Consider the following 130,635-nt stretch of genomic DNA (forward strand, 5'->3'; position numbering starts at 1 on the left):
TCCCTGACCACCGGTGTCCACCACGGTGTTCGAGGGTTACTGCCCCTTGAGGCACCCAAGACCCTAAGACCACAGCTCCCCGCCGCAGCTTCAGCAATGGAAACTTTGAACATTGTCCACTCGGGTTCAATGCCCCCAGCCTCCACAGGGATGCACGAAAAGCTCCGCCGGAGGTGTGAGTTGAAAGTCTGTCGGACAGGGGCCTCTTCCAGACGTTCCCAATTTACCCGCACTACCCGTTTGAGCTTACCAGGTCTGTCCAGAGTCTTCCCCCACCCCCTGACCCAACTCACCACCAGATGGTGATCGGTTGACAGCTCCGCCCCTCTCTTCACCCGAGTGTCCAAAACATACGGCCTCAGATCAGATGAAACGATTATAAAATCGATCATTGACCTTCGGCCTAGGGTGCTCTGGTACCAGGTACACTTATGAGCATCCCTATGTTCGAACATGGTGTTTGTTATAGACAATCCATGACTAGCACAGAAGTCCAACAACAAACAACCACTCTGGTTTAGATCAGGGAGGCCGTTCCTCCCAGTCACGCCTCTCCATGTATCTCCATCATTGCCCACGTGCGCGTTGAAGTCCCCCAGCAGAACTATGGAGTCCCCCACTGGAGCCCCATACAGGACTCCATTCAAGGTCTCCAAGAAGGCCGAATACTCCTAGTCCAACCCCTATCCAGGAGTATGGTTCCAGAACTGACACTGTGCGTAGAGGTAAGCACCACCAGATCCAACTGGTAGCGCTCCACCTCCCGCACAAGTTCCGGCTCCTTCCCCCACAGAGAGGTAACATTCCACGTCCCCAGAGCCAGCCTCTGCCGCCCGGGTCTGGTCCGTCAAGGCCCCTGACCTTCACTGCCACCCATGTGGCAGCGCACCCGACCCCAGCGGTTCCTCCCACAGGTGGTGGGCCCATGGGATGGAGAGAGAGGTGCCATGTAGCTTTTTCGGGCTGTGCCTGGCCGGGCTCCGTGGCAAACCCGGCCACCAGGCGCTCGCTGACAGGCCCTCCATCTGAGCCCTCCATCTGGGCCTGGCTCCAGACGGGGGCCCCGGGCTTCCTCCGGGCAGGGTCACTCTATTTCTTCCTCGATTTCTCATAGGGTTTTTGAACCATTCTTTGTCTGGCCCCTCACCTGAGACCACTTTGCCATGGGAGACCCTACCAGGAGCACAAAGCTCCAGACAACACAGCCCTCAGGTTCATAGGGACACACAAACCTCTCCACCACGATAAGGTGATGGTTCCCGGAGAGGGACTCTATGATAATAACATCCAAAAATAAGATTCAATCACAGTGAATCTGAATTGTCAGTGGTTTTTGTGACATGAGAAATAGTTTCAAAGTAGGCTACTGATGTTTAAAATACACAGAGCTGAAGGATCTTAGCCTCGTAGCGACTGGAAAAGTCACGCCACTAGTGCACCTGTGTGAAAACAAATCTCTCTGCCGTGGCTCTCTCCGCCGTGTCTCTCTCCGCGACGCCATGTTGTAAATTCAGATGGATTCTGATTGGCTGTCAGTGTTTCTATCGTTCATTAAATTTCTCCAAAAGTGATCCCAACGATATCGTTCTCCACTGTCGTCGTCATTATTGTTGTGGTGTGGACTCCGCCATCCACTGGAGTGAGAACGATTTTAAAAACTATATTTTTTATAGTTATAGTTATCGTTCTTGGTATGGACGGCCCTCACTCTCTCAAATTAACCACCACATGTAACTTGATACTTATTTAACTCCAAATTAGGAGACATGTAAGGTTGATTTGAAGTGATGATTACATAGAGCGTATGACTGTTATCAGAGAGCTAACAAATCAGTAGATTTGACCAGAGACTACTGTCGGGCAAAACACTGTCACACTCTCACAGTAAATCTGGAATTATCCCTTAAAGTGCCAATAAATCTGAACTGCAAGAGTTTTTTGCTTCTCTATAACTGATACTCAATGCACATTAAATGTTTGAGATGTATCCATCAAGGTGGTTCTTGGTCTATTTCGTGTCTGACTAATCTCACATAGCCACATCTCTGGCTGCACTGCTTATTAAACTTAGCACAAAAAGTAAGGAAATTTGTGTTTGGTAGATTATTTCTCTGTGGTAACAATGCTTTTTGGCAATACATCTTATACCTTTGGAAAGCCTGTTTAGTTACCTTTCAAATTGTGCCCCATTTGTAAGGAACATGCATTAGTGGGATGAGCAGCAGCGCTGAGTATGTGGGTTGCGCCCATGAAAAATTTGCCAAATCTTCTCTGCAAATGCCAAACAGCTTATTCTGCCATTGACTTATTTGGTGGATTGGATGATTGAAGTTTGAAGAAATGAGACATATTGGCAATTGAACAATTTATTCATGTCACAAACAGGAGCCTCAGTAGCGTGTGGAAGAACCATACACAGCCACAACAGCCTGGCACCTCCTCATGCTGATCACCAGCCTGGTCACACACTGCTGTGGGATGGCATCCCATTCTTCAACCAGCATTTGTCGCAAGTCAGCCAACAAGGTTGTGTTGGTCACTCTGGCATGAACAGCATGCCCAAGCTGATCCCACACGTGTTCAGTGGGGTTGAGGTCAGGACTGCTGGCAGGCCGTCCCATCCTCTCCACTCCCACATTCTGGAGGTAGTCTCTGATAAACCCCGCCCTGTGGGGGCGAGCGTTGTGATCTTGGAGGATAGAGTTCGGTCCCAGACTGTGGAGATATGGGATTGCCGCCCCACACCATCACACTGCCTCCACCAAAAGGTGTTACTCTATCGGTGCAGCAATCAGCATAGCGTTCTCCGCGTCTTCCCCACACTTTGACCCTACGATCCAACTGCCGTAGGCAGAATCATTCAATCCACCAAACCCCAAACGAGTCAATGGCAGAATAAGCTATTTGGCATTGGCAGAGAAGATTTGGCAAATTTTCATGGGCACAACCCACATACTCAGCGCTGCTGCTCATCCCACAAATGTATGTTCCTTTCAAGTGGGGCACCATTTGAAAGGGAACTAAACAGGCTTTCCAACGGTATAAGATGTATTGCCAAAAAGCATTGTAACCACAGAGAAATAATCTACCAAACACAAATGTCCTTACTTTTTGTGCTAAGTTTATTATAACCTTTATTTATTCAGGGAGGGCCATTGAGAGAAATCTCTTTTTTTCCAATGATGCCCTGATTAGAGCACAAATAAAAAGAAACAAAAACGATCTCCAAAATTACAGTACAATAAATAATATGATCATAAAATGAATCTGATCATAAAGCAATACCCAAATTACAATATGTAAAAAAATAAATAATGTAGGAACAATCACAAAATTACAGTATATAAAAACAATAAAACAAATGAGAATCGTTAATGTAGGTGAATAAGAGGACTATTAAAAACAAGAGCAGTCCCTATGTGTGTAACACTTTTTCAAGCATCATCTTGAACGTCCCAATGGAAACAAGTTGTTCTAATTTGAGAGTATCCTGAAGCCATATCTATTATCTATTCTGGGATAGTGGAAAAAAAAACTCTCAGGAGTGGTTGTATTTCTTTAAACTAATCACAACCGTGCTGGGCGGCGACGCTGTCTTTGCGAAATAGATAGCAGAAGGGTAGGGACACGTCAGGCTTTATCCCAGCACTGTACATCCGGTGAGCCAGACTAGTGTCTGACTGAGTGTAGTGATGAAGTCTCGCATTGCCAGACCGATCTCCACAGCACTGTGGAGTAATACACCACACAGATATGTGTGATAGGATAGGAGAAAAAAATGCTTGGGTGTTTGCATTCCTTTAAACCAATCATGCAGCAACGGTGACTCTGCAAAATAGTCTCGGGAAGGAAGTTGTTTTTGGTGGGACATTTGCACACGGCAAAAGATATGATATATCACGATACTTATGTCACGATACGATAGTATTGCAATTTTAAACATAACACAACAATATTCTGCGATGTATTGCAATTTATTACCTTTTTTCCAACTTCAAATATTTCCCAATTTCAAATTTTGTCACTAAAGGAAACTTTGTCAACATCTGTTTTATCTAAAAAGATAAATGTCTCTGTTTGTTCATCTCACTTTCAATTTTATTGCTGTAAAATGGGATTGTCAAGCAGACAAACTGACCAACACATATATAACTAGAAAATGCATTTCCTGCAGAAAATGCATGTGAATGCTGAAAAGCTAAATTGCTAAAGCTAAACTGGATGAATAGCTTAAAGTGCCCATATTATGAAAAAATCACTTTCTGGGATTTGGGGTGTTATTTTGTGTCTCTGGTGCTTCCAAACTTTGAAAACAACCATCCATGCTGTTTAGAGTGAGATACAGTTTCTGAATGTGCCCTGCCTTCAGTCTCTGGGTGAGCTGGTCAAAATCTACACGGCTTTCTACGTCACTAGCCGAAACGAGGTGGCTAACCGTAGCATGCTAGCGCGTTCTGAATGGCAAAACACTGCTACAACACACACTAATTCACCATAATCTACAAAATAACTACTTCCATGTCCCTGTTCTGCAGGTATTCTACGCAAAGTGCGCCCTCGTTTAGAAGAAGTCTCCCGGCTAATCCTGCCTTGTACTACTGAAGTTGGAGAAACAAACAGCTAACTAGCGCATGTAGTCCTTACCTAGCTACTGAGCATGTGCGACTGCCAACAAAGATGTTACAGCAGTGAGAGGTCTCACTCTGTAGCTAAAACAGAGACCTGAACACAGGGTGAAAAGAGGAGCTGCAGCAATGTGCAGTACAACAAAAATCTGGTGTTTTTTGAAAATTAAACCATGTAAACCAATTCTGATATAACCTCAAAATACAATTATGAACCTGAAAATTAGCATAACATGGCCACTTTAAATCCATAAGAAGAAGTTGAAGTAGTGAGAATAGTTGGAAAAGTAGGAATGGTTTTAATTAACTTGAATTTCATTGACAAGTCGAATAACACCACTAATGTAAAAAAAGATGTGGAATAATTAAAGTTTTTTTTGAAAAGCTAATGCTAAAGCCAAACTGGATTGCTGGTTAAATGTGTAAGAAGAAGGTGGAAAAGTGATAATTGTTCTAATAATATGATATCTTTAAGAGTTGAATAATAGCCATATTGTATGAAAGTTGTAGATGTTACAACAGTGGCACAGCAGCGCCAAGCGAGCGGCATCCATTCGGCACATCGCGGCACCACAGTGGTAAACGTCTGCAGACTGCAGTTCAGTGCGGCTGCTGCATAGCACAAATCTCACTTTTTTCTCTCTGTCTATTTTAAAAAGAGTTGTGAAGCCAACAGCAAAGCCCATCTTTACTTTAAATGAAATCAAACAAAGAGAAATGTTCTCCCTTCATCTTAAAAATCAATACTAGAGTAACCTACTTCCTTGTCCAGCTAATGCAATATGCAGAGGAGGAGAAATCAGAATCACTGCGGAACCATCATCAAATAGCTTTATTTCTCTCTCTCTACTGTACAATGCCAATTTCAAGAAGCAACAAAACAGTTCTGCTGGTATACAGCTGAATGTTAGTGTGTGTGATGTTAGCTGTTCACTGAATATGACATTTAAAGCCCTGTCCATTTCTAGAACTTAAGGTAATTGTTTTGCAGTGCTCCCAGGTTGACCCAGGTGATCTCTGAATTGTCATACCAGGGATATACCCATGTTGACTGGCTTGGTTGGAATTTCCAAAAGAAGGGTTGAACCCTGATCAGACAACCCTGGTTAAACCCTGGTCATTGGTGTGAAAGTGGTATAACGGGCAGGCTATCTGTGTATAGCATTGCCAGACCTATCTCCACAACAACACAGTGTACACAGCTCGCAGTGTGAGCTACGGTTTTTGACAAGTATTAAAACAAGCCGATGCTGTGTAAAACGTAAGTGTTTGCAGTGATGGTTTAACTGGGGCTTGTGGTTTCAGTTTTGTTGTGGCATTTTGGTGGAATAAATCAGCTATTCATTCAGCAACATTCGTGCTTTGCGTCAGACAGTGTTTGTGCCCCGCTGTGTGATGCGCTCTGATGCAGACATCGAGTGACTGAGTTTCTTTTAAGTCAATTACGACACACCTATGAACAATATGAAACGACACGTTTTCTGTGGAGTCGCAGGTTGGAATCAAACCTGCGGCCCCTTCATCAAGGACAGAGCCTCTACCACTAGGCCACCTAGGGGCACGTGACCAATGAAGAACCGTGTGTGTGTGTGTGTGTGTGTGTGTGTGTGTGTGTGTGTGTGTGTGTGTGTGTGTGAGAGAGAGAGAATTAACCAAAATGCTGCGTCATGCTTACTAATCAGTCGCCATGTTTGTAAACACAGAGGAGGTCCCTTTGATCTCTGTAATCAGCTAACGACCTGTCACCTGTGTCAGACTGCTGCCATTAACGGACACTGAGAGCGACCTGTGAAAGAAAGGCTCAGACAGCCTAAACTATAGGTGGCATAAGTGAAATGACCTCATCTTCAGCACCGCAAGTCCTTTGGGAACGTATTGATATAAAAAAAAAATGTGGGCATATCAGTGATTCAAAAAAGTGGTTCGCTGTGCCTTTGCGTGGAAATGTCAAGGATGTTTAACATGGGTAACGAATGGAGGAAGATTTGGAACTGTTGTCATTTGGAAGCTCACTGAGCCAAATGTATAAATCCTATTGCTTAAATGAGCACATTGTCTGAAAGTAGACAAGCATACCATTATATACGTTTTGATGCATATATGCTGTATGACAAGGAAGGCATTTATGGCACTATGTGACATAGTGACTGTCATGAAAGACAAAACAATTGTGTAGTATGATCCTGGCATGAAGTTAGTATTCTGAGTTTAAGATCAGAATTTTGAGATTAAAGTCAGATCTCAAATATATATATTTTTTACATGTGGCCCTTCCGTACTATTTAAACATGGTACAGACAAAGGAAGTTAAAAATAAAGATTTAGAGACAATGCTGTCATTTAAAATAAATGTAATAAATGATAAATGATACAAAGTAAGGCATTACTGGATTATGTCTCATAAGACTATTCAGTCTCATAGTGTTTACAGGGCCGAAGGGTTTCCCTCTTAATGCTGAGAATTAAACACTAGTTCCAACCTTCCATTCACACAGATCGCACAGTAGTACTGTACAGGTCCATGCTGAGCAGGGAGGGAGGAATGTGTGTGTGTGTGTGTGTGTGTGTGTGTGTGTGTGTGTGTGTGTGTGTGTGTGTGTGTGTGTGTGTGTGTGTGTGAGGGGGAGGGGGGGTCCTGCATATCTTTCCACCCCCCTCACACTGTCCTCCCCTCCAGTGTGTTCCTCAGATCTTTATATTCCATCAGCAGTCAGACCCGGGACGTCAACGCTCTCCGCGTTCTGACATTAAGGCATCGAGGGGTGTAATTCCAATTTGTTTCAAAGGAACTATTAATTTGCCCATTTCAAGGCCAGGCAGGAGGGAAGCCCTGTAAGAATACTGAACCGTGAAAGACATTATCGGGAGGTCTCAGATTTTGGTGAAAAGACATGTAGAATTGATGATAGGAGGCGTTGGCGCCTGCAGACGTTTGAGCCGGGCTCCCCGCAGTCAGGCTCCCAGCATGCCATCTGAGAGCGATGTCATTAGGCGTATGATAACAGCAATGGGCACATTAATGACAGAGTGGCCCGCTCTGCCACCCAGTGCCCTGCCAATCTCCCATTTACACCCACAGCATACTAAACAGCTCCCGGTGATGAGAATAATACGCAGAGCCGGAGCGGTGCTTACAGAGGAAACTCTGCTCGCTTTGTTCTGTCCTCACATCCATGTTACATCCTCTCCATAGGCCTAGATTGGGGGATGCCCCCCCCCCCAAATATTTAGAAGACAAAGATTTGTCCCACTCATCAAAAGAGGTAAAAAATAACTGTTCAGGGTCTCAAAAATTAAGATGTGATTTCATGTCTTTTGTGTAGATTTAAACTTTGGAGCTTCTGGCTTTAACAAGGTCTCATTCTCTAACAGATTTGTTGTTGAGATGACATGATTCCTAAAAAAACAAAAACATCCCGAAACACACTACACTACGACCTGTTTCAACATACTATATCATAACTTTTTTCGTTGAGTAAGAAGAAGAAGACCTGCATTATGGGTAAATCCAGACAGCTAGCTAGTCTATCTGTCCAATCGGAGTTTTCTGTTGCACGACTAAAACTACTTTTGAACGTACACATTCCACCAAAACAAGTTCCTTCTCGAGACTATTTAGCAGAGGCACCGTTGCCTCTATCCGGCGCTTAGTCCCGCCCAAGATGATTGTGATTGGTTTAAAGAAATGCCAATAAACCAGAGCACATTTTTCTCCCATCCAGGAATGCTGTGTGGACTAGCCAGACCCTCCTCCGCAGCGCTGTGGAGGAAGGTCTGGCAGTGCGAGACTATGAGACTCTTACGTGGATGTAGAATCTTAGTCTTGCTCTAGACCAAAGTGATGGACAAACAGACCAACAGACATCACTGTCCAAACTGTTTGGTCCAGCACAAACCATAGAAAGTGAAACAGTAATAAAACACCACAGCAACGAGTGCTTGGCAACAAAAATGGAGATTACATTTGTGTCAAATGTTTTTACCCAAAAGTGTTGCAGCTGCTAAGACACATCAGATGTGTGTGTTTTGACGTCCACAGTCAGCCCAGCCAACTCTGTGCCAGCCAAGCATGTAGCCTGTAAGTTACATCAGCAGCAAAGTAAGAGTTGCTTTCATGGTGATATTTACCAGAAGATTTCAGTGTGTTCTTATTCGCCACTTCTCCATTTTAATTGCTGGGGCTAATTCCAAAGATAACATCTCCTCCTTGGGGAGAAGATGTTTGGATGACCTTTTCCAGCTTTACTTTAATGACAAACTCCGCTGCTTTATTGCTCAGGCTGCTGTCTGTGTGTACTAGTGTGCATGTACATCATTGTGCTCCATGTAACCACACAGAACCCAGTCATGTATCTGTGCTGTCTACTCTAACACATACTGTCTTTCCAGACATTTATTTAAAGGAGCTTCTGACAGCAGCCTCTCTGCCTCCATTCACACACATTATTGATCAGATCAAGTGTGGACCTCAGTAACGCACTAAAAATTGCTATGGAGCAGTTGTAAGTGCAACCTCAAATTGATGAGAAAATATTAAAACAGACAAAAAAAGTGGCGACTAAATGCCACAATTGTCAGCAAGTGTCCTACTAATCAGCAAGGCATTGGTATTGATTAGTGATCAATACCAACCCACAGAGAAACAGTTTATGGTGCATTTGTGCACAAGGACAGAAACAAATCTTATATTCCGCTGGATGCTTTTCATTTCGGCTGGATGTCCGTCCCCTTCCTCTTTTTTTATGTTGGCATTTTAAACTCCAGTGGATTTGTGAGGACTATGGTTAACTGCTCCTCAGATCTCTGCAGGGTAAATCCAGACAGCTAGCTAGACTATCTGTCCAATCTGAGTTTTCTGTTGCATGACTAAAACTACTTTTGAACGTACACATGTTCCACCAAAACAAGTTCCTTCCTGAGACTATTTTGCAGAGGTACCGTTGCTACGTCTGGTGCTTAGCACCGCCCAAGACGATTGTGATTGGTTTAAAGAAATGCCAATAAACCAGAGCAGGTTTTTCTCCCATCCAGGAATGCTGTGTGGTTGTCGCCAGACCCTCCTCCGCGGCGCAGCGGAGAAGGCTCTGGCAATGTGAGACTATATATTATATACAACGTGATATCATGACTTCGCACAAACAAACACGCCTCTGTGGCGCTGTTATCTGTACGCATTATGAGCTATCCGCGTCTATGTCTACGCAGAAGAACGGGACGTTGCATTTGGAGCTCAGATTTAGGAAAACAATAACGGGACGCGGGACAACAACCACACGGTTGGGTTTAGGAAAAGAAGAACGGGGTTGGGTTTTGGAAAAGAAGAAAGCAACAGTTAGGTTTAGGAAACGTGACACGTGGGACACGATCCCCGGTCTCCTGGGTGAAAGTCCTGTGTTTGACCCATCCACCCCCCCAACCAACCTCCTTACGTGGCTTTTCGGCCTTTCATACTACTCGCTACAGCGTCAATTGACACGCAATCGCAAGGTAATGTAAGTCAATGGAGGCCAAATGGCGTTGATAAACACGCTATAAAGCGATTATGCGTCTTGATAACACACCAAAATGGCATACGAATTGGCGTATCATACATACGCCACTTCATGAGATCAGTCTGATTATATAATATATACTGTATAAATAATATATATTTCAAAAGAAAACTTACATGATAGACTTACAAAGTTAATGTCTTACACAACTTCAACAGGAGGGTCTGCTCTCTCTACAATGCACAACCGTTGAGAGGATTTTGATGTTACCAGTAAGCAAAAAAAGGTTTCATGCATCCAAACCCTTCATGATCTTGACCTTCTTTTGTGTAAATCCCTGGTCACGACACACAATTACAGTGGAGTTAATCTGCACATCCTTGCAAAATTGCAGTTGCTGGAAGCTTGGTGACATAGGGATGCCTTAGCTAACTGCTAACACTGGCCAGTGTAGCTGGCTAGCTAGCTTGGCCACTAACTGGACAATAAATGAACACAGTTTTTATTCCCTATTAGATATAGAATATATGCCATATAGATGTCTGTATTGCTTCTCTGAATTGCCGGCTATTTGGCAGTATTGAAGCCAGTTCACAAAGGTTTAACATGCTGTTACTAGCACACAGCATCTCGTACAGGTAGGTGTTACACATGTAGGAATTATGTATGCTTCATTAAAGGTGTGCCTGCTCATCGCTTCAGTCAATGATTGATTGTCAGATCCTCTCTGGGAGAAATGGCCCATAAAAACATGGAAATAAACTCATAGCACCAAAAGTGCATGCACACTTTTCCAAGTTTCAAAAACTAAAGCTATGATTCATAAATGTTCACCCACTTCTGTTCTTTCTTTCATCAGACCAAAAACCCATAATTCAGTCTGGTCCTACCGTGTATGTAACTGCAGCTGTTATGACAGATCCAACAAGCAGCAATCAGAGCTCTTAGGCACTCTGTCGGTTTTCATCTACATACTGTACAGCTGGTAGTTAAATTGAATGGCTCTAAGGAAAGTACATTCTTTAATTATGTAGCCATTGCATATGTAAAAAAATATTCTTTCCTTCGCATGTTTAATAACTACAGTATGATTCCCTCTTACTTTGGTGGATTTGGTGGTGCTATACACTTGTTATGTTCATGTTTGGGTTTGACCATTTATATATTTTGCTTAAGATATGATGTTCACAATCTTTCATTTTGATCATTTTATTTAGATTTTGCCTCTGAACCAGCATTTAGACCATCATGTACGACCCCGCCAGTCGTGTTAATGTTTTGTTCTATCTTGGCTATGAGTTTGTACTATTATGTGGCCCTATGAGTCAATACAAAAAAGGAAAGACATCTGGAAAGAGGCTTGTCCTTGGCACATGTCAAATTTACACCCACATAAAAAGGTAAATACCCTGCAAGGCTGCACAGATACAAGCTGCTGATTGTCCTTCCTATTACAGCTTTATGGCAGGTGTAATTCATACAGACATCACCCACCAGTGAGCCTTAACCGAGAATTGTCTCCCTTCTGAAAATTATCAGCTCATATACAGTACCTCCAAAATACCTCAACCAGTAAAAGACCCTATAGAGGAGTGGATAAGATGATGGAGAAATATATGCTGCTTACGTTATCTGTTGCTGCAAGTGGAGCTTTCTTCTTTTTCTAGTTCTATTTTATGGAGAAAAAAAATAACCTGTGGTTATTATGATGTGTTCAGCCCCATTCTTATTTTCAATGAAACATGTTTAATCGTGAAGAGCACGTATCAGCAGTAAACTGTATACACACCCACTCTCAGTGTATCAGACTGATGAATGTGTAGTTGAGCGTGTGTGTGTGTGTGTGTGTGTGTGTGTGTGTGTGTGTGTGTGTGTGTGTGTGTGTGTGTGTGGTAGGGCAGAGGCTCACGGTTGGGGGTCAGCCACACAGTTTCCCTCCGTCTCATAAAACATCCACCTCAGAGGACACTGCTGCTGAGTGCTGCAGCCCAGCTCCTGCCATTCTTCTCGATCCTCCAAGGACACACACATCACTGTCGCCTTTTCCTCCCATATGTTGTCCAAACACGTTGCTGTTCATGAAGAAACAACCATATCACGTAAAGTACGGTTAAACTGCTATATTGGTTTGGAGGGACTGGCCGTGCGGTTGGGCTAAGGGTTAATACAAACTAGATATCAAGCTGTCAGTGTGCTGAAATGATGGAGGTGGAGCTACAGCTTTTGCAGTGTTAAGCCTGTAATCAAAGAAGCTTTACCTTGCCATAAAGAACTGCTGACCTACTTGAAATAACTCCATTTAGATGTATGAATCACTGCCAAACACAGAAGGTAAACAACGGGACGGACCGCCACACGCGGGACGCGATCCCCGGGCGCAGGGACACGATCCACGTCTCTGTGGCACGCAACAACGGGGAAATGAAACGCCACATGCCGGCCACAACAACGGGATGGTTGTAGTTAGGAAAAGAAGAACGGGGAAAGGAACCGTCACACGCAGGACACGCCGACAACAACGGGACGGTTGTGGTTAGGAAGAGAATAACACGGAAAGGAACTGCATCACACGGGACGCGATCCCGCGATGTGTTGTTTGACCCATCCACCACCCCGACCAACCTCCCTGCGCGGATTTTCGCCTTATCAATACTACTCTCTACCGTAATCGTTCTGTGATCACGAAATATGCTTCCCATTGAAATACATTACTTTAAAATTCGTGCTCACCACACTAAAATAACGGCATTAACGTGTTCAGTACACGAATCAATAGATGCAATAACATGACCATTTCACGAACTGCCATTAGACTGGGCTGAATGAGCTCTTAGTAGATGTGCGATACTGCTAAATTTGGTATCGATCCGATACCAAGTAAATACAGGGCCAGTATCACCAATAACTTAAACCCCAGGACAGAATTTTCATATGCTTGTATACATTTGTTGTGTTAACACTTCTTACAGCCTTTTTACAAATGATTATGTTTCTTGAGACTTGACTTGAGACCTGTCTTGAATTTCTTGAGACTTGATTTGGGACTTCCCTTAAATTTCTTGGGGCTTGACTTGAGACTTCTTTTATATTTCTTGAGCTATGACTTGAGACTTGCCTTGAATTTCTTGAGGCTTGAATTGAGACTTCTTTTACGTATATTTCTTGAGATTTGACTTTAGACTTGCCTTGAATATTTTGAGACTTGACTTGGACTCGCAATACTTCTGATGGTATAATGATATGTATGAATACTGTTTTAAATATATATTTTTTTCATTTGTTATTGAAGTACGTTGACTCATACTTTACAGTCTCATGATGTTGCATTACAGCTACCATTTGAAAATAATTGTTTATACCTTGGCCATTAACTACAGTGCACTCGGTGCCAGCATAGTAGCATAGCATCATGGTACTTTGTTGCAGCCTTCAGACGGTACATTTTATCAGCTAAAAGCCCTTTGTGTCTTTTGATTTGTTTTCTTGTATCATAAATGTGAATTTTTGAATATGATCTAACTGAGCTCAACTTCACAAACATGAGGTCAAGGTATTCTAAAAGGTAGCCTGATTATTCTATGGCAACACTACAATACAAGTCCTTGTACAACCTTAATGAAGGTTGATACTGTGTACATAGGTACATTTAATGGCTCACCTTTCACCAGCTAAAGGCTTTTTCTAAACCCACATTAGCATGTAGACATTTTTTGTATTTTTATTCCAAACAAATAAATGTCTGGTCATTACATTTCCAGGCCATTACCTTTCCTACAACAGTGTCTGTTTGAAGATTGTATCCCTTGTATCTGCTCTTTAAAAAACGTAACAGGCTGTAGAGTTTTTCAATCCACCTTGTGCAACCAAAGATACACAATTTGCCAGAGCAAACAAGTCAGTGGCTTCAGGGCTTGTTTCAGAGTCATGCTGAGGTTACTCTATCTCACTTAAGTCTTGTCCTGCCAGTTTGTTTGAGTACTCTTATTAAATCGCCATACTGTTGTAGCTCTCTCCATGACCTGCCAAGGATAAAAAATCTGTTTACTATAAATTGCACCCCACTCGCTCTCAAATACCATCTGCTGCCTGAACTGTGCTTCGCTCACAACCTCTAAAAATAGACCTTCTGATTGGCTCCTGAAGAGACAAGGGTCCACATCAGCCTTAAAACCCCTCATTGCTTGTTTATGAGTTTGTTTTTGACTTATGGCTGTTTTCATCTCCATGTGGCAATCTGCTTAAACGTGGCGTAGGTAGTTTATTTTTGGCATCGTTGGGCAAAAATTTCAAAATAATCTTTCAGGATATTGTAATTCAAGTGGTCTAAGAGAAAACTTGGCTTCTGCATCTCCTCTTTGGCTCAGTTTTAAGGTTTTAGAAAATCTCAAACTCAAATGGCTTTGAGTTTCTTAAGGTTGAACATCCAGTGATCCCTGTTATTTACACACTTCCTAAAATACACAAGGGTTTAGATATCCCTCTGAAGGGAAGACCTATTGTTAGTGCGATTGGTAGTGTTGGGACCATCGAGGAGGTTAAACATTATCTTTTTCAAGCAAAGGGTTTTCAGCCAACATGTGACTCAAAGACAAAAGACCCAGAGACCATGTGGTCTTTCAGACAAAGGATCTTGGCCTACGGTAGAGTCCACATCCCTTGCTCCAAACTCCTAAATGAAGGAAAGGAGCTAAGAAGAGTAAAATGGCGTCAGGGAGGGGCCTGCAGGTAAGGTTCGACACCTTCAGCTTCACTTTGACTCTCCCATTGGTTCAGAGGTACCATAAAACCAGCATGGAGCCAGGTCTGGTGGCCTGAGCTATAAAACTCCATGTCACCTCCCACTTCTCGTCTTTTGCCCTGTGACTTTGGTCACTACAGCATGACACACAGAAACAAATGCTTTCCACCTCAACTCCAGGTTGTACCAGGTCAGCACGATTTTTTGAAATGAGCATTTTTGAAACAAAGTGGATTTAATTTCGGTGCTGGGAGCACCGTGGATCCTCTGAAACCACTCGCCACTGTTTTCATATCTGCAGGAGAAGGAAACAACGTTTTTCTTCTCAAGTCGACTCTAGCTCTCTTCCTTCTGCTCTTTTTTGGAAGGAGAGCTTCCTCTGATCTGCTGACAAGCAGACACGGACCCCCGTTTCTCTCGTGGAAACCTACGGACAAACGGACTGAACACACAGTAAGAAGGCTTACGTCTGGGCAGAGATAAATAGTGTGTTTTATTAATGAGTAATTTGCTATTGCTGCTACTTTGTGTTACCATTAATGTGATCTGATTAATACAGCGCTACTGCTGCGCGTGTAATGTATTAATCTAGGATTGTGACCGCTGAGTCAAATCTATTCTGTGAATGTACTCTGATCACGGTGCATTGTTGATATGTTGTGTTGAATATAATGTAGCTAGGGTAACTGTAAATGCTATATTGCTAGCTCCTTCCACAGAGTTTAGTTGCTGTACACCGGAGTGGTTATAATGAATGTCCCCTCAGTCAGACGAAATTCTCAGAGTCTGTGCCTAATTCCACTTTAGTCCAGACGTGAGTTGACTGAGAGGGTTGGTCATTATCGGTAACCAAGATCCAAGTATATAAAAATATATCTCTTTCTCTAACCTTTCTCTCACACACACATATATGAACACATAGCTAGTTACATACACGTGCTAAGGTGAACAGCTGGCCAACAGCTAGTCACGTAGCTAGCTACAGAACGCACACTGCTTAACAACTGCGCTCCTCAGGGTGTCCCTTTGTGTCAACCATACGGTAGCCTGAATGAGCTAACGGCTAATCTTGGGCCTAGCCTTGCAATATCGCCCTCTTGGGGTTATACAGTTTTGTGCAGCTCACAGGAGTAGCCATTTTTGTAGTCTTTGGCAAGACTACACCTCGTCAACCCCCCCTAATCTTTCACACCCACACACACACACATACACACACACACACACACACACACACACACACACAGAGGATCTCTCCACATGCTGTTTTGTTTTTGCTTTGTTTTGTTGTAGTTCATAAAAACGTATATTGGTTTTAATTGATTAAAGGATTATTGATTGGCCATTGATAATTTTGAAGTTAATAAATTCTACTATACTTTAATGAGCAGTTGTTTGTGATTATTTGTATACTTATTGTATTAATTGCTGGTTAAACACAGGTCAGTGCTCGGATTTCACCCTTCCACTGACAAATGAGACTATTCCACAGTTCAATATTGGCCCCTGAAGTTTCAGGGTGGTGCCCCGTTTTGATTGTTTGTTGATTTGATAAAGTTATTAATAACCATATTCATAACTGTATTAATATTGATAAACATCTTTGATAATATGCCAATAATTGAATCTGTACCCCTACGAGTACCCAACAGTAGCCTAACAGATAATATATCTGCTTACGTTGACTACTTCATTAAATCAGAAGTGGTAACCCTTCCTTCTTATATACGTGACTCTATTGATTTTATCAATACACTGAAAACCTTTGATGTTACCTCTGACAATTTGCTGTTGGCTACTTTTGATGTTCAGAGTTTGTACACAAATATTCCACATAACGGTGGCCTGGAAGCCCTCCAGTTTTTTCTCTCTTTAAATCAGGCTGAGCCAAAACCCAGTACTGACTGTATATTAGACTTGGCCAATATAGTTCTGACCAACAACTTTTTTCGCTTTCAAGATGACTTCTATATACAAAAAAAAGGCACGGCCATGGGAAGTAAGATGGCTCCTAATTATGCCTGCTTATATATGGGTCTCTTTGAAAATCAATTTGTGTTGCATCAGAGTAATCCATTTTACTCAAAGATCTTGTTTTACAAGCGATTTATTGATGATATTTTTCTGATTATTGACTGCACAGTGGATGAACTAATGGGCTTCCATGAGTATCTTAACTCTTGTAATGAACATTTGAAATTCACTTTGGAATATGATAAACATTGCATCAGTTTCCTGGATATTCAGGTATACAAAGATGGTACGACCATAAAAACTGATTTGTTTCGTAAGCCTACTGATCACAACACTATATTACATGGGGATAGTTTTCATCCCAGGCCTTTGGTCAAAAGCCTTCCGATCAGTCAGTTTCACCGTGTGCGTCGAATATGCAGCGACAATACATCTTATTCAACACAGGCTGTAGACTTGACAAAAAGATTCCTCAATAGAGGCTATAAACAAGATTGGGTTGATTTGGCCAAAAAAACGATTTGATCAGACAACACAAGAGGAGTGTCTTCGACTAAAAAAGCCCACTGGTGTCAAAATTCAGAAAATCTGTCTATAAATATTGGCACATTATTGATTCAGACCCTAAACTAGTGAAAGTTTTCCCAGAAAAACCTAAGCTTATCTTTAAGCGTGCTCCTAATTTAAGAGATCGCTTAGTTAAAAGTGATATATGTCCGCAACCCACGACTTCCTTTCTCAGTATGCCTGATGGTAACTATAAATGTGGCAGTTGCGCTCAGTGTTCGTACACACATAAATGTTGTTTATCTAATTGGCTTCCCATGTGGTTTAGCATATGTGGGTAAAACAGCGAGAGCGATACGGACCAGAATCAGTGAACACAGAAGCACCATTAGAACAGGGGATGAGCGCAGCCCTGTAGCGGCTCATTTTAAACAGGCAGGGCATAATGTCAGCGCCTTCAGATACATCGGGGGGGAGTGAGTCAACAAACCTCCTGGAGGGGGAGACCAGGATAAAAGGCTCCTCCAAAGGGAAACTTTTTGGATTCATTATCTAAACATAATGTCTCCTCATGGTCTTAATGAAGAATTTGATATAAAATCATTCTTATAAAAAAATGTTGTAAGATATTGTTTGACAAACAATATCTTACAACATTTTTTAAAAGAAACAAACAATGTTTGTTTGTTTTATAAAATGTTGTAAGTTATTGTCTGTTTCTGCAAGTACTAATGCAGCAGATTTTACGATTGTGTGGGCTTGTGGTAGCTTTATATGGAATTGTTTCCTCTATTTAATGCTTTTTCTTGTTTTCTATTTCCTTTTTTTTTCTTCATTTTTCTTCATTTTTGGACATATTAAAATTATGTACCTTTTTTGATATATTTTAAAAGGCCCCCCCATTTTTGAGATGTATATGGTGAAACCCTCTATGAAATTATCATGGGTGGGGCTTTTTTGGGCCGTTCAGACCTAATCAGACTGATTGAAGCCAGATGGTGTGTCAGCTGAATGTGAGCCCTACATATATCCCTTCATCAGATGTGTTTACCATTTGCCTGAAGACGACCCAGTAGGGTCGAAACGTTGCATTTATATTAAATACGGGAGTTTAAAGCAGTGTTGCGGACATTACACATTTGTTCTTTAGACAATCTCGCCCATGACAGGAGACGTTGGCCAATCACAGGTTATTTCAGGGACAGAGTGAGCGTTTTCATTGGCTGTTCTTCCAAGGCAGATGTCCGTGCACATGCCATCGGTGTAAGTTTATCATTTGGGCATTTAAGGCCTTTATTTGATAGTACAGCTGAAGACATAAAAGGGGTGAGAGAGAGGGGATGACACGCAGGCTGGATTAACCCACGGCAGCTGCGTCAAGGACTGAGCCTCTGTGGGTCGGGCGCACGCTCAACGAGGTGAGCTACCCAACATTTTTTAGTCTGGGGGGGTCACCCAACTTTTGTATTCATGAAAACAGCAAAATGTCAAAGTGGCTTGTTTGGTGCATATTTTTTCATGTAGCTCTTAGTCTCGGCCCTCCTTCGCTACCAGGTGGGTCTGACCCATTAGCTTCCTGGGGGGCAGGGGGAGCACCTCCCTCCTGGTGGCGGAAACGGGTTTAAAAAATGAGTGGAATAATTACATCTGGCAAGACCAGATATTTTATAAATATCTTAAATAACACAAAACAACTAAATGGTGGTAGGTAATACATCAGATTTCATATACTGCTTTAGCAAAACAATATTACCTGGCTGATGATGGGAGCAGCAGGACGCAAAAAACGAAAATTACTGTTGCACTAGTCTGGACATCTTGCCGTACCAACATTGTAATAAAGGTTTCCTAAATGCCATGTATATACATGTGATGTCAGCTTACTAATTGATTGCGGATTTTGTGTAGATTTGGACTTTTATACGTTTATTCCACTTTGTTTAAACGGCGAAGTGGAGAGGCCTCGTTCACCTGTTTGGAGCTGGCTGGTGAATGTGACGGAATACGGATCTTTTTTCTCAACGTGTCTTAACGTTTTATGGTGTGACTGCGCTTGGTTTCTGCGTTTGGAGAGGCATCTCAACAGACTGGAGGTCCAACACTGATTGGTCACTGTTACATTTTAGTTGAATTTAAGCGTCTGTCTATTGCGTTCCAAAACAGCCGTGCCGCGATTGGATTTCATAAGGGTGAATTGTTAAATTGTTACAATGTAATTTAAAATCTGCTTTAAAAATAAACATATGTGTTTTGGAATATAATGTTCAGCTTCGGCAGCTTTACTTATGTGCTAAAATATACAATGACGATAGTGACAAGTCCATAGCAACCAGTGTTGAATTGGTTATTTCCCAGTGTCCTTTGCTGAATAGTCTCAATGTTTTATTGTTTTATTTCATATGAATACTAGTTTACTAGAGGAGGAACTTAGTATTTGAAGGAATGCAGTATTGCAGGAAGTGTGCATTTAGTTTCCATGCTTATTGTGTTTCCACAACAATGTTAGTGAGTAAATCTACTGAAATGGCCCCCACACCATAACAGAGGAGTGGGATGTGTAAGATGAGAATGCAGAGGTTAACTTGTGTATGTCATGGCTGTAAAAAATCAAAACTGCAAACTAGCACATAAGGGGAGGGTCATTCCTCTTTTTCAAATCATTTTGGAGGGTCATAGAACAATTATTACTGGTGAGGGGAGGGTCACGTCTTTTTACCCTGAAGGTCCCAAAACTCTTCTAGTGGCCCCTTAAATAAATAATGAACAGTCCCTTACTGATGACAAGTTAACCTATTTAAAATGTAATAGTAGTGCAACTATTTCAATTACTTAATCAAAGTAATGTAACTTATTACATTTAATTACTTTTTTAAATTTCTAATGAATGTTTTCAACTGTTAACCATTTTCATATGTTTAACCCAGGCAGTGTTAACCTTCCAGGAGTACTCAACACTGTCAAACTTCTTTAAAATCCTTCACATGAATTAAGATTAAAATAATTTATATACTGAAAATTCACAAGTGCTAATATATCAGAACTCACATATCAATATCCTTATTCAGAAGGAATAATTCAGTTAGAGTTCAGAAGCGGAAGTGTGGCTTGGCTGTGCAAAATACATCTTTAGCTAGCTAGCTAGCATAGCTAACTTCTTATGAATGGCCATTAAATATAAACTACTGGATATGCACCAAGCAAAATATAGTGCTAAAAAAATACGTCTTCAATACACATAAGAAGCCCGGTGTATCACACGGAAGGCAGACATTTCTTCCCTATTTTATTTAATGACAGCTTGCAGTTACTGTAAGCTAATGTAAGATTTACAAGTTGAATTCATTTACTAAAAATGTATTTGTGTTTATACAGTTAACTATTTACATATTTGTGTTCAAACAGTCAGTACTTGCATATTGACATGTTTAATTATTTACAACAGCAGTTCAGAATCTACCTCTGTGGTTTTCCAGAGTTCATTTACCTGAAGTTCTGCTCGCATCTGATTGGTTAGTTCAGCTACATGTGATTAAGTCAAACAGGGAAGTAAGATAAGATATTTATTGTCTCCTATTGGAGAAATTCATCTTGGGCATTCGAGAGAAACGAAATGGCAACACATCGCACATAAACACACAATAAACATACAGTTAACCTACATAGAAACATAATCATACATTATTATCATATCATTAACATTAAGTGTTGTTGTTGTTGTGGAGCTAATAAAGTGTAAAGAACAGTAAAGTGCTTAAAGTTATCCGTCTCCATCCAGCTGTTTCTTCTTATTTAGATATGAGCACCACATATGGAACCCTCACGTTACACTAACTTTACTTGCATACCTGCAGATGTATCCTCAGGTTGGACATCAACATTTTTTTTTTTTTTTTTTTTTTTTTTTTAGAAATATGTTTATTGATTTTCAAGAAAAAGAGTAAAAGAAAGGAGAGAGAGGGAGAAAAAACACCTAACAAAGAACACATAACATACAGAACACAGCACATCCAGGATTACAACAATATTCCATGGTCATAGTTAGGATGGGTACTATAAACAAAAACATTTAAAAGTAGTGAAGATAAATGAATTTGACATATACAAAATCATCTACTCATTTGCACAGTGAGGTTTTATACAATAGCCAATGCCTAGGAGCTCACATTTTTAAGGTAATTCAGTATCGGGTCCCATGTTTTATCAAACTTGTCTCCTCTATCTTCATTATAGAATCTCAATCTTTCCAGATGTAAAGTATTTGACAATTCTCCCAGCCACAAATTATATGAAGGCACAGAATCCATTTTCCATACACGTAAAATCAACTTTTTTGCAATCACCATCCCAAATTGAATGGCTCTTCTTTCAAATTTATTGACGGAGGAGAGGACACTAGTGGCCCCCAGAATCGCTACCAAGGGGCTGGGTACCAAATTCTTACCAAAAGCCTCAGAAAAAAACAGAAAAATACACTTCCAATATGAATGAAGTTTACTACATGCCCAGAAAGAATGTGCTAGAGTACCTATATGGGATTTACATCGGTTACATACTGGTGAGATATCAGGATAAAATTTGTGTAACTTTTCCCGCGAATAATAGAGTCTGTGGAGTGTTTTAAACTGTATTAGGTTGTGTCTGGTATTAACTGAACACTTTTGCACATTACGTAGACATTCTTCCCAAACTTCATCATTTAATTCCATATTCAACTCATCTTCCCATGCCCGTTTATACACCTCTGTATTCATCAGAGCTCCATCATGAAGCATTTGAAAGAAAGCAGAGATTGCCCCTCGGGAGCCCGGGTCAAATTTGTTAACTGCCTCAAGAGTATCATGTTTATTCAGAACTTCAAAGTTTGGTATATTTTTTTTAGCAAAATCTCTAATCTGCAAAAATCTGAAAAAACTTGAGGCAGATAGACTATATTTGGCTTGCAGCTGCCTAAATGAAGCAAAATTCCCCCCAATATACAAATCATTTATGTTTTTAATGCCTTTCTGTTTCCAAGCAAAGAAAGCAATATCATTTAGGCCAGGTATGAAAGCGTGATTTTCACAAATTGGAGTATCAGTATATACACTTGGCGCCTTGATATGGAGTTTTATCTGCTCCCATGTGCGCATAGTGCCATTGATTACAAAGCTGTTACTATAATGTGACTTCATAACTTTGGTGGGGCTGTTGAGCAAAGCCAGCAAGGAGGTCTTGTTACAAAGCAATCGTTCTATGCGAAGCCAAGCAGGGCAGGAATAAGAAGAGGAGGGGGGGCCTTTCCTCCACCAAGCAAGTATAGACAGATGAGCCGCCCAATAATACATTTTAAAATTCGGTAAGGCAAAGCCTCCAGCATTTTTTGGTTTACATAGATGTTTTTTGGAAATCCTGATGGCTTTGTAGTTCCAGATAAAAGGAGCAATAATTGAATCTAATTGTTTAAAGTAATACTGGGCAATGTAACATGGAAGAGACTGAAAGAGATGCAGGAAACGTGGCAGTGCAATCATCTTAACTGCATTAATCTTACCTACAAGAGAAATAGGAAGAGTCTTCCAAAAATGTATACTTTGTTTAAGTTGCTCAATCTTTATTATACCAATTCTTCTGTAGAAGGTCCCCAGGGTCTTTAGTCACAGTTATACCAAGATACGAAAAATCTTTAAAAGCTTTTTTAAAAGGAGTAGACTGTATAAATGTCATATCAACTTCGTTAGAAATTGGCATCAACTCACTTTTATCCCAGTTAACAGAAAATCCGGAGAATCTGCCAAAGTTGCTAATTAAAGTTAAAAGATGAGGTATCGAAGCTTGAGGATGAGAAATGAATAAAAGGATGTCGTCCGCATACAGTGAAATATGATGCTCTTGTCCATAAATGTTGATAGGAGATATTAGACGACTTTGTCTAATACTGACTGCTAGCGGTTCAATAATAATTGAGAACAGGAAAGGGGAGAGGGGACACCCCTGACGAGTTCCACGACTGATTGTAAAAGGGCATGAGATATTATGGTTGGTTATGACAGAGGCGGTTGGATGTGAATAAATAAGCTCAATCCATTTCATAAAGGAGGGCCCAAAACCGAATTTTTTAAGTGTAAACAACATATAGGGCCATTCCACCTGATCAAAGGCACGCTGTGCATCTAAAGAAATTATTACCGTCTCTTCAGTGTGTTCTGTATACAAAATATGGAACAAGCGGCGCAAATTAAAGTACATATGCCTACCTGGCATGAACCCTGTTTGGTCAGGGTGAATAATAGAACAAATGTGCTCCTTTAATCTATTGGCTAAGACTTTCCCAAGAATTTTCGTTTCGATAGGTAGCAGGGAGATAGGACGATATGAAGAGACCAGGTTAGGATCACGTCCAGGTTTGGGTATAAGTGAAATATTGGCCTTATATAAAGTGGGAGGCAACCTAGAGCTCACCAGTGAGTGATTCAGCATTCGTAGGATAAATGGGGAAAGTTTATGGCTAAGTACCTTGAAAAATTCGATACAAAAGCCATCTGGTCCTGCTGCCTTATTGTTGGGGAGAGAGGAAATCACATCTTTTACCTCACTCAAATTGATGTCTGCATCTAGTGAGGAGGAAGATTCTTTTGATAATTTAGGCAGTCCCAGATTTTCAAAAAAATTTTCCATAGCCCCTGGATCAGATCCACCCTGTGACTGATAGACCTTTTCATAAAAATCAGCAAAACATTCATTAATTCTTTTAGGATCCGTCAGGGGAATCCCATCATTCCCCTTGATAGAATGTATGGACTTGGACGCCTGAGATTGTCTTAACTGGCGGGCAAGTAACCTTTGGGGTTTATCACCAAACTCAAAATACTTTTGCCTTACTTGGGCCAACAAACGTGAAACATTTTTGGACAATATAGAATTGTACTCATATCTTAATGCTGAGATTTTCTTCAGTACTTCAGATTGATTATCCACTCTATATAGTGCTTCCAAATCTGATAGCTGACTATCTATTTCAGTTAACCTAGCTTTAGATTTTCTTTTTTCCATCGCTTCATAAGATATGATGTGGCCCCTGAGAACAGACTTCATGGCCTCCCAGAGTGTGGAGTCGCTAACTTCACCATTATCATTAGTGTCAATGTAAAGATCAATTTTGCTCGAAAGATAAGAACAAAATTCCTTCTCTTTCAGTAAAGTATTATTTAACCGCCAGTTAAATTCTCCCCGTTTAAGATTCAGATTAAGCTTTAAGGAAACAGGGGCATGGTCTGAAATGAGAATATTATGATAAATGCAATCCACAACTTGTGATAATAATTTGGAATCCAATATAAAATAATCAATCCTTGAGTAAGATTTATGAACGACTGAAAAATAGGAAAAATCTCTTGCTGTGGGACTAAGGAGCCTCCAAATGTCCACCAGATTATAAGACTGTATCAGATTATTAAGAGCGATACTGCTCCTCGATGTATTAATTTGAGAGTGTTGCCGATCAAGGACTGGATCCAAAACGCAATTAAAGTCTCCACCTAAAATTATATTTGTGTTAGACATATTGGATATAGTGTTAAAAAGGTTCTGGAAGAAAATGGGATCATCAAAGTTTGGGCCATATATATTTATCAAGGTCACAGGTACTGAGTTTAGCTCCCCTTTAACTAATAAATATCTACCTCTATCATCAGAAATGGTTTGCATATGTACAAAGGGAGTGTTTTTCTTAATAAGGATTGCCACTCCTCTTGCTTTTGTGCTAAAGTTTGATTGGAAGACATGTGATGCCCATGGAGGACATAATACTTTAGCGGCAGTTTTTTTAATATGCGTTTCCTGGAGGAAACATATATCGGCCTTGAGTGTACGTATATGAGCATACACTTTTCCTCTTTTTAATGGGCTATTCATCCCCCTTACATTCCAGCTGACTAGATTAACTCCACCTTCACTGTGCTTACTAGGCCCTCTTAACATAAATAGTATCTACAATGTAAAATGGCTTGTCACCTGACCACGGCAAAGAGGATTGTGCAATAAACGAAAAAAGAGATGTGCTGAAACAAAGAGAACCCTAAACTGAACATATGAACGCACCCCAGAGGGAAAACAAAAACCACGAGCGGTGTTACCATACCCCAAACTGAAAGTCAAAGCTAAACATTGGCGCCAAGTTAAGGCCCACATTAGCATATAACTACTTATCTCCCTACCTACAGTGGAGCAATCCACCTAAAAATGTTCACAAAAAATAAGGCATTTAACCTCACCCAAATTATAATGCAATTGTCGGTCAAGAATTAGTCCATATAACGACCCGATCAAATGTCCATGTCCCAGTCATGAGCCTCTCGACTCAGGAATTTTTCGGCTTCGGCCGGGGTACTGAAGGTGCCCGTGTTGTCGTTAACGGTGACCACAAACCTCGCCGGATGCCTAAAGCCACACCGAATTTTCCTGGCTCTGCACTTCTCCTTGATGTGTTGAAAGGCCATCCGCTTCTTCATGATTGCTGATGTTAAGTCAGGAAAGATGAATACCGGACGCCCGTCATACTGTAGCGGTGCCTTCTCCCTCGCGAGCCTTAGTACCAGCTCCTTTACCTGGAAACGGTGCAGCCTGGCGATGATAGCTCTCGGTTTCCCGTCTTTCGCTGGCGCTGCGCTTCGGTGGGCACGGTCCACATCCACGGGATGATCAAAGTGTTCCTCTCCCAGTAGCTCCGGTAGCAATTTGGTGACAAACTCCGTTGGCTTGCCGTTCTCAGCTTTCACTTTTATTCCGATTATACGAATGTTTTGCCTGCGAGAGCGGGACTCCAGGTCATCTAATTTAGCTTGCTGTAGCATGCATTGGGAAGCTAGGCTCTCGTGTCGCCTCTCCAGTTCGTCCAGACGTTTTTCGTGCAATTCAACAGCGTCCTCTGTTGTGGACACACGTTCACTAACGGCTGTTAGAGCCGATTTAAGGCTGGAAAGGGACCCATTAAGCTCGTCGAATCTGTCGTCCACGGCACTTTTCATCTTGTGTATTGCTGCTAAAATGTCTTCGTTAGTAGCCGGGAGCTCAGCGCTACCAGCAGTAGCACCAGCTGCAATAGCACCTGCCTGTTCGGTGGTCTCCGCGTCGGCATCTTTTTCGACAAAATCCTCTTCACAAGAACCTTTTTCGGCTCTGAACCCCTTGCCTTTTTTTGTCATTTTCCTGCTGCACAGCATATGACCGTTAGTAGTTTATTTAAAGACTTATGGGTGAGATGTAAGCTAGATTGAGGTGGAGCTCCCTACAAACACGTCTACTCCACAGCGTGGTCCGCCATCTTCCTGACGGACATCAACATTTTTAACGTTGATAGTATTTTGACCGCTTGCAAAAATTCTTTGCATTGCACGGTTATGTTCGAACCCTTGTCAGATTTTTGTGTGAAATGTTTTTTTATATTTCCAGCACTGGATCAAGTTTATATCCGTAGCCATAGTAACAACTCTCAGACAGCTTGAGAGGCAATTGAACTGTGGCTAATCATGAACATTTGCATAGTTAACTGTTATTTAATTACATTTATTTTCCCAGTAACTAACAGATTACAGTTACCTTTATTTTGTAATTAAATAACGTAACAACGTTACATGTAACTAGTATGCTCCCCAACACTGGCTGTGACACCATCTAAACTGACATTTGCAGGTATGTTATCTATCTATCTATCTATCTATCTATCTATCTATCCTGCAGTCTGACATTAGCAGTGCACTTTTCCCTGGTGGGTGTTTGGTGGGTCTTTCAGCAAGCTAACGTGCAGGTGTCTTTCTTTGTAGGTAAGACAGAGACATTAATACAGAGACTCTCTATGTTGTGTCTCATGTTGCTGACTAGCTCCTCAGTCAATGTAAACCATTGATACATAGAAAGGTGATGTTACTGCTGTATGCAAAATAGGTTTAAAAGTGAAATAATTTAATTGGCTGCATGCAAATCATTTCTTTGTTTATTTGGAAAGAGAATTCCAACTGCTTTAATGCACAGTTGTGCCACCATGAAACCAAAAATATAAATATATTTCTTCCTTTTGGGTAGGAGAACACAGGACATCCACAAAGAAGATGTGTATATGTATATACATATGTACACTGTAGCAAAACAACTGCCATATTATATCATTTCAGTTGGACTTTAAATGATGGTGGCACTACAGGGAAGGTCAGTGGGTCATTACAATCATTTGCATTCATCCTCTGGAGACCATGAATATGAACCATCCTTAAGGTCGTGACACACCAACCCGATAATTGGCCGTCTGACAGTCTGGCGAGGTCGGTGACTCGAGTCTGTTCGGTGTGTTCCGTGTCGTCGCCTGTCCGAGGGGCCGTCGTCCTTCATTTTGGCCGATTTGACATATGTAGGCGGGCACTGCCGGCAGTCAGACTCAATGACAAATCTGATTGGTGGAGAGCTAACCCGGAAACGGGGAGTGGGATGAGCGTGACTAGAGTCTCTCAAAATCTGACGAAAATCTTTTAAACTGACCTTTGTTGATCTGAAATGAAGACAGATTCAGCAACTGCACGGCCTATTTCTCTCTTAAAATGTTTTCAGAAACACGTTTCGGTGAACTATTTTAGTACAATATGAGATCGTATTCTGAACGAGCCGCCATGACAGTCTGGCTTTGAATTTCTGGAAAAACCAGACCCACGTGACGCGTTCGTTCAATCAGCTGCCGGTTTTCATTTTTGGGGTGACAATACAGATTAGCACTGCCTGCTGTTATGGAGACGTATTATGTGTCTTTTTGGTGTGTTCCGAGGCACTTTTTGGACCAACTCGGGGAGACTGATCAGTCACACTGCCTTTTCTGCCGAGGGTCGGCCGTCTGGTTGGTGTGTCAGGGGCTTTAGCGCCTGTCGCCAAGTACCAAACAGCCTTAATTGATTTTGCTTACTTGGCCCACTATTAAATACAGTGTCAAGTCTAAATGATCAAAAGACATTTTAATCTTTGACTAAGGTTAAGAGGATTTCAGAAATATATGTGATGTTTATGTAACCACATGAATATCTTCAAATATTCATAGTTTCCCTCCACCCTCGCTCTGTTCAGAGGACGGGGTGCAGTGTTCAAAATGACAGATACTAGATAATACTCTCTGAAGTGCAGAACTTTTCCCAACACTGCAGATAAAGCTGCTCGTAGAAAAAAGAAAGCTGAGGAATCTATAATAATCTTGCAGAGGCAGATTTTCCAGCTCTGCACGTACATAAAGGTCATCAGTGGTTTTACAAGTGGCGGTAAGGGTGTTCCTATGTTTCGTTGAATCGGCGGATCTGTCACGGAAGGCATGTTTATGAGCAGTTTGTTCCCCTCTGCGCTGCTATCCAACCACAGCGCTCATTTTAGCCGCCCATAAAAAAAGCAATTGCTCCGATTCATCACTGAATTAGTGGAACGCTGACGGTTCCCACCATGCTGCTGTGTGATCGCTGATCCAGGGGCAGCCACGAGCTATTATTGTATTAACTGATTAGCAGAGACTGTCATGTTAGGCTGATTGGAATGATAGAGGTCTTACACAGTCCCGCTGCCTTAACATACACAGCTACAGTACAGCTAATGTGTCACAGAGGCTATGCTCTTACCACACTACAGGCTCCATGTGGTCTAATTTGAAACTTTACCCCAACTGAATTGTGATAGCATTATGATCTCACAGCAATAAAATGCTGTCTGTTTTGAATTTGAGCACATTTAAATTATTGTGAGTTTTCAATGAACTATGTGGTGTCGCCTCACAGCAGCGCTGTAACATTTGCTGCCCACCGCTCCTGATAGGATGGGTTAAAATGTGGAGTCTGATTCTCACTACATGACAATAAAATAATGAACTTTAAACTCGAGAAAACACTTAAAGTGTCACGGGAGTGGTGAGGCTTGGACCCAAATGCAGAGAAGAAGGAGCAGTGTAGAGTTCAAAGATTTAATTAAGCAATGGTACAAAAAAGCAAAAAGCGTCCTGAAGAAACAGGCAAAAACTTTTCAAAAGTACTGAGGATACAAAAGACCAGGAAAAAGGAACAAACTGGAAACACAGACAAACATACCATACCAGAACAGAGAAGCACAGAGCAGAACGCCACGCCACGCCACGCCACGCCACGCCACGCCACCACAATCCAATACAATGATCCCACAAGACACAAAGAAAACACAGAGACTAAATACACAAGTAAACAAGGGTAAACAAGGGGCAGGTGACACAAGGGCTGGTGAACAGGTGAAAGACATCAGACAATCACAAAGGCGGGACAACCAAAAGACAGGAAGTAAAATAAGACAACACATAAGAGAACAGAGAAACTACCAAAATAAAACAGGAAACATGAAACCAACTAAACACAGAAACTTGACACAGGGACTAGACGTGACATTAAGGGGTACTTTGGTAGTTTTCAACCTGGACCTTATTTTTCCACGTGTTAGTGTCTAAGTAGTCTTGCATTGCACCACACATACATTCTGGGATAGGAGAAAAAAACATTCTGGCTTGTTTGCATTTCTTTAAACCAATCATAATCGTCACTAAGCTCTGGACGCAGCGACAGTGGCTCTGCAAAATAGTCTCAGGAAGGAACTTGTTTTGATGGAACATTTTTCACCCCGTAAAAGAAAATAACACATCAAATATTAAAGTGCTCATATTATGCTCATTTTCAGGTTCATAATTGTATTTAGAGGTTGTACCAGAATAGGTTTACATGGTTTAATTTTCAAAAAACACCACATTTTTGTTGTACTGCTCATTGCTGCAGCTCCTCTTTTCACCCTGTGTGTTGAGCTCTCTGTTTTAGCTACAGAGTGAGACCTCTCACTTCTGTTCCATCTTTGTTGGGAGTCACACATGCTCAGTACCTAGGTAAGGACTACTAGCCAGTCAGAAGCAGAGTATGAGGGCGTGCCCTGACAGTACCTAGGTAAGGACTACTAGCCAGTCAGAAGCAGAGTATGAGGGCGCTAGCAGCTAGGCGAGCATTATAACGTGTTCCAAAGTGACCACGTTTGTCTCTGAAGTAAAGGCTGGACTACAATAGAGCTGTTTGGAGCAGTTTGTGAACAGTGTTTTCTGTTGGAGATGGTAAGTCCCTTTGGGGTGGACTTTGGGCTTTTTACCTTTGTAAACCTATAACGTGCACAAAAAAGATACAGTATATAACACAATAAAGGAAAGGGAAAAAGCCAAAAAGCATTATATGAGCACTTTAAATGAAGTTAACTGTTGACATAATACAGTAACATGAGCTATTTAAATTAGCTGATACATGGTTAAACCTCATTATCTCTTACAAGTGTATCGCCATGTGTACTCCTCCACAGCAATCCCACCAATCGGCCCCAAAACGTCCCAGTTAGAGAGGAAATTACCTAAACATATTCTTTTTAAATATTTACAATCATTCCCCGGAAAAAACAAGCAAGCCTGCCCTATTGTACAATCCTAATTTTCTTAAATAACTTGCCATGTTCAGCATGTGGCTTGCTACCTCAAAAGTTGAAGGTTGTTTCCCTAAGCCAACGGAGTTTGAGAATGGCGACACACAAAGAGGAAGGTGAGGGATAAAGCCTGACATAGTCATGCGTTAATGACGAGTTAACGTAAATTCCTTTTAATGCCAATAATCTTTTTAACGCACGATAAATGTCTGACTACATTATGGGAAGATAGAGAAGTTGCCGTTATCCTGCCATTCTTTGGTGTATAACTTACTGATGCCAGGTTAACACAGTAAGCTTACCTCCGCTCTGTCTGCAGCTCTCCACTCTTGGAACAACATTTTTCTTCATGAAAATGTACCTTGGTATTGGCTTAGTCATCACCGCTAAAGATGGTCACTGCAGACCGAGGCACAGTGTACAGACCGGAGTGTTAGGATCCATTAGTAGCTGTAGCACAACTAGCCTCAACTTCAGCCAACAATTTTGTGACTCTAATTAAACACATTGTCACATTCATGCCTTCATGCTTTATACATCATATTCATTAAATCAAATATGTTATTCAAGCCCCTTCAAAGCCATTGGGGAAAAAAAGAAAATCTCCATTTCCTAAACATGAATGTTTAATAACGTTTAGGTAGCTGAGCTGATACTGACTTTTGTTTCTGTGTTGTCTTTACAGCAAAATTCACTGGGCTGACATTGAGGAAAAACAGCCATTTAAACAGAGTGTGTGTGCCGAGGACAGATACTGGTGCTCAGCTTGCTGCCTGTGTATAATATTGTGAAAGATCGTTCTTCTTTGCCCAGCATTTTTAGTACAGTTCTATCTCTCACCTCCAGCTCTGCTGAGGGGTGATAGCACCACAGTGCGCTGTAATTTCCCTGCGTTTCCTCATCTTTATCTTCTTGGCTGGTTTGGCTCTGTATGAGCAGAGCATGTCCTACACACACCCCGGAGTGTAATCTCACATTGTGTAGCAGCTTCATTTAAATGAGGCTCTCCTCCGGGTCGTCACCCCACTCTCTGTCTCAAACACACCCCTACGAGGAGGGACTCAGGGCTGCAACCTACTCTGGCCCTTACACACAGCACACACACAGACAGTGGCGGGAATGTACCATCCGTATTCTAAATCATATTCTATATTTGAATGTTCTGAAACTGAGTTTAATGCGCCACAACACACTTCAAGATGCTACATTCAGGGACATAAGAAAAGCAAAGAAGCACAGATCATCCTGGTACATCCTGTAAACAATGTGACGTGCATAAAGTGGAACCATTTTCTGACAGATGGCTTGGATTGGGAAATGAAATGGAGGGAGTTGCATTGGTTGAATAAGGACAGTGATTCTCAAACTTTTTACACCACTTACCACTTCAGAAAATATTAGGCTTTCTAAAAACCACCCATGTTAAAATAGAGTAGCATAGGCCTACTCTATTCAGCTAGGGACAGTTCACGCAGGAGACAGGTTTATTTCTAAAAACATTATTTATTGTTGACAGCCACAGCCACACTGTACTTCCTCCATCCCGCTCCAACTAAATTCAAATTTGAGGTAACTCGGGTCATGTCTCCTTACTGTTTTGCATCGTTTGCTGCTAGCAGGTGCTATGGCGACTTCACCGCCGCTGCTTGAGTAGCGAGTAGCACTTGCGCTCGTCCACTTTAGTTTCAACAGGGCTGCTAGAAATATTCTCCTCCTCATCTGTGCATCTCTTCCTAATAGTTCCTGTTTTTTTGTTTTATATATCAGATATTCCATTCCTATACCACTAGAGGGGGCTCGCATACCTCTAGTACCATAGTTTAAGAACCAGTGAATTAGGGCTTGTGTTACGCCCAGCTCGTTTAAGAGCATCACAAAAGAGGAAGGTCCACACCACGATTTAAATAAACAAGTAACTTTATTGGTTTATTAGCTAGGTAAGGACTACTAGCCAGTCAGAAGCAGAGTATTAGGGCGTGCCCTGACAGTACCTAGGTAAGGACTACTAGCCAGTCAGAAGCAGAGTATGAGGGCGTGCCCTGACAGTACCTAGGTAAGGACTACTAGCCAGTCAGAAGCAGAGTATGAGGGCGTGCCCTGACAGTACCTAGGGGAAAAGGGAGGTAACCTTTCCCCTTATGACATCATAAAGGGAAGATTCCAGATCAGCCCATCTGAGCTTTCATTTTCTCAAAGGCAGAGCAGGACACCCAGGGCTCGGTTTACACCTATCACCATTTCTAGCCACTGGGGGACCATAGGCAGGCTGGGGGAACACATATTAATGTTAAAAAACCTCATAAAGTGACATTTTCATGCCATGGGACCTTTAATTCAAATGAAGATATATTTGTTAAAACAAAACTCACATTTTCTGTAATTATATTGGCATGTTATGGAATTTATTCTCATGAAAAATACACTGGACAATTAATGTTCACACTGATGATGTTTTCGATGCCTCCGTCTGGGGGAGCACGTCGTTGTCATATGGTCATCATATACAGCATCATAGTGTTTTATACAGTGTTTATTTTTATGGCTTTAGATCGTTTTATTTTTGTTTTAAATGTTTGTTTTTATTAACCATTGTGAAAGATGCAATGGAAATGAAGTTTTACTAATTACATGTTCCTTGCACAGAACTATTTGTCATTTACCATTAAATAAATTCTGACACACTTAGCTTTTTAGATACAATCTAATTGATGAGCCACAATGGCTGGCTTTGCACTGTTGGGAGATGTGGCAAATGGAGCAAGACGACTTGCTGGCAATCGAGGACGAGTGGCTTCAGAGCCGGTTCCGACTGCCTGGAGCTGTCCTGTTGGATCTCTGTGCTGTTTTGGGGCCAGCGTTACAGAGAGGAGCACTCGGAGAAACCACGCCGTGCCTGTCCCACTTCAAGAAGGGTCAGCTCCAGAGTGCCATGGCAGAAACACTTTCTCTGTACACTTTGGTACGCTTGGAATTTTCCCGGTGTGTAACCAAACCAAACCAAGGGGAAACCGCTCCAAATTTACAAACCCATCATCTGATTCGGACCAGAGCCAACTAACTATAAAGGGCCCTTAGTCTACAGGAAACGTCTTGGACCCAAAAATGTTGTTTCCTATGAACTTTTATGATTGAAATATCATCTACAGCCCTAGTGGATGAAATTAAGCTTGGTTGCTAAAAATTGCATTTTGGGCAATTTTAGTAATTAGTATAATTAGTTCATTTAGAGATAGACACCGCAGGTGAATAGGCTTTAAAAAATCATAAAACTTCCCCAGTTGATTAAGACAAAAAAGTTTTTGGAAATGTTATGTTTAAATATACAAATATGGCATTCTCTTATTAAATATGCGCTAATTTGCATAAATAACCAGAACTGAAATCTGAAAATTGGATAAAGCCAGGTTTATAACTGATGACTGTAATGTTGTTTCTCTCCACATCCATACAACATGTATTATTAGTCAGCAGGCTGTAGGTCCAGTGTGTAGGAGTTGTGTTTGGTAGAACAGTGGAAGCAGCAGCAGCATTAGAATGTGCTGGAGCTCCGTCAGCTGGCTGCAGGCCTCAGCTCGCAGCGGGGAGCCTCGGCTGGACGGCTCCACACCACTGGAAGGCAAATCACATCACACCCATCGTCTGAACCGCACATGATAAGGCCTCATTACCATACGTTTATTTTATCTTGTTGAAGCGGCTGCTAAAACAAAAGGGCAGTTGATTATTTTTCCTTGATCAGTGTAGCATTCAAGGCGTCTGATTTGAAAAGGGGCGGGAGGGGGGCAATGAAATCCCTCGCAGGGAATAGGGGATGGCTGACATGCATACAAGGCAGGGAGGACGGCTGGATCCTCGAGGTGGGATCAGCCTGTCCAGCCTCCACAATGGACCCATGAGACAAGACGGACACACAAAAGAGCTGAATCTGACAGTCGGTCCACTCTGCCGGCCACCGTCTCCAGAGATGATGAGCTGGCCGCGGCTCCTCCACCATCACAAAAGCCTCCTTCAGCATTGTACTGAATATTTGACAGATTTGACACATTAGACTCAGTTCACAGAGCGACGGCCACACAGGGAATAAACTCATTTGAATAGGAGGGGGCTGAAACTTTATACAACGTTCATGTCTGTCTGGCAGGGTTCCCATATGATGCCATGCTGAAACCATGCCTGAGCCTATAGCCTTTGTTTTAAATGGCAGGTGGACAATTTTAGCTGGACAAACATTTCCTGTGGGCTGAACTGCACTGCAGAAGAAGCTGCAGATGTTTTAAAATAGGCCACAGCTATAGCTTCCTAATGGCAGCCTTTTTCTATGATACAGTACATTGATTGTACAATCAAATGAGAAGAATCCAGCAGAAAGTGGATCAGCAGTTGCTACAGGTATCTGTAACAGTGAAATACAATCCAGGAAATCCAGATTGAGGAACAGACCCATGAGTTTGGAGGCTTAATACACTTAAAGCAACACTATGTAACTTTTCCTGCTTTGGTCCCCTACAGGTTGTCTCATTGGAACTACAGCTCATGCTAAAAGTTACATAATGTTGCTTTAATGCACAGTTTATGTTATTATGGGGAGGGTTTTCACAACTCTGGAGTTATTAGGGGAGCCATGCCTCTATCTTTTGTTGTGATGACGATGAGGTAAAGAATTGAAATATGCTGTTTTCTTGACAAAGTCATCCACTAGGAATGTGTGGTTGCACGTACTATTTGATTGGTCAGCGCAGCACCTTGCCTGATAACGTTGACACACACACTCAAAGAAACATTACTTTTTTTTTTATCCCTTTAATCATTTTTGACATTTCTCAGATTTACAGCAATCCTTTGGAGGGTTGGGAACCACTGTTCTGAAGGTATGCTTGTTCCAGGTGTCTGGACTAATCCGGCTGTATTATAATAATAATAATAATAATAATAATAATAATAATAATAAATTTAATTTATATAGCGCTTTTCATAGTACTCAAAGACACTAAACTGTAGAACCATGGTAAGTACAATAAAAGAAGGTGAAGCAATAAAACAACACAAAACATGAAAACAATGTGGCTGGGTTAGCTCAGTTGGTAGAGCAGGCACACACATATAGAGGTTTACTCCTCGACGCAGCAGCCGTGGGTTTGACTCCGACCTGCGGCCCTTTGCTGCATGTCATTCCCCCCTCTCTCTCCCCTTTCATGTCTTCAGCTGTCCTGTGGAAATAAAGGCCTAAAATGCCACAAAAATAATCTTTAAAAAAAAACCATAAAAACAATCATTTTACGAAGGTAAAAACGATAAAACCAGCAGCTAACAGTAGATTAAGTAATAACCCCCTTCTTCTTCAAGGTTGATCTGTGTCTAGTCGCTGAAACCGTTTTGTCCTCAGACAAAGTCAGACGAAATCGGCGAAAAATTTAAATGACGAAATATGGAGAAACAAGGTTTCTACCCGACAGCCACTTATTATTGTTGGAGCAACAATAGTAAATATACAGTTTGAGAAGACATGGGAAAGGTATTTGAATATTACACTGGACGATGAGGAGTGGGACAGAATCTGTAGGAATATTAAAACACGATGTGAGGGTGCGCATCATTCAGTTCAAGATTATGCATCGCTTCTATTGGACGCCCTCCAGGACGGAGCCACAGCGCCACTGCTAAATAGTCTCAGGAAGGAACATGTTTTCGTGGAACATGTGTACGTTCAAAAGTAGTTTTAGTCGTTCAACAGAAAACTCCGATTGAACAGATAGTCTAGCTAGCTGTCTGGATTTACCCTGCAGAGATCTGAGGAGCAGTTAACCATAGTCCTCAGAAACCCACCGGAGGTTAGAACGCCAATCCTGAGGAATTTCCAGCGGCACCTGAGCACCCTGAACTGAAACGTCGTCGATATAGACTAGTCTAAATATGAGTTGCAGATCTTTATTTGGGGAAATAAAGGAGACTGTCCAATGGGTTGTTTGTTCAAGCGGCAGTTACGACTCATATTAATGTTTATAATGATGGTGGCTCTAGTGGCTACAGTAGTTCTGACGTAAAGCAAAGCAGAAAGACTTTTGTCTTGAATGTTCCATTTGAAAATAAAATTAAACGCTGCTTTTTTTTAGCTCTGTGTATCTCACGTTGAGCGTAACATCGGATTTTAACCCAAACCACGGTGTTTTTCTAAACTTAACCAAATATATATATATAACATAACCAAACTGTGACCGTTTCTCAACGTAGCTCACCTGGTAGAGCCTGCGCCCCATGTACAGAGGCTAAGTCCTCGCCGCCACGTCTGCGGGTTCAGCTCCGACCTGCGGCCCTTTGCTGCATATCATTCCCCCTCTTTCTCCCCCTTCATGTCTAAGCTGTCCTATGAAATAAAGGCCTAAAGAAAATGCCGCAAAGCAAAAACATTGTGGTTTGGGTTAAAACATCGGTCCACTTGAAGGACCACATATACTTGCTTTTAACTACGCGTTTGCGTACGTAAGATGGCTGCCACGTGTATCCTGCGTTCCTTTGGAGCGCAGGATGTGCACGTCTCCAGAAATTAGCGCTACGTGTCGACAAGATGCAATTCAGCACATGAACGTGGGGGCAGTATATCATCTGACAGGCAGGACAGCAGCTGTCCCACACTCCAGCCATGAACATCTGACGGTGTCGGCCGGGTATATAATGACTCTAATCTGCCCCCTAGTGGATATACGTTTAACCCTCCAGGAACACGCAAAGTACGCAGGCAAGTATGTAAACAATGCCGTTCGCGCTGCCGCCTCTTGTCTACGCGTACGCATTGTTAAAAAGCTAGTATATCTGGGCCTTTAGTAGTACTCCCAGGACATGAACACCTGTTTCCTGGGTGAAAGTCTTGTGTTTTCCCCTTAAAGCAACACCAAAGATTCTTTTGTACCTTAAAATAATGTTTCCAAAATGGTTTCAGTGGTTCATCAACTCGTAACAGGGTGAACAGCACTTCTGCATTCGCTTTGCGGCCCTCTATCGGCTGTAACCGCACTATGCAAGTTTGCCAGATCGGGTAGCGGATCTGTAGTTCCAATGAGACATAAGAAACTACAATACAGCGGTAATGGACAATTCTGCTCCCAACCTGTAGGGGGACCGAAGAGGAAAAATGCTTTGGTGTTGCTTTAACTTCTTCCAGGACATGAACTCCTCTCCCCTGCTTAAAAGCCCTGTGTTTTAGGAGGCAAACATCCCCCCCCTCCCCCCCGACCTCCTCCCTACATGGATCTTCACGCTCTTATACAGCAGCAGTCAATGTGGTGCATACAGTAACAAATATGTGGAATACATAGGAATTACAGTGCATTACTTTTTGAAGCTATATGTACAATTGGTTCATGAGAACAACCTGACCACTGATCTCACGTCTCCCCAGCTCTGACATGTACATAATATCCAATGTGCTCTGTTCTGGAAAAAGTGTGACTCTGCCTGTTGACGTCTCTGTTCAACTATAAAACTCTATCTGCCTATCTGTGGGAAACAACAGCAGCAACAACAACACACATCTCCTATGCAGATCCAGTCATAGGAGCGCTGTGGAAGTGTGTGTTTAACCTCCGAGCTCTGCCTGCATGTCAGCAGCACTGATTGGCTGAATGATCAGAGGGCTCTGATGGGGACAACTCGCACTAACTGCCCTGTTAATTTAAAGGCTTGATTGGTCGGGGATGTGAATTGAGAGTGAAGGAAACAACCCACCTGTGTGATCCTTTGAACGTCTTCATACAGCCACTTGTCACACGTGTGTGTTTGAGCAGTCGGATGCTGATTGGACGTGCGCCGCTATCTTTTTGTCTGCATCCGAATGGAGGAACAGCAGCAGTGCTAAGAAGGCTAGAAAACAGAGGATTACAAGAGTCTTTTTGCTCCCTAATTTGATTTTAAAAGAGTCTTACCTTTGTTCTACGTGCCCAGTTAGGATGTGCTGGGAGGTTGAGATTAGCACAGAGAATCGAGTTTGTGACAAAGCCGATTAGCAGTTGAAACAGGGCCAACAATGGGTTTCTTCTTAGACAATCTGCATTTTAGAGTCATATTTCTCCTGTCAAGCAAGGAAAATGTTTCTAGTTCCTGTTCCACATAATTGTATTTACTATAGTAATATGTATAATTATGCAATTATTATTATTTAAATATGGCAGCTGTAACATGTATTTACGGTTCACAAAAAATTGTGAGGACATTTTTGTTTCATCATAAGGAATCTGCTTCAGCCACAGCTGTACTGTGGTTTTCTACTGCCATCTGCTGGATGCTACATGTCAGATACAGCATTAGTCCATACCTTCATTGTAGGATGTATTTAAAGTGCTCATATTATGCTCATTTTCAGATTCATAATTGTAATTTGAGATTGTATCAGAATAGGTTTACATGGTTTACTTTTCAGAAAACACCATATTTTTGTTGTACTGCCCATTGCTGCAGCTCCTCTTTTCACCCTGTGTTCAGGTCTCTGTTTTAGCTACAGAGTGAGACCTCTCACTGCTGTAACATCTTTGTTGGCATTTGTCGCACACAAGGTTATAATCGTTAACGAAAACGAACGAAATAACAAAAACTAGGTGGGAAAAAACATTGTCGTTAACTGAAATAAAAATGTTACAAAAAAACGATAACTAAACTAAAACTGTAATGTCTGTTTGCAAAACTAACTAACTAAAATAAAATAAAATTATCGAGTAAATGTCCTTAGTTTTCGTCTTTGTTGATGTCTTACATAGAGCAAATAACGTTATATCTCTCCGACCATGACATTTCCCATAGACATGGATAGTTTCCGACTGGGAACCCAGAAATCCCAACATTCCACGTCAAATTGAACACAACATAGTCCATGCCCCTCGCCTGGCATCATAGCGGTACCGAAAGTCGGAAGAAAGCGGCACCTATTTGATTATGACTGTGTCAGATAAAGCGCCTTGCAGTAGAAGGTGGTAAAATATGTGGACAATTTATTACAGGGAAAAATCACACGAATTTGAAAGTACATTTGAGAAGCGCACACAAGCTAGGAGGCTAACCTAGCTTACCTTAACAAGGTAAAGGAGAACGCAAAGGCCCCTTTCCCCGAAACAGAAGCTAACCCCGGTACAGGGCATGGATGTATGGGTACAGGGCATGGATGTATGGATCATAGGTGTGATTGGCAAAGGACAAAAAAGCAGGAAAATATACGGCGCACCCATGACGCTGCGACAGCCCCCTCCCCCCCTCATTTTTTTAAAAAAAATAAATCATTAAATGGCACTTTCTGGAGAGTTTTGTGCAAAGAAATGGAGAAATTGAGTCTTACATGATATGTAGGTATTAGGGCATTTAGCATTTACATTACTGTTATTCAGTCATCACTTGATCACACATTGCATTACCTTGTTATAATATAAATAATAGTGCCACATGAAGAGACAGTGCAGCATATGACAGTAGCAACAGCTGAGAAGATTTGGGTCTGTGGTGACCAGGTCCACCTCACACAAACTTCCTTCTCCTATTCTTTCTCCTTACTACCACACCCACACCCACACCCACACCCACACCAGCCCACATTACCACGCCCATGCAGCCCCACCCACGGACATTTACGGATTTTTAAACATTTAATGTAACTGGCAAACAATGCTTTCTACTTTTTAAAGAGCACACGTTTATAACAAATTCTTATTTATGCCGTTTGTATGCTGTTACTGTCATTCTCTACAGTATGTAGGTATGTAGTATGTATGTTGTCACTGTCTGTTCAATTGTCCGTGTTTCTCTGTTGACACTGTACATATTAAGTTATAACTCTAACTCTGCAATTTAAATGTTTTTCATGGCTGTGTGATTATACTTCAGGGTTTTTCCTTGCTCAGAATTTGTCTTTGCGGGAACACACAAAGCAGGGGGGGGAGGGGGTCTGGGTGTCCTCCCCCAGGAAATTCTGAGGGTAAATGACTTCAATTCCTGCATTCTGATACATTTTTAGGCACCAATTTATGGTAAAAATGTCAATATTTATTGCAAGGAAATCACAAAATTCTGGTGGCAGGTAACAATTCAAAATACAAAATATAATGGATAATTATTATATTCAGTAGTCCAGTAAGGAGGCTTTCACATCCAGGACATGGGCCGGATACAACAACACTTGACCCTAAAGTCCAGTTGTTTGTTGGATTGACTTAGGCTACTTAATCAGTGATGTTGAATATAGCCTTGAGTGTAACGGACCACCACAGTTCATACATACATGTGAACCGCGGATTAATTGCAGAGTTTAACCTACATAGTGTAAAACTACTACGTGAATGGGGCACAGCAGAAAGACAGAGCAGAGCGACGCTGCTTGTTCAGGGTTTTCATGTGTACTCCTATAGGCCTACACTTTGCATCAGGCGTTAAAACCAACTGTACCGAATTAGACTACTATTTAACGCGAGACGTTTTTAACCGCTAATGAAACTGTCTCAATTTAATACTGATGCCGTCAGACGGCCGCGCGGACAGACAGCAATCGGAGTTCCGGTAGAGCTCTGCGCCGGTCAGCAGTGGCTTCTCACTGTACAGCCGGTCCCCCAGAGCAGCATGATCACCGGGAGGGTCCGGTACAGCCTGAACCCTGCAAACAGAGATCCCGTTTGAAGGTGACATGATTGATTTTGACTGAACGTCTCAATTTAAGTAACCTCTGATCGGGTCGTAGCAAATTAAGTAGCTACACTAAGTTTAAGATTAGGTGTTGGTCATTCTCAACACCTTTCTACCCCCCCCTCACACACACACTTATCAACTCTGGACTCTGTGCTGCTGCCAGCCTGTGTAACGTACGTTACTCACCATCGATCGACTGTTAGCTTCAGCTGGCTAACGTTAGCTGTCAACCTCCCGACTAGCTAGTGATCTAGCGAGGATTAGCCCTTCAGTGGACTCTCCATCCAATATCCCGACTTCGTCTACCACAACTGCCGGACTCTTTCAAATACATGTACTCCCTGTCTCCACCGATCACTTGGTAGCGTTGGTCAGCTGTCAGCTTACGCCAGCTAGCTTCTGTTAGCTTCGACCGACTGACGGCTCGCCCAGCACATCTTTTCGCTGTAGAGCTCTTTTAGCAATGTTTCCCGGCTCAACACTAAGTTAGTGTGGGCCACTACCTTTCTGCACTGCCGAAAATGGTGCTCCTAAAATATTCCTCACTGCAACTTCTCAACGTCATCTGCTACATCGCTTCAGCTTGCATTGCCAACATGCAACAATATTGTCCCGTTGTCAGCTTCAGCGAAGAAGATAGTTCGCCCCCACACGTCCAAAATTCTTATTCAAATAACCTTCCGCAACGATTGCAGGCTCTTTGGTGAAGCTCTGCTTTGAATGAAGTTACATCGTGACAAATTAATGGACCACTTGCGGAGTGATATGAAGACATGAGTCAGAGTATGTTTACCAATACCCCCGACCTGTGCCTTGCTAGATTTAAGTTGCTAGATTTGCTTCTAGTGAATGTTAAAAATGTTAAAAACGTAACGTTTTAACCAAGGACCAGTGTTCGGGATGGTAAGTTGATATACCCCGAAACAAATTATCCGCTGAAATATAGACGTTTCTTTCGCCATGCAAAGTCTATGTGAAAAGTCTTTCTGGGCCATGGGGTGCAGTACCACCGTTATCCACTAAGCCCATGGTGGCTTTTAGACTCGGCGCTCTTCCTGGAGGCTTGGCCAGACCACATCAAGATGTTGGGTCTGGGACCTCTCCATTGACAGGGCTCAATCCGAGGGGCGAGATTAACGGTTGTCTTTCAAACTCCCTCTGCATGGAATAGGATAGCACTACAACCAGGCTGATCCTGCAAGAGATCATAAAGTAGTATTCACTCAGTTAAATTGCAGAAATCTACCACAAACATTCATAAAAAACAAAACAACTGTTCAAATATATATATATATACACACACACACACACACACACACACAAAAACGTCTCCGGTAAGTAAAAACCTTAACCATCATTTAATGGCCTATCAAAAGACTACAACATTTTTTGTGAAATCAGAGATCTTTCTTACTGTGCATGCATTTTTTTTTTCCATATTTAGCTTTGCGTTCCCCCATGTCCACACCAAGGCCCAGTATTGACAGCTAGAAACTTTGTATTATGAACTAAGACATCCAAGGGATGCATATAATTCTCCCAGTCTCTGCGTGAAGTAATGTAAACAAAAAATAAGTATACGCAAATTACACACCTCTCCAAGTATGATGAGAATGTCATTTTTCTCCCTGAACAGGATTGGCAACAGCAGGATTGCAGCTCTGAAATCAATCCCTGAAAAATAAGTAAAAAAATAAAAGAAAGTGTATTAGGTGAATGTACAGTGTATTTTGGTTGGTTAGGACTTATCTTGTCTGAAGACAAATAGAAAAGAAATTAAGCTTAAATGGCTCCACAACACTAGGTGACCACAGCTGATCAGTGAGTCACTTACCAGGGACATCTTCGGTGAGGGCAGCCTCTCTTTCCTCCAAAGCCAGATCTGCAAGGGGAGATTTCCTTTGAGTCAGTCTAAGCACTGTGGGTACTAGGATCTTAAAGCCATCTTAAAATCTTCGGCAGATATTCATTCTGCAACACAGCACAAACAACAAACAGGAAACATGTCATCCAGAACATCGCCTTGGAATTGGGTGGCACCTACACCGGGGTCCTGGGTGCAGCTGACACTATGGACTTACTACACCCTGCTACGCTCTGCGATTCCCCGCAGTGTCCGACTGCGTCCACCCAGGCTGCTGTGCCACACTACACCCCGTAACGCCCTGCTGTGCCCTACTATGACATGAACTACTACGACTACCATTGTGATCACTGTTTCACTATCTTTATTATGACTATTATTGCCACCATTCACCACTCCCCCAACTGGTGCCGTCAGACACCGCCTACCAAGAGTCTGGGTCTGTCCGAGGTTTCTTCCTAACAAAAAAGGGAGTTTTTCCTTGCCACTGTCGCAATAGCTACTGCTAATGCTTGCTCTTGAGGCAACCACTGTAATAGTTGGGGCTTCGTAAACTACAGAGTGTGGTCTAGACCTACTCTATCTGTAAAGTGTCTCAAGAGAATTCTTGTTATGATTTGACACTGTAAATAAATTGAATTGAATGTCACAACATTATCATAGGATTTTAAAATTAAATTTCAAAGAGAGCCTTTAGTAATTTAATATGAACTCCAACACAAATATAAGGAAATAAAACATGTAGACAAACCCTGCATGGACTCTTACAATAAAACAATAGTCTTAAAATGTATGGCAAATTAACCATACTATAACAATACTGTTACAGTAAAAGTCCTGCAGTGTAAATGTTACTTAAGCAAAAGTCTGTAAGTATTATCAGGATAATGTAGTTAAATATTAAAACATGTTAGAAAGTGTAAAGGATCCAACCAGTTGTGTGTTTAATGGACTAATCATCTCAGTTTACTTTAGAATCAAACATCAGATTTTATAAACTACGTGTTCTGTGAGCAGTAATCTTAATGTGTAAAGTAACTAGTAACTGTAACAGATGAATCTGTAACAGATGAATGTAGTGGAGTAACTAAAGTAACTAGTAACTAAAGCTGTAACAGATAAATGTAGTGGAGTAAAAAGTATAAAGTGGAATGAAAAGAAAAGACTCAAGTAAAGTACAAGTACCTCAACATTTAGACTGAAGTACAGTACTGGAGTAAATGTACTTAGTTACATTCTACCCCTGCGTTCCGACTACAAAGACTGTGCAAGATTATGCATTACAGTGTGTACACCCTAATGCATAATGTTACACTACATAAACTACCGGAGCCAGGTGAATTCAGATCCAGATAAAAACTTCTTCAGTAGTAACCTTTACATTTTTTATTATTTATATGTGTATGAGATTATAGAGTTATTTTCCATGGTTTCCATGGTTCTACTTGGGCACTGTAGCCTTCTCTGAATGTACCGGGACAGGCTCAACGGTTAGTGTCACGGTTTCTTTCCACTGCTGTACAAATCGGTTGAATTTGGCTTGCTTCTTAAACGATCCTTCAAAGAGGTATGAAACCATCCTCTCAGTCAATCCATAGTCCACTGCTTCTCCGTCAACTTCATTATCTAACGTACAATACAGAAAAGAAAAACAGCAATGTTAACCACCACTGTGGTAACAGCATAATGTAACGTTACACATTTAAAAAGCACATTATGCAATCACGCTTCTCTATCATCCTCCGTTTGGTCCGGACCTAATATCCATAAAAAAACACAAAGTAGGGTACCCAGATAGTTCAGTTGGTAGAGCGGGCGCCCATATATATAGAGGTTTACTCCTCGACGCAGCGGCCGTGGGTTTGACTCCGACGTGCGGCCCTTTGCTGCATGTCATTCCCTTTCACGTCTTCAGCTGTCCTGTCTATTAAAGGCCTAAAATGCCCAAAAAAATAATCTTTAAAAAAAAAAAAAAAAAAAAAAAAAGTATTTAGGCGTACCTCATTAGAGACGCTGGAAAAGTCAGTCTCTCTCTCTCTCTCTCTCTCTCTCTCTCTCTCTCTCTCTCTCTCTCACACACACACACACACACACACACACAATATTAATATAACGTAACGTTAGGCCTATCTTACTTTTTTATTAATGATAATAATCGGGTTATTTTGAAAACAGCAGCTAGCTGGACCGTTGGTCGGTTCTGTCAGTTAACGTTAACGTGACTGGTGTTGTAACTTGACGTTAGTCTTTGTAGGTTAATTAACGTTAACATTACATGGTTTTACGAAAATGTTCTAAGATAGTTTGACGACAAAATAAAGAATAAATCATCATTTCAAACCCTCACTGGCTACCGATAGTCACATTCCGCCCAAATGGCTTTGCTTTACCATTAACATATATTTAAGAACAAAAGACTTTTAGGCGGCAAAGACGCTTTTTATCGTTCTCCTCTGACGCAGTCCAGCTAACGTTTTATAGCTAGCGTTAACGTAAGTCAGAAGAAAAGACTTTTCGGCGGCAAAAACGCTTTTTTCTCCTCTGACGCAGTAGTTTTATAGCTAACGTTAATGTTAGCTAGCTATCTCGATGGTCAACTGTAGCTAAGTACCGTTAGCTAGCTAAGTACCATGTCATAACATGTAGAATGGCAATATGGGACATAATACTGCTAATGTTTTAACTAACTAACCTGTTAACGTTAATAATGGCAATCATCAATGTCGAGTGTAGCTAGCTAATGTTGACAGAGTATGAACTTGGCTAGTGCTAACGGTAAAGTTAACTTCCAACTTTGAATATTAACACCACAAACACAGATTAAAAATGCACATAATTTACCTTTGAATTTACTTCGCTCCTCTTCAGTGACCTTTATTCCAAAACGAAGTAAGCCCGTGATTAAATCCTTCGTTGCTAAATGTCCAAGCGCCATCCTCCCGACTTTGATCGACACTGACGGAGACTGACAGTTGGATCACTGTCGATTCACTCATGTATCCTTCCGCGCTGAAGTATTTATGCTTCCGCTGAGTCGAGCTTTCGTTAGCATGTAGCTAGATCCTTTCAATAGAACACAACTTAAAGCGTTAACAATTATTTGTCTGTTTCATTCTAATATAAATAGGGTAAAGGGTTTGAAAATTAAATTCTTCAATAGGCTACTGTTTGTGAATATAAATATAAATTATTACATAGGCCTACTCCTCATTAACATGATTAAAAATGATTCAAAGGGACACTTCACCAAAAAAACATTCTGATTTATTTTGCCATTGTCTACTACGTGAAGACATATGGCTACTCAAAGATAATTTACACAAGTTCAGATTATTATAGAAAATAGCACATTAACACATTAAAAGTTGCTGGGCAGAATTCAGATTCACTGTCCATCACATCAACAGTGTGTGTAGTAAAGATGTCCGGACGCTCATTAAACGATGCTTCCAAATGACCCGCGAACAACTGAGGAACTTTTAATACATCTCACCGACATAGTTAATACGTCACTGCGATGTATAGATTGCGATCATAATAAGACCTCCAGACGCTCAATAAACGATGCTTCATTATTCTTCTTTATGACCCGCGATCAATTGCAGACGAAGCGATCAATTGCATACGTCGTGCCGACGTACGTGTGCTTATTGGGTTACACATTTAGCACATACTGGCGTCTTGTGTAGACTGTTTACATATTTATGACCATATGTAGGCTACATTTTATTTACTGGTGTTATTGTTCAATACATTGTGAATACATATTTCTAAAATGATATGATGTTTTTTGTTGAGTTATTATTACACAATATTTTTTGAATCCCCCGACAAATAACCCATATTACAAAAAAAGACTAAAACTAATAAAAACTAAACTAAAACTAAGCATTTTCAAAAAATAAAAACTAAACTAGCAAACCCGCTTTAAAAACTAATTAAAACTAAACTGAATTTGAAAACATAAAGTAAAAACGAAATAAAAATAAAAACTAATGAAAAATGCAAAACTATAATAACCTTGATGAGCACATGTTCAGTAGCTAGGTAAGGACTACATGAGCTAGCTAGATGTTTCTCCAACTTCGGCCTGTACAAGGCAGGATTAGCCGGGAGACTTCTTCTAAACGAGGGCGCACTTCCAACTTTGTGTGGAATACCTGCAGAACAGGGACATGGAAGTAGTTCTATACAATTTATTTTGTAGATTAGGGTGAATTTGTGTGTTGTAGCAGTGTTTTGCCATTGAGAACGAGCTAGCACACTAGCATGCTAACCGTTAGCCCCCCTAGCCCCCTCATCTCGGCTAGTGACGTAGAAAGCCGTGCAGATTTTGACCAGCTCACCCAGAGACTGAAGGCAGGACACATTCAGAAACTGTATCTCACTCTAAACAGCATGGAGGGTTGTTTTCAAAGTTTGTATGTGTGTGGAAGCACCAGAGACACAAAATGACACCATAAATCCCAGAAAAAGTGATTTTTTCATAATATGGGCACTTAACAGAAACGTTTACATTTTATTTGTATTAATTTCATTTAGCTGCCTAGAATAAAAGGCTTGTCTCAATCCCAAACCATATAAACGAGCTGGTAAATAATTGAAGTTGTGAAACGAGCAGAATACATGTTGTTCATTGCACTAGGGTTGTTCTGTAGTAGGACGATGAATATCTCCAATCAGCGATGGAGTAGGCTACTCGAGTCCTGCACTCGGACTCGAGTCCAACTCCATTCGCAATTCTCTGGACTCGTGACTCGACCCGGATTCTTCTTTGGGGACCCGGACTTGGACTCGGACTCGACAGTTGGTGACTTGACTGCAACACTGTCTCCAATAACTGACATTTTTATTCTACCAGTAGTTTGTACTTTCAACTCGTTATTTTAATTTGCAGTATTTTACAAGGTCCAATTAGTAGCTTTTCTGGAGCTTTCGATCATGTCACACAATCTTCCTCAACATAGATGTTCACATTTTTGTGAGCACTTTAAGGCTTAGAAATCACTATTTTTGACCCTTATTGCTTATCTACGTAAACGCTGATGAGATCTACTTCTTAGGTATTGAATGACAAGACATTTATCATTATTATGGAGACAATTCAGTCAGGTCAATGCCTGAAATTATCGAAGTTTGGTATCCAGGCCTAGAGGTGAGTGAATTTTGCAAAACGACGCAAAGGTTGGGTAGAGCTGTTTATTTACCGGTATGGAGTGACATCACTAATGTCAATCGCAAATACATTTAAAAGACTTCAGATTAGAGCCTTTGCATATCACACACTATATGATTTTACAGTCAACACCAAGTGACCCAGACTGGAACCTGGTCCCATCAGCAGGGGCGATTCCAGAAGTGATTCCCCCCGACATTTTATCAGAATAAAGCATAGAAAATCTGCCGACTGTATTGTTCTTAGGGTTATATATTGTCTAGTTTGGATGGGTTATTATTTGGTCTGACAGATGAAACATGGACAGTAGGTGATAGCTGGAAAAGACAAAAAGATTGTACATGTGTACATGTATGCATGTATGTGTATGTATACATATAGCATAAGTGAAGAATGAAATTGTTTGTATACAAGTACAAAAGAGGGTAGGACCAGAAGTTTTTTTTTTTAAACTTCTTCCTACTCCTTTTTGAACATGGGAATCCTTATTTGAATCATTTACAATATTTTTTTTACATCAGTTTGCTGAGTATTTTGTTCAAAATAAACTAAACTATAATAAGTTTCCAGACATACCTACCTGCAGAAGCTGCCAACAGTAGCCTGTAACGCTGTGCATTGCGGGCCGTGTTCTAAAGCATTTCCAAGGCTTGATTGATAACCATCTGCTACACCTAGAACTCGACGATTGATCATTTTCAAATCGAATCAAATTTGAAAGAAGGCGATGAGCTAATCGTGAAGACTGCGATTAATCAAATGTGCAATATTTAGTTGAATGTTTGGTTCAACATTCGTTATTCCTCTTTTTATTATTATATCTACTGTTATTTCATATGATAAATGCTAGAATGTTACATATCACAGATTCAATGGTCCATGCTTACTAAAAGAAAAACAGGTATTGCTGGCAATTCATATCCATATTCTCATCCCTGCATAAGAATATAGAGCAGTTTTGATAGTGTCTCATGTTATAACGCTCCATGACGTTTTATCTGTTACACAGTGACTATTGAACTTTAGCTAAACATTTACAAAAATAATCGCAAATCAAATCGTAATTGCAATATCTGGCAGAAAAATCGCAAATCCCATTTTTTCCCCCAAATGGTTGAGCCCTAGCTACACCCCAGAGGAAAGTGGCTTTTTAATGGACAAAGATGGAAGGATGTGGTTTAGCTCTGTGAGTATGTCTGTACAAAGCCGAGTGTGTGTCTGCTACAGTAGCTGTCAACATGTTCAAAGAGCTCGTAGTGATGCTCACAGACTCTCCCTTCACTGACGCACACACACTAAAACGTGGACAAAACAACCAATAGTTTTTTTTTTATTGCCATTGTGCATGAACTTTGACACTGCAGGTTACACAAGAAGTATCATGGAGTGAGTTGGTGAACACTCTGACCTGCCAGTGATGTGCTCTGGTCACTCTCAGTGCTGGTTTTGTATCAGTTGATGGCTTTAACAACAAACTACTTGCTGATCCAGCCCCCATGCTCAAAACCAAAGGAATGCAAGATGAGACGCTTTTTGTGTCAAAGAACGGACAACACAGTTTTTTTTGTTTTTTTTCCTGTTATTGCACACATCTAGTTTACCAATGCCGAGTATAGGTGGGACATTGGGAAAGCCATAGCTCTTGGTAAGGTGCTGACATGTCTTAAGAAAACCACAACATTGCATTGAGCCTCTTTAAAAGCCACATATATACAAAATATGAAAGGAGCGCCAATGCAGGGATTCCTCAAGCGCACCAGATATCAAAATAAATGTGGGTTATGTTTTTCACTCTTGCAAATGAAAGTTGTGGATCATTTACACTTGGGCATAGTGATGCTTGTTCAACAGCCTAGAGAGGATACATGAGATGTTCAGGTTGTGTTGGTTGGTGGGAGCATCAGGGTGCCTACAACAACACAGTAATAACAGACAGACAGACAGTGAGAGGGAGGCAGGCCAGTGTGATCCTTTTATCTGTGCATCAAACACATGAAGGCGCGACCGTATCTGCAAACCAAACATCTCTCGGTGCATTAGCTAGTCTCTCACAGCGATTCAAAGGCTGAGAGATATTTTAGGAATGAATCATCGTGAGTCTATTTATGTCTTGGCTGCTAAAATCACATGGAATGCATTTAATGGAATAGAAATTATCTGGATTATCAGAACAGTCTAAGTTTGGATATGCAGATTGGAGTTAAAAGAGTTGTGCAAACATTCATCATGTATGGCTATAGTTCATTTTAAGCTTGTGCAAATCCAGTGGCTGCATGTACGGTTGCCTAGGACTGGGTATCCAACCTCAATACTTCCCTGGTACTGACAGAAAAGTGCTGCCAGGTCTGTAGCACTAATTATGCAAAACTGTACTAATGTTGAATTCCTACTCAGATTTGTAATGTTCTTTTCTTATTCTTTTATCAGGCAGTGTCTGCTTTTTAAAGCTGCATTAATTGATCTTTTGGCCACTTGGGGGCAGCAGAACAAGCTGAAAACACAACATTAACATATTATTTACCTTATTAACTAGTACATACATAAAACCAAAACAATGAGCTAAAAGAGGCTAAAAAAGCTCAATGGAACGGAGAACTGCAAATTCACTGTGGCCCCTTTCACATTGCACATTTAAGATATAAAAATATTGAATATTGCAGCTTTAAATCATTATTTTTGAAATTGTATTTCAATTTAGATAAGGGTTAAGCTGTATTTTATTTAGGCAAAGTTATTGTGCTAAGTGCAGTAACTGTGTTTAGACAATTTTAAACATTTGAGAACTGCAGCTTGTTTTGTCAAATGAAATCAAATGGGGAGTAGAAGCACAGCAGGCTGTATGTGTGTTACCTGCCCGGTCTTTAGTAAACCGGCTATTGTTGTTCTCTTTGCTAACCCAACATGTTAGGCTAAGGTGTAATTTATTGGGGGATGGGGGGGGATAAAAACCCCCCCAATAATCAAAACTGGGCTGTTCTCGCTTGTTTCAACATTTTTGGTTGCTTTAGTCTGTTTTTGTCACCTTTTTCAATACATGCTGACATGTCGCAGGACCTCCCTAGATAGGTGGAGATCTCAACCCCCCCAAGGTTGAACCCAAAGTTACGCCCTTACCATTAGGGCTGAATGGGCGATGGTAGAGATCTTTCAAACTGGAAATGTCCTGCTCTGTACTTATCTTGGTCCAAATTCTTCAAGGGATTCTCAGCAAAAAAACAAATATTGGCCAATATATTGCTTTTTAAACTCACACAAATTGATATCAGCCTCAGAAATTCCAGTATCGCTCTGGCTCTAGAGACTTGATTTAGTCAGGTTAAGTTGCACAAGAAAACGGCATCTTTGGCTAAGAGAACTGAGGTTTAACTCATCAAATAAGATAAGATTTCAATCTCAGAAAAATGTTTCTACAACTATACCTCCAATCTGCACCTCTAAGGAACCAAATGCTTCAGTTTGATTGTATTTCAATGTTGACGGTGCTGCGGACGTGTCCACCTTTGGTCCCCCGTCAACAGGCTCAGGAGAGCCAATCACCACTGTCTGCAGGCTTAAATATCAGACTGTACATCATCCAAGTCTCTGTCCAGCACGATTCTATCAACACACACACACACACACACACGCACACACGCGCACACGCGCACACGCATACGCATACACAGCCATTAATGCCCTCAGTCACAGTGTGTGTGGTCGGTAGAATACCCCACCACCAGTCAGAGAGGCCAACCATGAGGGGGTGTCCTCTACTTCAACCCTTTACCCTCCGCAGTCAGCTATGGGAATGAGAAAACCAGGAGGAAATGACAGTGAATCTGTTCTGCAGATATTTGTATGGACATACATTCCAAATTACCTGAGTATAGACTCTGATTGTGAAATACCTGAAGCGAGGCCAGATGCAGACACTGTGCAACCAATTTGAGGCCATTTTGTCTTCTTTTTTTTCTTTTCTCTTTGCCCAAATGATTTTTCTCTTTGCATTTGTTTTTTAGACAGGGTTTAACAATGTGACCTGGATAGTGTAAACAGAATCCTGAATAGTACAGCTGTTTTCCCTGTCACATACATAACACAGCAATACACAGTTTAAAACAAGCATTTTTCTTTCTTTTCATAGAGATATATGTGTATATATATATGTTTAGAGAGCTTATTCATACTGTGAATGTTGAAACTGAACACAACACATAATTTAATCAGAAATATACTACCAGTTTAAAATGCATGCCCCTCCCCCCATCCATCGCGCTCCGTATCTTCCCTTCGATGCCTGCATATGATAACCTGTAACCATCGTGTCTTTCCCTGCCAGCACCAGCTCAGACATTACGCAGGACAGAACATTAAGGTGGTGAGTCTTTGTGGTGGGCGGCAGCGGTTATTCGGGACATTGTTGCTACGTCATGCAGAGATAGAAGGGGGGGGTGGAAGGGGTCAGCACAGAGAGACGGAGGCTCCCCCTGGCAGAGCAGAGGGAGGTGTTGGTGGGACAGTCAGTGGTGATGGTTGGCGGTCGCAAGTGTGGATCCCCGGAGTCAGAGGCCAGCTCTGCTCAGGTCTAGCTGATGGCCGGGCTGTCTGTCTGGGGCTCTGCAGTCTCTGAGGGCCAGCCGGGCGGCTCCGGGGGGTCGTCTGTGCTGGTGCTCGCCGAGACCTGAGTGGAGGCCCCGTAGAGCGACGTGGCCCCCTGGGCATCCGAGCCAGAGGCCGCCTCCGCGTTGTCCTCGTCCTCCTCGGGCTCTGAGGCCGGGATGAGGTGCAGGGAGCCGGGGAGTTTGACGGGGCAGAACGCCGAGCCCGTCGGGATGAAGTTGACTTTGTTTTTGTCGGGGCAGGAGAAGAGGGGGACCGACGCCGATGTGGACTGCCTTGAGCTGCAGAGAAACGTCATGCAGTGTCAGTGAGGGGCACACATTCCTAAAGGCAGCAGAGAGGTAGTATCAAACACTCATACCTCATCTCCTCGAAAGCTTTAATCTTCTCACAGCCCTCTGGCGGCTCTCGCTTGAACATGTAGCTGTTGTTGGGTTTGGGCGAGGAGGCAAACTTGGGCAGCGGCGAGCTGCTTCCACTGTCTGTGAACACAGAGATACAGGGCAATCAACACCGGCAGTTATTCTATCACTTCTGGAGCATTCTTTATGTCCACCACTCGGCAATATCATGAAGTAGATGTGCCTGGGGTTACACGATTTTGATTGAAAATCGATCAAAATGAGCTTCCGATTTACTTGCGCTTGTCCGAAGAAAAACAACAACACACAGCACAGCTTACCAGCTAATAGCATGCAGCCAAAGTCACAGGGTATCGTTAGCTTACCGGAAGCCTGCAGCTTAACTATTCCAGATACCATGGATGCTGCCAGAGTCTAAACTAAAGTGGCTAACAGAGCTAACACTGGTGAACAACCCTAGGATTAGCGAGAAAGTCACTAAAAGGAGATGGCTGCGAGTGCTTAATTGAACTAGTGTAAGCTTAGGTTTAAATGTAAAGTGGATAATTAGCCGACAAAAATAACCGAAGCAAGCCGCTTTCAACACAGAAGCGTGTCAGCACGTCAGCCAATCAGGAGGCAGGACAACTGAGCCGGTGTAGCTGGTTTCATTGATTAAAGTGAAAAGCCGCTCCGCATATCCATGATATGTTATGTCCAATTACGTGTTCAATGTAACCAGACTGACGATCAGATCCCCTATCGGCGATCTCTAGTAACCACGATTGGATGATTTGAAAATATTAGAGATCACCCAAGCCTACTGCGACGGGACTCCATGGTGCATTCGCGTGCACCGTGTTAACTTAATGGTGCAATCAATTGCAGTTTGTTAATTTTGAGAAAGTCAAACGGTTGCAAAGTACCCTTCTGCCATCTAATGGTTCTTATTGTTGTTATGGGTTGGTGTGTTGTATCTTATTTTGGTAGTCTGCTTCTGTTCTGTATTTTGCTCAGTTTCCTGTTTTATTTTGATAGTTTGGTTTTCTGTCTTGTCTAGTCTGTTTTACTTTATGTCTTGTGTTTTCCCGCCTTTTTTGATTGTTCTGCCCAGCCCTAATGTGTTCCACCTGTTTCCCAGCCTTGTGTCACCTGTCTTGTGTTTCCTCGTTACCCTGTGTATTTAGTCTTTGTCTCCCCCCTGTCTGCTGTCAGATCATTGTGTGTGTTTGTGTTGGTTGCTGTCGTGTTTCTCTGTGTCAATTTTCTGTGCTTCTTATATTTTCCGATTTTTGTATTTTCCTTTGTTTTTTGATTCCTTTTTTTCTACGTTCTGGATTTTGTTTTTTGCCTGCTGCAGTCTCAGGACTCCCTTGGTTCATTTTTGTATTGTGGTCTAATAAATCCTCAACTCCAACTTCCTTGTGCCTGCCTGCCTGCTCTCTGCAATTGGGTCCAATTATTCCCTGCAACATAACAATTGTGGCACTGGCATCCCTGTTGTGATGTTTAAATCAAAAATTGAACGGAATCGTGGATTTGGATAATTGTAACACCCCTAGCAACAACCCACACTTGATTTGTTGTTGAGTAATTGTTGTGGACAAACAAATTCCATGAAGAGACCAAAACCAACAATGTGTTAGTCCATCTGTCAATGCTTTGACTTTCCTAACCTGTCTGTGGTACTCAGCACTAAGGCCATTGGTTTCTACTCAGGACATACATAGGCCTACATCTTAAACAGGACGAGGTCAAAGCCCAGTATATGGCTGGACCATGTATGGTCAACGTGTGTCACAGAGGAAGAAGATGCACCAGGCTTTGATACACACACAATACTTGTCAGTAGGATACATTCATTGTTGGTTTGGTCTGCATATGGGATTTGTTGGCAAGGAGAAACATATACAATATGACCAAGCTTATCTTTCAAATATTGATATTCTGTGCACATTAGCTACAATAATATGTCACAGCTAATAAAACCGCTGTGACAAGAGGAGCCAAATTGACAACAGATTACTCAACACACTGTACTGTGTCACTCAAAGTGCTCATCACAGTGTGAGCACTCATTATAAGAAGTCCATCTTTTAAGCAGCAAAAGTAACATACTAGCTCAACTTAGCCTGCCTTCAGCCCTGTAGCAGAAAAAAAATGTATTTGAAATGTAGCTAATAATGCCTCAGCTGCTTATAGAATATAGGCTATATGAGTAAAAATATCAAACTAAGGCAGTGAATATAATACCGCTACATAACACTGCTGTGGGATATAACATGGAAAGACTATATATTCAGTCTACACTTGATTTAAGTTAATGCATCCCTTTCTAAAAATGCTTTTTTTCAGGGATCCACCAGAAACATGGTTATAACTGGACTGGTCTCACAACATGAACCCAGTGACCCATTTACTTGCCCATCATGTCAATGAGTATTTTTACATGCACACTAATATTCCCCCATTATTCCTAATATGACAGTATTCCGAATTTGATTCAGGTCATGCAAACAGCCCATTCAGTTTGGGTATTCTGAATAAGGCCTTTTTCCAAATTTAGCATTTTTTAAAATTATTATTATTTTCTGAATAGGACATGTGGGATATTACGGTATTATTTGGGTTTTAAAAGCATTTTTTGGACATTTATACAGCGCATTCAAAATATGCGTCTCAATCAGGGTTTCTTACTGCAGTTTGCGACAGCTTACAGCCTCTTGCCTGTTTACGGCTTACGGTCAGCTCTATGCGTTGCTATGGTTGTTGTACACAAACCAACCAACCAACAGTTCCTCTCATTAGCCATGTAAACAGCTTAGTCTGAATATTGACTTTTTCGGAATAAGGGCTAAAATGATGTTCTGTACCTTTATCCCGGTCGTACAGTAGATCCTCTGTGGAGTAAGGACTGCCGTCGTGTGATCCTGGTGGGCAGGCCGGCGAGGGGCAGGGCGACAGGCTGGAGCAGCTGCTGGACCGGCCGGGGGCTGAGGGAGTCTGGGTGTCCACGCTGCGGGTGCTGCTGCTGCGCTGCTGGGGAGGGAAGGGGGCCCGCCGCCCATCGGGAACCTCCAGGGACTGCAGAGTCCGACAGGAGAGACAGCACGGAACAAGAACAGGATTCATGATTGCAATGTCAAAGCCAAACCCCCCCCATTTGTGAGACTACTGCACGCTAGGGCTGGGACAATATGCTTTTGTCCTGATTCAATTCTTTCACGATCCGATTCGATTTATATTGCGATAGTATTGAGTATTGCGATTTTCTTTTCCTTCTTTAACAAAAACAAAAGTTGAATAATACACTTCTAGAGACAATATATCATGAAACGTTCTTAATAACTATTTATTTCATTTGTAAAGAAGTACATAACATGGATTTTCAGCTTTCGCTCTGTTTTGCTGGAAACGGATATGATGTAGTCGCTGTCGGCGGTACCGTAGAAACAGAAAATATTTAGTGAATTATTAGTAAAAGAAAATCGATTCCAGGGAAAATAATCAATTTAAAAAATTGTCGCAAAAAAAAAATATCTGAATTCTGTGTCAGAGTAACACACAGGTTTACTGATACTCTGGGTTAACAAACGTATGAACTGAAATGAAGCGGAGCCCCACCTTGAGCTCCTCCTTCTCTCCGTTGTCTTTGATGAAGACCTTCTCCAGCTCGTGGTTGATGCCCTCCATGCTGCTGGGCACCCTGGAGATGGAAGGCTTTGGCACTGTGATGTTGGACAGCGGCATCTGGGCGGACTTCGACATGGAAAACTGCTGCAGAACACACACAGATACAGGGTGTTTGATTAGGAAAAAGTGTGTCCTCCTTTCCACCTGGCCAAGGCTTTTGGTATATGAACTGTTGCCAATTCTGATACAATGTGAGGTGTTGTATTTATAGCAGTGAATACACTGTAGAATGTATGTATGAGTAAGGGGCTGGAATAAAGCAAATGAGGACGGATTCAAACATCTCCACCTGAATCTCGTCCTAATTTTTAAAGAATGGCTTCATACGTCACATAATTCTCATGTTGTGTTAAGACCATGGAATGCACCCATTCCATGCAATACACTGGATACTAATACTAGAGTCTCACATTGCCAGACCTTCCTCCACAGCGCTGCGGAGGAGGGTCTGGCTAGTCCTCACAGCATTCCTGGATGGGAGAAAAATCTGCTCTGGTTTATTGCCATTTCTTTAAACCAATCACAATCGTCTTGGGTGGTGCTAAGCGCCGGACGGAGCCACGGTGCCTCTGCTAAATAGTCTCAGGAAGGAACTTGTTTTGGTGGAACGTGTATGTTCAAAAGTAGTTTTAGTCGTGCAACAGAAAACTCAGTTTGGACAGATAGTCTAGCTAGCTGTCTGGATTTACCCTGCAGAGATCTGAGGAGCAGTTAACCATAGTCCTCACAAATCCACCAGAGGTTAGAACGCCAACACAAAGACATCCGGCTGAAAAGAGTTCTTTCTACCACAGCTTCCCTGTCACTCTGTCAGAGTGACACATTTTTGTGTGGCAAAACATAAACACCAGAATAGATAAGATGCAGCAAGAGCAATGAAGACTGATCACAAAAGAGCCTTCAGATGACAGTGTTGTCTCAGTGTGTTTCCAACTTTGAGAAATTGTTTTGAGAAACTGTTTTCCGTCAGAACGTTTAGAGATTTTAACATTTCTGGCCGCACTTGAAAGCAGCTTCATTTCACCGAGAAAAAGAGAAAGAAAAGAGATGGAGGGACTGAGGAAACATTTAGCTGTTACACAAACTCCTGGGCAGTTCAGTGCTAGCTTTTTTGTCCCTCAGAGTTTTAAACTTTCTTGTGGCAGCGATAGAGACAGTGATGTTTCCTGTTTCCTGTACGGGACTCTCTCACCGCCTCAGGACGGTGTGCCGCTGCGTTGTTTTCCAGCTCCCCTCTGCGGCGTCACGCGCTGGAGGATTTGGCGTCACCTTTGACCTTTTTAACTTTGGTTGACTTTTGTAGACGCCTAAACGCACTACCACCATTCAAAATGAATGGAAAGACCTGCATTTTTGCCAGACCATGTGATGAGCGCCTGAGTGTGTGAACGCAGCCTTAAATGGGATTTATGGTCCTGCTGAGGCTCCACTGCGAGCTTTCTCCGTAGCGTACATAAACGGCCTGAAGTTTATACTTGTGCATTGGTGTGTGTTGATCTCTTTAACAGAATAGCAGGTCTGGCATGTGTGTGTGTGTGTGTGGTAGAGAGAGTGACGGTGATTAGCTTAGGAGTGAGTCCCGACTCTAGAGTCATAGTGAGAAACAAAGTGTCTCCCCTGTTCTTTCTGACCACGGTGGTAAATCTGGAGCAGGAGAAGTTAACCCTCTCCTTGATTTCATCTTGTTTATGGAGAAGGAGAACCAGGAAATGAGTCGGGGGAAATACAACGCCACCAAGCAACGGCCAAACGGACCAATCACAGTTGTTGTGGTCTGCGTCGCCTCGAGGTGTAGTTATATTTTTTGAGAGGTGCACGTCATGCTACGGCGTAGGATCCGTATTTCCACATACCTACGTACGTACCCACGTGTCAATTTAACGCAGAAGCATAAATTGGCCTTTAGTCTCTCAAAATGTAACTTTACAGGAGTTTGCAGAATAGAGAGCAGACAGAGATGTGTGGCCATCAACGGTAACGACAGACAGGAAATACACTAGAGGGAACAGCGCTTTGGCTGGTTTTTATCATATTCTTGTTATAAAACACATTTCGGAAGTTACTAGTGGATTATCACTGTTGACTGATTAAGATTTTTATACAATTCATAATACATTCTGCAACAACTGCCCAATAAATAAATATATCGTCTAGAAAGCAACAGGGCCTCCTCGCTTCCAGTCTCTAGAGTCGATAAGCCTGCCTATTAGGTTTTTTTCCCCTTGAAATATGTCTGAAAAACCTCTTATTTCCGAGGTCGAGACTTTAAAATGCCGATATACATTCACAACAGCAGATGTCGCCAAACAGCAAGCCACGTGGCAGCGAGGATGATGGAGCCGGTGGAACCAGAGCATGGGAGTAGGCCTGGGACTACTACTACATAGTGGTCTTATTGTGCTGGTTTTTTTATATTATCGTGGTTTCTTTTAATAACCGCAATGACTAACATTAGCTAAGGTGCTAAGGGGTATGACTGTTGATGGTAATTGTTGATTTTGTTTAGATTTGCCAAATTATAATTACATAAGTTGATTAAATAACTATCACCACCCTTCACCTTTTTTTCTTTCAGAGGACTATATATTTGTATTATTATTTCACCTGACCCTAAACATGTTCATAGCAACAAAAATGACAAGGGGAAGATACATTTAGAAAAAATGTTTTATGATTATAAAGAGCCATTTTTTACGTCATAGGCTGCGTACTTGTGTTTTTATATTATTTGGGTCACATGATAGTGATATAATTCAAAGATTTGTTAAAAAAGAAATAAATAATTAAATATTTTAAAATTTGACTGAAAGAGATTATATTGTTGATTGCAATTATTTCTGAGACAATTAATTGAACAGCAACATTTGGAACTGTTCCAGCTCTACACAGTGAGAGTGAACTGCGGCTCAGGCTGTATGTTTCTGTCTGAACCAGAGAGTAGGAACCGAGTCTGACAAGAACCCGACAGGCATGCTGTTTTTTCTCTCTTTTTAAGACAGGAAAGGGGGGAGAGAGAGGGGGGACGACATTCAGCAAAGGACCACAGGGTGGAATCCAAAGTACCCCCAGGTTTCCACAAGTTAAATTTAAGACTTTTTAAGACCTCTTTAATACCATTTAGAATGGAATTTAACACCAACTTCATGAACACACTGGCAAAAGTATGAAGGATATAATGGAATATCAGAAAGGGTTTTAGGCTATAAAAACTTGCATTCTCACCTAAAGTGAACTGAACTCTAGTTAACAGAGACCTCCGTTTTTGGTCCGCACCAGAGTTGGAATGAGTTTTCTTCTTTAAATGTCCCATGGCATGAAAATTTCACTTTATGAGGTTTTTTAACATTAATATGTGTTCCCCCAGCGGCTAGAAATGGTGATAGGTGTAAACCGAGCCCTGGGTATCCTGCTCTGCCTTTGAGAAAATGAAAGCTCAGATGGGCCAATCTGGAATCTCCTCCTTATGATGTCATAAGGAGAAAGGTTATCTCCCCTTTCTCTGCTTTGCCCGCCCAGAGAATTTGGCCCGCCCATGAGAAAGAGAGACATCATGGCAGTTGGTCAAGGCCACACCCCCAACCTCCACCTTGCTCCCCTATATAAAAGAGACTTCAGATACAGTATTAGGGGACCACTAAGGCCTATATAAAAGAGACTTCAGATAAAAGCATCCAAAAAGCAAGTCATAGGACCTTTAACATGTCAGTCAGTCAGTCTGACATTAGTCTCGCTTTGCCAGACCCTCCTCCAAAGCGCACTGAAGGTCTGGCTAGTCCACACAGCATTCGGGGATGGGAGGAAAACATGCTCTGGTTTAATGGCATTTCTTTAAACCAATCACAATCGTCATGGGCGGTGCTAAACTCCGCACAGAGCCGCTGCAAAATAGTTGTGCGAGAGAAAACTCAGATTGGACAGATAGTCTAGCTAGCTGTCTGGATTTACCCTGCAGAGATCTGAGGAGCAGTTAACCATAGTCCTCACAAATCCACCAGAGGTTAGAACACCAACACAAAGAAAGAGGAATGAGACGGAAAATACATGCTTTCGATGTAATTTCCTGCAGCACCAGAGCAATCCCGGAAGTGGAACGCGAAGGATATAGACTAGTCTGACATTTATTTCATTTGTAAAGAAGAACATAACATGGATTTTCTGCTTTCAGAAAACGGATATGATGTAGTCGCCGTCAGCGGTACCGTATAAAACAAAAATATCTTTGATACATTTTTTTTTTTTTTTTTAAATCACAATTTTTTCCCCCCCACCCCTAGTGCACACATACCAGACTCCCTTAAATTGATGCTACTTTCTACAGATACATGTCTTCTACTATGGGTGTATTTTGCAATATTTACAAATCAGTTTATTTGAAGAACATTACCTGAACGTGGCTGGCTGTGGAGGTGTGGTTGGTAGTGCTGGTGAGGGCGGTGTAGGTGATGGTGTTGCACTGCAGGGGGGACAGTCGCTCCTTGTCTTTACTGTGGCGTCCCCCTTGTTTACTGCGATGGAGCTGATGCCGGAGCTTCGCAATCTGCCGGAATCACACAGGAGAGCAGGAGGAGACAGAAGACGGAAGAGAGACATAAACATTAAGCAGGCAGGTCCATACATAGCTCTAAAATAAAAATGTTTCCTGCAGCATCAGACGTTGTGTTCACAGTCATGCTGCTGTGTGATCTCTGCAACTGTGCTAGCAGCTGCTGCTCCTATCAAAAACACTGGCTCTTTTATACTGAGAATGTAATGACAGTGGTCCGGGAAGTAGGGCTGCACCATATGAGGAAAATATCTAATTGCGATTGTTTTGACTGATATTGTGATTACGATATGATTCACGAAATTGGGAATGATCATTTTTTGTATCAATATTCTCATTTTCATTGAAAAATATTAAAATAATAAATAAAAAAAAATTAATATGGCATGATTATTGCTGAAGCTTAGATTGGGCCCAAAAAAATCAAGCCCGACCCGACCCTACCTGAGCCCGTGCACGTTGTGTCCGAGCCCAGCCCGGCCCAGCCCGACACATTAACTGTAATTATGAGCCCAAGCCCGATTTAAACCCAACATTTTTTTTAATACGTGGGCCGTTATAACTGACGTTCTCAAATACAATTCTGAGTTGTTTGAACTACAGAAATCTGTTTAGAATTATCTTAATGAATATTGCAACAAGGACGAAGCATGTAAACTGCATTGTTTGTTTATTCAGAACGGAATGGATCCGAATGAAGAAACTAAAAAAATAAAAACCTCAACGCATTTCTTCTGTGAGGGCTTGCCTCGCCCTCAGGGGTATGCTTGGAGAAGTAACAAAAGAAGACATTGAAGGATGACTATCATCTTTTCTGCCATGGCAAGCCTGCTTCATGTGTCTGTTCATCGTCCCTGTTTGCCGCACTTAATGCACTCGACAAAGCCAACACATATGTTGTCACTGCCCATGACTTGTTTAAAAAGGTTCCATACCTCTGACTTTCCTCCAAACTTGCTCAAAGTTAATTCTCCTGTTTTTCTTTTTTTCTTTACATCTTCAAGCTCCATGTTGCACTTAAGCTACACCATATTTTATTTGGACCTGTTTTTGTTCATATGTGTGTGTGTGTGTATATATATATATATATATATATATATATATATATATATATATATATATATATATGCGCATCTGCTTTTGCAGAGGTTGCATCACTTCCCATAACAAACTCCGTCAGACTAAAGTTACGTCACATACACACGTTGCCCACATGGCCACCTGTCTTAAAGGGGAAGGGTCGGCCAGTAACAATCATTTTTGGTAAATGCCCATCTGTATGCGGATGACATAGTGCTGTATCATGTTGCTGATTCTGTTCATCTAGCAACTGAAAACTTACAACGGTCCTTTGATATTCTGCAAGAGGCTCTTAAAGACCTAAGACTTGTCTAAACACTGATAAAACAAAGTTTATGCTTTTGTTTTCCAGAGCCAGAGCTATAGATTATTCTAACCTTAATATTCCACTATGAACAGACCTCCAGTTGAGAGTCACTGAATATAAATATCTTGGCATCTGGATTGATGAAAAGCTCTTCTTCAAATTTCACATTGATAATCTTTTATGCAGACTCACAGAAACAAAAACGTTCCCATGTTTTGCAGGAAAAGGGTTGTTGAGGCAGTTTTCATGTCTGTCTTACACTATGGTGATGTAATTTATAGACATGCATCATTTTCAACTCTTAAATCTCTGGACTCAGTCTATCACTCTGCCTTAAGATTCCTGGTCATGGCCATGGTACAAATCATTGTATTTTATATGTAAGTGTTGGGTGGTCTTTTCTCCAAGAAAGACACTGGTATCTCTTTATGTATAAGGATCTTATTGGAAAACTGCCATCTTACCTTACACAACTTCTCTGTTACTCAGGGACATTATCAGACTTGCTCTGCTGACTGGCTTTTACTTCATGAGCTCGGTCTGAACTTGGAAAAACTGCCTTTAGTTTTAGTGCCCCTGACTCCTGGAAAAAATTACAGCACTTTCTTAAAATTAACTCAATTGTGCATTTTGGACAATTTTGAAATTTGGTTGTAAACCTGCAACCTTCTACTTGTAACTGCTTTAGATAATTGTATTTTTTTTTGCATCCCTATTATCCTAATGTATTTATCAAAATCTTATTCAAATTCTTATGATTGTACTTTCTGTGTTGTTGTTCTGTATTTGTGTCTGTAATAATGAGTTGATGACATTGTAAATGAGGGTCACGCCTCAATGATCTCTCGATGATAAATAAAGGTTGAACAAATATACTCTGTTACAAGATTTTCTTTTTATTTAGCTACTTATTTGTTAGTCTATGGTTGTTGTTTTTCCCTTGTCTGTGGGGGGTTACTTTGTTGTGTTCTGCTGTGCTTGTATCTTGTTTGTCAAACAGAAAAGCTATCCCCTATCCCATTATGTATGTGGGGTGTAGCCAGACCTTACTCCACAGCGCTGTGGAGATGGAGCTGGCAATGCCAGACTAAAGCAGGGCTGAAACGATTCCTCAAGTAACTTGAATAATTTGATTACTAAAAAACCTTGATGCAAAATGATTTGCCTCGAAGCTTCGTTTAATCAATGTTACCAACGTTGTATCGCTCACTGTGTTTCCGCACGGATGATTATTACGGTCGCACACCGGGCATGTGATGTGAAGATTTACGGTGCAGATTACAAAATGAAGAAAGAGAGCGTAAATAGTGAGGGGCTAGAAGAGACAGGCTGGGGAAAACGACAGAAAGTGTCCAAAGTTTGGAATCAGTTCAAACGTAATTAAAACGAAAACTCTGTAGAGTGTGTCTACTGCAAAACCGAACTAGCTTACCACAATAATATCACAACGTCAATGCTTCAGCATCTCAACAGAAAACATTGAGTCTAACTTAATCATCCATTCCAGGAAGCGGACCCGACAAAAGTAAATCACAGAGTCGTATGGACGATGAAACTACACCAATCACACCAACTACCAAAAACGGAAAAACAGCTGATTGTTGAGCACCACTCTCTCTCTCCCTCTCTCTCTTCACGGAGAAACAGCTGATCAACGATCTACTAGCATGAGTGTAACAGAGCTGTGTGACATTGTAATCAAATATATAAATGAAAGTAGGTTGAGTATAACTAATATTTACATATAGGCCTATATACAGATCAGTCTCAGGTTGAAACTTGTAGTTTTGCACAACTTAAGGTCATGTTTATGTATGTTTAATGTAGGCCTTAGTTGGAGGTTGTTATTGCATTTCAGAAAATGTTTTCTTTAAAAACAATGTAATATGGCACTTAAATGCACTTAATGTTTAGTTTTTTTGAGAGATGATATTGTAAGCAATGTAGGCAATAAACATGTAGCTTTTTTCCTGAAAATTAAACCAAACTATTGTATATTATTGCTCTTCAATAAAACAAAAGTATTTCTTATCCGATTACTCGATTAATCGATGGAATAATCAATAGAATACTCGATTACTAAAATAATCGATAGCTGCAGCCCTAGACTACAGCAATTATGACATGCATTGCAACAATTGATAATGTTATTAGTAGACAAATCAAAATGTCTGCTTTGCAGGGGCATCCTGATTGTCTTCCTCCTTTTTCTCAATAGGAAGTAAAGCTACAAAATGGAGATGCATTCCTTTGACCCAATACAAGTCCACCAGATGTCACTGTTCCCAGTGCATCACCTGCACAGTCAGAGACAGGTTTTTTCAACAAAAACCTTCACAGTTTTTATATATATATATATATATATATATATATATATATATATATATATATATATATATATATATATATATATATATATATATATATATATACAGATAGTGGGGGGTGTGTGTGTGTGTGTGTGTGTGGGTGATTCCCAGCCCTTTAGGACATGTCCATACATGTTCCCTCCCTCACACAGTTGTGACACTGGCCTTCTTGACTGTGGCAACACAACACATGTGCACACAATGCAGGCTCTGTCTGAAACTGGCTGTTATGTGATCCCTAAATTTGGGCCACTGAACAAGTTACACAGTGCAGTCCTGCAAGTTTTGGTCTCCTTTTTCACTCAGGCACTACACTTCTCAGGTTTTCTGCAACATACAGTGGAGTGCCTGTCTGTATAACACACACTGCTGGAGCTCTGACATTACACTGCAGCTCAATATTTTACATAGCAACACTATGGATTAGTTAAACACACAAATAGGTTCTGCTAAAAATCAGAAAGATGCAACTGAAAATCAGTTCAGTATCAGCGCTTCGGACAAAACAAGGGTTTTGAAGATGTCCCCTTGGTCTTTGATACATCTCACTTTGCCAGACCTTCCTCCACAACGCTGTGGAGGAAGGTCTGGCTAGTCCACACAGCATTCCTGAATGGGAGAAAAAACGTGCTCTGGTTTATTGGCATTTCTTTAAACCAATCACAATCGTCATGGGCGGTGCTAAGTGCTGGACAGAGCCACGGTGCCTCTGCAAAATAGTCTCGGGAAGGAACTTGTTTTGATGGAACATGTGTACGTTCAAAAGTAGTTTTAGTCGTGCAACAGAAAACTCAGATTGGACAGATAGTCTAGCTAGCTGTCTGGATTTACCCTGCAGAGATCTGAGGAGCAGTTAACCATAGTCCTCACAAATCCACCAGAGGTTAGAACGCCAACACAACCAAAAAGAGTGACATCCGGCAGATTTCTGGCAGATCGAGAGCAATCCCGGAAGTGGAACTTCGTGGATATAGACTAGGTCTTTGAGAACTTGTGATGGGCATTTTTCAGTTAGGTGACATTTTATACAATCAATCGATTCAATGGAAAAGATGTCTTTTTCATATAACCACAATATAACTATATATTGTTATCACATGACCAACGTTTCACAATGAGGGCAGGTGGTGAAATCTGAGCCAGTTCCATTCACTGAGAGAAGATTAACCTAATTGGTTAATTAATGACCCTTTCAGCTTAGATTATTTTTCTACATACACTATAAAAAACACTAACTACAGTAACAGAAGGCAGAAAGCCTCATACTTAAAAATAAGACTGACAAAATAAATACAATTCAATAATGAATAAAAACCCCACCCCTAAAACATAATCATAAACAGAGTGTGTGGGTGTGTGAGTGTGTGTGTGTGTGTGTGTGTGTGTGTCGTTTAATATTTCTGTTGTTAGCATCCTTTATCAAACACCATTTCCCATAAGTTAAAGAGCATTGTGGGTCACCAGATGGACGAGCTTGATGTCACCACCAAAGCCGAGAGGGCTGAACAGTGTAGCAGTGGTTCCCAAACTTTTTCATATCAAGGACCCCTAAACTGACCTGAATTACACCACGGACCCCCATTTGATAAGATTTCGTCCCAGGGTCCCCCATCTAATTTAGATGTTTTATTACAGAATTTGAATAAAACCCATGATCAAATGTCATTGTGTTACTTAGGATGCTGGGGAACCCCTGGAACTCCCTCCAGGACCCGTGGTTTTTGGAATCACTGGTGTACTCTGTGTTACTATTTCACCATCAGTTTTAACACAACTATGACATAACAGACGACTCAAGTAATGGTGCGTTCCATTTGTACTCGGAAACACGGCCCCTGAAGTCATTTTTCAGAGTTGGGAAGTCGGAGAACCTCACAGTACCCCGAGCAAGCCGACCTCAAAATCAAACATGGTTGCTCCGTGCATCAACAGTAGTGAAAGCTGTAGTAATATACCATTTATTAACATTATTGGGGGAATTACTGGAATTGTTGAGTCTTTGTAAATTATAGAGTGTGGTCTAGACCTACTCTATCTGTAAAGTGTTTTGAGATAACTCTTGTTATGATTTGATACTATAACTAAAATTGAATTGAATAGCACTTCTGCCTTATTTGTGTATCATTAAATCAGTCGTACACAAAGTACAGTCCAACTTCTATCTGTGCACATGTTGCTACAGTGTTTGTATGAGCAAAAAACAGCCTAATGCGTTTTTATCAATTGGTATTGCTAACAATGGCTAACCTGGCTAGAGCTAACCCCACAATGGAATCCGACGTAGTTTAATGGAATGTGGTCCACTCGGGTGTGACGGCATTCCCAGCTCCGGTTTTCGACCTTTGAGGTAAATCAAACACACTATTAGACAGGAGTGGTATTAGTGTTTCGACTAACATAAGCATACCCAGCAGAGCCATTCGGTGTTACTATTTCAACATCAGTTTAACCCAACTATGACAGGAGAACCCTAACCCTGACAACTAAAGTTAGTGTTTGCATTGACTAAGACAAGGTTTGCTTTGACTAAACAAAGACACACCTACTCTGGCATACTGTGACTCAGATCCAGACTGGATTAAACAGATAAGTCAGATTATGCACTCTAATATCCATGCTAATATTTCTGCAGTTCTTTTAAGCAGCTGAACTGCTCAGGTCTGTGCCCTCTCCTCTTCCTCCCTATAGCTTGTCTATTGACATCTGTGGAATCTGTGTCAGCGCTGCTTCTCTGCAGCCCTGTAACTCAGTAACGTGCCTGTGCACACATTAGTGAGGGCTGAGCTGTCATCCGGGCTGGTCCTTATTGTTTCCTTTGCTGCAGGAGGCGGAGAGGAGCCAGCTGGGACTTGGCTGACCATAAATTGCAGCGGGGTTATGGCCATTGCAAAGAGGGGAAGTGGGTAGTTAAGAGTGAGATAGCGTTATCTGCCACCTCCCTGCTGCTGCAGCGTATCAGCAGGGTGGAGCTGAGAGGGGCAGATAGTGCCCCGCCGGGTGCAGCTTCAGAGGCTGTCTGTCGCTGCTGTAAACCATCAGCACCATATAGACGTATACCAAACTAGTGAGATTGTACAGCCTTAAGTTCATTCACTACGGTTTCGTCTCTTCTGCCATATACAAAACTTCGGTAGGTCTGATAGAATTTACCATATTTAGTCAAGGGTGTCATGTGTTACGACCGGCTAAGCTAACAGGGCTCGTTTTCCCTACTTGTTGCGTTTAACATGAGGATGAGACCAACTAGCCTGGGTGAGTGCACGTCTTCCCTACTTCTAAAAGGTGCTGTGCAGCGTCAGATCAACTCACGCAGAAACTGCATGGTCGGAAGGCCTCAGAATGGTCGGAATAGTCTCGCTTTGCCAGACCTTCCTCCATAGCACTGCGGAGGAGGGTCTGGCTGGTCCACACAGCATTCTGGGATGGGAGGAAAACCTGCTCTTCTTTATTGGCATTTCTTTAAACAAATTACAATCGTCTTGGGCGGGGCTAAGCTCGGTAAAGGAACTTGTTTTTTTTAAATTTTTAAAAGTAGTTTTAGTCGTGCAAGAGAAAACTCAGATTGGACAGATAGTCTAACTAGCTGTCTGGATTTACCCTGCAGAGATCTGAGGAGCAGTTAACCATAGTCCTCACAAATCCACCGGAGGTTAGAACGCCAACACAAAGGAAGAGGAAGGGGACGGATATCCGGCCGAAAAGCGTGACATCCGGCGGAATTTCCAGCGGCACCGGAGCAATCCCAGAAGTAGAACGTCGTGGATATAGACCACGGTCGGAAAGACGGCTGCTGGCCTTGGTACCCTCCTTCAGTTGACAGCGACCAGCTCCCCCGTGAGCTGCTCCGGCGTCGTCTCTCTCTGGGCATGGCCAGCCCCAGCTCTTTCTCGTTGCATTCGTTTAGGTTTTAAAAAGGTGTATTCACTAGAGATGTTCCGATACCAGTATCAGAACAGCCTTTGATACTGCCTAAAATGCTGGTATCAGTCTCGGAAAGTACTGGAGTTTACGCACCGATCTGATACCATGTAATTCAGCCCAGAAGAAAATCTACTTTAAAGTAGATTATTTATGTTCTTTTTCCGTTATGACTGACCGTCAAACTGAATACTAAAAGAAAGTTCTACGATGTTCATGTTTCACAAAAAGTTTAACCTCAGCCAGGCCGGCAACAATGATAGAAATCGTATCATATTCATACAGGGATAGTAGTATACAGCTGATAAAACATAATAAATGATATGACACACTGGTTATCTGATCAGTAATCGGTATCGGCCAATACGCAAATTCATGTATCAGAATCGGTAAGCAAAAAATGGTATCGAACCAATTCTAGTATTTACAAAAGACTGGTTGTGGGACAACAACAAAGCAAAGTCTTTATCGTCGGAACAGTCTTTCTCAGTGTTTCTACATGTGGTAGCGTCTGGTTTGCAACCCGTCAGCGTGAGGCTGTTTCCCACTGCTTCTAGCTGCAAGCAATCTCCTCAATCAGCCTCCGTCATGAATTTCCCATGCAAACATGCGCATCTGGCTTGTCAAGCATTGCACACACGCCCCCTCATGTCACATGTAAGTATCAGGTCACCACTCAAAAGACACTAAACTGATATCATAACATCAGCAAACGGCTGCTCAAAAGACATGTCGTAACACGTCATCAGCAACAATGCAAAGAGATGAGAACATAGATAAAGAAGAATCGCTCCCAACTCTATGCCAAGACTAAGAAGAGCCATAGTGATAGTTACACAGCGTAACAGCATAGGGGTAAACACAATAAAGGTAAAAAGTTGTTTCCCCCATGGGGGGATGTAAACAGGTAGTATAATGTTGCCATGAATTCAGTGAGCTACGTACTGGACTACACCTTGAGCATTAGTGGCATAGTATGTTGAATTAGCTATTAGCAGCTCCTGTTTGCAGTGTACCAATGGATGTACAGACAACTATCAATGGATCACATTGACACTGAAGATGACTTAAAAACGTGATGATTCTCATGCAAGTTCTGCAGTTATAAGTGTCTTTTAACTATGATTTCTAAAAAAAGTTTATTCTCAATGGACATGTGTTCAGATTTGACTGAGTTATGACTTCAAGAAGGAGTGTCATTTTTGCTCCAACTGCTGACAGTGTTAGTAAGCGGGTGAAGCAGTTTGTCTTCTTGCTGTAGTGGTGATGTAAGATACACATGTATGTACAAATGTACATTAGCTATTAGGGCTGGGAGGATATGCTTTTGTCCCAATTCAATTCTTTCACGATACATGGGTGCTGATTCGATTTGTCCAGTCCAAGTCACAATGATATGTCCAAAAATGGTCAACTGTTATAATTCTGAGGCCTCTAGTTTTACGGCGGTGGGTGCTGGCAGAAAGAGCAGCAGCAGTTTGTGCAAAGCAACAGTAACCAGACTGAACACATGGGCCCAATTAAAAATAATGAGCTGCACAAACTGTACCTGCCACTAGCCAAATCGGCTACTGATATTATTAACCACACTTTAATCTAACAGAGGTGTATCTGTCAAATGTTGGTTCAACACAGACATCCAACAGCCTCCAGAAAAACTAATATTGACTTCAGGCTGCTGACAGACACACTGCATGCTCCATCAGCTGGAGTATAAGTAAATATGTCCACTATGCTGTGTTAACATCCTATTTCTTAGATGGATTATTTAAGCAATACCATGTCTGTGTGAATAAAAATAACAAGATTAAATGTGAAATGTGTTACTGATTATTCCAAATACATGTCATGAAAGAGATGTGTCATATTAAAGCAGGACTGTGCTATCAACATCATATTTCATGACTTAATCCAACATTAGTTTACATTAGTTTTAATTCATCATGTCATTTACGAGGGTTAGGGTTAGGGTTAGCCGCTGTATTACCAACAATGCAAATTAACCAGACAGTTTGGTCGGAGATTCGGGTATGTAATGCTAATAGGGTGTGGTCACTTCTTTCTAACTTCACACCCCCAAATTGTTTTCATTTTCAAACTGAGTTCTAAGCAAGCAGCCTTGGGCAATAGCGTTACTAGTTTGACTACTTCTCAATAGCGTCTGAATCAGAGACCTTTTCAGTAGCTTAGCTCTTTTATTGATCAAGTAGTGCGGTAGCGTCCACACGAGCTACATTTCCCCAAGCATTTCTGAAGCTCAAGCACAGCGGAGCTTTCTGCTGCGGTCGGAAACAAAACTGACAGCACCGCCAAACACGGATGTGTATGTTGTGTACTTGGATGTCAAGAAAATAGCTCCGATGTAGTAAACTACTATTGTCATGATAATGTGGCTTAGCTTGCATCATTTATTTGAGGTGCAATACGCTGGGTTTCCACAGGCAGCTAAAAATAACGGCAGAGCGGAGCGATTCAATTAATTCCCTATGAGAACAGCGATATGAGCGAATTTCGCAGGCAGCTTTTTTCAACTGCAACTCATTTTAAATATATATCATGTGTGTATACACAGGAAAATATATTGGAGGCACATTCCCTCATTGGCTACCACTCTGTAAAAGTTGACTCGGGAGTCGACTTTGGGACTGCGGGAAGAGCATCCGGGCACTTTCGGCGCTGTCAGCGAAATTCGCTCATATCGCTGTTCTCATAGGGAATTAATTGAATCGCTCCGCTCTGCCGTTATTTTTAACATGACATTCATTAACATGACTGTTGTTTATCTCCAAATCTTAATGACTGTCTGCCTGTAACACTGTTAAGAACACTCTTTCTATGAAGCCGTTTTTTTTAACTTTGACAAAGCGATCTCTCATGTTTTTCCACAATCTCCAGCTAAATATTTCTTCTTTTCCCAGTGTGGTGTCTCTCTCTCTGAACACATATTTAAGGCTGTTGACTCTCTGTGGTCTCTACACGAAGAATCACACAGATGTTTGTCAAGACAAACCTGCTTTTCCCAGCCAACCAGGTGGAACTGAAAGTGCAGCACGCACAGTTACAAACATTCAAGAGGTGTTGCCAGTTAGCTCAGTTGATAGAGCGGGTGCGCATGTGCAGAGGTTTATTCCTCGATGCAGAAGGTCCAGGGTTCGAATCCGACCTGTGACGGTTTTCCTGCGTGTCTTCCCCCTCTCTCTCTCCCCTTTCATATCTCAGCTTTCCTATCCAATAAAGGCAGAAGTGCCCGGAACACCACGGCTACCATAAACTAAGCTTTAGTCTCACTCAGGAGCGTCTGAGTCAAGTGCAACACCTAGTGGTAAATATCAGTATATTGGTCCGGTGTTTGGCTTGATATCAAACCGGTTTGAATTTTTTTACACCAGCCCAAGCCGACTTCAGACACACGCTGAATAAAGTGACGTACGCAGCTCCCTCTGGAGACACAAAAGGCTTTATCCAACTTTTATACATATGCAGTATAGAGTTTAATATTGGTGGAGGTCCCCTTTAAGACAGAAAGTAATTCTTGTCTGACTTTATGAGATAAACTACGTTGGTGTGAGTTCTCCAACATGGAACTGAAATCTTTTAAAGTTTAGCCTTGGTATTTAAAGGATGACACCAAACTATTTTTTGTTTAGTGTAAAGTGCAACCTGAAGCACCCCAAGCCAACATGTTGGTATCCATGTCAGTACTTAATGGCATATTCCTTTACTACTGCATGTGTACATATGGCTCCATGTTGGTCACATGTACAGCCATATGCATCAAAGCAAAGATTTGACCTAAATGTGTTTTTGTATCTGTCTTCATGTTAGTGTCATGCCTCTTTGAGCTGGTCGGTGCTGCCCCAGGACGCAGAGCGCTGGTGGGTGCTCCTCTTCTCTCTCGTTTCCTCACTCCAACATCCAGGAGTCTGAAAAGAACATTACAGCTACACATTACTATGAGCATACCTAGATCTAGATCTGTTTTATCACGATACAGTATTAAATCACTCCTTTGGACAACAATACAATCAGGGTTTTCCCTGCCATCAAAAGTCTTAGGTGCGGCACCCGAGCCGTTTTTGGCTGCACCTAAGCTGATTGAATGTGAAATGTGGCAAAAAGAAGTGCCCAAAACAGCAAAAAGCATCAACTAAAAAGACTTTTCTCAGATCTATTGACTGTAGTTGGACCTCTTTAGCTTAAAGTTTTGTCTTCAGCAATAATAATGGTCCAAAACATCACATTTTTTTGAGTTTTTTTGTGATTGTTGTGGGAAAAAAATCCTTGATTATGCGGCACGTTTTCTTAAAAAATTAACTGGGAACTTGCAAAAACTGCGGTTTCATCATGGCTTCATCGCGGGGTTTGCAGCTTTTCGATGATGTTCACGTTGCGTAATTACGTCACTTCATAATGTTCCCATGGCAACAGGGGAAAATGGCTGCTCTTGTGTGAAGTAAACGCAACATTTTTCAACTTTCTGCTAAGATATGTGTGACTTTTTTGCAACGAAATGCAGGGATTATGAAATCATGCAAGCCCCGCATATTTTGCGTGGAAATCAGCAATTTATGTGGCGAAAGTGCGGCGTATTTGAAAATACGCGGCCTCCGTATAAATATACAGACTTTGGCTGATTATGCATTGAATTATGCGATCGCATAATCGCGTTTTTCTGGAGGGACTGCCTAAACCCCCCCGCCAAATATGCGCACCAAAGTCTTCCACAAACCTATGGAAACACTGACAATATTTGCTTATTTCACAAAGAATATAAAGTGGAAATAAAAAAAGGCGCACCTTAAAGATAACAATATGTACCCATGACCCTTTGCTGCCTGCCATACCCTCTCTCTCCCCTCTTTCCTGTCTATCTGCACTAATAACAAATATGAATAATGAAAAATAGATATTTTCACTTTGAATCAATATATTGTTACACTCCTAGATCTGAGCTCATTAAACAATGTTCTCACTGACTCTTGAAGGATTATTCACATTTATCACAATTTGGATGGTATTTTTGTAGTTTTGGCCATCAATCCTATATGTTATGGTTACATTGTAATCACTAAAGTCTGTCAAAGAGATTATCAAAAGCTTTGACTATTCCAGCAATGGATTATCAATGTGACAAATTCATAGAGGTAGCATGGGCAGACTCACATGTATACACACATACCCACACACACCTCAGTGAAAGCTGAGCTGGGCTCTGCGACACAGTGACACACACACACACACACACACACACACACACACACACACACACACACACAGACAGACAGACAGACAGACAGAGGAAACTGAACTGCTGTCTTACTTAATGTGTCCAACTCAAAGGGCCATTTGTTTATTTTCAGCAGTAAGTCAGTTGCTACAGAATGTCTCCATTATTCTGTATTCCTCTCCTCTGTCTTGGGGAGGATGAAGAGGGATGAGGACAAATATATATATCACGATATTTTGGACCAAACACCTCAATGTTGATATTGCAACAATATTGTAGGGTTGACAATTGGTGCTTTCACAAAATATCTTCCACATTTAGATTTTAGATAAATAACCATCATAATGTGGATATAATGACTGAGTGGTTAAAGGCAAATACTAGAACAGCTACAACAGTCTGGTAAGTTGACACCACTTTACTGTAATGCAGCCTTTGAAACCAGGAAAAGACTAAACTTACCATGTAACGATATTACAATTCTTCAAAATCTAAGACGATACCTACTCTCATATCACGATATCGATATAATATTGAAATATTGCCCAGCCCTACCCTGAACTGACAAAAAAGACCTACAGAGACACTGTTCAAATGGTCAGTGATGAGTAGAGTTCTGGACTCTGCCGTGATTTTACTTTTTTTCCGCCATAAATTCCACATATTATTTTTGGACTTAAATGCACTGTACGCAAACATGAAGTATAATGTAACCATGTTTGGTGTTTTTTAGCATATACTGTATTTCTTTAGGTGAAAAAAGCCATGCTACAGTACATTAATGCAAAAAGGAACTGCACTGGCAGATGCAAAACTACCACAAAGGGACACAAACCGACTAAATGAGAAAATAAGAGATGCTAAATGAGCACAGAGACCCAAAACAACCCCAAAGAAAACACAAATTACCAAAAAGAGACACAACCCCCCCCCCCCCCACCCTTCCACAAAGCTAGGGAAAACACAGTTTCTTATGTAATGTGTTTAGGTTAGGGGACTGATTTAGAGCTGACACTACAGGCAGGTTGATGACTGATGGACTATAAAGGCCCTGACACATCAACCCGACGGCCGGCCGTTAGCAGAAGGCAGTCGGACTGATCAGTCGGCTCCCCGAGGTCGGAAAAGTGCCTCGGAAAACACCGTAGCGACGCCGACTTGAGCGTACGTTCTGTGCGTGCGCGAGACATAATACATCTCCATAACAGCAGGCGCCGCTAATCTGTATTGTTGCCCAAAAAAATGAAAACCGGAAATGACGAATGCATCACGTGGGTCTGGCTTCTCCCGAATTTCAAAGCCGACTATTAATGGCGGCTCGTTCAGACATTTTTATGAAAATAGTTCACCGAAACGTGTTTCTGAAAACATTTTAAGCGAGAAATAGACCATGCAGTTGCTGAATCTGTCTGTTTTTTTGACCGACAAAGGTCAGTTTGAAAGATTTTCGTCAGATTTTGAGAGACGTTTGTCATGCTAACATAAGTGCACTGATTCGCCATTCAAGGGCTAGCGCTCCACCAGTCAGATTTGTCATTCCAGTCCAACTGCCCGCCCTCCGACTCAACAAGTCAAATCGGCCAAAATGAAGGCCAACGGCCGACGGCACAGAACACACCGAACAGACTCGAGTCACTCGCCAGATTGTCCAACAGCCGATAATCGGGTTGGTGTGTCAGCGCCTTTAAAGTCAGTAGGCTGGAGTAAGAGATGAAGACATGCCTGCATTAACAAACATCTGTCAAACAGCAGCAACACACATGCAGACTCTCACAATCATGCCTTTGTATCACTTCAATAGTTAATAAACTGTAAGATCAGAGCAAAGAGGTCATCTGGCTTTTGAAGGTCCACAGATGCGTAGGTGGTAAATGTCACACAACCTGGAAGAAACAGGATGTGAAGTCCAGTGTTTGTGTGTGTGTGTGTGTGTGTGTGTGTGTGTATGTGTGTGGGGGAGGGGGTGTTGGGGGGTGGGGGGGGGGCATCTGAGGTTGAACAGCATGAGAGGATCACAGGGCGGGAAGGTGCGGGCATGCTTTAAGGTCAGACATGACAAAACATTACTATAAGAAATAAAATGATACCAATATTTTACAGTCAGAGCCAACACTGAGGTAACACCATGGGCATAGAGTGGCTACAGTATGCCCACACAGACAGACACAAGGCCCATGTGAGGTGATTCAGTCTGGCCTGTGAATAATATAATAAACCTTCTTTGCTGTCCTCATAATACATTCTAAATCCTTTACATGTGACCCATAAATTCTGATAGTGGTGACTCATACAGTCCTCACTCAGGCTCAAGCTGCAGATGGTGAAACTGAAGAAGATGACGAAGGGCCATGCCCTTATAAATGCATAATCTAAGCTTGGTCAGTATATTAGGAAAATTAAAATGACGGGTAAAAATATATTATAACGGAATTTTTAAAACCTCGGACAATGAGAAAGTCTAAAGCAACCTCTGTATGCCACTGTATCAATGAGGACTGGGGGGGGGGTTAAATCAGGGAACATACTTAAAATACTTAAACAGAAATGTTTAAATTTGGCATGTTTGTTCTTAGTCTTATTAGGTAATTAAAATTATGAATAGTTATCAATATCGATCAATATGATCAAGCAATATCGTGATATACCTCTCAGCCATATCGCCCAGGCCTATCCATAATCTATCCAAAACCGGCTTTATCAAAAGGTATACACTCAACCAGTAACACACATTTAATGCATTTAATGCAGTTAATGTATTTAATGCATTACTACAACAAGCAGGAAGCATCATAGATACAGAAAAAGCTTTTGGCAGGATGAACTGGAAATTTCTCTTTACCGCATTAGAAATATTTGTCTTTGGGGAATCATTTATTAACTAGGTCAAGATTCAGTACACTTCACCCTCAGCCACTGTCATCACCAATGGACAAACAGCACAAAGCTTCAGACTGCACAGGGGGACTAGGCAAAGATTCTCTCTATTCACCATTTTCTTTTTTAAAGACAATTTTTTGGGCTTTTCCACCTTCAATTGATAGGACAACTCAGATATGAAAGGGGGAAAGACGGGGAAGACATGCAGAAAGGGACAGTAGGTCGGATTCAAACCCTGGGCCTCTGCGTCGAGAAATAAACCCCTATATATGGACGCGCACTCTACCAGGTGAGCTAGCTCACCATTTTCAAACCGTTAGCAGCAGCCATTCATCAGAACATCTACATAAAAGGAATCCAAACACCCAACACAAATCATAAGATTAGTCTCTATGCAGATGATATACAAATCCTCACCTCATTACTACAAAATGCCACACGACTTCATCTCTGTAGGGGACAGGATACAGCACAGGTAAGGGACATGGGGGTTGTGCTTACCTGTGTGGATTTATCTTTCATACAAGATGGGTAGTGCACATGGGTGTCACGAGGCCACTGCCCAGTGAGGTAGGGTCCAGTAATAGTGCCCTGGGAGGGAGTCCGCCAAATGGCCCCCAAGCTCTGCACCTGGTGGGATTTTGTCCTTTCAACTGCACAGATAAAAAGACCACAAAGAGAGTGCAACATTAGCTCAATGTAAATTTCAAACAGGCATAAAAGCTCTGATGAACCCCCTGTACACTACCTACCCAGCACCAAACAGCAGACAAGGTTATTGTCACATCCAGTTCCCGCTCTTAGTTCATGTTTTATTTCTTTCCCTGACTTCCTGTTTTATTTTGCTAACTCACTGTCTCTGTTTCAGGTCACTTGTCTTCCCGTCTTTGTCTGCCTCCCTGCCTGTGTGATTAGCCTCCCTTCCCTAATATGTGTCACCTATGTGTAATCGTCTTCCCCTGTCCCAGTGCATACTGTATATACTCACCTTGTGTCCTTTGTCATTTGCCAGATTGTTGTAGTACCTTATGTGTCTCATTTCCAGCACTATCCCTCGTGTTACCTTCCCAGTGTTTTTGTAGATCTCTAGTCCGTATTTTGACCACGTCTTTTGCCTGCTGATTTTGTGACCTTCGTCTGTGATTGTACTCTGTACAATAAAGCTCCATTACCTTTTACCCTCTGCTCTGAGTTGTGCTTTTGGGTCCACTGTGCTCCGTGACAATCTGTATCAGCGTTTTATTTGCCTGATAAAATTAATGAAATGCGCTAAATTCCTTTACTACTGCATGTGCAATGAAATGTGCGCTACTTACAAAATCTTAATTTTGACTTAAAGATTTAAATTTTTACTGTAAATGCATATCTGTTCCAAATATCGGTTATCGGTTTCATTAACTACTAATAATTGGTATCGGCCTTGAAAACCCAGTATCGGTCGATCCCTAGTTCAGAGTTCTTTATTGTCCCTCAAGGGGAAATTTGATTTGCAGTTGGAGGTACAAAAAAAACCTACAAAACAACACAATAAACAAGGCATAAAACATCCTAGCAGCACACAACCCACAGATTGATTAAGAACTATTTCCTCACTTAAAAAGTGGACAAATAAAATCCCTTGAGATTGTATGGAAAAGTGATTTCTAACAGTGTCACTGAGAAGGCCCAAGTGACACTAATAAAAAATGTGCATTCAAGAGTTGTGCAAGTTAACAGCTTTAATTGCACAAGGAACCAAAGAAAATTTGTCCCGTTTCTTTTTGCTCTAGGGAGCCTATATCTCCGCCCAGAGAGGAGAGGAATGAACAAAAGCTAGTTAGGGACTAGCTGGTGAGTAAAGTCAAACACATTAGGCGAGCTAAGGCCCTTCTCCACTGGCTTTAACACTCCAGTGGCTGTCATTTGCTCTGGGCCAAAACCTGTTAAAAATTTCTCACTAACAAACCAACTTCACACTGACTTCAGAAACTGGTGCAAGGCTTGTGTTCTCACTTTCTGTACAGTATGTGTGTTTATCTGAGTTTTGTTTCCATATTTATGGGCCCATATCTGTGTCAACACCATGACGGGTGTAAAGAGTACACATGGAAATATATTAGACAGCCTGTTAGTTAATTAGATTACTGTATGAAGTATAAGTGTGCAAAGTAGTGGTGGGTACAGTTTAAATTGGAACCACTTAATTCAAATGTTATTCTTCTTTGAGCATAGCATTTCTTTATGTGTCCATGAAATAATATAAAAAATCATTACTGCAGAATGCATTCTACATTAGCCACTAAGAATGGAACTGCAATTGTTTTTGACTGGAGCATTCTTGGTCTTAAATGTAAATGTGAAACCACTCTTGTAATTATCAAACAAAAATCAATGCACAGATTTATTAAGCTCCAACAACTGCCAAACTAGGGCTGAACGATTAATTGTTTGCAATTGTCCTCCTTGGCGACAAGCAACTGTGTGGAGGAGGGTTGGGGGTGGTGCGTTGTCACCGAAGGCTTGTATCATGTGGATGCGCCGACAGTGTTGTTGTCATTTATTAGAATTCCTCATGGGGGAGACAGAAACTACGCACTATAGATTGAAGCTAAACTTTAAAAAAAAACGCAAATCGAATCGTAGTCGCAATATCTGGCAGAAAAATCGCAATTCAATTTTCCTCCCAAATCGTTCACCCCTATGCCAAACCCTTCCATCAAAATACATCTTCTGAAACATGCTCTATGGTAATATAGCTACATTGTCACATTCTGAGGGTAAACGAATAATGACCACATCTACCAATCCTATGCGTGCTCACACATGATGCCTCATCTGGCCAGTGTTCCTGTAGTAATCTGGTGTCTTGACTTCTGGTCCAACAGTAGATAATCCTATTAAACAAGGTCCCTTTATAAATCCACAGGATTACAAGTTCACTCAAGGGACTAAATTCCACTTGGGCGTGATCTTCCAAATATGTTAAGTAGCTCAACAAGGTTGCTCCTCTTTAGAAAGACTTTTCTAGGCCAGTAGTAACTACTATAACTAGGCCTACCTAGCACAGAGCACCCAGGCCTCCATTGTTTCAATTCAATTCAATTTTATTTATAGTGTCAAATCACAACAGGAGTTATCTCAGGACACCTTAAGGTTAGCGTAGGTCTACACAACACACTATAATTTACAAAGACCCAACAATTTCCCACGAGCAAGCATTTGGTGCGACAGTGGTGAGGAAAAACTTCCTTTTAACGGGCAGAAACCTCGGACAGACCCTGGCTCTTGGTGGACGGCCATCTGCCGCTCAAATCTGTACCTCAAGTAGCGCTGGAAGTGGTATTCATGTTTACTTCCTGGAGAAACAAGTGAAATTCACTGTGCTTTTCCGGGTGATTTGCCAACATATCTGTGACATCAACAACCAACATATCTGTGACACCAACAACCAACATATGTGCGACATCAACAACAAGTACAAAGCAGCAATAGTGGCTATTTTGCCCGAATTGATAATGGAAAGAGACGTTTGTTGGTGCCTACAGCTCTATCCTCCCCTACGTCCGGATGCCCGTCCCCTTCCTCTTTCTCTGTGTTGGCGTTCTAACCTCCGGTGGATTTGTGAGGACTATGGTTAACTGCTCCTCAGATCTCTGCAGGGCAAATCCAGACAGCTAGCTAGACTATCTGTCCAATCTGAGTTTTCTCTCGCACCACTAAAACTACTTTTGAACGTACACATGTGCCACCAAAACAAGTTCCTTCCTGAGGCTATTTGGCAGAGGTGCCGTTGCTACGTCTGGCGCATAGCACCTCCCAAGACGATTGTGATTGGTTTAAAGAAATGCCAATGAACCAGAGCACGTTTTTCTACCATCCTGGGAATGTTGTGCGGACTAGCCAGGCCATCCTCCGCAGAGCTGTGGAGGAAGGTCTGGCTATGCGAGACTAATTTGTTGCAATACTGTTACTATCAGGAGATGAGTAAGATTCATATCATTATCAATAACAATAATAACAATACAAATAAAGAAGAAGATAGAGGACGATATGGAACTTTTAAAAAACAGATACGGCTGTTGTTGACCAGAACAACACTGCAGTATTCCCGGTGAATCAGTAGAGCCATACGCCTTGTGTGAATTATACAACCACTGTGTCTAAGTGTTATTGTGTTAGTTACCGGTATTTAGAGACTGTCTGGACTCTGTGAGGTCATTCTTACATCTGGTTGATGCTGAAAACCTCTGTGGGATAACAAGGTCACCCAGTATGACTTTGAGACGTATGACCATCTCAAACCGCAGAGAAACCCTCCCACCAGGGGCTTATCAATTATTCAGAAGGCTCTATTTTAAAGACTGTCTCATAGGTTTTGCATCTCATTTCTATATAAGGGCTCCAGACTAACTTTTTACATGGACTTCACTAGTGCGCCAAATTTTTTCCATTTGGGTGCACCAGCACATCATTTAGGTGCACCCTAGGGATGTTAATGATTAACCGTTAACCGACAGTAAGAACTGGCGCAATAAACATATCGCGAAAGACACTCTGAGATTTGTTGTATTAGTTGAAAGAAAATAGACTGTATCTGTAGAAAACTGCACTTTCAAATGTAGCTATCATTGTTTTTTTATTAGTGATGCCTTTAATATTCAAATCAATGTTCAATGTGTTCAATAAGAGAATTTGTAAATGATTAGCTTTCATTTGTTTTAAATTCAACAAGCAATTTGTTGTATCTTAGCAGAAGACTCAAAGTAGCAGAAATGCAGAACTGAGGACATTTTAATATCTGTTTATTTATCACAAGTAATACCGTTACCGTGATATTCAACGTTATCGCATATCTTCCTCGTATCGTGCAGCCCTAATTTTGACCGTCAGTTAAAAACACTATTATTTAAGTTATTTAAAACCTGTTTTGCATAATAAAAGAAAAAATAGGCTATACTATCTATTTCTTAACTGCTAGTCGACTTGCTAGGCGAGGTGTGAGGTCTCGACCCACGAGATTAAAACGTGACGAGATTTCTTGTTGAGGTAAAAAGTGTCTCGCGATATCAGTACACAAGTGCAGAGCAGCAGCGAGCATAACGGATGAGTCTGACTTTGACCTTGAAATTAGCAGGGAAGATTCCATTCTCCAAAGGGGACTTTTGCAGAGCGGTAGCGGAAGAAAAAAGCTGCCTGTAAAACCCAGCGTTAGAAAATGAGTCGGGAAGCGGACAGCAAAAGCTAACTTTACTTTTAATGATATTAAACAAAGAGAAATGTTCTCTGTTCGTCCTATAATGGTCATAAATGGATACTATGAGTAGCCTACTTGTTTACTGCTGCAATGAATAAAATGCAGAGGAGGAGAAAAGAGCATCTGTCTTCACAAAACTCATCTGCTGAGTGTTTCTAGTGTTTGATGGTCATTTATTTGTGCTTTAGAACAAAATCAATGTGAAACAATACTGAAATAAGCTTTACTTATCTTTGTCTACTGTATAATGACACATTCAAGTACAAAACATTTGGTCTCAACTACTGCCAGAAAACGCTTGGTTACGTTGTAACCTTGGTTCTCTGAATGAAGAGACTATCTCTCCACCGTACATATGGAATAAGTAACAGTGTAACTGTTAGTTATACAGGAGAGAAGCCTGTCATTTGCCAGTTTGTTGCAAAACCTTTCAGTGCTCGTTTCTAATTTTGTGACTTTCGATTGAATAAAGGACTATTTTTCCAGTCAAATGCCTTCATTGAAGTTTTCTTTAAAATACTGTTAAAATCTCGTCTTGTCTTTATCTCATGAACCCAATCTCGTGTCTCGTCTCGTGGGCTGGGTGTCTCGTCACACCCCTACTTGCTGGTGCTAACTTTGAATTAGCAAGTTGCATTCCAAGATGCTCTTTTTTCTGCTCGTGGCTCTCATCTGGCAATGCCAATAGTGCGTTCCATTTGTACTCGGAAGTTAGATTTTCCGAGGTCAAAGTCGGAAACATGCCCCCTGACCTCGGATTTCTGAACTCGGAATTCGGACAACCTCGCAGTACCCCGAGTTCAAAATCTGCGATGGCTGCTCGGTGCATCAACAGTTGTGAAAGTTGTAGTAACCTACAGTTATTAGCACTTCTGTCTTATTTGTGTCTCATTAAATCAGTCGTACACACAGTGCTGCTCATCTTCTGTCTGTGGACAATGTTGCTGTGCTGTTTGTATGCACAAAAAACAGCGTAATGTGTTGTTATAAACTGGCATTGCTAACAATGGCTAACCTGGCTAGAGCTAATGAAAATACTGAAAATCAGACTTGTAAATGGAACGCATTCATCTCGGGTGTGACGTTATTCTCAGCTTTGGCTTCCAAGTTCCGAGGTAAATGGAACGCACTATTACAACACAGAGCTACGTGACACACGCCACTATATTGATGAGGACTGGCGGGTTAAATCGGCCATCCTAAATACAAAGTACACCAGACAGACACACAGCTGACAGCCTCGCAGGTGGATGCGTGGAGGCTCAGATGCTGCGGACTTGTGTCGGTCACGCAAACGGTTCCAGGAAAGTGGCTGCATATGTCTATGACCATGCACGGGACATTGTGGCTGCATGACCGGAACACGTCCGCGCAACACGTGTGTCCATTGTCAACGTCAGTTCCACGCTTCCCATTCATTTCTATTAAAGTAGCCGTGCAATGCATTCTGGTAGCGCTGCGTGGACTTTTAGTACATGTCCATATACGCGTTGTTTTAATGGAAGGGATCGTCCCGACTACCAGCACTGTACGCTAGTGGGCTTGCCACCAGTTTCTTTTCAATGACCACTGACAAGCAAAGAAAACAGTCTACACCATCCTACAACCGCGATGGCTGCTCACGGATTTCAAAACCGACCATAATGGTGGCTCGTTTGGAGCCGAGCCGGCCGCTCCTCATCTGCATAAAGTTGGCTGGATTCAACTTTATGCAAATGAGGAGCAGGAGACTCAACGCCCCGCTTCTGAAAAGTCCCCACGACGCTCTCAGAATGCACTGTACGGCTGCTCCCATAGAAATGAATGGGAAGCGTGGAAATGACGCTGACAATGGACACACACCATTTAAAGCCTCTGTTGTTGAGCCTACGTCTAAAACTTTCAACCATTTCGACCAGCTTACCGTTTATAATAGAAATAAAATGGATTATGGATAATTTTATTTACATAGTTAGTAACCGACTTGACCAGCAGACTTCTCTATTGGCTGTTGAAACAGGTGACGCCCCTTACGTTCTAAAACCAGCCTCTGGAGACTCGACCAGCTGAGTCGCAGCGATCAGCTGGCTTGAGTCGAGCTGAGATGGGCCGGTTCAGACCGATACAAGTTTTCTCTGCGACGTTCTAAAACGGTTTTGTCTCGTCAAGAATCTTTGGTCTGAACTGGGAGTGATGTCCGTGCGTGTAACATAATATAAATCTCTATCTATCTTATATGTCAGACAGTGATGGCACTAGCAGCCCTTCATAAGCTATCTCTGTGTGTTTATTGGTTGTTGGCATGTGTCCAGAACACCATGCTCAGTGCCGCCGTGGCTTGATTCATGCCCCACCTTGGAAACCCCGAACAAATTGCCCTGGACACGCCACTGCTACCAGCAATTATATCTAAGAGTGGAAAAATACAAAGTCAAGTGCATATCATAGTCTGCAAAATGTTAATCCAAAACAGATCTAAACCATTAGAGCTAACAGGTCTTCACAAGAAAATGTAGTAAGATGTAGTAGCCATGACACATAGCTACTGTATATGTTGGCTGGATTGCAAAAACACTATAAATACATAGCAAAAAGAAAAATGTATTCCTCTTTGTAAATTAGATAGATTAAATGCTCGTTTATTCATGTTTGACAAATAGTATTTCTTATATGTGTGTATGCATATTGCAGAGGCTGGCCTGCCTACCCAGAGGGCTCTGTTTATGTCTCACTCACTGCTAGGCCCCAATGTTGCCATAGAGCTATCAGCTGACGACATTTTTTTTTTTCCACTTCAATGATGGTAAACAACCTACACGTAACGAATTGATACTAAGCTTTCAGTGTTCATAGCAGATTCTGAAAATATGGCTAATCATCGTATAATGTAGATCAGTGAGCCCTGTTTATCTACGACAGAGGCGCTGCATCATCACCACACAGGCATCCATATCCTGACATATTTACCTCATCGTATCGTAGCAGGGATAATGCCAATGTAATGTAATAGCAACTGCATTAACTTATTCCGTTTAAATTGCAATTGTAACACACTGGAATACTACACCAAACCAGCTTAAACTGTGGTGTGCTAAAAATATTACTGATACTATAACGTTAATACAAATTGGAACATGGTTGCGGGAGCCACTGTGGAAATATAGATTATATTGCGTATGTATTATGTACGTTCTCGATGTTTATAGTCAATTATCAGATCCCTAATGTATTACGACCCAATTAGAAAGCTAGCCAATTAGCCTAGCATATGGCTCCGAAATGGATAGTTAAATCGTAGCAACAGAGAGAACGGCTCGTATATTGAATCTTGCTACGGAAAGAATGACATTTTGAGATGGTCTGGCTATTGGGAAAGTAATACAAGCTTTAAAAAAATCCCACAGCCTTTGTCTGACTAATGACAGTCCACTTTAAAATTCGGTACACATTAAATTAACAAAACTACGCTAATTTGAAGTAAAATGTAATATTTCGAGCTGCTTCGCCTTCTATTTCCACTGGCATCTCTTACCAAAACACAACGTGGCGTCCGATGGCGAATGTTGGGGAAAACTGTTAAAGTTGAGGTTTTATATAAATGTAATGTTGGATGGTGAATTATAAATACGCCGAACTTTAGAATACCATGCATCTTTTCGGAAACAGTCTAGTCTCTCATTTGAAAGTGCACGTATCGTGTTCATTAATCGCCGAAACCATCCAATTGTCAGATTTTTAAAGCTAGTTTGGCGTGACGTTCGCTACATACGAGACAAAACGACACCTAGCACAAGTTAGCACCAAGCTATCTGAACGATAATGGGTGCGTTGAAGCTACATTTAATTTACTTTAAAGTACAACATTACCTGTGGAAACAGGCGAGTAGGGAGAGCGTTCTGGTGAGCTCCTGCTGTCCGAAGGTGAAAGTCTCTGCCTGGGGACCAGCCTGCTGTCAGAGCCGCTTCCACCCGGGTTGGGGGGACTGTAGCAACGGGACGTCGTCGGTCCTGCGTTGCTCCCGGCTACTGAGAAGCAGCAGGAAGCAGAGCGGGTTGGGCTGTGCTGATTTCCACGCAAAAGGTACGGCACCGTGGCGCGGATAGGCTGCAACCGGACCGCGGTGGTGTTGCTGCTACAGGAAGAGGAGGCTGTGGGGGAGCCACTGTGTTTAACCCGCTGCTGGGATGAGCTGGCTGGTGATGCTGACATGATATCAGCCACGTTCAGTTGATAAAGTTGTTTATGTAACAGTATGAGTGGTACAAGTACATAGTCCTGTCATTTATACAGCTCACAACCTAACTTTATGTGTTTTTTTTTTGGCACACAACCTAACGTTAAACTTTGCCAGCTACCGAAGTTTCTGGAGTTATACACAGGCTTCACTTTCACACTTGTTTTTCCGTGTCTGAGTACACAAATAGCCCGCCTGTACTGTTAAGCGGCCTTCTGCATAAAAATGTTATGTAGGCCTACGCGTTACTTCAAATTGGTCATGTTGTCGAACTCGCAACTCCTGACTCACCAAACACAATTTCCAAGACCGCAGATGTCAGACTCAGTTGACACAACAACTGACAGAAGAGGTTGGGCAATGGGTGGGACCAAATCCCTACAACTACTTTCTGATTGGTGCTGAACTACTTCCTGGATATGTCGATTGGGTGTTCATTGGATGTATGGAAACTTGGTTGGTGACCACCTGATAGAGGCAATAAGGTGCATATGTGTACCGAGGGTGCTGCATACCATAGGTGCATACCCTTAATGGGCATTTAAAAAGAATATAACATTATAACCTGTGTCAAAATTTACTCACAAGTGTATCAAGCAAGTGAACTTTCTTCTCATTTTATTGCAGAGCATAAACAAAACTTTCTACTTCTATACGACCCCTGGTCTTTTTTTACTCAAACATATTCAAGATTTATATTTCAACAGAGGTTAACTTAACATCACAGACATTACCAGAAATAATTTATGTTCTGTTCTTTCTTCATTCTAAATACAAAAGAAAAAACAATTCATCATTGCGATTTTCTTTTCCGAAGTGTACATTCCAGAGATGGGATACAGCGATTGTTTAGTAAGTCGCGAGTAAATCTCAAGGCTTAGTGAAGTCAAGAACAAGTCAAGACCAACAAGTCCCAAGTGGGGGGAGAGCGGGGTATGTTGTCACACTTGTCACACTGTCTAACATTTACTGAGCACCATACATCACAATGGTATAACTGTCATACCAAATGGAAGAAGGAAGTCTTGGAACATATGTTGTATTCATAACATTTTCATATCTCATTACGGAGTTGTATTTCTGTTAAATAGAGAATGTGCACTTGTGACAATTTACCCCATCGGCGGGTAAGTTGTCACACTAGATTATCTAAAAATAAGAACACAACTACTTATTTGTGAATATTGATTTTAATTTTTAAATTCAAACCAGAACTGGAAATATAAACAATCATGCCTAGAGAATCTGAAAAAACAATACCCATTTCAATCAAAACACATTAAGTGGCAAGACCACTTTACTTTGAACTAGGGCTGTCCAACGATAACATTTTAATCACTGAAGTTCTATAGTTAATCGCGATTAATCACATGTTATATCACATGATTAAAATTCTATTATTTTGCATTTCAGAACTGTTTTTAAGTACATATTAACAATGGAAAGCAATTGTATCACCAGTGTATCTTGATTGGGAATCAAATGAATGCAAAGAAAGTGACTTTATGAACTTGACTTTAATATATTTTGTTAAATTACATTAAAATAAATGTATTTAATGTTATATAATCAATGCTAAAACATTTCCCTTGTACACAGAGACAGTCATAAGTTAGACAATGCTCTTCACATTTATTTGTAAAGTCCATCCACAGTTACACCAATTGAATACATAGCCAGCATCAACAGATACATACTTTAACTCAGAAATAAGATGGTTTAACAGAGAAACCTTTAGTGGGAGTTAACAGGTAGCTAAGTGCTTACTTCTAAAAGACTATCTGACTGGCTACATTGACTGTTTATTAAAAGGCACAACAGGTTTGAAGAGACCACATTTGATTATGTACAAACAAAACGTACAAATACAGTATTTGGTAAATTCCTGGCTGAAATCTTGACTCTATGCAAATGTATTTCCACTTCTCAGGAAAAGTTCTCTGCTCATTTTAAAAGCTCATATTTACAAAATGACTCAAAAGAAAATTGCTCTGGTAGAGAGACGTCAGTTGACCCAACTGCATGTAATCTGTTGAGAACATAATTCAAACCAGGATGCAAACGTCAATCTAAATCAAGAACAACAGATGAATAAACGCTGAAGTGAAATCCCCTACATTTTTTACAGTGTTTACCAGCAATAAAGCACAAGAGATTGTAACTTGGTACCATACATTCAAATAAAAAACAAGGTTCCTAAAATGGCAGAGACTCCAATAATAACCAGCAAGAGCAAATGGAGGCCGTGTGCTGACAAAGTTAACCAGGACTACCGGAGTCTGAACATCAATTCAACAGACATATGAGTTTCATTTGATTATTAGAAATGGTTCTAAAACCATTCAAAAAGTAATCATACAGCTGTATATCTTAGGTATACACTCAGTACAGTACATGCTGTCATTTCGGTAGAAAGTGCAGAAAGTTATACTGAGCAAAATAACTAATTGTATGTATTTGACTGCATTCTATTGAAAAATGTGTATCATAAACACAAAAAAGCAAAAACTAATGGAACCATAATAAATACTACAATAAACTAATCCTGGTAGAAGATTATGTTTGATCAAAAAGAAGGCCACATTCAGGGAGCAAATTTCAACCATGGTGACGATTGGTAGGGAAGAACCATAGATATATAAACATATACATACTGTATGTATATATATATATATAGTAGGGGGAAATGCAACGCTACCACGGCCGAGCGACAGCCAAGTGACGTGCGTAGGGTCGGTATCTCCATGTACCTACTTTTATATATATAGTAGTATAGTATGAAAAAAACAATTGTGGTATGAAGTGCAACATATAATGTCAAACATAAATCACATCATATTTAATTATTACGCAAGAGTATTACCGGACATTTTCACTTTATCACTCAAACAATCTCCACATGTTGCAGTTTGTGCATAAATAGATGATTCAACAGACCCGCCATGATTCTAGTGCAGAACTGGGTTGAACTCTATGGGAGGTAGGCTATTTGTTGTCCTAGTGCTAAGCTTCCATACAAGTTATTGCTTCATCGTCTAGGTGCCATTTCCTCAAATTACCTGAAGCCTATGCAATAAAATACAAACCTTCACTTAAAGTATAATTTCAATTTAGTACGACCTGGGTTTTATTTTTGTAGTTTTGGCCTCCATTCATATCTGTAAGAAATGGATTGTACTCTCCAAGATAATTGCTGAGATCTGGCAAAAATGGGGGCATCACTAAAATGTCTGACGGGGGGGAAAAAAACCTGAGCAGCCAGAAGACGTAAAACTGGGATGTGAAGCTGGCTCATGCCTGGGTGTTTAAGACCCAACCCAACTAGAACTGAAGTGCAACAGCTGCATTCACTACTCCGTATGAAACACAGACCCACAAGACTGGCACAGTTAGAGAAACTCATTTCTAACAAAATACATTTAGAAACGCAACCCAAGCCTGAGGTATAAAGTCTGATTTATGCTTCTGCAGAGGCTCCACGCAGAGCTTTCTCCGTAGCCTACGTAAGTGGTCTGAAGTTTATACTTGTGCGTTGGTGTGTGTTGATCTCTTTAACAGAATAGCAGGGCCGGCGTGTGTGCGTGTGTGTGTGTGTGTGTGTGTGTGTGTGTGTGCGTGCGTGCGTGCGTGTGTGTGTGTGTGTGTGGTAGAGTGACTGAGAGAGTGATGGTGATTATCTTCAGAGTGAGTACCGACTCTAGAGTCATAGTGAGAGAAACAAAGTGTCTCCCCTGTTCTTTCTGACCTGGTGGGAGCAGGAGAAGTTAACCCTCTCCTTGATTTCATCTTGTTGACGGAGAAGGAGAACCGGCCGAGAGACGTGCGTAGGGGCCGGCGTGTGGTCGGTATCTCCACGTACCTACGTATGAACTTACAGCGTCGGTTTAACGCAGAAGCATAAATTGGCCTTTACACAACAAGATGGCCTAAAACCTGACATCTTGGATGGACCTGTCAGGTTCGGTGCGGGTAGCAGAATTCTAGTAAACAAGGTTTAGACTAGTAACAAACAATTATTTGGAAGAGAAAACAAAGGTGAAGGGTAACTTTATTACCCAAACTTTGTAAAACATCACCATTGTAAACCATCCAATGTCTTGGTTCAACTTTGACCTAATGTGCAGTACTTCCTGTAGTTGTGTGCACACTGGGCACCAACATTTCACGTGTTTTACCCCTCTGCCTATTTGTAGCAATGTCCCCAGATCTCAGCACATTCAAAGTCATCACAACTGCCAGAAACCCAAGTAGTAATACATTGAACGATCCTGTTCAGTTAGACAACATCATTAAAACACATGGCACATCACTGTATCTGAAGTGTGCCTATGGGCTGGACAGTCACAATGTCTTAACCTATCATAAGCAGGCCTGTATCTGTAATCAAAGTAAACAGCAGTTGCCCTAACTGCGTTATCTGTGTTCACGTTGAGAGCAACCCAACCAGGAACAGTAAACCACAGGTCCATTTAGTTCCCATTAAGCTATAAAGTTGAAACTTTTTCACCGTCATGACTTGTACAGCCAGTGAGGTGTCCATGCTTCCTTGTGTCCTTTCCAATGTCATGTCATGTCATTGCAATGACTACATTGAAATTAGAAAATGGATAGGGAGTTAATAACAGAAATATTATGCTTCGCAGTTCTACAACTTATTTTATGTTTAATGTATTTTTGTGAGCTTTTACTTCATACTGCTACAGTATCATATGAGCATGTTCAATATGTTGTAGGCCTGGAACCTCTCAAATAACCAACAATCAGCCAAGACCCCCGCAGCGTGAACTCCTGATGCCAGTCCTGATAGTAAAACTTTAACAGACTAGGCGTTGTGAAGCACAGAGTTCTCTAAAGTGAAGTCGTACTGGAAACTAGTCAGGTTGTAGTTTATGTCCCGGGACAGCAGCACATCAGGAATTAGGGGGAGCCCTGCCTGCATGGCCAGGACATGGGGAGCCAGAGTGAAGGGGACGTCCCCGAGGAGATCTGGCAGAGCTGAAGCAGCTTCCACTGCCGAGGGCCCTGCTATGGGCGCGCCGGCAGGGAAAGCTGCAGGGTGCTTTGTGTCGGTGGGCTGAGCTGGAACTGTACAGGATGACTGGGGGGGAAAGGAGACAGAGTTAGGGTCAGTGCGCAGTGTTTTATATTACTTTTAGATACACATTTGCTCATAAGCCGCTTTCCGACCAAGTAGTTACAGGAACGTAGTTATAGCAACAGTGCACTTCTAAACAGTTCTACTAACTACTCTCCCCCAAAACCGGTTTTTCCATTTGCATTCACACTGGCCAAGTGGCCATAGGGACTGACCTTTTGTTGTTATAACAGCCATCTAACCATCACTATGCTGAAAAGGGAAAAGACCCTGCCCTGAAGTAGGAGCTGAAAGAGTTACAGGAACTGTGGTCAGAGGAAATTAATAATCCCCAAATTGAAAAAATCAGATGTGCCTTTCGTTTAGACGGCGACGGCGTTTTTGGGGCCTAAAAACGCAAAAAAGTGAAACCACCCTCCAGAGTGGAAATCTTAAAAACGCTCCACCATCACGTTCCCGTCTAAATGGTAAAAACGCACTGTGCAAGTGTGTGTGCCGCGTGTGTGTGTGTGTGTGTGTGTGTGTGTGTGTGTGTGTGTGTGCATTGTTTGGAACAATAACTCCACCTCCTCGTCTGTCCAGACTAAATTGTCATCTTTTGTTCTCTTCGCCAAGTATTGGCTCGGTGCTACTAGGGAGAGAAGTAGAAGGAAGGTTCTAGCAGGCGCGTGGACTTGGTGGTGTTGTGTGTCAGTGCTTCACACCACCACCTAGCCGCCTGGTGTGCATACTACATCACATTTCACACACTTTTGCGTCACCATATGCACGCCGATTTCTCCCCCAAAACTCTCGTCTAAACGCGGAATAAAAAGTGAAAACGCAACGCCACTTTTATGTTTTCTCTTCAAAATGTTTATATAGACCGCCTATTATGAAAGATAGGTCATGGGCATGCATGATTGGCAATAAAAGGACCTCTGTGTCTGCCTAAACTATACAGCTAGGCTCCATTAAAATATACAGTAACATTTTATTTGAAGGGTTGTGCATAAGAATGACATGACACCGTCATAATTATAGTTTATATCCACGACGTTCCACTTCTGGGATTGCACCTCTTTTTGGAGTGCTATGGCATATAGTGAATATAGTCATGGTCCCGAGAGAAAGACCCATTTGATTTGGTGACTCTACGACCTGCTTGTAGTGTCATCCTGAGTCCATGTTCACTCCGATACTGCTAAGGCTTTGAGAATAGCAAAATCATCAGTATTTGTAGTTTGGCCAGTCCCACATGTTTTTTATTGGGGTATAATGACATAGGCAGTCCCTGGGGATAGTTAGCAGAGCTCAAGACATTTAGTTTTGTTCAACGTAGTTATGACTACACAAGGTTTCCTGGAATGTGATTTTTGGCCTCAGTCATGTTTTGGATTTATTTTGTGTGCAGTGCTGCACTAACATGCACATTGCCAACATGCTGTTTCTAATTAGCGCAGTTTGCCAAAAACAAAGCTTTAAGAACTGAGAGACTGCTGGTAAATTACAGTGGGCATTCTGGAATTCATTGTCGCTTTGATGAGGCACACCGAAGTGGTTTCCCATTGGTACAGACTGTATGTATGTAAAATGTTGTTTAAAGTGCCCATATTATTATCATCTATTATCCATTATCATATATTATGTCCTGCCTTCAGTCTCTGGGTGAGCTGGTCAAAATCTGCACGGCTTTCTACGTCACTAGCCGAGACGAGGAACCTAGGGGGCTAACAGTTAGCATGCTAGTGTGCTAGCTCGTTCTCAATGGCAAAACACTGCTACAACACACGAATTCACCCTAATCTACAAAATATATTGTATAGAACTACTTCCATGTCCCTGTTCTGCAGGTATTCCACACAAAGTTGGAAGTGCGCCCTCGTTTAGAAGAAGTCTCCCTACTAATCCTGCCTTGTACTACTGAAGTTGGAGAAACAGCTAGCTAGCTCATGTAGTCCTTACCTAGCTACTGAGCATGTGCGACTGCCAACAAAGATGTTACACCAGTGAGAGGTCTCACTCTGTAGCTAAAACAGAGACCTGAACACAGGGTGAAAAGAGGAGCTGCAGCAATGTGCAGTACAACTAAAATATGATGTTTTTTGAAAATTAAACCACGTAAACCTATTCTGGTACAACCTCTAAATACAATTATGAACCTGAAAATGAGCATAATATGGCCACTTTAATCAGCTATTGAGTCTTTTAAGTAGATTGTACAGTACATTGTATTGTATTTGGAGGAGTCAAAGTTGAAATGTATATTTTCTTCACTACAGTAAATAAGGAATTATCAGATGGAATAAAAGTGCAGACATGTAGTAGTAAGTTAGCCACTTCTTGCTTTATTATATAATAGCTAGCACAATGAGATGAGTGCTTTTAGCAAGACTAAATATTAAGCTGCAAACTAACAGTGAAATGCCAAATCGGTACAACTAAATTAACTACATATCTCTAGGCTCGGTCACAACAAACCAAAATCAACTGAATTCAGTGGAACTGCCAACTTGTCAGTCCATTTGCTCATGAAGGAAGTTTGTACTTTCTTCCCCAAAAGTTCAACTCTGGAAAACTCTGACGTGCAAATTTGTACTAACAGTCTTGGCATTGCTGAGGCTTTGAGGGATTTACATAACCCTGCTCTGCCAAATGAGAAGCAACGCCAACAGAGCTTTCTTCTTCGTATCCACTGTGTGTCATAAACAAAACTGACCTAAGCCAAAGCACGACCTAGTCATTTCATCACCAAGTTTCCAGCAATTTCATTGTATCATAATAGAAAAGTTGGATGGGTAGTGTTGCTGCGACTTACTTTTCACTTCCAGAGCCGACAAAATTAGACAACCAAACAACATCAAAAATCCTGTCCTGACAATACTAAACTGTCCAACTTAATGTGATCACACAACAAACATTCTTGTCGATTCTGATATCAAACATGAAAACACAACACTTCTGTTGTTCTCACAGTGGGATTGGACATTCTTGAAGCTCCAATAATTAACTATCAACTTTTACAGTGTTTGGGTAAGTAGGTGATTATTTTGGGCTTCACTGCTTGGCTTCTAATTTATTGTGGCACTGTGGTAGAGTGGTATCAACGCTTTAAATATTTAAGTTACTACTGATATTAAAAATCACATTTTTGGGTATCTTCTGTAACAGCTGAATGAAGAAGGTGGAAAGGAGTAGTCCCCAGCATTATACTATGCTTCTACTCTGTTAACTGTGTACTGAACATACAACATGCCTTCAAACTCACAGCAGCAGTGACTGTAGGGTGATACAATGCTGTAAACTGTGAGGGTGTACAGTGCTCAGCATAAGTGAATACACCCATGCTAAAGTTGACTAAAAAGAGGAATAAAAAATGCCTTAATTAAAAAAATGAGGAAAAATCCAATCTTTAAGGACACCAGTTTTCTTTGTGAATGAATAATGTATCGTAAATAAATAAATGTTCTTCCTTAAAATACAGGGGGCATAAGTCAGTACACCCCTATGTTAAATTCCCATAGAGGCAGGCAGATTTTTATTTTTAAAGGCCAGTTATTTCATGGATCCAGGATACTATGCATCCTGATAAAGTTCCCTTGGCCTTTGGAATTAAAATAGCTCCACATCATCACATACCCTTCACCATACCTAGAGATTGGCATGGTTTTATTTCAGTTAGCCTAATAGCTGGTTTGATTTGCATTGAGAGATGTTTTTATGGAAAGTACCCCATGCCAATCTCTAGGTATGGTGAAGGGTATGTGATGATGTGGGGCTATTTTAATTCCAAAGGCCAAGGGAACTTTATCCTATATAAAAGATACTCAGATACAGTATTAGGGGACCACTAAGGTCTATATAAAAGAGACTTCAGATACAGTATTAGGGGACCACTAAGGTCTATATAAAAGAGACTTCAGATACAGTATTAGGGGACCACTAAGGTCTATATAAAAGAGACTTCAGATACAGTATTAGGGGACCACTAAGGTCTATATAAAAGAGACTTCAGATACAGTATTAGGTAGAGGTCGACCGATTCATCGGTTTTGCCGATTAATCGGCACCGATAGTTGATTGGTGGAACTATCGTTATCGGCAAAAATCCGTACCGATGGTTGCGTCCGTTGCTGGAGCGGCTGAGAAGCGCGCGCTGTCATTCATTACACAGTACACGAGAGCTGAGAAGGGTCTGCTGGCATCATGCATTACAATAGCGGCCTCTAGAGGCGAAATAAAAACTATCACTGATGCCTCGTGTTGTTTATTTTCGACACGTGTTACTGCGCGCTGCACGGAGAGCACATGCTGTGCGGAAAAGGCTGACATCAGATGCTCGTTTAAAGCATTTTCGGTCATTTCTGCCGCTAACTCCGTGCTACCCATAGACAGTAGGTGCTACCGACAAGGGGATCTCCCATGATGCCTTTGTTTATGTTTTCAACCAATGGGAAGGCAGGTCCGTCACACATTACGCCTTATATGGGCATCCAAGCGAGAACAAATATATATATATAGTATAAAGTGGGAAAGATAGATCCCTCCAGGTCAGAGATCGTCTGTTACCGTTCTACAGAGAAGAATGGCGTCACTGTTTTGAGATTGTTTGTCCTTTATATGAATTATAATGCTCATTATGTTTATTTTTGCACTGGATGACTCCAAATATGTAGGAGAACTGTTTAAGACAACACACATGCTTGTGTAGCATTGCTGTGGGTGTAATATCAATAAATATGACATTATTATTTTGATTATTGGCAAAAGCGTCTGGACTTTTTTTGAAACAATGTATGTATTTTGTCAACTGTATGTTATAAATACTATCGGTCGATTAATCGGTTATCGGCAAATACGGCCCAACCTAGCTATCGGTATTGGTAAAATCCACTATCGGTCGCCCTCTAGTATTAGGGGACCACTAAGGTCTATATAAAAGAGACTTCAGATACAGTATTAGGGGACCACTAAGGTCTATATAAAAGAGACTTCAGATACAGTATTAGGGGACCACTAAGGTCTATATAAAAGAGACTTCAGATACAGTATTAGGGGACCACTAAGGTCTATATAAAAGAGACTTCAGATACAGTATTAGGGGACCACTAAGGCCTATATAAAAGAGACTTCAGATACAGTATTAGGGGACCACTAAGGTCTATATAAAAGAGACTTCAGATACAGTATTAGGGGACCACTAAGGCCTATATAAAAGAGACTTCAGATACAGTATTAGGGGACCACTAAGGTCTATATAAAAGAGACTTCAGATACAGTATTAGGGGACCACTAAGGTCTATATAAAAGAGACTTCAGATACAGTATTAGGGGACCACTAAGGTCTATATAAAAGAGACTTCAGATACAGTATTAGGGGACCACTAAGGTCTATATAAAAGAGACTTCAGATACAGTATTAGGGGACCACTAAGGTCTATATAAAAGAGACTTCAGATACAGTATTAGGGGACCACTAAGGTCTATATAAAAGAGACTTCAGATACAGTATTAGGGAACCACTAAGGTCTATATAAAAGAGACTTCAGATACAGTATTAGGGGACCACTAAGGTCTATATAAAAGAGACTTCAGATACAGTATTAGGGGACCACTAAGGCCTATATAAAAGAGACTTCAGATACAGTATTAGGGGACCACTAAGGTCTATATAAAAGAGACTTCAGATACAGTATTAGGGGACCACTAAGGTCTATATAAAAGAGACTTCAGATACAGTATTAGGGGACCACTAAGGTCTATATAAAAGAGACTTCAGATACAGTATTAGGGGACCACTAAGGTCTATATAAAAGAGACTTCAGATACAGTATTAGGGGACCACTAAGGTCTATATAAAAGAGACTTCAGATACAGTATTAGGGGACCACTAAGGTCTATATAAAAGCATCCAAAAAGCAGCACGTCATAGGACCTTTAACCTTTGAAGAGAAATATGTTCTTTTTTACATGCTGCTTTTTATTAAGACAGGTGCTTGATGAGCTATTTAAAAGTTTCCTTTTAAATAGCGATATTTCTTGTAGCGTGTACTGCCTTCAGAGTAGAGCGGGCCTGAATACAAAAACTCATCCAGAGTGGCAGATGTGCTCTAGCATGTAATAACAGGCACATGTGAGAATAAATGCAGAGAAGATGTGACAGGAAATGGTTATTTGTCTGCAATTAAGAGGCAGAGGTTTCCTTTGGGACTGGAGCACAGGGAGGGTGGAGCAACAGAGTCTTGTTTTCGGTAATGAACCCCGACACAGTGTACAAGTACAAAAAGTACAAAATAAAGATCCTACACTTGGGAACTGAACTGTAGGGCTGCAACTAGCGATTATTTTACAGATTGCCATTTCAGCTTGAAAAGTGACTGAAACGATTAATCGATTATCAAAATAGTTGTACAGAGTTTCTGCAGGTTTCCCCAAGTCAAATTTAAGACCATTATGAATGAAATGTAAGACCTTTATCACAACACCTTTATCACCCTTAATTTCTTTATTCTTTATTTTCATAGTCGATTAATCTGTTGATTATTTTCTCGATTATTCAATTAGTTGTTTGGTCTCTAAAATGTCAGAAAATGGTGAAAATGTGGATCAGTGTTTCCCCAAAAAGCCCAAGATGACGTCCTCAAATGTCTTGTTTTGTCCACAACTCAAAGAGATTCAGTTTACTGTCACAGAGGAGAGAAGAAACTTAGAAATTATTCACATTTAACCAGCTGGAATCAGAAGAATTTTTACTTTTGTCTTAAAAAAAAACTCAAACCGACTAGCTCAATCGTGTTTTTTTGCCTCCGGTGAAACGGTGCCTTCCAGGCAGCTAACCCTAAACATAACCATTGCTGTGCTGCCTGGAAGGAGACGTTGGGGGCAAAAAACACCGAAGACCAATCGACTAATCGACTATCAAAATAGTTGGCGATTAATTTAAGAGTTGACAACTAATCAATTAATCGATTAATCTTTGCAGCTCTACTATCTACATCAACTACGCCCTAAATTCAGTTTTTTCAAGCCAAGTATCGTTAAACTTGCACTTCCCCATAGCTGAAGAATAAAATCTGTTTTGTCTGTGGTACAATCTGAAAGAGACTCGCACCAATAATACCAAAGCTGATTGGCTGCATTATAAGTTGCATGTTGGTCTCATTTGTAGTCATAATACAGTTAGGGCTGCAAGATATATCAACTCAATATCGTCATCGCAATATATCGAAAGTGTCGCAGTACGTATGCAATATTTTTCATTGGCCAGTTACCGTGCCAACTGCACATGTTAGTACACGTCAGCGCACGGGTCCACTACGTGACAAACCCTATGGAGCGTACCACGTGTGCATATTTCGACAGAGTGACAGTGTGAGTGAAGAAATAGATAGACAACAAAACGGAACGAAATCAGAGAAGCGAAAGAAAAGTTGTGTCCTGTTCTCTTCATTTATATATTTTATACTGTACAACCAGTAAAACATATCCTGTTCTCTTTATTTATATATGTTATACTGTCTAACCAGTAGAACATGTCCTGTTCTCTTTATTTATATATGTTATACTGTCTAACCAGTAGAACATGTCCTGTTCTCTTTATTTATATATGTTATACTCTCCAACCAGTAGAACATGTCCTGTTCTCTTTATTTATATATGTTATACTGTCTAACCAGTAGAACATGTCCTGTTCTGTAGACATGGTCATTATTTATTTATTTATTCATGTTGGACCAGTACAATATGACCATCAGTTGAAATAAACCTTGTGTTGTAAGAAAACTTGTTTAATTTGTTATGAATCTATTTTGATGCATTTTCCCGTAACTTTTGTAATTTTACATATGTTTAAAAATATCACAATATTCATGTATATAATATACACAATATTTGTGTTTTGGAGGCCAATTACACAAACATTTTTCTTCATTTAGTTCGGAGGACTTATTGGTTGTAGAATTGTACAGCACTATTAAAGGCAACAGTGTTAGAATGCTGTTCCTCTAGCTGCAAGACAACTTTGGTTACAAGCACAGGCTGTAGTTTAGCTTAAGTTAAAAGCTTTTAGAATTTGGCTTAAATCTACATCTGGACTGTGTGTGTGTGTGTGTGTGTGTGTGTGTGTGTGTGTGTGTGTGTGTGTGTGTGTGTTGACTATGTAGGCTCTGGAGTGAGGTTACAATGCTGCTGCGTCTCAGTGCTTCCTGTTGCACCATGTGATTAAAACTAGAGGGATGAGCCAATCACTAACTGTGTGACATGTGGTCGCTCCAGAATGCCATATGGACCAAATGTGTGCACACCACTGTCCCCAAAAATGTCCTTAATTATAAACTGAGCAATTAAAAAGTAATAAGGCCCATACGTGTATGTAACAACAATCAGAAGGCCAGCAGAGCTTATTGGAGTCCTCTGTCTCGGCTCAGTTTTAAATGCCAGTGTGGTGAATGGTAGTGGGCCATATTGGCATGCTGGCTCAGCCTGGGCCCCCAGCACCTGTCAACATCACAGCAGTGGGGATTGTTCTGTATGAGCCATGCAGGACAAGGCCAGCTGGGATGCTCACAGCTACTGGTCCCAAAGCTGAATCCCTCCGCTTATGAAAAAGAAACAAGGCTTCTATGTTGAAGACAACATGCTGTCTTCCTTTCATTGCTCTGGTTATTGAGTTCCACGCTGCTGATTCCAATGCCACAGGGTAATCCTTATATCATGAACTGAAAACCTCAACAAGCTCACCCTTGATGGCTGCACTATGACGTTTGTTGACGGCTGTACGATGTTTATGCTCTGAATCTTCCTCCTCTGTTCTTCAACGGTCTCTCCTGCACAAGAAATGTGACAGACAGAAGGTTATTAACAAGTTACAACAATCTTTGAAATTGGTCTAGTATTAAGCAAGACCGCTGCAGTCGCGGCAGCGAAACAAGCTACAATGTAACGCTAAAGGAAATTGCGCACCTTCAATTTATGTCTACAAAAAGTGCTTGTTTTGCCACTGACAGACTCATATTATTATTCTAAGTGTCTGACAATATTATGGGATGGATCCCTACAGAGATAGACCTTTTAGTTAAAGAGTAAGATCCTTTTAGTTTAACATGAAACAGCCCAGAGATCGCCAAACTCACCAAATCCATTTAAATAAACAATACTTTTTAGCAGAGAAACATGCTAGCATGACTGTAACATAATACAGTCATGTATAATTATGAATATAACAAAAAAGATTTTGTGCTGAGAATTTTTTACAGTATGCTTTTCCTTCAGCCCAATGCAGGTCAAGGAGGGGTGCTTTTCTGATCACATTAGGGATTTAAAAAACTGATTGATCTTGAACTGCTGATCCTGCAATTTTCAGCAGGGCGGCGCGGCCGGGGGAAGTGTTAATGAAACGGCCCATTTGTGTGACATCCTGTTGTGTTCGTTAACCCCCCCAACAAAGCACAAGTAGACTTTATATTTCATAATTCCTGTTTTCTGTCAGATCGTTAATAGATCTCAACGTTTCTGACCGCACTTCACGGAGAAAGAGAAAGAAAAGAGAAGAACGAGACATAGCGAGTGCTTTGTTGTTGCAGGAAACATTCAGCTATTACACAAACTCCTGGGCAGTTCAGTGCTTTTTGTTTTCGAACTTCCTTGTGGCAGCGATAGAGGCAGTGATGTTTCCTGTTTCCTGTACGGGACTCTCTCCGCCTCAAAACACACTGACAAGTCTGATCTCTGGTTATATAATTGGCCACCGCAGCGTAACGTTGGGTTACGTTTCGCCACAGGCCCGCTGCATTTTGTTACTGTTGTAAGGGTGGGGGGGGGGGGAATGGATACAGCATAGTATCGCAATATTTTCCGTGGCAATACGGTATCGTATCAATCTTTTATTATAAATGTGTTGGTCAGTTTGTCAGCTTGACAATCCCATTCTGCAGTAGTAACATTGAAGTGAGATGAACAAACAGAGCCATTTATCATTTTAGATTAAACATGTTGACAAAGTTTCATTCATTATCATTTGAAATTGGGAAAAATTTGAAGTTGGAAAAAAAGGTAATAAATTGCAATACATCGCAGAATATTGCAATATGTTTAAAATCGCAACAATATGGTATTGTGACAGAAGTATCCTGATGATATGGTATGGTTCGTGAGGCCTCTGGTGATTCCCAGCCCTAATATGCTGTCCTTTCCAAATCCCCAGAGGGGCAATACAGATTTCATGTATTCATTCATTCATTCATTCAATGAGCGTTTTAAATCGATTCATTGAGACAAAACAAAACAAAAAAGAAACAAAGTTTTTAATTAATGTATTAATATATAATTTAAAAATAAAAAAGGTTATTTGCAGCCGTCTTTTCCATTGGAACTGCTTACCATGTCATATTAGAAAAGCTGTTAATAGTTTTAATTTTCATGTATTTATTAATGTCTCCTAATTTGTTGTGTATCCAATATTCTTGTCTATAATGTGTTTTAATGGTTTTTATTTTACATTATTCTTTCATTGCTGTTTTTAATGCTCTGTCTTTACAATGTGTCTACTCATCAGGATCCCATTCACTCTGCTTGTTAAGCACTTCACAACCCTAAACATAAGAGAGCTGCAGTATGTGTTAGAAGTCTTCAAGCTCCTGTCCCTCATTCAGCCGGATGTCCATCACCTTCCTCTTTCTTTGTGTTGGCGTTCTAACCTCTGGTGGATTTGTGAGGACTATGGTTAACTGCTCCTCAGATCTCTGCAGGGTAAATCCAGACAGCTAGCTAGACTATCTGTCCAAACTGAGTTTTCTGTTGCACGACTAAAACTACTTTTGAACGTACACATGTTCTACCAAAACAAGTTCCTTCTCGAGACTATTTTGAAGAGGCACTGTCACTGCATCCGGTACCTTTCGCCACCCATGACGATTGTGATTGGTTTAATGAAATGCCAATAAACCAGAGCACGTTTTTCTCCCATCCAGGAATGCTGTGTGGACTAGCCAGACCCTCCTTTGCAGCGCTGTGGAGGAAGGTCTGGCAATGCAAGACTACTGTCTGGATGGCCAAACACAGGTGGGAAAGAAGGGCCAGAAGTGACAGCAGCCTTGCCCTGCTGGGACTTTCCAAAGCTTCCACTTGGTCTGGCCTTCCTCACACCTGTTAGTTAGTCCTGTGTGTGACCATCAGCTCAGCCTTTGTACATCAACTCTACCTAGGGTTTCTGCAGGTTTCAACAAGTCAAATTTAAGACTTTTCAAGACTTTTTAGGACCTTTATGAATGAAATTTAAGACCTTTATGAATGAAATGTAAGACCTATATCACGACATTAAAGTACAACGAAATGCAGAGTCATAAAAGTACTTGCAAAGTAAATAAATGTATTCAAATTGAATAAAAGTGACAGGGGGAAATCTGTACATATACACCGAATTATATTTGGACAATCGCAAGGTAGAGGTAGTGTGACATGGACGCATGAAAATTAAGACCTTTTTAAAATGATTAAAGACCTAGAACTAGGGCTAAACGATTAATTGCATTTGCGATAATATCGCGATATGTTAAAACGCGATTTCCTAATCGCAAAGGCTGCGATTTGGTCACATGACTCGCGAAAGCAAATCAGTCTGCACTCCGCAGAGAAAGCATCAACTAGCACGCTAACGCTACGCCGTACCTTGAGCTGATTTCTGTCATTCAAACAACTCTGAGTTGTAGTTTAAAACTTTTACAGCCATTTTAATAAAATGAAGGGTTTTATTCTGGTTCGAGTCCATACGTGCAGTTAATGGATACAGGAACGCAGAACTGAAGGCTCGGTTGGCAACTAGCTCTGATTAGCTGTTAGCTCCGATTAGCGGTTAGCTCCGTTATAAAGATATGAGTGGAGGAGCTGCCACTGAGAGGGGTAACAACCAGACTGATAAATGACGTTCGGGGAGCTTTCACAGCAGCGTGGCCGCGGTGTTTCAACGGTTTTATTAGTACAGTTAATCCCACGGCAAGAACACCAGCAACATGCTAACGCAACGATAGCCTCTCTGAACAAGTGCACACGGCAGCACGCAACTTCATGAGGGGGAGGGGCTGGAGGCAGCTCCTCTCTGTGCACTGTAAAAAAAAATACACTGTTGTGTGTGTGTGTATATACTATATTTTTACTTTTTTAACTGTCTAGTGTGTAATTGTGTGTTGTTCATACTATAAAATGATTTATTGTTTGTCTTTGTTGAATAATACAGAAGACAGAGAGCTTAAAAAAATAAAATTTGGAAAAAAAATCGCAATTAGATTATTTTCAAAAATCGTTCAGCCCTACCTAGAACACAATACTTCAGCTAATTTAAGACTTTTTAAGGCCTACAATTTTGATTTTGAAATGTTAGATTTTTTAAGACCGTGCTGAAACACTGTCTACCAGAACATGAGTAAAGACAAACTTAATATTCAAGGACAAAGAACACTTTCAAGTCTCCTTCAACTCTGATAATGAAACCTCAGGTGACCACATCGAGCTGGATTTGGGATGCCTCGTCATTATTGACATGTCTGAGTTCATACTAGCCATTCACTAGCACATTGCTAATTATGAGGCCATCTTTGATAAGAAGAGATGACTAAATGGTAAGCAGAGAGTGAGCTCAGTTGGTTGCATCAATCTGAAAAAGAAAGCCTGGCTCGGACACTTGTTCTCCTCTGCCAGAAATAACATGCCGCTCCTGACCATCTGCGTCAGCTCCACCAGCTCTTCCAATTAAAGCCGCGGCGAGGATTAACAGCAAATAACGCTGCACTTCTCTGGGAGATGAAGTATAACAAGTTTTATTAAGGATGGACCTTGATCCATGTAGATTATTGTGGTGTAAGGTAGAAACAGATGGCTTAGAAATACCACAATGGGAGGATATACACCGCTCTTTACTATGGTAAAAAATTACACAAACTACTAGCCAAATATTCAAATTAAAATAATTCCATACACATACATTTTCATTGTTACGCAATGGCAAGGCTATTATGAACAACAGAATATAACATACTTGCCATAGGTATACTAGCTATACTTCTTCTTAAAGAAGTATTTGACCACTGGAAAGATGGTCTTTTCATAAAAACTGGGCTGTCTATGCAGTAGATCTTTTAATTGGTGCTAAATGGCCAGAGAAAACAGAGGAAAGGGGGCTGTCGTATTCTCTTTCACTCAGACGGTATAAAACCTACAACTACCAGAATGCACTGCGCCACACCAGTCACTGGTGGGTGACGTAATGGCCCTGACACACCAACCCGATAATCTGCCGTTGGACAGTCTGGCGAGGTCGGTGACTCGAGTCTGTTCGGTGTGTTTTCCGTGCCGTCGTCAGTCGGAGGAGCCGTCGGCCTTCATTTGAGCCAACCTGACTTGCTGGGTCGGAGGGCGGGCAGTCAGACTCACTCCACCAATCTGATTGGTAGAGAGCTAACCTGGAAATAACGAGCGGGATGAGCGTGACTAGAGTCTCTCAAAATCTGACGAAACTCTTTTAAACTGACCTTTGTTGATCTGAAAAGAAGACAGATTCAGCAACTGCACGGCCTATTTCTCTCTTCAAATGTTTTCAGAAACACGTTTCAGTGAACTATTTTCATAAGATATGAGATCGTATTTCGAACAAGCCGCCATTACTATCGGCTGGAGAAGCCAGACCCACGTGACGCGGTCATTTCCGGTTTTCATTTTTTGTATTACGTCTCGCGCACGTGCAGAACGTACGCTCAAGTCGGCGTCTCTTCGGTGTGTTCTGAGGAACTTTTTGGACCTCGGGGAGCTGACTGATCAGTACGACTGACTTTTCTGCTGAGGGTCGGCCGTCTGGTTGGTGTGTCAGAGGATTAACGCGAGCACGTCACAGAAAGCAACATGGTGGCCGGCTGGTAACAAACGATCTCGTCTTACAGTTCAACGGTAAACTAAAATATGTTTCAGAAAACATTTTAGGCAAAAACAAGCGAGGCAGTTACAGAATCTTGGCTCATATCTGATCAGTGTTGCCTAGTTTTACCATTTCACCTGAGGGGTTTTTAGCAAGGCAAGGCAGCTTTATTTGTAGAGCACATTTCAGCAACAGGGCAATTCAAAGTGCTTTACATGAAAACAGGTTAAAAAATTAAAAACAGATAAAATACAAGAATAAAAGTTACAGTGCAGTATAAGAAATTAAACATTAAAGAGCAGTTAAAACAGTTAAATATATAAAAGCAGATAAAATAGGAATTTCTCTTTATATGCTTATATAGATTGTCATAGTGTCAACAATGCAACTTCAGCCTCCGTTTTCATAATAAGAAACAGTATGTTGTCCACTTCCTGTTCACAAACTTTTGTATTTCAGCCAAACAGTGCACTAAAATATGTTTCTGAAAACATATTAGGTGAAGTAACCAATAAAATAACTACAATAAATCTTGGTTTATATTTGTTTAGCGCTGACTAGTTTTACAGTGTAATTTAAGTTCTGCCTGAGTTTGAGAGAGAACGAGAGAGAGAGACTTCTATACTCTTTGTGTCCATATAAGGAAGTACAATCTGTAGTTCCAGGAACAGCTCTCGAGCCAGTGAAACGCCGCCAGATTACTCTACCCGCCGCGTTGGAGCTGGGAGAGGAGCGTGGAGATCTGACGCTGGGAAGATGGACGGAAGTTTACTACAGTTCATTGACAAGAACTCCCCACAGTGTAATGATACAAAAATGATCGAAAATCGTATGTATCATAATGTTTTTTCTGACCATTTTTAAAATGTAGTCTTTCCCCTGGAATCAAGTTTTTTTTTATGTATTTTTTTTACCAATGATTTACCTAAATATGTTCTGTTTCTACGGTACCGCTGACGGCGACTACATCATATCTGTTTCCAGCAAAACAGATCAAAAGCTGAAAATGCAGAAAATCCATGTTATGTTCTTTACAAATGAAATAAATGTCAGACTGACTGACTGACATGTGTGGTGCATTTTCTTTTTTAGATAACAACCAGTTTTTAGAAATATCTCATGATATATTGTCTCTAGAAGTGCATTATTCAACTTTTGTTTTTGTTAAAGAAGGAAAAGAAAATTGCAATACTCCCATGTATCGAGAAAGAATCCAATCAGGACAAAAGCATACCGTCCCCCAGCCCTAACCCAAAGCTGGTTGAAAACCGGCAAACTATCCTTTCTATTGAATGGAGTTTGTACAGTAACTATGGAAATAGCTCAGTTGTCAACTTGTGAACGAAGTATGCAATTCAAGCCATGTGATGCCAAGTGGCCGTCTATATGGGGTCGTCTCAAGATCTCCGTACCTTGATGAGATGCAAGTAAGAGGCCCCTGAGTTTAGATTTCTTCAGTTAAGCTACTGTTCCAAGGGTCAGGATATACGTTTCCGATTGAGAGAGGTTTTTTATTATTGCAAAACGAAAGTCACAAGGAAATTGCTTAATGTGTGATATTTCAGATTTTGTCACACAGTGAAGGATGCTCATCATGAGACAAGGAGCACGTTTCTTTTTGTATTCCCTTCACAGTCACAACCATCTGTACAGATCACCATCAGAGCTGGAACCCTTCCACATGGTACTGTACAATTAGTTGCCTCAGAAATAATCAAATGAATCCCAGAGTACATATTTTGGTTATATCACTCTAATGTGACCCAGATAATATAATAACACAAGTACACACCCTATGCAGTAAACAACGCCTCTTTATTATCAAAAACACTTGTCATTTATGTTGTTATGAACGTGTATAGGGTCAACAACTAACAATTGAAATAATAATAAAAATATATAGTCCGACCAATAATCACTTATGATATATAATTACAATTTGGCATATCTAAAAAAAATCAACAATTACCAGCCATACGCCTTAAGACCTTAGCTAATGTTGGCACTTCATTGCGGTTCAACAAAGAAACCTCGATTATGTAAAATAATTGACAATTAGAGAATTATGTAATTATTGTTACAGGCCTACTGATCATCTTATTAGGCTCAAAACACTAAATGAGAGTGTAATAATGTGTAATACCACATGAACATTGGTCATCTGAATGCCAGTTTACTTGATTTATTTGTTTATATTTTTGCAGCATTTTACTCGTAACATTCTGAATCTTACTAACTGAAAACCAGCTAGCATCCAGCTACATTCACCTTTTAATAATTAAACAGACATTTACCAGAAGCCTCATTCATAATTAACCAAATGATTCATTGGTTTTGAGGGGGCTGCATTCCACTTAGGAGAGGTCCTGGTATTGTTCATGCTGACCCACTGAAATAGCTTACTGGGACACTTGATGGAACTGCGCCATCGTTAAAGTTATCAATTTCAGCTGTGCTTTTCCGACTATGACAAGTCAAAATGTCTGCTGTGGAAAACGTCCATATGGGGAAGAATGAAGGGAATATCACACCAAACTCCATTCAAAATGCTGTCACTTTAACAATGTCATACTTAAAAGGCAACAGTAGATACAAAATACTAGATCCATTTTATTAGGAGCCACTAATCTAGATAATACAACCATCCAAAATGACGGAAAATTGTGATACAATCTGAAAGAGACTCACACCAATCACACCAAAGCTGATTGGCTGCATTATAAGTTGCATGTTGGTCTCATTTGTAGTCATAATACAGCAAATTATATTTGGACTAGCGAAAGAAAGAACTACAACACCACAGAATAAAAAAGAAAGAGCATTAGAGGTAGCGTTGCATGGACGTAAGACTGTTTAAAATGATTTAAGAGAACACTATACTTCAGCGAATTTAAGACTTTTTAAGGCCTAAAATTTTGATTTTGAAATTTTAGACTTTTTAAAACCCTGCAGAAACCCTGTAAGAAGCAGCCCTAAGAAGGATAGAAACATGTTTGAGCCCACTGAACGGTTATTTTGACCTCTTTTGAGGAGTGGGTTGTCTTTCATATGTTAGGGTTAGGGTTCTAGCTCTTTTAAATATGGGGGGGGGGCATTTCCCCTGACAACCCCCCCCCCCCGCCCCCCCCGAAATCTACGCCAATAACTTAAACATACAAATATGGAGTGCCATGAATAAATAGCATTTCCAAATGCCAAAGTCCCAATTTCATATTATCTAAGATTGTGCTTCTTACCAATGACAACAAAGCCTCCATCTACTTCCTTGTCGGATGTGGGCTTCTTTGAGTTGTTGCGGAGTCCAAGGAAACTGAACATGATGATCCTGTCAACGGAGGAGACCAGAGGTTAGACTCAGTCAGAGCCATAGGGAGCTGCCGGTATTTAGCCCTATTTATTCAAGTTCGAGCGCCATTTTATTTGCTGTGATGATTCATGTTAGCTACACTCAAAGTTCAACTGTTGGAAGACAGAAATGCTTCTCTCGTTGACATAGGACTTCATGTATAGTTTTGAAAGCATGTTCTACATTTAAGCTAGCTACATAAAATAAATAAATGCTTCCTTCTTGAAGTTAATCGAACAATGAGCTACTAATCAATAAGTTAGTATTCATTTGAAATGAATCAACATAGCTAACGTTAACTGTTTTCATCAACTATATTCACTGTATGCTCTTGACAGTTACGGTCACGGTGGGTTCTTTCTGTTTGAACTGTATCCCATAACTTAGTCATGTGTATTTTCCCCAGGCCTCTACAAAGTGACTGGCGGTCTTACTGTCGTTGTGTCTAGTCATGAGGTTCAGACTTCGGCCAGAAATTCAAACTCCTCTCGGTTCCTTTCAGCTTAGTACGGCCCCGCTAACTGCTAGTCTCGTTAAGATATTGTTAAACCACAGGATATAATCTTCCGTCTGTACTTGTATCCGTGCAATATCCAATATCAGAGATCATCCGTGTTATCATAACACTATGTTATCACACCGACGTCACTGACCTCAATATGGTCCGTGTTCGTGTAGAAACTATAATTACACCTACAGTACTATGACCAACGATGGTGTGTCAGCAATATGTAGCGGAACTATTGATTGATGTTTCCAGGGAATAAAATGTTAGAGCACAGCGGATATGGCAGTGATAAACGTCGGAAGCGTTCGATTTGTATTCCTGCGCTTGCCGTTATTACAAACCCCGTGTGTTTTCAACGGAAATGTTGATACCCCGCCCGTGTAGGCTTGCGTGTGATTAAAAAATATCGAACTAAACGTTTCCCGCGCGATATTGCTTTGTCTGGAGTTTAATAACGCCATAACAGCAAAAACCGTAAAATGGAAGGTATACTTGATGTCCCGAAACCCAGAATAACCTGCGGTATGTTGTCGCAGTACATAGGCAGACCGGTCTGCTTTGTTGGGCGTGTTGAAAAGGTCAGTATTGCTTTAGCCAGTCTGAGTGAAAAGTTGTTTTAACAGTTGCAAGGCCAGCATTGGCTAACTTGTCATGTATCATGGCTAGCTAAATGTCATTAACGTTGAGCGTTTCTTCCCTGCTGTGCCAGGTTCACCCAACAGGAAAAACGTTCACTGTGTCGGATGGAGAAGGAAAGATTGCAACAGTTGAACTTGTGTGTGTTGTGAGTAGACTGCCGTTACACTTCTTGAATCTGTTATACGTTACAAGTTATCTGGTGGACTGAAGTTATTTGTCTTTGTTACATTTCGGCACAACGTTAAACCTCTGAATTTAAAATGATTTGACAATTAATCCTCGTTCTGTAGAAACATTAGGAAACATCCTCCAATGACGCCATAGACCCTTCATGTCACCATGTCTGCCCCATCATAGTGTGTCAGCTTGGTCACAAACTAGAGGGCCACATGGGAGTAGGGCTGGGCCATATGGAGGAAATCAAATATCACGATATGTTTGACCAAATACCTCGATATCGATACCGCAACAATATTGTAGTGTTGACTATTGGTGCTTTCACAAAATATTTACACAATGAGATTTTTGATAAATAATCATCAGTAATGTGGATATAATGACTGAGTGGGTAAAGGTAAATAATAGAACAGTTACAACAGTCTGGTTGTTCAGAAAATAACATCACTTTACTGTAATGCAGCTTTTAAAACCAGGAAAAGATAACACTTATGTCATATTATGATATCCAAAATCTAAGACGATATCTAGACTCATATCACGATATCGATATATTGCCCAGCTCTACATGGGAATGACTGTTAATTCTGCAACGTTAGACACTGGGTTGTTAATTTAATTTACCACACTAAATATGAAAGAACATAAACCAGCTTGTTTATCAACAGACTCATAATTAGAGCTAGCTTAGAGTCTCTCGTGTTGTATAAATAAATAGAGATAAATCATAGAGTTTAGCATTTGTTTTTGCTTTGATAATCCCAGACACTTGATTAAGCAGTAGCGCCATAGTCTCGCATTGCCAGACCTTCCTCCACAGCACCGCGGAGGAGGGTCTGGTTAGTCCACACAGCATTCCTGGATGGGAGAAAAACCTGCTCTGGTTTATTGGCATTTCTCTGCAAAATAGCCTCGGGAAGGAACTTGTTTTGGTGAAACGTGTGCAGGTAGGGAGGCGAGCTCTGGAATTAAAAAGGCTGTCGAGAGTGTGGAGGATTTTTCCCGAATTGACCAGAGTTTACAATACCAACACAAAGAAAGTGGCAGGTGAGGGACATCAGGCCGAAAATCAGGGACATCTGGCAGAACCTCCGGCAGCACCGGAACTATCCCGTAACTGAAACGTCGTTGATATAGACCAGCCGGTGGCTGATGGCTCCCACTGTGGTACAGCGGCATCAACCAATCCCCTGGCAGCGCTGGCCGCTCACTACAGCGCCATTTGCTGGTCGTCAGAGAGGCATGCCGCTTGTGTTCCACCGGCACAGCGTTTAACGGCAGGTGGAAGTGGTAACGTTTGGCAACGCTCAGTGACAAACAGTAAAGTCATTTCATATAACATGTTCAATTTGCTCAAAAGCCCGGCGCACTTCCTGGGGGCCTGGTTTCACCGTACTGAGTAGGGATTGGCCGATACTGGTTTTTCAGGGCCGGCGCCGATTATTAGTAGTTAATGAAACCGATGTTTGGAACCGATATGCATTTACAGTGAAAATGAAAATCTTCTAAGTCAAAATTAAGATTTTGGAATGTTACAAACTCCAACACAAAACTTTAAGTGCAAGTATTTAAGAAATGATAAAGTAACAGAGTCAGATAGTGATGTGGGGGGGGGGACATTAAGTCAGACTCAGTGGTGAGTGAAACTGAAGCAGAGGGACAGACCCAGAGTTGTAGCTGAGTCCAAGTAGAACACTTTTAATTCATTAACTTTATCAGTTATCAGGCAAATAAAACGCTGACATAGATCATCTGCAGACTGCCAAAAATCGGTCTGTCCCTAGTACTGAGGGTGGACTTGGGACATGTAGTGTACAACAATCAGTGAATCTCTGTCTGCACACTAAATATCAAATATCAGTGCGCCTGCTGGGGGCTGTGAATGTGTATACCTGGTCGTGTTTACAGTACAAATGTACTGCTAGAAGTGGACTTCCACATGTACTTTAACTCTTGCCCTGTTCCCCTCCTTTTCAGTAGTGTGCGGTCGTATGGTTCTAACGGGTTAGGGTTAAACTGAGCAATATGAGAATAAAATCTCATAGCAAAGTTTACAGCAAATGGCAAAGTATTATAAAGAAACAAAACCTCTGTTTATGAAATATGATACATTGTTGCAGATTAAACAGGATCCAAAATGGTTCAAATTAGCTTCACTTCAACTAGCTACAAGATGAAAGTGTTTGGTAACACTTTACTTGAAGGCATCTACATAAGAGTGACATGACACTGTCATGAACGTGTCATAAACATTAACATGTCATAAACGTTTATGACATAACGCTTCTGTCATTAAGTGTCATTAGGTTTTTGTCATGAGAAGTTAGAGTTCATGTGTCATGACAGTGTCATGTCACTCTTATGTAGATACCTTCAAGTAGAGTGGTACCAAACGATTCTTGCTAGGGCTGGGTGATATGAAGACAATCAGATATGATATTTTTAACCAAATATCTCTATCGATATTGTAGTGTTGACTATTGGTGCTTTCACAAAATATTTACATAATGAGATTTGTGATAAATAATCATCAGTAATGTGGATATAATGACTTAGTGGGTAAAGGTAAATAATAGAACAGTTACAACAGTCTGATAAGTTCAGAAAAGTACATCACTTTACTGTAATGTAGCCTTTAAAACCAGGAAAAGACAACACTTATGTCATATTATTGTATCCAAAATCTAAGGAATATCTACCCCATTACCACAATACTCCATTATCATAATATCCATATATTGCTCAGCCCTACTGTTTGTGTCAATAGCAATAAACCAGTAATATCATTTGATAGAACAACATAATGAATACTTTACTTTTGATACTTGAAGTACATTTTGCTGCTAGTACTAGTACCTCTGATTTAGAACTGGTAACAGAGTTCCAGTGTGGTATTGCTACTTCTTCTTTTTGCTTTCCTTTTTTTAAGTTCTGACCATTTCATCTGCCACTGATATACAGTATAGCGTTGTATGCTTAAAGTATATCCCATGAGCAATTACAATTACTCATGTTACTGTAAGTGAGTAGTTTTTTTTTGTGTACTTTTACTTTTTAGCGTCATTTTTAAAATCTGTACTTTGACTGAAGTATGTTTGGTTTGAAGTATTGTACTTAGCTCCATTTGAAATCCCATCTGTTACTGAGTAGAACAAGGTCCATCAAATATCTGTCAACAAAGGCTTTTTTTATTTAGTGTGTTGCTTTGTGTCCATAAAAGACGGTGATTTAATGAAATAAGTATAATAAAAAATAAATAAGATATAAGTATAAATAGAATAACATATATCTCCCCTTGCTGTTTTTACTCCGAGTAGATTTTAAATGAACTAGTTTTTACTTTGACCTCAGGTAGATTTTTATACTGGTTATTTTACTTGTACTTAAGTAAAAGTTCATCAAAGTAATCGTACTTTTACTTAAGTAGAATATTTTGGTACTCCTTCCACCTCTGCCCATAAGTACAATTACTTCATCAAACAATCAACAACAAGATAATGGTATTAAAATAGTGTAAATATTTGTTTCATTACTATTATTATTATTATTATAACTAATTCTATTTTTTCTATTTCTTATACTTTGTATATTTTTTTCTCCTATGTCTACTTAATGTGTATTTGTGTTATTCTGATGTGTGTACATTTTTTTCTGCTGTAGCTCAGGAATTTCCCCAGTGTGGGATTAATGAAGTCTATCTTATCTTAACCCCCCCCCAGCTGGACGAGGAGCTGAGTGGTGTTGTGGAGGTCGTCGGCATGGTGTCCAACAAAGGAGCAATAATGGCCAGCACGTACAACGTGCTGCGAGAGGACAAGGGCATTCCTTTTGGTAGGTCTTCTTTCTTATCCCTTCACCAGAGGCCTCACCATACCATATCATCACAATACTTCTCTCACCACACCATAGCATTGCAATTTCAAACATATTGCAATATTCTGCGATGTATTGCAATTTATTACCTTTTTTTCCCCAACTTCAAATTTTTCCCAATTTCAAATGATTTTGTCAACATGTTTAATCTAAAATGATAAATGGCTCTGTTTGCTTCTATCACTTCAGTGTTACTGCTGCAGAATGGGACAAACTGACCAACACATACTGTGTATAATAATTGATTGATACTTGGCCTCTGTGTATCGATAAAGTATTGCCACGGAAAATATCGCGATACTGCTGTATCGGTTCCCCCCCCCCCACCTTCCTTCCAGGTGAAGACAGCATTGATCTGTGCTGGTTTACAGTATGTTGTGTCCATTCATCCCACAGATCTAGAGCTGTATGCTGAAGCCCTGAAAGTCATCCATGAGTTCCCCCAGCACTACCCTTTTGAAGTGGCTGCAAGTGGATGAGGGTCGCCATGGCAACAAGTTCACTGGCCATTGTTTGTTTCATGTGGCCCGTTTTTTGTTGAGTGAAAATTTGATTTGTACAAAAGAAAATCTGTAATATTAAGTCATTTCTGTCAGTAAAATAAAATGTGTAAAGACCAAATGAAGTGGAAAGTTTTATTTATTTTAAATGAGAATTCTTACTGTGAAACTCTCTTGTCCTCTGTGCAACTGTCCCTCTGCCATTCAGCTAAAAACTGAAATGCAGTTTTGCATGGAAGGGCTGCAGATTTTTATACAGGGCCATTATGAACAGGAGGATTTATTACAGCAACCCAAAACTGTTTGAATACGTGCATGTGAGTATAGTTTTAGTTTAACACAACAAAAGTAAACCTATCCTATAAAGCTATAGTGTGTAGTTTCTGTCTCCCACACGAAAATCATGGCATATGAATTGGTGTGTCATACATACCCCACTTTAATGAGATCAGTCTGCATGGGGAACTCTCAGTAATGGCAACAACATTGTCGGCGCGTCCACGTAACACAAGATTTCACAGGAGAATTGTCCTTTAATATAAAATAGTTGGGCACTATTCTGCCGTGCAAAGGCAAAAGGCTGTAACTTATTTTTTTGGTCGAAAATGAGTTAATGATATTTTTGGGACATTGAAAACATCCTTTATCATGTGGATAAGTGTCTTGACTCAATTTTGTAGTTTTCTTTCAAGAAAATAAAGGGTTGTCTTAACAGTAACTTCCAAAAGCCCAGGAGACACCAAGGCAGAACACCGTAACGCCAGTTACCGCTCTGACTTTGTTCTGCAGCACTCAAATTGAGTTAGGGTACAGGATAGCAATAAGTAGATGGCTAGAAGTCATTTTAAATCATCAAAAATATATGCCATGATCACTAGATCGTATACAGGTGTTAATATAATAAGGTCAAAAAGTCAAGTTTGAGCTGAGTTTTTATGTAGGTAAATAGTATTACTAAAACATCTACATGTATTTGCCAGATTTCCAGTGTCCTACCTATAATTCATTTGTCTGGACAGCTAAAACACTTTAAAGTCATTTTTCTCAGTTCTACACTCTAGTGAGTTAAGGTCTTTTGTCTTTGTAGGGCAGTAGATCTTTAAAGGTCCACTTCCTAGCTTCATAGGGTGCATCTCATGTTCTCTCTCCTGGCTCTGATTACCATATCCATGGTCTTAGCTCAAATTATTGCCAGTGAAAACTCCTGTCCCCATTCAACCACAGAACCCAAGCCCTTCTGAGTCAGGCCAGGTAGAGACCCCACCAGGGGCTCCGTGATTAGTAGGTCATGGGCAAATTTCACAGGGATAAAAAAAAGGGAGGCAGATGGGAATTCAGGCGGTTGACGCAAATGACAAAGAACAATGGGGACAATAGCCCCCCCTGGGGAACACCAGCTGGTATTGCACAGGGACTTGACACAAGAACCCCACTTATCTAGACAGTCACTCAAGATAGCTCCTCACGATGAGACAGACATGTCAGCCAGTGTACGGAGCAATTGACAGGGCTTTTCAACAACAAATCAACAAAAAACTGCATCAACCCATTTTGGAATCGTTATTGAGTGCTTCGTACCAACATCGCAGGATCTGAATCAGAGCACTGACAGTTGATCTATCAGCCATAAAGTCATGTTGTGATGGGGCAATTTTGGAAGCCGTGTCCTCCAGAAGGGCATCTCTTTAGGATCCCACAATGCACTTTGCCAACACAGCTGACTAATGAGATTTGACGGTAGTCAGCTGGAAAGATGGGCTTTGCTTTTTGGGAACAGCTTTGACCAAAGCTTTTTTTTTCATTGCCTTTAGAAGCACCACCTAGTGGTTTTTGTGGAGTTTGTTGAGCTGTTTTGGATGAAAAAAAGGAAAGAAATTCAAAACCAAAGCTCCATGTGCTGCTTTTGATACAGCTATACAGTTAATATGAAATAATCTCTCTTGGATAGATACATAATATGGATACTAAATGGACCAGAACATGACAGAACTATGCTCCTGAAGATGTAGTTTTTTTTATTTTTATTATTTATTTCAATTAAATTTGGCTTTCTGAATTCACTCACAACCTTGATTGTAAACCAGTCTAGCACAACATGTACCATCTGATGGACATGTTTTATGTGTCAGTGATCAGCTCAATGAGCCACAGGGTCACAGCGTCGTCTTGGTTACAGCACACTCTGCTGGTTCCAAACGGTCTACACACACAGAGCTGCAGCCTCTCAGGGTCTCGGTCTTTAAAGTGGAACTGAAGTGATTTAGTATTGTACTTCCTTAAGTTGGGGACTTTCGAAAGAAAGATTCAAAAGAAAAAAAGAATGTTTAAAAACTGATGCTGCAGAGGCCGAGGTATCCTGATTTTGAAGTCCAGAGGTGCTTCTCATGTCGCTGAAATTGCCTCTTTGACTCCTCCACTTGCCTCCCTCCCTCCCGTCCCAGGAGGCACGGGAGCGACACGAGGAAATCACGGGAGGAGAGGCAACGAGCAAATGTGTTTTAGAGAGATGAGACCTCCTTTCCTCTGAAGCATCACATGAATACGTCAGCTGTTTGGGCGGAGTTAGCAACTCCTTCAGCTGCCCAGCTTCAGGGAAGGCTGCTCTCTGTATCCTCGCCTATAGCTCCTCCTATAGGTCCTCGATGATCCCTCCTCGATGCTCGCTCCTCAGGGCAGGAATAAGAGCTTTGAGACGGCCTACAGCGAGGAGGAACAGCATACGCGGAGTTTGGGGGGCAGGAGGAGCACTGCCCCCCCCCCCGGCGGCTGAAGCGGGTAATTGCATTGTTTCATGGCATGACCAGATATTTTATAAATATTTTAAATAACACAAAACAACTAAATGGTGGTAGGTAATACATCTGATTTCATATAGGCCTACTGCTTTAGTAAAAAAAATATTTTTTCAGGGCTCTGGCTCTCACCTGAGACCATATGTAGGACGCAAAAAACAAAAATTACTGTTGCACTAGTAGTGTTCCCCAAGTGGTAGGCCAGGTCTCAGCTGCTACAAGAGTTGTTTTTTTTTGCCCCCCCTGGCTCGAATGTCAAACTCCGCTTATGAGGAACAGAACAACTTCTGGTTCAGCTGAGGACCGAGGAGTCGAGGAGCTATCAGATAAGGGCCATGAGATGCAGCACTGGTATAGGGCAAGTTCCAAAATCAGATCCTCCATTTCCTAACGAATAGCAGCCAAAGGCATGATGTCACTTCCAGGCTGGCCCTCTGTTCCACTTGCTTCTGTAACTCAATGCAATATTTCACTCAACATTTCTTTCATCTGTCTTTCCAAGCGTGTTCTGAGGCTACATTTACATTGCAATGTTTTTTTGTTTGTTTTTAGCAGAGTTTTGAGCCAAAAGTGATCTCCGTGCACCCCAGTGTTTTATCTCCAGTAGAAGAACTAATCTCTGTTTAAACTAACACGGCCAAACCAAAATATCTCATCAACATTCTGGTATACTGGGCATGCACGTGCCGGCGTAAACAGGAGGCAGATGATGATTAAGAGCTGTAGCCTGGTCCTACCAGACTCTGGTACACTAGCCTGGTCCTACCAGACTCTGGTACACTAGCCTGGACCTACCAGACTCTGGTCCATTAGCCTGGTCCTACCAGACTCTGGTACACTAGCCTGGTCCTACCAGACTCTGGTACACTAGCCTGGACCTACCAGACTCTGGTCCATTAGCCTGGTCCTACCAGACTCTGGTACACTAGCCTGGTCCTACCAGACTCTGGTCCATTAGCCTGGTCCTACCAGACTCTGGTACACTAGCCTGGTCCTACCAGACTCTGGTACATTAGCCTGGTCCTACCAGACTCTGGTCCATTAGCCTGGTCCTACCAGATTCTGGTACACTAGCCTGGTCCTACCAGACTCTGGTACACTAGCCTGGTCCTACCAGACTCTGGTCCACTAGCCTGGTCCTACCAGACTCTGGTCCATTAGCCTGGTCCTACCAGATTCTGGTACACTAGCCTGGTCCTACCAGACTCTGGTACACTAGCCTGGTCTAGACTAGCCTGGTCCTACCAGACTCTGGTCCATTAGCCTGGTCCTACCAGACTCTGGTCCACTAGCCTGGTCCTACCAGACTCTGGTACACTAGCCTGGTCATACCAGACTCTGGTCCACTAGCCTGGTCCTACCAGACTCTGGTACACTAGCCTGGTCCTACCAGACTCTGGTCCATTAGCCTGGTCCTACCAGACTCTGGTACACTAGCCTGGTCCTACCAGATTCTGGTCCATTAGCCTGGTCCTACCAGACTCTGGTACACTAGCCTGGTCCTACCAGACTCTGGTACATTAGCCTGGTCCTACCAGACTCTGGTCCACTAGCCTGGTCCTACCAGATTCTGGTACACTAGCCTGGTCCTACCAGACTCTGGTACACTAGCCTGGTCCCTGGTCCTACCAGACTCTGGTACACTAGCCTGGTCCCTGGTCCTACCAGACTCTGGTACACTAGCCTGGTCCCTGGTCCTACCAGACTCTGGTCCACTAGCCTGGTCCTACCAGACTCTGGTCCACTAGCCTGGTCCTACCAGACTCTGGTACACTAGCCTGGTCCTACCAGACTCTGGTACATTAGCCTGGTCCTACCAGACTCTGGTCCACTACCCTGGTCCTACCAGACTCTGGTCCACTGTTCTTGCTCGGGCTTTAACTTCTGGATATTCGGCAGCGTTGACACAACGGACCGAATGGCTTCTCTCGCATCTTTCTCCGCCGCCATTATGGAACTACAACTTAAACTAGCGCAGGACCTCAACGTCATCGTTCTCAGCCACTCCCGGAGAAAACCCAAGAATATACCGCAAACCCAGACGGAGTACTGAAGGAAAATGAAAATTGAGCGGAAGTACGTAGGAGGGCGGAGCCAGGCTAGAAAAGCTGCACAATATAGTTGAAATTGTCCAGACCATGAAGTACAAAATATAACATGACATCAAATACATTAATTGAAATACTCATACCGTTTTTTCTGTATTATCCGGAAATTGTTCCAAATCTTCCCAGAATGCAATTGTATGTTTACAGTGATAAAATAAATTAAATATAGTTTTTCGTCTTCCAGGCAGTGCTGCATGGAAGGCGTTAGGGTTAGGTGCCTTGAAGATCAACGGTCGCAGTGCTGCCTTGAAGTCGATGGTGGGGGCTTAAAACACCACTGAGCCGGTGTTGTCAAACGTCTCCGTTTGCGGCCATTGAGACTGCAACACAACCCCGCAGATTCCAAACCAAAACAGGTCAGAAGTGTGCAAGGGGGATGAGAGGGGGAAACACCAGAGCAGGGGGAATGAGAGGGGGAGACACCAGAGCAGGGGGAATGAGAGGGGGAGACACCAGAGCAGGGGGAATGAGGGGGGGAAACACCAGAGCAGGGGGAATGAGAGGGGGAGACACCAGAGCAGGGGGAATGAGAGGGGGAGACACCAGAGCAGGGGGAATGAGAGGGGGAGACACCAGAGCAGGGGGACTTAGCAGAAAGGGGGGAGGGACTGAGAAGTTGTCGATGTTCAAATTCTTTAGATAAGTCCTGGATCTTCACAATCCTACCTACAGCACCTTTAAGCGAGATCGCTGCAGTCGACAGCGGAGAAACAAGCTACAATGTAAGTTAATAGGGTGATTGTGCAGCTTGTATTTACCTTCACAAAAGTGCTCGTTTTGCCGCTGACGGACATTATGGAAAGGATTTCTAAGGAGGTTGACCTTTCTGTTAAAGAGTAAGATCCTTTTTTTAAACATAAAAACATCCGCGAAATTGCGTTCGCTAAATCCACCAGACACAGAAACATAGGAAAATAGGGTCCAGGTTGAAAAAAACTGTAGTTACCCTTTAAACTGCCCATCCAACTCTTGGTAAGAAAGTAAATAAGCATGCTTACCAAAATGTTGAACTTTTCCTTTAACTGAAATTACAGAAATATTATCAGTAAGATGTATTTGAACTTTCAACGAGTTTGATTATGCAGAATAACTCAGCTTAGTGCTTTTTTTTTTTTTTACTTTTTTTTTTACTTTTTTACTCTTAAAAGTTGTTGAAGCACTTGTTGTTGGGTCTGTCCCATTCATTCAGTAAATGATATGTCATATATTTGCCTTCACAAGTTGTTTGCCAGGAAATCTTACGAAATCATTAGATCCATTTTTTTTATTGGAGCTTGTAATGAATCAGTATTTTTCCAGAGCCTTGGGTTCTGAGTGGACGTTGACAGGATTTTAATTTCGTAAGTCTCATCCTTCAACAGAATGATAAATGCCAACCACTTCAGAAGGGTGACAAAATGTGATCAAGGAGGAAATGATCGCTGTGAAATATAGCTTTATGGCAAACCAATGTACTGATGTGTATATCATTACCAAAGAGGCGGGGTGATAATGTCAACTGTTGTCAAAGTTGCCGCCGGTTGATGAGTGGGAGAGCAGTTAGCCTGGAGGAAGGCAGCTGCCATGTTCCAGCAAGTCCAGACACGGTTAACGTGTTAACGTTGCAGCATCTGCTCCATCTGCTCCCATCCACAGACACTATCGCTTCCATCGCACACACTTTGTCATGGAAACGTCCAGTGCCTGAATTGGCCCCCCAAAAAAGTGCCGGTAAAATGCTGCTGCGAGAATACTCACAAACACCAAGAGGAGAGAGCACATTACCCCAATTCTCAAATCCCTGCACTGGCTTCCGGTTAAAATTCAGAATCGATTTCAAGGCCCTACTTATTGCCTTCAAGTCTTTCAGTGGTCTAGGCCCTAAATATATTGCCGACATGTTTATTGACTATGAGCCTGGTAGGTCTCTCAGATCAGCAGGTACTGGTCAGTTGGTGGTGAAACGGCAGCCATTATGTTGCCCACTGCTGGAATCAGCTTCCGCTGGATCTAAGGCAAGCACCAACTAGAACCATTTTTAAATCTAAGTTAAAGACTCTTCTCTTCTCCAGAGCTTTCAATTAATCTCATTTGTTTATCCATGTTTTAAGCCCCCAACGCACTAGGATTAGGCAGTGGTTATGGTTAAGGTTAGGGTTATGGTTAGGGTTAGGTGCCTTGAAGTCAACGGTCGCAGCGCTGCCTGGAAGGAGACGTTGGGGACTTAAAACACCATTGAGCGTCTCATTTGATGCTATTTTAATTACTTTATTATTTGTTTTTAAACTATGTTCTTTATAAAATGGGTTTGTCTTCTCATGTATCTCAATTGTATATTTTTTATTGTTTCTGCCTGTAAAGCACTGTGAATGACCTCTGTGTATGAGAAAGTGCTCTATAAATAAATTTGCCTTTGCCTTTACTCTAATTCAGCAGTTGCATAGGCGTAATTTACAGGGGGGATGGGGGGGTTACAACGTTACCTGTACGTTTATCTATTCTGCTTCCATTACAATTTTGCGGGGACCAGTCACAAACTGGCTTATCCACCTGGCGCGCTATTGGCTGGTTTAACACGATGACCATAGAGAAGTGACCAAGCAGCTTCTTGTTTACATTCAACATGGCGGCCACTGAAGTGCAGCGACCCGTTGATGCCGCTGTCGCTGTTACATCACCCGGATCATTGGTGATTGATTGGTTGAAGGACTATCCAATTGCTTACAGAATCATTTGAACTATTTCCATTGATCACGCCTCTTGTGCAGTAGAAAATACAGAGCAGACTCCTCAGACTAATGTTCAATCTTAAAAGATTGAGCTTGGTCTGCTGATAGCCAGACTATTGTTTTTGTCCCTTCTTTCTTTCCCTTCATTTGTCGCTTCTTTCAAAGGTTTTTGTTGCCTTTCAGGGTTTTTTTTTCGAAGTTTTTCTTGCTTCTTTCTGAGTTTTGTTGCCTTCACACTGCCCCAAACCAACCAGACTTTGTTTTAAACAGATCAAACAAGGTAGGTGTGAAAGCAACCTTTTACTTTGGTTCTATATCACTTCAAATGTGTTTTTGTACATTTCACAGCATACATTCAGGGCTCACCAGCCACTCTGGCTAGTGGTTTTCCAAAGTTAGTGACGCAGCATTTTCACTAGCCACTATTTTGTGGGAAATTACATTATTACTTTTATTTTGATTATTATAGTTTTATATGATTAAAGGTGTTTAGGGGTGCGTACCTACTCACCACAGGAGGTGCCGGTACTCGGTAGGGCTGGGAATCACCAGAGGCCTCACAAACCATACCATATCATCAGGATACTTCTGTCACAATACCATATTATTGCGATTTTAAACATATTGCAATATTCTGCGATGTATTGCAATTTATTTACCTTTTTTCCAACTTCAAATTTTTCCCAATTTCAAATGATGATAATGAATGAAACTTTGTCAACATGTTTAATCTAAAATGATAAATGGCTCTGTCTGTTCATCTCATTTCAATGTTACTGCTGCAGAATGGGATTGTCAAGCTGACAAACTGACCAACACATACTGTATATAATAAAAGATCGATACTTTGCATCTGTGTATCGATACAGTATTACCACGGAAAATATTGCGACACTATGCTGTATCGACCACCCCACCCCACTCCTAGTACTCAGTACCAGTGAGTTCCAGCACTGGAAACGTCTTCATTTTCTGCCACATCCCTGTCTAAGCCTGCACACACACACATTCATTCATTCATTCCTTTTTTTTGGCTTATTTTGGCTCCCAAAAAAAAACAAAAGCTTGTGATTATGACCGGAATAATTTTTTAAGCCTGCATTTTATCCTGATACAGAATCACAGGCTGACACATAGATACAGACAACCATTCATGCTCGTATTCACACCTATGGACATTTTTTAGTCCAAAAACAGGTGGGTTTTGGACTGGTTAATGGGTTTTGTCAGACCAGCGGTCCAAAACACAAAGTTTTACAAAAATGCAGAAAAGCAGCGAATGCTTGGCGTCCAAAAACCCACCTGTTTTTGGACTGTGGGAGGAAGCTGGAGGACCTGGAGAAAACCCACGCTGACATGGGGAGAACATGTAAACGCCACACAGAAGGGCCAAGAATCCTAACGCTGCACCACCGGGTCACTAATTTAATCCAATGTTAAAAATATTGATTAGTGCAGCTTTAAAGGGTAACTACCGTTTTTTTCACCCTGTTTTCCTATGTTCTTGTGTCTAAGAGACTGATGGGAACAACAATCTTTGACATTGGTCCAGTATTAAGAGAGATCGCTGCAGTCGGCAGTCAGAGAAACAAGCTACAATGTAAGTTAAGAGGACAATAGTCCAGCTTGTGTTTACCTTCACAAAAGTGCTTGTTTGGCTGCTGACAGGCTCAGATTAATATGTGTCTGACAACATTATGGAAAGGATCCCTACAGAGATAAATCTCTCTAAAAGCTCTTTGAGACCTTTCTGTTCAACCAGAAACAGCTCTGAAGTCACTAGCACTAAACCAACCAGACTCCATTTAAAAAAGCAATACTTTTAGCGTGTATAGAGCAAACATATTGAACATATTTGAAACGGACCGTTTTTATGCTTATGCTTAAAATATTAAGTATTCATCTTTAGAATCCAGAACTTTGAATGAGCTTTTGATTTAGTGGGCTAACTGAAGCTATTGAGTGAAATTCTTGGGAGTTAATAGCTCCATAGGCAGAATGAGGCACGTTTCATTGCCAGTTTTACAGACTGACACTCCTGAAACTGTCAAATAAAATGATCCTCTTGATCCTGTTGGTGGGTCCACGCTGAATGGAGAAAATATTGACCTTAAAAAGCAATTGTCTTCCCAATTCATCATCACACGCATATGTCAGTGTAGGCCCGTTTCTGTTTGCTTTAGTCCCATCATCACCAGTCATTATAATGTAAATTCCCATCTTACAGTTAGTCCTTTAGAAACTCCTTTTTTTTTTTTTTGGACGGGCTTGATGTTTATGGTGCCATTCTGTTCTGCTTGTTAACCGTGAAATGACCACAATAACTGCTAGACTGCTAGACAAGCTGTGGATCTTGTAAAACTCACAGTGTTTAACCCATTACATACCTCCAGAGGTTATTAGTTCATACTCTACATACCAAGGTGGCAGGGGCAGGGCTAGAAGGGGGGCACGGGGTGGCACCGGCCCCTCCTAGTGCCCCCCCCCATCAGAGTATTGTCATTTGGCTGCCTGTTCTACCAATCTTCCCAAAATAAAAGCCAGATAGGTTACATACACTACACCAGTGTTTCTGTAATGGGGGTACGCACACCTCTGGGTACTTTGGAGTACTGCAGGGGGTACGTGATCTTTTTGTAAAATGCTCATTTAAAAATATGCATAATTCCTAAAATAATTATACTATAATAATGAATTAATTAATTAATTAAAATGATGGATTCTGAGCATTTGAAATGTAGCATTTAAATGTTTTTTTCAGTTACAAGGTTGTTGTTTAGTGAATCTATCACTGCCGACACTGTATTGTTCCTCTTTATATAGATGTAAAAAGGTTTTGCGTTGGTCAGGGGGTACTTGGCTTAAAAACACAATTCAAAGGGGGTCCATTATTGAAAAAGAAAGTTTGAGAACCACTGCTATACACAATACAATGTCCGAGAGCAAAACCAAACAAAAAACACATCACATAAAATATACATACACATAAAGAACCTATAGAAACAAAAAGACTTTCCTAATCAGATAGTAAATAAATAATAAGTAAATGTAGAAAAGTAAAATTAAAATTATAACAGGAATCACACTATAAATGTGTAAATTCATTTCACAACAGTATTAAATAAAGGATAAATAACCAAAATTGGTGTTAAGGTAGCTCATCAAATACATTCTTATAAGTCTATAAATGTGTTGCTTTTTTATTATTAATAAAATTATGCGATTTAAGAAGTGACTTAAATTCAACAAAAAAAAGAGGGAATGAGGGTTGAGAACCAAAGAATGTTTGCTTATGAATGAAAAATGTCCCTAGTAAAATAAAAAAGTTAACCACATAAATGAGAGATGTATCCCTACTATATTCAAAGTAACATATTACTTCCTTTAGAGTCAAATTATGAGTGATCATGGGGGGATGGAAAATGAAACAAATGTCACGTGACCAATTAATGTTTCCATGGTGACTATCCAAAATTCTGATACCATGGAACCAGCACTGGAATAGTTTTTTAAAAAGCCTATGGAAAATGAGTATGGTATTCGGATATAATAATATAATAATGAATGGGATTACAGTACATTGTGTTGGTCTATCCTATCCAATATTTCTAAGCAGATTTTCTATGCTGAATTCTGATACAAAATGCCCCCCCTCCCTTCCTGGGCCACCCCTGACTGATTATTGGTCCCCCCCTGTCCCCTCCCCACTCAAAAAAATCCTGAAATCACCCCTGTTGCAAGGTGGAGACAGATTTTTTTATTCAATTGTAGTTGCCCATGAGTGCAGCAGCTCGTCATGATGCAATGTGAGCCAACATGTCTAAAACAACCCCTGCATATCTATCACATGCCTATCAGGGCCCCTAAGCGGGGCTTTTGGGCCGACCGTAAGAAGCTGTCAGGCCTGAAGTCTGAAGTGCCACAGGGAAGCTCTAACAAATGATCCAAGCTTGGCAAGTTCAAGAAGACTCCATACCTGCAAGCTCCTCATGTAAGCATTCACAGGCTCTAAAACTGTCTCTGCAGCCTGGTACTGCAGTAGATATATAGCGCTATGTGTTACATTAAAACAATGCTTCTTTTGAAAAAGAACAACCCTGAGTTCAGCTCAGTCTGAATTTGTGCCTCGAGCACAGTTGCTTGAACAAATCTGAGAACTGTATACTGATCAAGAAGGACACAAAACGTATTGCATACCCAAAAACAGTTCAGCATTTACCTCATGCAATCCCATTGTTTTTGGGAAGAGAACACAGCAAACTGCTCAGCAGATTGGACAGATAGTCTAGCTAGCTGTTAACCATAGTCCTCATAAATCCACCGGAGTTTAAACACAACACAAAGAAAGAGGAAGGTAACGGACATCCGGCCAAAAAGAATGACATCCGGCGGAATTTCTGGCAGCAATGGAGCAATCACGGAAGTGGACCGTCGTGGACTAGTTCGGGCCTAGCGCTATGGCTTATAGTCGTCAAATAAACTAACTCTCAAATGTTTGTTGTTGTTTTTGAAAAAAAATAAAGTAAAATCTGCCAGGTCTAGTTTCTCTCATGGCCTCCATCAGGCTGTGAAATGCAGTTGAAAAGCATCTGTTCCCGAGGTCTCTCCCAAAGTTTCTCTCCAACAGTATCTAAATGAATTCCTTCATTCATTTTTGATTACTCATGTACATGTAAGAGCTGCGAGGCTGTGGCAGAGTTCCACATGGCCGTGCTTGTGTCCAGAAAGTGTCTGGGCGTGCAGCCGTCTGCTGTCAAAAGCCTGCTGGTCTTATCAAAATATGTTGAACTGGAGCAGGAAGCCTGGTGTCGGTGTTGTTGCCGCCTGGCTGTGTTGTGTTAACACAGAGCTGTCTGCAGACAGGGTGCCACAGCCAGCATTACCACCCATCTCTTCCCATACAGCCAGCAGCTGAAGGCACCCAGGGCCTGCTTTCTTCACACACATCCCTGTTACTGCCTCTCCATATGCACCATTTATGCATTTCATGTCACACACATTCACAAAGGCTTTTTAAAACTGGTTTAGTCTTGTGTGATATCTAGGCGAGATCATTTGAGATAAGAACTATGACACTATGATTTTCTGTTTGTCACAGTGGTGGATTGACGGCCAGACACCCTTTTTGGGGCCCTAAGCAATGGTGTAAGGCAGGGGTCTTCAACGTTTTTTAAACCAAGGACCCCTTAACTGAAAGAAAGGGAGAGAGAGAGACCCCCTACTACTAGCCTGGTCCTACCAGACTCTGGTCCATTAGCCTGATCCTACCAGACTCTGGTCCATTAGCCTGGTCCTACTAGACTCTGGTCCATTAGCCTGGTCCTACCAAACTCTGGTCCATTTCATTTGTACAGAGAGTCTGGCCTCTCTCCGTTGACAAGTGTTAACTTCCTTGAAGGTGGGTACTTGAAGTTTAAAACTATTGGATCTGCCCAGAGCCACTCTGGATCTGTCATAACCAATCGCTAACGTTTGGTCGTGACGTCGGCTTAGCATCGCTAGCATTAGCCTTAGCCAACTCCTTCACCACTAACGGAGCGAGCTAGAAAATCTAACTTTTCCCAAACCCCGTGGGGAGGAGGGTCATCATGGCCACCAACAAAACTCAGCAAAGATTGTTCTCGCTCGGGCTTTAACTTCTGGATATTCGGCAGCGTTGCCAAAACCGAATGGCTTCGCTTGCATCTTTCTCCTCCGCCATTACGGAACTACAACTCAAACTAGCGCACGACTTCAACATCATCGTTCGCAGCCACACCCTCTATTCACTGATTGGACCGGTAAAGATTTGACGGAGCCAGACGGAGTACTGAAGGAAAACGAAAATTGAAAAACTCTGAGCAAACTCCAGGCAAACTCTCTGCTCCTCACCACGGGGCTTCTCAGGTGCTGCGAGCAAATCACTCCGCCCAAGTAGCAGAAGTAGCAGTGCTTCGCCTTCTGAGAATATAGTTCCCAGTTTATATACGGTTAGAAGATGGCTGTGTCTCATGTGACCTTGTTATTTGTACACGCTGTGACTATACAAATCACAACATTATTTTGTCACTTATTGGGAGCAGTAGGCTAGATGGAGCCGGTTACCTCCAGAATCTGTGCTAAGCTAGGCTAGCGGTGGTTGCATCAGACACGCACGGAGATGAGAAGGGTACGTATGGACTTATCTAACTCTGGGGGTTACGGTGAATAAGACAAAGTCCCAATAAGTCGGCGTGTTCCTTTAAAATAAGTTTCCCTACTTTTGAAAGAGCAGTTCCTCAGCTGTATAGAACTTTTTAGCATCTCTATGCCCATTGTCTTGGTTTTACAGCGCAGAACCAGTCTCACTGTTCTCATCAACCTTGTTTCCAGCAACAGCAGGCAGCTGTTTTAAACAAAAAAAAAAACAGATGAACCTACAGTACTTGTAACTTGAGAGCTAAAGAGCCAAGAAGAACTTCTCTGAAGGTGGTGGAGATCAAAACAGAGCTAAAAGAAGAGTGACTTTGGACTGATGTGTTCTGTGGCCACAAGCACATCTCCAAATGAATACTAATGTTGCGCCGTGCCTGCTGGATGGGTAAATATTCAACTGTTTGCTAACATGCTTTAACAACTTTATAGGATGATAATATGTCAGTGTTGTGTTTACAGTTTGTTCCGCTGTTCCCAAGTAGCCAAAAAGAACTGTATTAAATGCAGCTTTAAAGCAGCTGCATCTTGACCACATGACTCTTGTAAAAAATCTAATACTTATAATTAGTGAGAAGTGAGCAGGGGCGTAGCACAAAATTCTGGGCCCTGTAGAAAGCCATTTTCTATGGGCCCCTCCCCGCATCCACAGCTATTCATTCTAGCATCTTTTTTGGGCCCTCCTCACATGAGGGCCCTGGGTACTCAGTCCCCTCCCCCCCCTAGTCTGACACCCCTGGAAGTGAGCAGTGAGAGGGAAATTTGACAGAAACATATCTACAAAAAAACACTGTCTTAAATGTGTTGTTTACTTTTAGTTCTTTCTCGTAACCAGAATATGTCAGAGCTTTATTGTGAAAGGTTTTGACTAAATATCCTGTTGGTTCATTGTGGCTTTAAGGTCACAATGAACCAATCATGGATACAACCGCACCTGAGCCTACAAACCAAGGAGAGCTTCTGTGGAGGAATGTTTTCTCAAAGCTTCCAGGTCATATTTATTGAATGATTGGTAACTTTTTGCAGCGAGAGCAGCGGCAGGCTATGATTTATGTTAGGGATTGGGCATGAGGCCTCATCTGAGCCTGTCTGTATGAATTATGGGTGCAGCTAATAGAAGTTTCTCATACCGACATCCTCCAGGTACAGTTTCTCACAGCCGCTCAACATTCTCAGGTTTCCACTCAGCATACGATTCCATAAAGATTAGGTTTAAAACATCCTAAATATTCCTTTTTCTCTGCCCCATGCTGAATGAACCATATTTCAGTCCAAGCCCAGACTCCATGTTCTGTCTTCCTCACCCTATAAGTCATTTTTAGTACATACTTGTATTGTATTCGACTCAGAGAGCAGACTATTGCTATTGAGTTTTTCTTCCCAGTGGAAGATGGTTGACAGTTGTTTACATGGATCAACACCTGTTCTCTCAGTTTTACAGTGTATAGGTGAAGAGCATTTTGCTGTAGTAGGCGACTTCTAATTCAGTTTCAATTATTTCAAGTTATGCTTTAAACCAGGGGTCTTCGATGTTTTTTTTAAGCCAACAGAAAGAGAGACGGAGCAGGGACCCCTTACTACATATATTGTATAAAATTAAGTTGCACATTAAACTGGGCCTACAATAACATGTAGGGCAGCCTAAAGCCTTTATACATACCTATTTTGCATAGAATACTAAGCTATATAATATATATAATAATTGTTGATTTTATAAACATACCTGTGGCACAGTGAATGCTTGACGGCTACCTTAGTGACTAGCAACAATACTGAGCAACAATAGGCCGGTAAGCCTATCATCAGTCGGGATTTATATTTGCTAATAATATGTGCATATATGCAATATGTTAACTTGCAACATCATCTGAAATCTGTAGTTATGGCAACAGCTACAGATAAATCTATTTTTATTCTGATATCTTGAGGTAAGAGACTCCTTTGAAAA

At 41.3% G+C, this 130,635-nt stretch overlaps 3 protein-coding genes across 6 annotated transcripts; 1 reads left to right on the plus strand and 2 right to left on the minus strand.

The window, feature by feature from the left end:
- Positions 1-49,793: 49,793 nt before the first annotated feature.
- glcci1a (glucocorticoid induced 1a) lies at positions 49,794-87,227 on the minus strand. 3 transcript variants are annotated; one of them, XM_031279312.2, is made up of 8 exons: positions 86,524-87,227; positions 77,946-78,097; positions 73,174-73,263; positions 61,508-61,660; positions 57,055-57,207; positions 56,304-56,514; positions 53,451-53,571; positions 49,794-53,370 (listed from the first exon to the last, which is right to left on the minus strand). In XM_031279312.2, the coding sequence occupies exons 1-8, from the start codon at positions 86,864-86,866 to the stop codon at positions 53,055-53,057; spliced, it is 1,539 nt and encodes a 512-aa protein (XP_031135172.1). In that variant the 5' UTR covers positions 86,867-87,227; the 3' UTR covers positions 49,794-53,054. The 3 variants fall into 3 exon arrangements, with proteins under 3 accessions (XP_031135172.1, XP_031135173.1, XP_031135174.1); XM_031279313.2 differs by having other exon boundaries at positions 57,055-57,204; positions 86,524-86,866; XM_031279314.2 differs by lacking the exon at positions 73,174-73,263.
- A 3,695-nt stretch (positions 87,228-90,922) lies between these two features.
- On the minus strand, positions 90,923-109,938 carry umad1 (UBAP1-MVB12-associated (UMA) domain containing 1). Of its 2 annotated transcripts, XM_031279324.2 has the most exons (5): positions 109,921-109,938; positions 109,865-109,883; positions 109,102-109,190; positions 100,705-100,790; positions 90,923-91,989 (listed from the first exon to the last, which is right to left on the minus strand). In XM_031279324.2, exons 3-5 carry the CDS (start codon positions 109,181-109,183, stop codon positions 91,714-91,716), a joined length of 444 nt encoding a protein of 147 aa, XP_031135184.1. In that variant the 5' UTR covers positions 109,184-109,190; positions 109,865-109,883; positions 109,921-109,938; the 3' UTR covers positions 90,923-91,713. The 2 variants fall into 2 exon arrangements, with proteins under 2 accessions (XP_031135184.1, XP_031135183.1); XM_031279323.2 differs by lacking the exon at positions 109,921-109,938 and having other exon boundaries at positions 109,646-109,881.
- Positions 109,939-110,041: 103 nt separating this feature from the next.
- On the plus strand, positions 110,042-115,029 carry rpa3 (replication protein A3). Its single transcript, XM_031279326.2, has 4 exons — positions 110,042-110,297; positions 110,429-110,503; positions 114,255-114,366; positions 114,805-115,029. Exons 1-4 carry the CDS (start codon positions 110,199-110,201, stop codon positions 114,885-114,887), a joined length of 369 nt encoding a protein of 122 aa, XP_031135186.1. The 5' UTR covers positions 110,042-110,198; the 3' UTR covers positions 114,888-115,029.
- Positions 115,030-130,635: the final 15,606 nt, after the last annotated feature.

This window comes from Sander lucioperca, chromosome 16 (assembly GCF_008315115.2).
Source record: "Sander lucioperca isolate FBNREF2018 chromosome 16, SLUC_FBN_1.2, whole genome shotgun sequence".
In the NCBI taxonomy this organism is placed as follows: Eukaryota; Metazoa; Chordata; class Actinopteri; order Perciformes; family Percidae; genus Sander; species Sander lucioperca.

Coding starts and splice junctions, on each gene's coding strand:
- umad1 (XM_031279324.2), bottom strand. CDS start 109,183: ATGTTCAGTTTCCTTGGACTCCGCAACAACTCAAAGAAGCCCACATCC. Junction 100,791..109,101: donor TGGAGGCTTTGTTGTCATTG/GTAAGAAGCACA, acceptor TTTCTTGTGCAG/GAGAGACCGTTGAAGAACAG. Junction 91,990..100,704: donor TCATAGTGCAGCCATCAAGG/GTGAGCTTGTTG, acceptor TTTCCCCCCCAG/TCATCCTGTACAGTTCCAGC.
- glcci1a (XM_031279312.2), bottom strand. CDS start 86,866: ATGTCAGCATCACCAGCCAGCTCATCCCAGCAGCGGGTTAAACACAGT. Junction 57,208..61,507: donor CCACAGCCAGCCACGTTCAG/GTAATGTTCTTC, acceptor TGTGTTCTGCAG/CAGTTTTCCATGTCGAAGTC. Junction 53,572..56,303: donor ACTGTACGACCGGGATAAAG/GTACAGAACATC, acceptor CTGTGTTCACAG/ACAGTGGAAGCAGCTCGCCG.
- rpa3 (XM_031279326.2), top strand. CDS start 110,199: ATGGAAGGTATACTTGATGTCCCGAAACCCAGAATAACCTGCGGTATG. Junction 110,504..114,254: donor CAGTTGAACTTGTGTGTGTT/GTGAGTAGACTG, acceptor ACCCCCCCCCAG/CTGGACGAGGAGCTGAGTGG. Junction 114,367..114,804: donor GGACAAGGGCATTCCTTTTG/GTAGGTCTTCTT, acceptor TTCATCCCACAG/ATCTAGAGCTGTATGCTGAA.